The sequence below is a fragment of the Sinohyriopsis cumingii genome, chromosome 13 (genome assembly GCF_028554795.1).
Source record: "Sinohyriopsis cumingii isolate HCF-2022 chromosome 13, ASM2855479v2, whole genome shotgun sequence".
Lineage (NCBI taxonomy): Eukaryota > Metazoa > Mollusca > Bivalvia > Unionida > Unionidae > Sinohyriopsis > Sinohyriopsis cumingii.
The window spans coordinates 43,634,390-43,760,604 of NC_142973.1; the positions used below are offsets into that span (position 1 = coordinate 43,634,390).

At 37.5% G+C, this 126,215-nt stretch overlaps 3 protein-coding genes across 4 annotated transcripts; 1 reads left to right on the top strand and 2 right to left on the bottom strand.

The window, feature by feature from the left end:
- The first annotated feature begins 4,198 nt into the window (after positions 1-4,198).
- Positions 4,199-45,675, top strand: LOC149785314 (protein ILRUN-like). The gene is made up of 5 exons (XM_089979211.1): positions 4,199-4,505; positions 11,218-11,372; positions 17,344-17,541; positions 23,385-23,671; positions 31,951-45,675. The coding sequence occupies exons 1-5, from the start codon at positions 4,351-4,353 to the stop codon at positions 32,008-32,010; spliced, it is 855 nt and encodes a 284-aa protein (XP_089835337.1). The 5' UTR covers positions 4,199-4,350; the 3' UTR covers positions 32,011-45,675.
- A 2,597-nt stretch (positions 45,676-48,272) lies between these two features.
- On the bottom strand, positions 48,273-88,378 carry LOC149785315 (thymidylate synthase-like). Of its 2 annotated transcripts, XM_089979209.1 has the most exons (10): positions 88,031-88,378; positions 86,112-86,132; positions 80,206-80,305; positions 75,869-75,996; positions 74,284-74,460; positions 69,429-69,599; positions 59,205-59,305; positions 54,004-54,078; positions 52,114-52,185; positions 48,273-48,523 (listed from the first exon to the last, which is right to left on the bottom strand). In XM_089979209.1, the coding sequence occupies exons 1-10, from the start codon at positions 88,197-88,199 to the stop codon at positions 48,386-48,388; spliced, it is 1,152 nt and encodes a 383-aa protein (XP_089835335.1). In that variant the 5' UTR covers positions 88,200-88,378; the 3' UTR covers positions 48,273-48,385. The 2 variants fall into 2 exon arrangements, with proteins under 2 accessions (XP_089835335.1, XP_089835336.1); XM_089979210.1 differs by lacking the exon at positions 86,112-86,132 and having other exon boundaries at positions 88,031-88,374.
- Positions 59,313-69,409, bottom strand: LOC149785316 (uncharacterized). The gene is made up of 2 exons (XM_089979207.1): positions 61,798-69,409; positions 59,313-61,572 (listed from the first exon to the last, which is right to left on the bottom strand). Exons 1-2 carry the CDS (start codon positions 62,361-62,363, stop codon positions 60,255-60,257), a joined length of 1,884 nt encoding a protein of 627 aa, XP_089835333.1. The 5' UTR covers positions 62,364-69,409; the 3' UTR covers positions 59,313-60,254.
- Positions 88,379-126,215: the final 37,837 nt, after the last annotated feature.

Below are 126,215 nucleotides of genomic sequence, written 5' to 3' on the forward strand. Positions count from 1 at the left end.
AAATCTATGTGATATTGTAATACTTCTGATGACGTGTTTATTATGAATTCAAAATAAAACTTCTGCACAATTTCTATTTGTATTTTTGTTGTTTTGATTCTAAATATATATTCAAAAGCACAGAGCAAAACCTGCTCATTTAAGCTAACAAGGAAGGTCACTTTGAGACCATCAATGTAAAAATTGATATATAAGGTTTAAAAAATATAATTTAAATTTGATTAAACATGTTGTCTTTTAAAAGCAATTATTACTGTTGAGATATATGTGCCTTTTAAGAAGCAACACAAATATACATGTACTTTTATAGATCTATCTCTTACAGGTAAAAAGAAATTTGAAAATAAATATATATGTACTTTTATTTGTCTATCTCTTACAGGTAAAAAGAAATTTGAACATAAATATATATGTACTTTTATATGTCTATCTCTTACATGTAAAACGAAATTTTAAAATAAATATACATGCATGCAATTTTAACAATTAACCACCCTTCTAACCTTAAATATTAAGCAACATTTTTTAAGTATCTAGTGCTCAAAGTTTAATTGTTGCATAATACAATGTTTCCACAGATTATTTACCACATAGACTCAGACACATTCCCAACTGCAAACAGCAAAGACCAAGCCTCCCACTGAATAATGTGCCAGCAGAATGGTGTTTTAGTGTACCTAGGATTTACAGCATCAAAATGAGTTGCAGGAAAATTATATAATAGGGTCTCTGTTATTTGAAGTTGGCAATCTGATTTGAATTAAATTCTAATGCTGTGGCAGTGGAGATATATGTAAATAGATATGGTAAATTAAAATGTGCACAATTGATTTTTAGTATACACAAACTGTAATGCCTAGATAGTAGTGCTTTAAAAAAAGCACAAACTTAAATTAAAAAAGCATGGATAAGCTATACATAATTAAAATGTCATCAGCATGACACATCTATAATAGTATATTTCATTTTCATTATATTCTTACATGTACATGTATGTAATAACTTCATTTACCAACTGTGTAATGCTTTTTCTGTTGATAAATCATACTAGGTAGCAACAGGGAAATTAATTGATGAATCCAGAAGGGATCTGGTTTTTTGTCAAGCTCCAATCTTTCTCTACAGTTTTCAGTGAGGGGCAGAGAAAGTTTGTCATTTTTACTTAAATGAACCACCCCTTTTTAAAAAAACATGGAACCACCAAAGAAGAAAAGTCCTGATCTACCCCTTAATGGCTATGGATCTACCCCTTAATGGCTATGGATCTACCCCTTAATGGCTATATTGTAAGTACTACTGCTTGAACTGGAGTTTTACTTTTTAGTAAAACAGAAGTTTTAGTTAATTACCATAGCTGTAGGGGCCCCGAGTGGCCGAGTGGTCTAAAGCGCTCACCATTCCGGATCACTGCCATTTCACCTCTGTCTGCATGGGTTCAAGTCCAAGGCTCGGCTAGCTTGGGTACATGGGAAAACCTGCCAGTAGCTTCACGTGGGTCGGTGGTTCTTCCCTGGGTTTTCCAGGGTTCTTCCTCTACCAGTTATACTGGCCGCCATGTATAGCCTATCTTGTGCTGAAAAATGGCGTTAAACCCTAGAACAACAACAACAACAACAACCAGAGCTGTGTTCATGAAAAGTGATTTATTAAATTAGAATTTTCCATAAAATCAGTCTTTAGTTGAAAGTTTTCTACTCTACTGTATTGGTTAATAGTGAAAATTTGATGAACAATAAAGAAGTTACAAAGATTTCAATGGAGTGGGGAGTGGGGTAGTCTGATTAATCAACACCCCCAAAATCTGTGTTGATACTGATGAAGGGTTGATTTATTGGCCTAGGAGTGTGGAGGCTGAGTTAATGCAAATAATAATTGACCCAAAATTCATCTTCACTACACACAGCATTGCACAGAATGTTAATATGTCATGAGACACATACATGTACCACAATTATAGCTTTGTATGAAAAATTATATGCTATATATCTTGATGTGTACAGAAATATGCTACACAAATTACCCCAACATCCCCCTCCCACAAGCGCTTTACCATTTTTTTTGTGACAGGCATTTCCACACTCACTTTTGTGACTGCGTTTCCACAAAAGAAATTACCACGTTGATGTTTGTCAATGACCGCCATATTGGCCATTAATTGTGTACAAACGTTGATATTAATAGAAGAGTGCTATGCGCAAGTGCAAAACGAAAATAAAAACAAGATTTTGGCAATTGAGCAAAATAAGAAATCCTTTTAATGTCCAATAATTATTATCTAAGCTCTCATAATAAAACTCAGATTTGCACATAAAAACAAAGGTACGAGTACATTAAAAAAAAGCGCAAGTAAACTGAAAACATTGTTGCTACATTCCAGCAGTTGAGCAAACTAAATTAATCCTTTTAATGTTCAATAATTATTATCAAAGTAGTTATGATAAAACTGTCATCTTTGTACAAAAAGGCAACCACCCAATATTCCTGCTAATTGATACATAAATTGTACAAAAAGGCATCCCACCCCCACCTCCAATAATCCTGCTAATTGATATATAAATTAAACATAGAGGCCAGATTTCAGCAATGGGACCAAATGGTTTATCCTTGTAATGTGCAATACTTATAGTCAAGTTATCATGACACCAACTGCAAACTTTGAATATATCTATGGGAGGTATGAGCAGAGAGTAAAGATTGCAAAGTGAAAGTAACATCAAGAATCATTGCTAATTAATGTAGGAAGTGAACAATTAAGGGAGGTTTAGGTAAGTATTTTTGGGCCTCTGTAAAGGCTACGAAAATTAGGCTAAAGTAATTAATCCTTTTAATGTGCAGTGATTATTATGAAAGTGATCACAAGCAAAAGTCAGCATTGCAATTATGTGTACAAAATTGAGTATATCTCCATGTTGAGTTTAAAAATAATAAATACCCTGCAATAATATATTCGAGAAGATGGCAATTGAAAATACCTGAACGACACTTGGGCTTTACAGCATCGTACACTTGTGATGAAGAAATAAAAAAGCAAATACACATGTTGATGGCACTTTATTTTGTACCAACCCTATTGATTTGAAGTGTATCTGAGCAGCTCAGAAACATTCTTCATCTTCAGTTCTTCAGACTCTATTCCAGTACTCTGAATAACAATGGATTGGGAATATTCCATTAAAATGACACTGGAATGCATATGGCGTCGACATTCGTACCAATAATGATCGTTGCAACACAATTGTCAAGAAACACCATCCAGCTATTTGGCTCCTTATTATTAAAGACAAAGAATCATCTGTGGGAGTAACTTAATGGCAACAAATTTCAGCTGATCAGCAAGGAAGAAGATCTGTTAAGAAGTACAAGAAGCAGAACTCTTGAGGCACCAACAGTATCAGAGAGGAGACATTGACATTATAGCCTTGATTAGTGCCATTTCAAATACTATTTGTTTGCCTCATTTATTCTGCCATGTAATAATTTTCTTTCTTGCATTATTTGTAATTGCTTTCGAAATCTCATTTTGATTGACATCGCAAGCCATTTTATATCTATCCTAGTAACAAAGTCAGTGTTTTTGCAAATATGGGCTTGATTTTTTGAAACCATGTAATAGTATAAAGATTAATTTCTTCATAACACCAACAAATTAAATGTTACCTGTAAATCTAATTTTGAGTTTTATTTAATTAAGTCCAAATAATATATTATTTTGCTCTTTCCCTTTCATTTCTAAATCTTTCTTACTGACCCTGTTATTGCCATTTAAAGATTTAATGTCACATTTAGATTTTCATTAGATTTTGTTATTTATCGCCCATCTGCCTGTCACAGAAATGACAATTAGCGAAAAAGCTAGACGTGGAAAAGCATGTCGTGGAGACGCCTCCTGTGGAAATGCCATTCGCGTAAAAACAGGCATGCCCGCCTCTCTTCTCGTCTCAGTTTATTTTGACCGTGAGGATTGCTATTGTCTGGCTGCATACTTCAGTAATTTCTAATGAACAATCAGCTGACAATAGATGATAGATAGGTGGACTTTTAGCGATTCTTCCTTTATTCATCTTAGACATATTTATATTGTGTACACAATATATGGTAATTGTGAGCTTTTCGTCTTAATTTGCTTGCCCTTTTCATTGTTACCGCACATGGCTAATTTGCATAAAAATTTCCCCACGAACTTCACTTCCGGTTGACATGCGCATAGATTATGTGACGTCATCAGCAAATTTGCCACAACATACGCATAGAAGTGAAAGTGTCATTATTTTGGGATGAAGTATTACGCAATTAGTCGTCTGTCCATCTTTTAGTTGCTGATATTAAAGCAAAATTATCGAAATCGTCAAAATGGACGTCGATAATGACGTTGATGGTCGATTACTTCAACAATTTAGTTCAATGGGCACAACTGACAAGGAGGTGTTGATAGCAGAATTTCAAAGATTGTTGGGCAATCAGCTCACGCCGTCAATATGCGCATTTTTCCTGGACATGAATAATTGGTACGTTGGTAAAAATAACACGAATGTCGGTTTGAAAAGAGCTGAGCACATTTTGGTCTTCAAATGAATTGCACCCAAGTCAGATGAATGATATTTCCGAACAGTCATTGAGTCTCCCATCAGTTGTCGAAATTTGAACTCTGTGGCCCATGAGAAAGCAATCCACAGTAGACCAAACTCTACGATAGTTAGAGGGTCTGCATTGTAGTACACTATAGTGTTGCTGCACGATCAAAACATGATCTTGATTTTGTGCAGATTTTTTTTTAAAAGTGCAGCAGTGACCTGTTTCTTACCATTATAGTTAATTTTGTGGTGTGCTTGTTAAAACTTTTGTACAGGGTCAGGGATGTACATGTCCCTGACAGTCAATAATAACTTAACACAGGAATCTAACGTTTTATTAATAAATTACGACGAAACTTTTGACAAAACAAAAGAACCTTATCATTCCTATAAATCGTTATATTTTATGGGTAAAATGTCAGATTCCTGTGATAAATACAGAAATTAGAGTAGTGATGGTTATGGTTATTCATTCCACCGTGTAATTTTGGCCATATGACTTCAAATGAGTACAGCAAAAACTATAATTTACAATGAATTCAAACCACTGGATGGACCGAAGGACACTATCTCCTCATTACAAATTGGTAAGAATATTTATCTCACACTAGAACATTTTTCTTTTATTTCTAAAACTTCACAGATTTCAAACATTTAAAAAGTATTCTGAAATAACCCAACCCCTAAAATATACTCTGGAGAGCAGATGCAGTCATGTCTTTACACTTTAGAGGTAATGTATTCAGAATAGTTTTAGGAAGTAAAAAAAAAACAAAAGCATGGATCTGGTGGGAGTCTATTTTTAACAAAATGGCCTATTTTCCTATTGGTACTTAACATGATGTAATATAAATACTACCATCAGTTATAATTCATCACAATGTATAGTTTTAGGGGTGCTGTTTTGAGCTAATTTTGTCAAAATACATGGTGCATGACCAAAGTGGTATGATCAACATTAGTAAAGAAGTCAGAGTTTTATTGTACATTATAGCACAAAAGTAAATTAAGAATATGGTCAAAACTTTTGTGGCTGACCACACCAGTGGCCTAAGTGGTTAGACCACCCACCTCGGATGCCAGAGGTCCAGGGTTTGAACCCCGGCTGAGTCATTCCAAAGTAGGATAATGTGACTGGGTGGGACATGATGCCACATGTCTGCAGCATGATGCCCCAGTGCTAGACGTCACTATTAGCTACCATACTGAAGACATTATAGCAATATGACTGAAAAATTGTTAAAGCAACATTAAAAATTTAAATCACACGTACACTTTTGTGGCAAAGAATTGCTGGTAGTTACCCTTCATTTGTGATATAATGCAAACTAACAAAGTGGATGAGAGAGAGAGGGATTATGCCTATTTAGGCTCATGATCAAGTATGTAAGTATGGTAGCTTTAACAGGGCACTTATCCTCATTTAGAACAGGTCAGTTTTGTCAGGGGATGAGCAGTGGATCATATGTTCTTGTAAAAAATTCATAACATTGAACAATTTTAAATAAATGTTATTCTAGTTACATTCAGCGAATTTCCACATTAATTTCATTGCTAGAAAGGTAAGAGGACAGATCAATGCTAACATGGTTTAAGGTTTTCACATAGAAGTTCCATCTGTACACCACCAAGCCTTTGAATTATGGCACAATTTTGTAGTAATGCTGTTTTCTTGAATATCGGTAGCAGAAGAGCAAGTGGCTGGTAAACAGTGATGTAAATATTGTACTAAAAGCATGGCATCAATTCATGGTCATTGATTCCTTGCCAAATCACTGTCATTGTTTGTCTTGCAACAAATTAAGTATAGTTGTATGATCAAAGTATATATTAAGTTTAAATGGAGCAGTATTTTTGAAATTATTTCAAAAGTCAGTTCAGTCATTTTACAAGTTATATTGACTATTTTTGGCAACATGTCAAAATGAATAGTTGATTAAGCAACAAAAAAGATGTTTCTGGTTGGCTGACCATCATTATTTTTCAGTGCCTACCCTAGCACTTTTTCTCTCAGGGTTAAAAAAAAAAAATATTTTCCTAAAATTTATTTGTGCATGTAATGGAGCTAGTTTTGTCCAGTACTTGAAGTGCTTAGTTCATATACTAATCATTTTAATATATATATATAATGTTTTTAAAAAAAATATCTACTTGCCTAAATTTTAAAACCAGTGCAATAGGATCCTGTGGATTACCTATGAAAAAAGGTTTTGTTCATAAATCATTGGCAGTTGTAAAGTATAATAAACAAAGGCAAGACAGCAAGTGGTGTATAAACAATATACGTAATCATGCTTTTGTATAATGGGATGAGTAAAGACAGTGATTGGAGGAGTAATTTCTACACTGATTAGGCAAAAGAATGTGTTTCCAGTTGGCTGAACATCACTGTGCTAGGGCTGACCCTAGCACTTTTTCACCCCAAGGTAAAAAAAATTAATTACAAACAATTCCTGAAATTGATTTGTACATCTAATTGAGTCAGTCTTACTTTATACATAGTCATTTAAAAAAAAAAAAATTCCTACCTATCCTAATTTTAAAACCATTGCAGTAGGACAAATGCACAAATTTTTTGCCTTATGTGAGATAAAGTGCAAGTAAAGACCGAGATTCATTATCAAAAATATCTTGTGGAAATATGAAAAGGTAAATACCCTAGCTTGAATTCCAGCTGTTTCTTTGATTTCTGCTATTTTAAGTCTGGACTGCATATAACAAGTATTGGTAATATTAAAACACAACATTTCTTGATTTGACTTTTGAGATGTAGGAAATGAGAACCAGTTGATTATAGAAAACCACCAGTCATGCATGGTTCACTCCATATCCCATGCAGATGTTACATTTAAGGACTGAAATTAAGACTGATGAGTTGAAAAGCTCATGTAAGCATTAGATCTTTTTAAAGACTGGAATGGCTCTTATGAAATATCCACATTTATGAGCATGATGACATCAGTATCTGTATCCAGGTTATTTTAACCACAACACCATTTGCATTAGATGTAATTCTATGAACAAGTTTTTTAGCCTTAGGCTTTCTATCTCTAAATCCTCATTATTTTACAATATTATTACAGCCATGTAATAAGAATTTTATTAGTATCATGTAATAATTGTGATGAATTAGTATTAGTAAACAGTTCTCATTGTTCATGTGGCCCTCAACCTTAAGCATTTTATGTTTTACACCACCGCCCCCTGCCAAAAGGTTGAATGCCTGATATATAGGATGCATTAACTTATACTACACCACATAACTAAATAAAGCTTTTTATTTTATTTTTAAGTGTGAAATGTAAAGACTTATTGGCAAAATTTGCATATTTTTTCTTTTCTATATTTCCATGTGAAAAGTATATCATATTTTCACGTGAAAATACAAGATTTCCCATCATGCCATGTGACGCTTGATGGTGTGTGCCCACAAACGTTGTACCTGCAGGAGCAAAAACCAGTAATTTGTGAGGCAGAATAAATAAGAAGAAACTGCCATATGTTACAGACATGGAAATTAATTTGTTGTCAGATATGGTCAAATAGTTTACAAAATGACATGTAATTTAGTGCGACAGATTCAGTCAACCCAATCCACTGCTGTTTTTGGTTACATATATGATCAGCCTATGAATGTGAGGTGAATTTATGAAAACGGGTAGGGGAGGTATGAGTATAATCTTCTAAACTTCAATTCTGGAGCAAGTTTGGTATATAGTAAAAGAAAATTTTCTTTTCCTTTGTTAATACTGGATATATTTTATCTTGTAGTATAAAATATGATAGGTTTTAACATGTGGCTTTGCCACTCATTAAAATGCCATTTCTAGTACCATACAATGAAATATATCTGATAAAGAAAAGAAGAGAAAAGAAAAAGAAAATATTTTCTATGCATTCTGGCAATATTGCCATTAGCATTTGTTGTCTGTAACATAGTGCAGTTTTCAGGCCAATTGTAGAATTCACAGGAACCATTGCTTTTACTATGAGTGAAACAATACACCTGTTATGTGTATCAATATGATTCATGATACAGAGCCTACAATACGACACATTATTGATAAACATATATTGTGCTGTTTTATGTGTCGACATCTTAGTTATATGTCCAGAATGTACATTACAGACAGACATACATTTCCCATCTGTTTATATGCCATTCTCATTCCTTAACAAGATTAAAACAAAATACGTGTACTTTCAAAGAGATTATCTGTTAGTTGTCAGTGGTTTTAGGTCACCCATTAAGGCCATTTCAGGCTGCTCCATATGATCAGATGTAGTACTCCTCTTGGTCACCCCACCCTTTGTTTTGCATGGCATGAAAGCTTTAAAGCATCTTATTTCGTGTCCCCACTTAAATTAAGAAGGAATTAAGATCTTATCTTCAAAACAGAAGAAATAGTTCAATTAACTTGTGCAAGGAAAATCTTAAATAAAATTAGTCCAGGTATGGTAGCGGGGACAATTTAACAACCAAATCCATTATATTATACTTATTGCATATACAAAATGACTGCCATGGCCACAGGCACTTGTTTCTTTCAGTGAAAAAGAAAATTATTGACAACACCCACTTGGCTTCTAGAAATTAGCAAGGCTACTATGACTCAAGCAGTTTGGAATCTTCTCCCTTGTCAGTACTGTGCTAGTTTGTTTTTATCCCATCTCCATGGTCAGTTGTTGATTTCATATATCAATTTAAAAAGAGATATCCCAAACTTGTTTTCCGATGTACGAATTAAGTACTTTATAGATCATTTAAAAGCCAATTTTGCATGAAGCTTATATGTTGCTTTGTATCTGTTTGGATTGAGTTTTGATGCAATGCTTATGCTGTGCCATGCTGTGAATAAGCTGCAGTTCTGATTGGTGGTTATTATTTGCTCATGTCCAGTGTAAAATTGAATGTAACAGAATTGAATGTAATATTTCACCTTATGGCACACTGGATGTGTAACCTTGAAAATCAATCCAAGTAGACAAGATATAAACCAACAGGGAAGCTTCACATGAAAGTGGTTATTAAATGATCAGTAAAGTATATAAATAATACATGAAGAACAAGTCTGGAATGTCTCCTTTACATTGATCTATGTTACCAGTGGATGAACATGCTGATACGATGAAATAATTAGCAATTAATGATGAAAGGGGTGAGATTTTAAGCCATATGCATTCAAACCACATTTTATTAATTTATTGAAAGGCAAGTAGGTGTTAATAGTTATTTTGTTAATCAGACAGAAATGAGTGCATATGCCTATGACAGCTGTTGTTGATGATTTCTCACTTACGGAATAAAAAGAGAAGCAACTGGTAATTATTCATGACTACAGAAGATTAATGTAACTTGTATATGGTAAGTATTGTTTTGTATCCATTCTTCACCTCTTGTATCATTATGGGTATCAGTATTGAAAAATATCAATGCATCACTATATCGATTAACTGTTTCACCCCTAGTTTTGTTTCATCTCCCTTTTAAAGTAGATAATTAAATACTGTTGCAGTTGACTAATTTACCATATTTACCCTCTTAAAACACTTGACAGATCAAGTGATGACAAATAAGGTCTGTGCAGTCTGATCAGTGTCTTAAGTAGAATAGTGTACAACCAATTCTTTTGGCATGCTTTGAAGAGTTTATTCCAGAAATGAAAAGTCAGGACCATTAACCCCTACAAGGTAAAAAAAGGGTGTAATTTAGAGGGAAAAAAACTGCAAATATCCTTTCCTGTTTCTTGTTTATGCAATAATTCAGTCACATATTATTATCATATTCAGTCATGTCTTGGCTCATTCCTGTGTTAAATATTAATTTTTCCATCGTTAAGTGCTTTTAATAAGTCATTGCAAAGTCAGGGAGACTACAGTATGATTTCTACAAGTTTTTGGTCTGCTAAAATAATATCAGCAATGACTGATTCAAAGTACATATATAATGCTAAAAAAAAATGAATATTTTTCACAGGAGAAAATCATGACCAATTACTTGTACTGCCTATACTCATTATCAGCCTCCTGTTGTGAACCTACAGTGCTGGGATTTGAATTCCTTAAACTTGAGGAACCATTAGAATTCCCCTGTAGAAATTACTTTTGACATTTCAGTTTAGATTTTTTTCTTTGGTTTTGTTACTTGGGAAATAAAATGCAGTAGTATTTTTGATGAAGATTTCATCTTTTCTTTACACTTTATGTCAATGATCATGGACCATGTGCTCTTGATTGGTGCCAAAGCTAATTAGAATCAGTACATCATTTCTGTCAGCTGATGAAATGGGTTGTGTTTTACTTCATTGGAAATGAGTGTACTTGACTAAATAAACTTGGCATGCACTCATTTAAAAAACATATTTGTATTTTTTGGTGTCTTTTTTATGTATCCTATGGGCACCATAGAAGGGACTTTCTTGTGCTAGGTATAAAAAAAAATGACCATTTGCAAGGGCACAGCCAAAAATGAACCCCAGGTATGGGATGGTACATCAGAGCTGATGTTCGTTTAAAGTTTTGGGTCGAATGAGGCTTATTAATCTGATTTGATTGTGCACTATGCATTGGCAGATATAGATATGTGCTGTTTGAAGCTCGGTGCATACACATACACAAATACAATATACCTGCTTTTTACTTTCAGGAATCTACAGGCAGCCATAGGAGCATACTATGATCTGGATCAACCCAATATTCGACCTTTATCAATGACATTTGTGAGAGATATCACAATAGGAGATGGAGAGGCTGTCCCACCGAGCACAAAGTTTACCAAAACTTGGAGAATAAAAAACTCAGGTTGCCCTTTTCTTCCTTTTTTCTAGATTTTGTTAATTCATGCCAGAGCTAGGAAACAACCCTTGTGTGGCAGCTCAGGACAAATTCAAAAATCTTACAAAGTGTTTCTGCTGTAGGACGGCAAATGCACATGTTGCACAAAATGCCTAAATCATAAATCTGTTGGCATAAAATACCTAGAAAATTATTTCTAACTTTGAATATAATTTTTCCATCGTATTTTGTTTCAGTTAGTTTAAAACCTTATCTGAATGAGTGTAGTAACCAACTAGGGTTTTCCTGGGTTCTTCCTACACTTATACTGCTCACCATGTATCATGTGCTGAAAAATGATGTTAAATCCAACACAACAACATGAACATCATGAGTATTTTATCAATCATATGCTCATTCGTAGTGTATTTCTTTAGAACTGCATTTTAATTTAGATTAAATTGTCTTAAATGTGACATGCTGCCATGTTAATTAGCAGACTTTATTTTGTACTAAAATGAGAGAACAATGTATGGAAATTATGTGTTGAGTAGCTGTCTTGTCTTGATTAAAGTAAATAAAAATGCAAATATGTGACCATCTAGCCCAGGCATCAACATCCTATTAGAACTGCTGTGCCAGGTCTGCTTAATTGTAGAGTGATGCATGCCAGTCATATTCATTGCTTTTATTTAATTATCATTTATTGTACGTACAGTACCAAACTAAAACTCATTTTGAGTGCCTTTCAAAAGACTCTGGCCTGCCACTGATGGCACACATGCCATAGGTTGTTGACACCTGATCTAGCCTTTGTGAACTGTGAACAGCTCCTCACTTGAATGGTCAGTTAGGTAAAGTTGATTGCCCTAGAACAGTATAATTGATAGAAGGCATGAATCCACTCATGGAAGATAGGTGGCTTATTTGTATACAAGCATAAAGATTTTAACCCCCAAGCTTGCAATATTTGGTTTCTCTCTTTTATTATTTTATATATGTATTGCATTGATATATTAGAAAAGATCTCTCTTTAACAAGTCATTTCTTTGGTGGGGGGGGATTTTGCTCAATGTAATTAATATAAAATCATGGGGTTATTAATGATTGTTTTATTTTAATTGATCATAGACCAGAAGAGCTTATTGGATGCTCTATTTTCTGCCATTTGATGATATCTTATTAAGATATCTGGTTGGTTCAGAATGAAAATGGTTCTGATATGCCCTCAAATATGACTGCCACAATGAACATATTGAAAATTTAGTTACAAATTCTTCTGAAAGGATGGTCATATCAGCAAGGATTTTTCACCAAAATTGTTCTATGGTGTGTAGTTTCTTTTGTATGAAAATGATAGTAATCATACATGGATAATATGGCAGCTACAGAGGCTAGTTTGAAAATCTTATTACTTAAGGTTCTCAGAGATGATTTCAGCACTCAGATAAAAAGAAGAAATATTTTATCTTGAATGCCTAGAAATTCTTTGGAGACCATAGAGTTTCATTCTCTTCAAAAGACTTCTGTTTTAAAGATGTGGTTATTATATATTAATATCATGACTTCTCAACGATTCCTGGAAGTTGATTGCTAATTTTAAATATTTTAATATACTTTTCATTAGAGATTTTCATCATGTTCTCAAGAAATAAATAAAAAGATTGACATGTTACAATTTTTGGTTTACCCAAAAAGATCTGTACTCTGAAATGTTTTGTTCTTGGATGTTGCTCTCATTTAAGTTCAGTTACCAGCTATTATCTATAAGTACTCGTGTAATCATTCCCTTTTTATATGCCTGCCATTATCTATAAGTACTCATGTAATCATTCCCCTTTTATATGCCTGCCATTATCCATAAGTACTCGTGTAATCATTCCCCTTTTATATGCCTGTCATTATCTATAAGTACTCATGTAATCATTTCCCTTTTATATGCCTGCCATTATCTATAAGTACTGGTGTAATCATTCCCCTTTTATATGCCTGCCATTATCTATAAGTACTCATGTAATCATTCCCCTTTTATATGCCTGCCATTATCTATAAGTACTCATGTAATCATTCCCCTTTTATATGCCTGCCATTATCCATAAGTACTTGTGTAATCATTCCTCTTTTATATGCCTGCCATTATCTATAAGTACTCATGTAATCATTCCCCTTTTATATGCCTGCCATTATCTATAAGTACTCATGTAATCATTCCCCTTTTATATGCCTGCCATTATCCATAAGTACTCGTGTAATCATTCCCCTTTTATATGCCTGTCATTATCTATAAGTACTCATGTAATCATTTCCCTTTTATATGCCTGCCATTATCTATAAGTACTCATGTAATCATTTCCCTTTTATATGCCTGCCATTATCTATAAGTACTCATGTAATCATTCCCCTTTTATATGCCTGCCATTATCTATAAGTACTCATGTAATCATTCCCCTTTTATATGCCTGCCATTATCTATAAGTACTCGTGTAATCATTCCCCTTTTATATGCCTGCCATTATCCATAAGTACTCGTGTAATCATTCCTCTTTTATATGCCTGCCATTATCTATAAGTACTCATGTAATCATTCCCCTTTTATATGCCTGCCATTATCTATAAGTACTCATGTAATCATTCCCCTTTTATATGCCTGCCATTATCTATAAGTACTCATGTAATCATTCCCCTTTTATATGCCTGCCATTATCTATAAGTACTCGTGTAATCATTCTCCTTTTATATGCTTGCCAATATCTATAAGTACTCGTGTAATCATTCCCCTTTTATATGCCTGCCATTATCTATAAGTACTAGTGTAATCATTCCCCTTTTATATGCCTGCCATTATCTATAAGTACTCGTGTAATCATTCCCCTTTTATATGCCTGCCATTATCTATAAGTGCCATATGTTTGAATGTATTGTGTTGTGGATCATCCGTTACCAGTTTTGTTTTCTGCACAATAAGTTGGGGTGTTTTCATTTGCATTTACAGTTGCCAAACGTTGTGAATTACTTGTACTTGGGGTTAGGAAGAATTCTAAACAGTCAGTGGTCAAGGTCAGTGTAGCTAAAATAAGAAAATGGTTTCTGCAAAAAAAACTTGAATTCTCCACACCTACCAAACATTGTAGATCATATGCACCCGGGATAATTAAGAAGCATATGTGTTCAAAAAGTCGAAGGTCAAGGCCACTGACTGAAATAAGACATGGTTTGTGAACAGTAACATTTATTCTACATCATGTATATGGATCATACTTTGTGGAATGATGGCTTTCTGGGTTTTTGAAGAATAATTTTGGAGTAAATTCCTTGACTGGTGGATGACTTGCACTTAGGGTAATAAAGAGAGGATTATCAGACCTGCCAACCCTCACGATTTTGGTGTGACTTTCATGACTTGATAAAGTGATTCACAGATTTACTCCGCATGCAAAAAAAATGTTGAACTCCCGAATCCTCAATCGGTTTAAATCATGAATAAAATAAATTTTATCCCATTAAGTGCCAGTCAGAATAGCAGCAGTGGTCACTCACACCCATAACAGTCCTGTATTGCTAGTCACGATGTTAGTAAAACTATATTCAGTTGTTACAGTTTGCCCTGTAGCAAGCATTATAAAGTATATAATCTATATTTAGAACAAAAGTTTTACAAATATTCAAGAAAAAACCCAGGGTCCAACTAATTTTTTTATATAATGGCACGTGTACATACTTGTAGCAACTGTAATTTTTTTAAAACAAGCACCAAATGAAGATAGCATGTATTGTAATTTGCTTGAGTTTATATTTTTACGCGCACGTGCCGACACCACTGATTGTTAATCGTTTGATGTTTCATTTTATGGATTAATACCATTTCATAATTAAGCAACACAACAGTTAAAATGTTTTCATCTCCATGGAAAAAAAAAATGTTTTCCACAAAAAGTGAAATATTGATTGGAGTACACCAAAAATTGTCCTTGCATTCAGCCATCAAACATCGATGAACATTATGCTTTTCATACACTAGCATGCCACAAATTTTAGAATTGGGAATGTGCACAGAGGCTCATATCGTTGCTTACAATTTATCTGTCATACATAATAATAATATTATATAGTACATGTATGACAGATAAATTGTAATCAATGATATGAGTCCCTGTGGGCTTGTGGCAGAACAATGTGACAAAGCACACAGCTTGCAAGAAACACATAGATATTGGAAAATGAAGAGCACCCAGCAAATTTCAGATTGCAAGCTACCAATGCAGAAGCATTGTTTGTGAGTTTTCTTGTTCTAACCTCATTTGGAGATCAGCAACAGTGAGTATTTTCTATTGTAAGGAAAAATAAGACAAACTTTGGTGCCTCTTTAGGTGCTGAAAATTTGCAACAGTCACCAAGATTAAACAGCAGGCAAGAAGCCTGAACTGTTTTGAAACAAATTTACCATAGCCTAATTGAAGAAGTTCAAGTCTGCCACAGCATCATATCATGAAAAATAACATGAAGTTTGTGTATATCATTAAATTTGGATTCATATAAATCTCTACTTGTAATTAGTGTAAATAATGTTTTATTCTTATTTTGGGATTTTCATATAATACACTACCGACCATCAGTGTGGATGGAGCTAGTGTCATGGCATAATTTTTCAGTAATTGTGTTCAGAATTCACTCATTTTTATCCCTCTTTTCACTAATAGCAATTTTTCTGGTGACCTAGTGGTTAGAGTGTCCACCTTGGAAGCACGAGGTTGTGGGTTCGATCCCCGGCCGATTCATACCAAAGACTTACAAAAATGGTACTAACAGCTGCCTCGCTAGGCGCTCAGCATTAAGAGGTTTGTGTTAGGACTGGTCGGCCTGGTGTCAGATTAATGTGACTGGGTGGGTCATTATGCGACATGACTGCGGCATGATGCCCCAGTGCTAGACATCACTACAAACTGCCACACTGCAGACATCCTAGTGATATGACTGAAAAATTGTTAAAGCTAAGTTAAAAATCCTAATCACATACACACACACACACACACACACACACTCACTAATAGCAAGTCTGGAGGGTTGGCAGATCTGGGTTATTGATTTTAGGGTCAAAGGTCAAGTTGATAATGGCCAGCAAAATAGGTTTTAAAGAATAATTTTTGGGTAAAAATTCCTTGATTGGTGAATGACTTGCATAATAAAGAAAGCTGCAGGTTTTGGGGTCTGGGGTTCATGAACATGACAAGTAGGATAAGAAAATAATGGTTTCTGCACATTAAGTTTTGTTCAAGACCAAATACTTTGATCAAAAGTTGAGATCATTGAGACCCCTTGATCACTGGTATCCAGAGTAGACCATATCCTTTAACATGGGACAAGCATATAATATGCCACTTATGATAGTCTTATTCTCAGAATTTTCCATTTCAGACCAGTTATTAATTGACTATATGCTACTTTATGTACTTTCGCAAGTTTGTTCCTTCAGGAGTTCAGTCCCTTTTGCCATTACTTAAACTGGCATGTACATTGTTAGTACCAGTAACTTTGCATTGAAACTTGACAGACATGTATATTAATTGGCAGATTTGTTGTTTTAATTTAAATTAATTTACATAAATCACCATTTCAGAATTTGTATTGTTAATTTTTATTATCTCTGGCACCAATATGTGGAAAAAATTGCTGTTTTTGGTTACTTATTATCACACACATACATACAAACATGCATGCATACATACACATACATACATACATACATACATACATATCATTTACATATCATTATTTGGAGAACATTGGGTTATTATATTTATGTTACATTAAAGTGTGGTATTAGTATGTATACTTTAAAAATATGGAACTAAGTACCAGTTCTAAGTATTATTGTGTGACAAATTGGCATATATTGCATTGGGTATTATTAATGATGAATTTGGTGATAGGAAAATCAGGAGTACTATTAATATACCCAATTGCATCATTGAAGAATTATTTGTTATGTTTTACTATTTAGGGGATGAAATGTGGCCACCTGGATGTAATCTACGATTTTGTACAGGGGATAACCTCAGTAACACAGATCGTGCCATTGTGGAAATGATACCACCCGGCGAAGAGACAAATGTTAGTGTGGAAATGCAAAGTCCAGCCAGTCCAGGGGTTTATCAAAGCCAGTGGAGAATGAATACACCCACTGGGCTATTCTTTGGTGGTAACATCACTTTAATTTCAGTTAATTTGAGAGCATGTTGTACAAGGTTAGCTGATACTGTCATTACCCATGACAATTTCATTCATATAGTAGTGTTTGAATAATAAATAAGACATGCATCAATCAAATAGGTGACCATTTGCAAAGTAAATTATGTAGATAATAAGATTAGTGCTACTAAAATACAATTTATTAGATTTTATAATGGCAATTGGTTACCATTTTTGTTGTATCATTCTTCTTATGGTGGTCACATATTGTTGGACTGGAACTGAGGTTTGAATTTATTATGAAGTAAATGAGGATTAAAGAACCAAATCAGGACACAGTAAAATATCATGGCAGTTATCAGTCTTTTTGTTGTAGAGATTTTAAGGCTTTGTCATAGATCTCTGAACTTTGCATCTATACATTTTTCCTTTGTGAATAGAAAATGGCAGCCTATTTGATTAATGTATGCCTTGTTTATGTCCATACGAACTAAATTATGGTGTTATTGGCTATTCTTGAGCACACTATAATTACTTGAAACTCAAGAATTTGCATGCTGGGTTGCATGCAAGAGTTGTCTCCCTTGTCAGACACGGCAGTCTTGTTTTCATTTCATATCCCCATATCTATAATAACTTGTAACTATGCTTCATTCTCTTGCAGGAAAAATCTATAATTATAAGGCCACTGTGACTTAATTTGTATGTATTCTGCAGACCATCCTTGTACTATTTTAGCATAATTTGTATGCATTTGGCCTAAAAATATGCCATATGCAACATTTCACACCTTTCCATAAAAAATGTGTCAGAATTCCTGTTTATCCATTCTGATTCCAGATTTGTTCATGAAAATATATTATGCGTCACAAATTTGACTAGAAGTGTGATTCCTGCAGGTGCATGCTCAGTACAAACTGAGTGGGAAGACGCTAGAGTTGAATGAAACAGAAACCACAAAAACAAAAGCTTTTCAGACTTTCAGACTTGGTCTTCTTCCTGGACAGGTATCCTTGTCTCATGCCACTGGATCATCTAAAGATAAAATTAAGGAACAGTTCATAATAGAAATGTCATCAAAAAAGCATAAAGAAGCATAATTTCTATAATGAAAAAAAGACATCTGCCTGGTCCATTCAAATCCAGACATTTAATTTCTTGCTAATACTTTCACACAGACTTATGAATCATTTATTTTTCCTCAACATTTATATTTGCTAGATGTGTCCAAAGGGTCTAATTTCTGAGCGACAATAAAATGCATAATTCAGACATTTGGAGTTTCTTTAAAAGAAACCTGTATTTAGGCTTGAAAAAAAACATGTACTTAGCCGAAAATTCACACACAGTGTCAGGGGTATTGACCTTGTAATGCTCTTTTGATGAGAACTCAATAGGCGTGTGTACATATAAACTGCCTGAACCCTGTTTGGGAGTAAACCATTCAACTGTGTGAGTTCAGAGCAAATTCCTTAAAAATATTTAATCTTTCTCTAAAGGAACAGAGCAAGCAATAAAATAAACCCAGTAATCATTGAAACATTTGTTTTATAACTGACTTTGCTTCACTGCAGAGCAAAAGGCAGGGAATAGAATGTATGATTATAATAGCAAATTTCTCCATCCCATTAACTTAAATGATTTTGTTCCAATCAGTGTTTACACTGGCAGGACAGTTTCCTGCGTATATGTGAATGCAGACCTGCCGACCCTACTGAAAAAAATTGGGAGAATCCAGATTGTTGGACCTATCTCTTGATTCCCTGATTTTTAAGAAAAAAAATCAGATTTGTCATCTCAAGAAAAAAAGATAAATCCGTATTTTTTTTATACATAAACATCATTTTCCATTTCCCTGTTTCTGTATCTGGTTTTACTGTGTCTTGTATGTTTCTTAGTACTTTACCATATCCGGCTTGATTTCCGTTTTTTATCTGCCAATACCGAGATCGTCTCACAGTGTGGTTCTCTTTGTCCAATCCCATCAGGAAATCACAGCAACATAATGGATAAGTTTCTCAGCAAGAAGCAAAAAAAAGAAGAAGAAAAGCAAGTAACTGATGAAATTTTCACCAACCAAGGAAAAGAAATGGGATCAAAAATAGAGGAGTGATTGGGAGAAGCAGTTTGCTTTCATTCATCCATCAACTCGTGGGGCCTATCATGCATTCTGCCAGTGTTGCTCACAGCATCTCTCAATATGATGTGGTGGTCTAGATGACATTAATAAACACAGTGCAAGCATTGCAGATGTATCAAAACAATCTGTATTATTGTTTAGGGACCTGACCTTTTTCTCCAGCCGAATGGAAGGAATTGGCACTGATGACCTGCATAGAGAGTTTCAGCTTTACCAAATCTACAATTTAGATGCAGAATTGAATGTGCAAAGAGCAGATCATCAGTGGATTCCTCTCGGTTAAAAAAGGGATGAATCTGGCCAACTGTTGTTTCTGATCCTTGGGAGAGTAATGCTATCAATACTTTCAATACTGCATAGCAACAGCAATGCTGAGAGAGCATTCTCAATGGTCAGAAAAAATAGAACTAGCTAAAGAGCCAGCCTGTCAGCATCAACCCTGGAAGCTATTCTTGTTAGCAAATTTGGCACCCAAGGACAAATAAATGATAAACTTTTGCAGAAATGCAAATCTGCAACATCCAATGGACTGAAATAACAAAAGTAGACATCTTTATCGTAATATATACACCTTACTCTTGTACCTCCTGATTTTTAATGGTGATTTTCCTGATTTTTATTTTTTCAATGTTGGCAGGTCTGTGAATGATTTCAAGCCAGAAAATAAAAAAGGTTCAGATGATGTGCGTGTGTGTGTGTGTGTGTGTGTTGTACATGTGTGATCCAAACTGCTGAGAATTCTGTTAATAAACTTCAGTGAATATGTATGACACTTTATTCAGCAGACATTGATAACTGGGATAACTGGGTGATGTGTCACATAGTCCGGTTCCGTAGTCATATCTCATCCAGTTGGGAATCAGACTTTCTCACTGTTTTCTGTGTGACTCATTTTATGTGTGTTTGCAAAAATTTATAGACATATAATTTATCTTCAGGGTATATTCAGGTTCTAAGATTGAAGGCCCAAGTCATTACATGGGTGAAGGCAACTTCCTACCTCAAAGGTCAAAGGATGCTGTACAGGAGGGGCATATCATTATATGAATCATTGAATATCCAACCAGTTCTCCTTATCTCTTAATCTGTTATGAACATGGTACAATGATGTACATGTATTTTAGTGAAATCTCCGTGTGACAACACTGAACACATTAATATTTATTTTTTTTGTATAAATATTGTGTACATGAATAGGATATTGCATGCCTTTGAGGGCCTCAGTTTTACCCCCTGAAAATATTATTTATTTGTTTGTTTGTTTGAGCATATGGGATGAACTTTACATAACACATTTATCACATGGTCTGGTTGTTCCTAAATGAAGATGGTGCTGCTCAGATATCCAGTATGGTCACCAAAGTTCCATCTTGAAATCTTGTTTTTGCTTCTCCTGAATGGATGGGCATATCAATATGGGGTTTTCAATAAATGGCTTCTTATGATGTCTGTTTGGTCCTAAATGACAATGGTGCCAATCTGATATCCATTACGGTCACTGTGGCTGTTATCTTGAAACTTTTGTTACTGCTACTTCCCCCCCATGGATGGTCTTGTCGACATGAAGTTTCACTAAAAGACTTCTGATATTTAGTTAATCCTAAAAGAAAATGTTGATCTGATATCCAATAAAAATGTTGTAAGTCATACATCCAATATGACTGTCATGCCTACTGTCTTAAAAATCTTGTTGTCACTACTCCCCCTGAATGAATGATCATTATGACATGGGGTTGTCATTACTCCCCCTGAATGAATGATCATTATGACATGGGGTTGTCACTACTCCCCCTGAATGAATGATCATTATGACATGGGGTTGTCACTACTCCCCCAGAATGAATGATCATTATGACATAGGGTTGTCACTACTTCCCCAGAATGAATGATCATTATGACATGGGGGTTGTCATTACTCCCCCTGAATGAATGATCATTATGACATGGGGTTGTCATTACTCCCCCTGAATGAATGATCATTATGACATGGGTTTGTCACTACTCCCCCTGAATGAATGATCATTATGACATGGGGTTGTCACTACTCCCCCAGAATGAATGATCATTATGACATGGGGGTTGTCATTACTCCCCCTGAATGAATGATCATTATGACATGGGGTTGTCACTACTCCCCCTGAATGAATGATCATTATGACATGGGGTTGTCACTACTCCCCCTGAATGAATGATCATTATGACATGGGGTTGTCACTACTCCCCCTGAATGAATGATCATTATGACATGAGGCTTTCAACAAAAGACTTCTGATGATGTCTACTTTGTCCTAAATAAAAATGGTGCCAAGCTGATGTCCAGTATGTTTACCACAGCAGATTTGAAATTTTTGTTGTTGCTGAAGAACATCAGAATGATTCCAACATTAGCCAGGTCAAAGGAAGAAATGGTCTCAACTTGTCTTTTGGAAATTGCTTTTTCCCAGTGGAGTATCAGTCCCTTTGAGGGACCCTGTTTTTATGATAGTTTTGTTGATATCTTTATATGTAGATGAATTTTGCAGAATGATTTCTGTATTACATTTATTTACATTGACAAGGAAAAAATAATAAGATTGTAAAACAGTTTGATGACACAGATTACCCATTAGTTGTTTGTGTAGAAATAAGCAGTAGGTATTGTCATACTCCCATTGTTTTAGTTAGAGATTATGCCCTCCATCTGTCCTTTGCCACGTCTACTCCTAAAGTGCTTGGTGTAAATTTGCAAAACTTTGTAGTCATCTTTACTTTGGGTAACCATCTATAAGAAGGATGTCATTCTTGACTTTTGCTTTTGGGGTCATGGAGAGGGGATAAAACATCAGATGTACAGTAACTTAAATTACATTTTAAAATATTTTTCTGATGAAGCTTTGCATCAGCAGTCGTAGCAGGAAGACAAATCATATATTTGACAGAGTTTAACTGCTCCATTGGCCTAAGTGGCTAGAGCTTCTGTCTCAGATGTGGGAGCTTGCAGGTTCAAACCCCAGCCAAGTCATACCAAAGACTTATAAAAACGGTACTTGCAGCTGCCTTGTTTGGTGCTCAGCATTAAGAGGTTAGTGTTAGGACTGGTGGGCCTGGTGTCAGGATAATCTGTCTGGGTGGAACATGATGTTACATGTTTGCAGCATGATGCCCAAGTGCTAGACATAACTTGAAAGTGCCACATTGCAGTCATCGTAATGGTATGACTGGAAAATTGTTAAAGCTATATTAAAAATCCAAATCACAAAAACACACACATTTGACAGAGTTTGCATTGTGACCCAAGGGATTCAAGGTGGTTTGTGATATACAATGTAATGAAGAGATTTGTGATAGTGAACCATTGCTGTTCCTCTAATTATAGGTATTGTATTGGAATCTCCATATCCTGATATATATTACACTGCTGTATTTTTCAGCTGGTGTAAGGTTATATTGTTCATGTGTAAATACCATACAGCCTGTCCTGTGAGACCACCTGTCAGGAGAATGTAGTCTTTTAAGGCAGGTGATCTTTCACTACAGGTCAGAATACTATAATTGATTTCTCAGTCTATTATGATTGTAGATGCTTAAAATGGGTGGACTTTCATGATAGTGTAATTGACTGGTTTTAGTGCAGTGTAATATTTTTACATATCCTGAATAGTATAGATAAATCCTGTAATATTTGAAGCTCAGTAACATGTTCTTGTTTAATATAGAATTTTTTCTATTTGCAGATCCTATATGGGTGATAATAACTGTAGAGGAAAATGGTTTGTTAGGAGTGACACAACAATTATCAAAAATAGGAAATGACTTTGTGAGACATTCGGCACCTGAATATGTTCCAAATCCTTTTGCCTCCCCTGGTAAACACAGGGAGGAGGATAACAGTTCAACATCCCCAAATGCATCTATGGTCATGTCTCATGGAAATCCATACAATACAGAACAAAGTCCTAGTCCAAACAGGAGTTTAGCTCTTTCAGTGCCATATCACACAGCAGCAGGGTCATTGTTTCAGGTAATATTCTGTTTTCATGTTGACTTGGATTTGTCATTACAAAGCATAATCTTGTCCACCAGTGCGCATTTCTGAGCGTATAAATAATATTGTGCAACTCTACCTTTAAAAAGATGGAGACTTAAAACCTGAGGATATTATTGAGATAGTTGAACAGAACTCTTAGTAGCAAGTTGCGGTTTCGATAGGTACTTGTGAATGGAGTTGTGAATGCAGAGTTGCATCCCCTTGATGTGTATAGTAGTCCTGCATTATAAAGCTGTCCATGGGAGCCATAAAGCGTACTGCCTTACAGTGATTTTTAATGCAGTATTTAATACACATAATTCTATTACTGAATAATGAAATGGAATTTATGATCATACTTGCTTTATAGTGCTTTATAGTGGGAACTGTGTTATAATAAAGGGCCTTATAGTGAGGGAGTGCTGTAATATATATATATATATTATCTCACAACCTTCATTTTCAAACATTGTAGACAAAATATTAAATGAAAGTCATATACTGGTTGTAATAAAAATACAAAAACAAAAGGAGCTCACAATTCTCTACATTTATTCCGAGTCCAACTTCCTGAGTTTTCTTGTATCACGTGACTACCATGTTGATATGTGCTCACTCACGCAGGAGGCATATGAAGCAGAGAACCAGACTACTCTGCTTGATTAATCAGACTGGCCAAGTTTCTTGTAGTTGTCCTCGAAATAAATATGTTGAGAATTGTATGTTCTTTCTGGTTTTTACAAAAGGTACCAGACTTTCATTTAATATAATTGAAATTTTGTACGACAACATTGAAAAGGAGTTTAATGTTGATATCACGTGACTATTGGACTTCCAGTATCGTTGTTTGAGATTTATGAAGTCATGTGACTATTAACACAATTACCAGGTCAGGTTTCATCTGTGCTGAGTTTCATCTAGACTATCAGCGGATTAAAGACAACAATTATAACACTTGCCATTTTTGAGAAAACAAATAATTTTCCTATCAATTTCATGCAGGTATAAGTCGATTTAACATAGTTTAAATTTGCTAGGCCCACTGGTAAGCTATCTTATGGTGGTGGCAGATTCCAAATTTTTTATATGTAATTGCTCTGAACCCATACTCCATCTTAAATGTCCAAATGTGAAAATGGGGTTGGAGTATTCAGACGAAACCCAGATTAGAAAAATTTCAAATCTCTGAGCTGAACTTTGGTGCGAAACTATTACACAGTGACGTGTAGCTTGAAGCATTGGTTTCCGATCTTAAATGGAACGCTGGAGAAAAGGGAAATTGTCGTCCCTTTTATTATATATTAAGAAACGATAAGAGCCCATGTATCAATATGGGTTTGGGGACTGGTTTATTGAAATACAAGAAGACAAATTGATTTGACAGAAAAGTCAGGCCTTGTTTATTCAACAATAAATAATTTTGAAGGTCTTCTGTCAAAATTTAAATCAGCCCTTTTGTAAATGTCTTTAAATGATGGAATATTTAACAAAATCATCTTAAGGAGTTTAGGTTGGTTGAAAAATCTTGTTTGAGATTTTATTGACACGCATAAATTCTGGGTTAAACTTTTTTCGTTACAAAATAAGATTTTAATACTTTGCATTTATTGGGTTTTTCTCTTACTGTGGTAGGAAATGTTTACTTTGTATAACATACACATACACACAGTATATTGCTCTAGAATTCTTTGAATTAAAGGATTGAAAGGAAACAAAACAAAATAACTTATGCTCATTATATTTTTTCCACGTAGCAACATAATGTAGGTCAGCAAAGTAAAGTTAGAATTTGTAATCTGTACATTGAAATGGCTTTAAATGCCAGTTTATAGGAATATAGTCAGATTGTTTTGTGTGACTCATTTTGTGGTTTTGTACATGGTGTTCTTTTCCAACATCTGTTTTTGAGTCTTGAAAGAGAAACATCTTCAGATTTGGAAAATGCATGTTTTATAATCCAAAATGTTCTTTAATTTCATTCAGTAATGGTCATATGTTAACCTTGAAAAAATTAATTTCATCCTGGAAAAGACCTGGAAATTTATATTTAGAAAAGCGAGGGAACCATGTGTTTTGGATGCTGTCTTGTGCCACTCTCATTGTCGTATCTGCAGTTCATCCCAGGCTTATTTACTTGTTTTAGCTCTAACTGTAAAGCCATTAGAAGTGGTATGATCAACATCTGGATTTTGTTGTAATTTTCAAAATCTAAATCATAGGTTATGGTCACATGCAAATGTGCATATTTTTATTCCTAAGTCTTGAATTACCCTTCCCCCATATTTAGAGCAAAGAAATTGAATATGCTGAGGTCGATGAAGACTGACTCTTTCACAGACATCTAACATTGGCTTGTCCAGCCATATCTTTGTAATAGCTGGAGAGATTTTAATGAAGTTCTGGGCATATACATATCATGATTAGACAGTGCGACACATACCATATGAAAACTAGGCCCCCATGCCGCAAGGTTTAAGTTCACAGCAAGGCAAGGGGAAAATGAAACTATGTGACTTGTAAATTGTGTAGAGTATAACTTCAGAAAAACTGAAGATATTTTAATGAAACTACTACCATAGCATGTGTTACATGCTATAGACTTAACCTCATTGTCTGGGTTAAAGTCGTTTGAAGGAATTATAAATCAGTAACCTCTATTCATGTATAGGTGTAACATTTTGAACCAATGAAGATATTTTTATGAAACTTTAGCCTGTTATATATTTGGACTGAGAAGTGTATTGAGTATTCAATCTTGCCCCCTTTCCTCAAGATTAGGTCAAAAAGCATGGGGTAATGTAAGTCATTGTTTGGATTCCTTATCTAGGCTGTCACTTTTAATCCCCTTCAGATATTTTGATGAAATTTTATCAGCTCCACACCCTATAATACAGCTGGCAGGTTTTGAGCATGAAGGTCATTGGTGGGGAAAAGGTTAATGAGATGGACAGGTGTGGTACTATTGTGCTGTGTGGTACTATTGTTGCTTAAAACCTTAAGGTTGCATCACATATCACTGTTTTGATTCCAACTTCAAAATCGATGTTGTTGACTTTGAGTGCATTTCTGCAGGTCTTTACTTAATGAAACACATATGGAGGACTTCAGCCGATGTGATACTGATGTGACATTTCTGGTGTTTTGACTATGTGTGCCTTAGCCACCTTTGTCATAGAATTATCACCAACTGTTGTGCACAAGGCTATAGCAATAAGGGGTTAAAAATGTTTAAAAGAGAAGGGCATGTATTCAAATTGCTCATTTGAAGATTTATGTTATAAAATAATCTTCAGTATATCACTATATCACAGACTTTGATCCCAAAGAACTCTTCATGTGAAAATCTGTGTGAAATAGGCTAAGAATGTGAAGAGTATTCCAGCTGCTAGAACTTTATAGAAAGTGGGAACTTCATAGAAAGTGAGACATGACGTATACAGTATCATACTTTATTTGTTTATCATATGTCCTGCAGTGAACTTAAGGAGTGACAGAATTGTTTTTAAAAAATCCAGCCTTATCTGGTCAAACATTTGAGACAGTTTGGGCAAGTTTTGTTTTTGATGACTTTTATTGCAACCATTCAGCCTTCATAGCAACCAGATAGAAAATATATATATGATGACCTGAGCTACAAAAAGGTTTGTCTCAGTAGCAGCCAGGAGATAAACCTAATTTTGACAATTCCAAAACCACTTCTTTTAATGTTATCAGATTTTCAGGAAATGTTCTGTTTAGCCTTTTTTAGTAGTGTGTTTTTTTTTTCATAGCCTCCATAACAATCATTTCCTTTTTAATACACCAGTTGGATGAAAAACATTTTGAATTTTAAAACTACTGTGGCAATTAAATCAAACTTTATGTCTTAAATAAAATTCTTTTCTAACATTTTCTACAATAGTTGTATATTTGGAGACCTAGAAACTATTTGCCTAGTTTAATGCAGCCTGTTCAATTTGTCTTTGAACCTAATTAAACCTGTTGTCATGTGAGCCTATTGTGCCATGTCATGCTGACTTGGAACTCACTTTTTTTGTTTTGTTGTAGAAGTATGTTTCTAAACTCTTTTTGATACAATTCACATTGTTTGTTTAAAGAAGGCAACCCTTGAATAATGGCCAATAGTCAAGAGTTGCATTGTTTTAAGAATATTTCATTTATACTGTCATGTCAGTAATAGGGCGATATATGGTATTTACTTTCTTCATCTTTGTGTGTGTCCCTCCATTTGTCTTGTTCATACTGTAACTCCTATACTATATCACTTATTAACAACTAATCTGCACTATTGGTTAGCTTGTAATGAGCATATGGTAAAACCAAAGCTGGGTCACATAGACCTATTTTAGGATTTATGAAGAAAAAAGGATAAAAGTTGAGTTATGGCTCTCATTCCACTGCATTTTTCAAAATACCAAACTTAGATTAAAGATGCATCCTATAATAGATGTAATTTTGCTTACCAGAGATGTGACCTAATTTCCAGGATATATTAAAATTGCTATATAAAAAGATTGTCATCGTTTTTCCTGTCTGGGTTATAACTTCCTTGTATTAAACCAGAATTATTTAAAACTTGCATACTTTGTGCATAATGGGATGTACATATGCTACAATGAAAAACTAAGTCACTGTGTTCTACTTACCAAACTTTACTAACAATTGCTTATTTGTATCTATGCTATAATGCTAACACCAAATCAATTGTAACCAAACTTCTACTGAGAGTTCAACTTGGGATATTTAAAACCAAAATGGGTCACTATTATGCTCTTTTAAAGATATATTTCCTAAATACTATGAAAAAAATGTGTCCATCCTCCATGTCAGAGGTACATTTATGTCACTACTGTATCTGTTGTCAATAAACTTACCCTTTTTATGTCTCTTGGTGGCACACACCAATACTGGGTCACCATGACCACTATTTTGTAAAAATAATTGTGACAGTTATTTCTTGGTTCAGACTGCTTCACCTATTGATATAAAAATTACTCTAAGGATGCATCTTAGAGCTAAGACATTTCACACAGATTCCAGGATTTTGAAAACTACTTAAAAATAGAGTATATTTTCAAATTATAACACCTTTTAGCCTTGGAATTAAACTAAGAATGCATCATATAATGAAAACATTTTATATTAAAATTAGGTCACTATGACCTCTTCTTCGGGATTTTGAACATTACATACAAATGGAGTCATAAAAATGGCATCTGTGTTCAAATAACAACACTGTTTAACCTGTTACCACCAAATGCACATATCAAATGCACATGAGAAGTCAGTCACAAACTAAATTTGGGTTGTTGAGATTACAATCTTTGGTTAGTTAGGTACTCTCAAACATATTGCATGTGGTCTCAGAGAAATGGAAGTATTCTTGTAAGCACCTGCTGCCTAATAGCTCAAGCTTTCCTGAGTAAGACATGAAAATAGCCAGGTAGGTAATAGCAGGTGCAATGGCCACCCATGCAGTTTCTTCAGATTCAATTTCTAACAGCTGAACAACACAACCTACCAGCACTAGTGAGTATAGGCAGTCAAGGATCATTTGCTTATACAACTTTTATTAGATTTCACAAGTTATGAGTCTAAACAGTCTTGTGAATGCAGTTCCCTTTATATTTTAACGAAGACAACTTAATTGTTACATCAATGCACCAAAATCTTGTTTCAAACCTAATCTAAATAGGATTATAATTAATGAGCTAGAGTATTTGCAGATCTTAATGTTAGGCTTCATGCTGGCTGTAAAGTTTTCAATTTCTATTAAGAGTTTCTTCTAGTTATCTCAGAAACATATAGAAAAGTGGTTGAGAGGCTAAGGGCAGAGGTGAGATGGCAGTGATCTGTAACGTAGAGTGCTTTAGACCACTGGCCACTCAGGGCCCCTCAGAAACATGTAGAAAAGTGGTTGAGAGGCAAAGGGCTTATTGTTTGAAAGAAACTGATTGCAAATCATGAACAATTCAAATGGATCAACATCTGTTTATCTTATTTAACATAAACTGATACACCTAAGAAATTTTATAATGGAGAGTCTTGTCTTAGTGATGATGAAAATGAGAATTTTTTTTCCTACTGTATATTCCTCATAAGTAATCTTTTTCTTAGATCTTTTGCACCATTGTTGATAATATTATCAAAATATGTTGAATGTGTATCGATGCCAACCCATCTTTATGTTAAAATAAACAGAAAGCTCATACATTAATATTTTTTTATGAATGTGAGGTTGAGAGAATGTTGTTATGTAAACTTTCACTTGGCAGTACTTGAGATAACATATGATTCCATGACACGACAAATGGCTTGCTTTATTTATTGCATTACAGTGTGTATCAAATGCACTTTACTAATAGGAAAATACATTACTTTGTATTAAAACTATCTTATCCTATCAGCAACAACAGAAGATAGTCCTTTATTAACACAGAAATTGTGTCAAGATTCAGAATACATGCTTACATGGCTACCTATCATTTATGCCCTAGATAATGATTTGAGTGCATCACATGACCATGTTACGCATAGCCATGTTCTGTTTTCAGACAAGGAAATCCTTGTGAATGTTGAAGATTGACCTTCTTTAAATGTTCATTTTTTTGCAAAGAACCTGAGCTTAATTTAAAACTTTTTGGGACATTTTAAATGAAACTGAAAAACAAATGCAAATTGTCTGTCTGGTTGGATGCTTTATCTTCCCTTTATCAAGCATGCTGCTACTTATGTACTTTACCCACTCTTTCTCACCAATGTCTTGATAGGCTTATTTCTACAAACACCAAGAGGTTGCGGTTGAGATGTGCAGCCCTCCATGGATCACTGCTGGCATCGTCTTGCCCCTTTTGAAGTTATGCATTGTATCATTGTGATATTGCCTCATAAGCTGTCTGAAACTAGCATATTGACCAGACACTTGGTATACTTTTTCTCATTTTTTTTCCTTATCCAGAATTTCTTACGGGTTGTGTCCATCCACCTTTTTTTCTTGGAATATGATTACCACATTTGAAGGTAGTTTCACTCTCTTTCCCTTACATGCAACATACAGTGGTAAGCAGGTACTAGCAGCTGTGATGTGACTTCTCTCTGATCCTGTGCTGCGTATGAAAATGGGGTTTGCTTCTTTCAAGACTTTGTTTCTTTATGTCAGGAATCATATAAAAAATGACAACTTTTGTTTATATTGCCGTGAAATGTGGGAGATTTCTTGTGGAGATGTATTGGAGAAAATCACTAAACAACAATTAAAGGTCACTGGGTAACTTCTTGGATCCAGAAGTACACATCCAGAATACCAAATTATTATGCAAAATAAACATGCACAGTCAGAAATGCAGAAATCATTGTTTTATGAGAGTGACAGCCATCTTGATGAGAATTCTGGAAAAAAGTGGTAACTACATGCCTCTGCTGCATTACCCATACTTCTATGCAGTAATCGACCTGCAGAGGATAGCTCAGTTTGTGCCCACCTTTTCTGTCATTTCCATACTATATTGTTATGGGTGGTGAATAACCTGTTCTTATCCATCTGGATGTTCTTTTGTTGCCATTTCAAAATTTTGGGCCACTGTATTCATGCCAGGGAGCTTTGTATTGTCAGCTATCTGCGACTTTGTTTCTTTTTCTGGTATGGGACTCGGTATACGTGTTTTAAGCAATTAAAATAAGAATTGTGATATTACCTTCAATTTGGTTTTTTGCTCTATGGGTCATAGACTAGAAGAATTTATGTCCTTTTTGTATGTTATCTATCATAATCACAACAACTAAACTATTTGGAAGTTTGCCATGAAAATGTATACTCACATTCATCCCCTTATCCTAAATGAAGATAATGATGCTGAGTCATTCAGTATGGGCATTGTAAAAAATCTTAATTGCTGGTCCTCCTGTCATCATAGGTAGCCATTTTGAAAATCACTTTTTCATGATTTCTCCTGGATGAATTGTCATCTACATGTAGGGTTTTCACCAAATGACTTGTCATGTCTGGTTGGTAGTAAATGAAAAGTGTGAGAATCTGACACCCAATAGGGGTGCCATGGCAGCTGTCTTACAAATCTCATTGCTGGTCCTCATGAACTGTAAGCCATGTTGATTTGGGTTTTCACCTACAGACTTCTAATTATGTCTAGTTGTTCCCAAAGGATATTATATTATATTCGTTAAAATTGTAAAATACAATCTTGCTTTATTGAAGCCAGCTATACATATGACTGGGTATAGCATCTGTAATGAAGATTTGTTTTTTCTTTTTTCAGTCTCCAGAGCCAAGTTCCTTAGACACAATGGTTCAAGATACAGTGGATGATATGTCCTAGTACAGACTTTTGTCCCTATGGGCACGGATTTGTTATTATTCGAGTATAGCTGCTGATTGCATTAATATTTTTTATCTTAATTATTATTCTAACTTCACTACCTGGAGATGTAAGTGTGACAGAATTGTGTTGTGTCCTCTAAGATGGACTGGGTATGTAAAGCATGCACTAAAGCATACCGTCATGCAAAATAAATCATTTGACCTGTTACAGACCACTTTATATGGATAAGTTTTAAACAGTTTAATGCAAGCAATATTTTAGACAGTTTGTATACTGCAGTCTGCATGTCAGTCATTTCTACTGAAATTGTGTGCCACATATTTACCTAGGTAGTCTGTTCAACAACAGCAATAGCATAGACCTTTTTTTTGCTGTTGTATAATGCAACAGCAAATTATGGTCTTTGCTGTTCTGTTCCATTTCAGTAGTCACACAAACAGTAAAGACCATGAGCTGCCAATACATAGCATGCTGACTAATCAGGGTCACAGCTGTTTGTGCTTGGATGTTAATTATACAGTTATTGACTTTTGATGAGGTTGATAAAATGATTGATCACAGCAGGAAAGAAAAATTCACTGAGGCTGTTTGCTGAATTTAATTCATGATGATTTTGATAAATCCTTGTATCAACTAAATTTATAAGTATGGGATTGTTGTTTGATTTTCAGTATATTTCCTTCATAAGTTAGGGATTGTTACATGATTTTCAGTATATTTCCTTCCTAAGTTAGGGATTGTTACATGATTTTCAGTATATTTCTGTCTTCTTTTTTTTTTGAGCCAATGTAGCTCAGTTGGTATAGCATCTGGTACATAATCCATGGGTTGCGGGTTCAGTATGTGCCAAGGCCAGCCTGGTTCATTTGTCTTACAGTGGCTTGGCTCCAGATTCCTAAGTATGGTACAGGCAATACTTTTCAGTGCTTGATCATTCATTTCAATAAAGGTAAGAACAGACAAAAGGTCAGAGAGATGTCTGGATGAACAGATTGGTACATGGAGAACAGTACTAAAATGTGTTATGCATACACTAGCATTATTGCATACTTGAAACAGGGCACTCGACTTTCATCATCATCAGTAGTGCAAGTCTCTGACATTGCCCTGCCTGTGACATTCAAAGTGGAGTAATGTAAGAGATTTATACTAGACTGTAAGGAGGACCTTTTGAACTTTCATATTCTCAAGTTATTGTGACATGATGAGTTAGTTAATACTAGGGATGGACGATGGATACAGATTTAATCTTGCTGGGTTGCCCGCCCCCCGTAAATAAAATAAAATTTACCCCCAAAATATGCAAAAGCCCAAAAGCATCATTATGGTTGAGACAACAGGGGGATGAGAGAGGAGTTGGGGAAACCAGACAAAATGGGAGTGGAACCCAAACCAGTTCAGACTGATCCAGCCAGGTAGGCAGCAAATTTCCCTACCCGTCCATCCCTAGTAAATACAGTTTCTCACAATTTGACCAGTCATAACAAAGCTAATTGAGAAATCATATAGTAATATAAATTAGTACATGCTCTCTGTTCCCATTAGTGGTCGTCCCAAATGTCAACTAAATTTTGTAAAATAATCTATTTAGGTACTACTTTGACCTTTATTTACCAGTTGTGAACAGGACAGAGTGTTGTGATTACCAAGAATGTTTACATTGGGGTGTAATTTTGGTCTCAGCTAAAAATATGTTAGTGGAACTAAAAATTACAGTATTGGATGCATGTTTTTGAACCGATAAATAAGTGATGAAGTTTGGGATTTTACTAAATTCTAAGTGTGAGCGTGCCTGTCAGATTTCTTCTCATATATATTCAGACTGTCTGTAAGGTTTTCACTTTGTAAAACTTCTGTAATTTGCATCCTGCTGGCACCATAAGCGGTTGGACATGTATAGTACTAACTTGCCAAACATCATTGAAAACATTGCGCTCTTTTATAAGGTGGATCACTGTTTTTCATGCCACCTTTAAGTTATTGTGGAATGTGGTGGCCACTTTCAGGTAGTGATCATACCTTGGAATCTGCACCCATATTGCCAGGGTAATTAACAGGGCAGTGCATAATTTGTTTTAGACCTGGTGAGATGAGATGCCTTTTTCCAATTGTGTTTACTAAATCTGCTCACTGACTTGGTATGCCATTGATCTTCAGTGGCCGAAATGAAAATGCATGGAAGCAAACAGCACAAGAGTTGCCTCTCCAGGCATCATTTAGCCCACATCGGTCTCAGCCACAGCCATAATGGAGAACCAATCATCAGCAAAAGGAGAGATGGCTAAACACCACCAAACAGCAGTACCGTCTGTCAGCCTCAGTCTAATTTCAGCATGCCTTGCAGTTTTGGTGGCACTTTAATAATAAAGGCTATAGGAGACAAGGTTTCTGCTTCCCCAAGTCTCCAAACAAATGCCAGTGACTTGCAAACTTAACTGCCTGCCAACAACCTACACATAGGCAGAAGACTCCATCATTTTCAGCAGGAACTTGCTTTGGAGGAACTTTGGATTTGGTTTAGTGAGCCTACTCCCCTCTAGTCTTCCTCTTCCATGCTGGATGTTATATCCAATCTAGAGAAAGCAGAAATTACGCAGGAGCTCTGAATTATGCATGACAGGCGGGAGGTGCAGATAATTCACAAGCCAAACTGTCCAGGGTTTTATTCCAGCCTTTTTCTAATACCCAAAGTAAATGGGAAGCCTAGGTTCTCAGCCAATTCAACAAGTACATAGCCTTGTTGAGGTTAAAAATGGAAATAGTACATTCTGTCAGGCTTTCTGTCAAAAGAGAAAAATTTTTTAAATCTGACCAGATCTAATGGACACACAGTTTCATAAATTTACCAACCAGGCGTTAGGGGGCCCCTGAGTGGTCGAAAGCTCTCACCATTACGGATCACTGCCATCTCACCTCTATCTGTGTGGTTATGTGAGAAAGCTAGCCATTAGCTTCTCTTGGGTCGGTGTTTCTTTTGCGGATTTTCCCGGGTTGTTCCTCCACCATTTATATTGGCCAACATGTATAGCCTAGCTTGTGCTGAAAAATGGTGTTAAACCCTACAACAACAACAACCAACTAGGCCTTACAAATTTCTTCATTTTGACTTCCTAGGAACTATATCAATTATCAATTCCATGGTCTCCCATTCAGTCTGAGCATTCATAAAGGCAATTAACTGTTTCATCACCCATTTCAGGTCGACCTCATCAGTGACCGCTCATCTGACCTCCAACATGGCACATAGTCGCCACATTAACAATCTTATTATTGCTACTGATGCATGAATGGTGGCATGGATTTTCATTATAACACCTATTGAATTACTTCAGAATGAAATTGTGCCAATATGACCACCAACACATCCACATGTTTGTGAAGGAGTTTTGAAACAAGACATAATTGACATTGGGTTCAAGTCAGGTGTCTTGCTTGCATTTTTGTACTTCACAGAGCTTCTGAACACAGTAATATGCATTTAAGACTGGACTTTATATGTATTTGTATTCTAATGAACAAATTAATTGTTAAAATTCTGATATTGGTTGTAAGATCAGAGGTCTTGCCTAGACGTTTTAGTTGTACAGGTTTGTGAGTATGACAGCACAAACAGATATGAATAGATTTTGATCTTATCCTGTTTGTGGATATATTTTAAGAATACCTTAAACAATGTAAATTCTTTTTCCTTTCAAAAATATAGATTTAACCCAACATTCTATATTTGTATATCTTGACATTGTCTGAGGCAAGTTCATTGATCTGTTATCCATGATAGCAGATTCAAGGTCAGAGGCCATGATGAAGAATTTTGTATTGTACTTAAGTTATATTGTGAACATGTTAATTCAAACATGTAAGAAAATGTTGTTACCAAATTTAATATGATGGAGATCTTCAGGAATATCAGAGGTGGTGTAAATGTTCAATAGTTAAAAAGAATAAAAGAACATAAGAAATAGACTTATAAAGGATTTCTTTAAATTCTTTTTTTGCCATGAGAGCTTCGGTCTTTTTAATGGACTCTTGTTAATTTAGAGTGCCAGATCTGATTGTTTATCTGTTTTATTTTAACTGCACAGTGAAACCTTTCTTGGTGAGTGGCCCTAGAGACCACTCTAACAACAAACATGTTTTGTCATTCTTTTTCATCTCAAATCACCTTTTAATTCATACCATGTTTCTCACTTGCATTAGTTGTCTTTATTGGAAGGCTTTACTTTACATAGTTGTTCTCAAAGTTTAGTAGGGGATATAATGATACCCTTTATCTTCCTGTCCATCAGTCTTCTCTTGAACCACTGGTTGGAACTTTACCAGATTTTGTACTCTTGTCATGTAATCACTGTCTACAAGACCTGGATGGGAGCAGAGGTTGGAGTCACAGGCATTTTATGCTCTCTTTTTTGATGTAAAACAATGGTTCAGACCTTTTCTTGTTGCAAACCTAAATTGGGCATGATTAGGGCCACCTGACTATCAGGCTTCTGATATGATTTTTTAAAAAAAATCTTCTGACCCTTTTGCAACTACTGAGAACCCATTTGACCTGGATTTGGGTCGCAACATGAGGATCGGAAGCACTGATGAGGAAGATTCTTTTGTGCTACCCCAGTTTCAGTGTGGTGTCAGCATGCAGACGTGTAAGCATATACATATGTGCAATCTCATATCTTGTCTTGAACGTGTAGCATTTGCATAACTCGGAGGTACACATCTGCATATGCATTAACATTGCAGATTTGGCATTTCTTAAATGTGTAGAAAGCTGGCCACCCCTTTTCCAGACAGTTCCATTTTTTTGCCAATGTGTAGCTATTTATGAATTTGTGGTATAGATGTCATAAAAGGTAGGGCTTTACACTGTATTAAAAGATTTTGGATTGTTAAGCGACTACTGTACACAAGTAAACTGTGTTAACCATGCCTATGTAGCTGTACATATCAATTTTATGTATAAAATGAGTTTGTACCAGTGTTTTATTTTGTTTTTTTTTTATATCCAAGGCCATAATTTTGAGTTGGGAAATTTGTTACAAACCTTAAATTTTAATATTTGACAAGATAATGACCTTTCAAAAAATATCCATTAAAAAAGACTATTCTGTGAAATGATTAGAGTGTATGAAGGTCTTTCATGGATTACAGCACAAAATTTTGGCCTGTTCAAAGGATAATTGTGCCAGTCTGACACAGTGTTGTCACCAGAACAACCAGCTTTAAAAAAATTGTCATCTCTGCTCTTCCTGAATGGAATGTTATATATGCATGAAGTATTTGCAAGTCTTCTTATGATGTTTAGTTGGTCCCAAATGAAAATGCTGCTCCCTGGACATCTCTTAAAAATTGTATTATTGCTACTACACCTGAATGAAAGGTCATGTCAGCATGGGGTTGTGACTAAAAGACTTTGTTGTCTAGTTGGATCTAAATGATAATAGTGCCAATCTGACATGCAGTCTGGCAGTGGTCTTGAGAATCTTTCTGTTGCTATTCCTCCAGAAAGGAAAGTCATATTAGCACAAAGTTTATGAGCAGAGACTTCATATGGTGTCAGGATGGTCATAAATAAAAATTGTGCCAATCTTAAAAGTCTTATTCCTACCATTCAAAGATGGAAAGTCAGATCACCATTGGGTTTTCTTCAGAGACTTTATGATGTCTTAGTTGATACAACATGAAAATGCTGCTGATCTGCTATGCCACCATGGAAGTCAGTTTGAAAATCTACTCATACTGACATAGGGTTTTCACCAGAAGACTACCAGTAGTTATGATATATAAATGAAAATGGTGCCACAATGAACATACTTAAAATTTTGTCACAAATTCTCCCGAATTAATGGTCATATGAAAATGGGGATTTTCACGCCCAAGTCTTCTGTTGGTGTCTAGTTTCTCTTAAACGAAAGTGTTGTGAATCTAACACCCAGCATCGGCTGCTACAGTGGCTAATTTGCAAATGTTGCTCAAGAATATTGGAGATGGTTTCAACATTCAGCAATTTAAATGGTCATATCTTGAAATCCTATACATTTCTATGGACACTAGAACACAAGTGTTTTTGAACAAGTTTTGTTGATGTTCCAATTTATTTAATCAATGTACTTGTTACAAATACTATGCCACAGTTACCTGTTGGATGAAATTATTGGTTGGTTTTGTTACATTGTTTAATAAAGCATTTCCCCATTCAGTGTAATTACTTTAGGACACAGATGTTTAATATTCTAATCAGAACATGAAGATTGTGATTTTGGTAGTTTACATGCCTAGCAGCATGACCGTAAAAATCATCTTTGAATGTGGTATGTGCAGTTTTATACTCTAAGGTACACCAAATTTTTACCTCTATAAAAGAATAATAGCATAATTTCTTTTAAAATGGTAATTGATGGTTTCTAATACTGTAATGTATATGTGGACTCAGATTTTTATTAAGTGCACTATGTGCAGCTTTGTGCATGTATATATGTATATCTTGTCATATTAGAATAAGAAAACTATCCCAATGTCAGTAATCTGTGCACTGCATTAGGATGGATATGTGCCAGCATATATTAACTGAATTGTCAACATAGTGTCATTCCTTTTTATTTTGACATCGCTTTTGGACATTTGTAAAAACATGTGCTAATAGTGACTTGATCACGATGGAAGTCTTGGACTTTATAATTAAAATCTTGTACTTGGCATTACTCAGTTACTGTTCCTCTTGATGATGATTTCACATTCTTTTGTTGCTCACTCCACCATTCCCACTAGCACTGTACTAACTGATCTTTGTTTCTGAAAGTTATGGATCTAACTACCTTGGAGTTGTCATACTTATAAAGTACATGTACCCTGAATAAATAAAGTTTAAACTGATATATTGGCGGGGGGGATCTCACAAAGAAATGTGTTAATAATTAATCCATTATCACCAGTCCTGCCATGAGTGAAAGCAGTGTTACACCAAATTTGCTACTGCCATGAGTGGAAGCAGTGTTATACCAAACTTGCTACTGCTGAAATCAGCAACATCATGTATACAAATGTCATTGCAAAACGAGATATAGATTATAAATTAAAAGAAACAGATTTTTTAAAATGAATTTCTAACAGAAATGAGAATTTTCTGTAATGATCCATAACTCATTTTGCATTTATGGCTGTATAGTTCATAGGACTTAAATATTAAAAGGATTATATAGGGTAACATAATGTACAACTCTCTGTTGGACCATTGATGTTACAAGATTGTTTATTACACTAAAATAATTGAATAAAATGCAGGTTTTCATTTACTTCATTTTATGGCACAATTCGAGTATTATTTAAGAATCACAATTGGTGATGTGGGGGTGGGTGGGAAGCAAACAAAAACTTACTTCTAATAATTGGTTTATATACTCAAGAATTCTTAAATTTTCAGTTTATCAATCATATTAATGGACATCTTTCAACTCATTTCTGGTTAGCAGGTGTTGAATATGCAGAGCTACATTGTACATTGTCTGTATATATTGCTTTGTCAGTTCCAGTGTGTGTGACACAGTTTGCCTTTGTTAGAAAGTCCAGTTGGATGAGCACATCTCGCATGAGAGCATTCTGATACATTATAGATGATGTCATGCTTGTGATGTTATATCTGTGTAAACTCCCACATGGTGGAGTGTATTTTGATGCTATCCATCTGTCTGTTGCCAATTTCTTTTCTGTACAATAACCCAAGTTCACCACCGCTGACAGTTTTCAGAACTTTGTGGATATTGTACTTGGGGAAAAATCCTATTCAGGTATAAAAAAAACCTTGAAGTTCAAGGTCAAAGATTGAAAGAAGGAAAATAGTTTCTGCACAATAACTCGAGTTCTCCACCATCTACAGATACCAAAATTTGTGGATGGCTTGCACTTGGAACAAGGAAGAACACCGATTTCAGGCTCAAAAGATTAAAAGTTCAAGGCCACTTTAAAGACCAATGGTTTCTGCATAATAACTTCAGTTGTCCATCATCTTTGGTTGATGACTTGTACTTTGGGTAAAGGGCCCCAAGTGGCTGAGTGGTCTAAAGCGCTCTCCGTTACAGATCACTGCCATCTCACCTCTGTCTGCATGGGTTCGAGTTTAGGATTCGGCCAATGCGGGTATGTGAGAAAGCTTGCCAGTAGCTTCTCGTGGGTCAGTGGTTCTTCCCGGGGTTTTCCTGGGTTCTTTCTCCACCATTAATACTGGCCGCCTATCGTATGCTGAAAAATGGCGTTAAACCCCACAACAACAACAACAGTACTTTGGGTAAGGAAGAATACTATTGATTTTGGAGTTGAAAGAGTCAAGGGTCACTATGACTGAAAGAATAAAAAAAGTTTTCACACAATACAGTTCTGCGTCACAACTCACACTTAAGGAATGAAGAAGTCTTGTAATTTTGAGTCGGAGTTCAAGGTTACTGGCTGAAGAAAGAAAGATGGTTTCAGAAATTCAGTTATCTAAATTGTAGACTATTAAACAATGGGGAGGCATATACTGTTCCATTCACTGTACTCATGTTAATATTAAAAAGACCATTTTATTTCTGGTTTATAAACAAAAATTCTTGTTTACAACAGGCTGGTAAACTTTTTATGCTCTGTGTGGTGACATAAAGACATAAAGTACATGATAATCCAATGGAGATATCAATATTTTTGATTGACTGTCTTATTTTCCACTAGTGAAACATTACAGAAAAGTCCATCATATATATTGGTGTGGCATTGGTAATTCCACCCTTATTTTTGGGGTAGGATTGGTAACCCTTTTCCTATACCAGTGCATATGGTGGATTTTAGTATTCTCTCATGAAGTGTAGTTGAGCAGCAACTACAGTTTGTACGTGTCCCATGCAGAGAGTGTTGAAAGATTTATCAACAAATGATTTTCAAGAAGATACGTCTAGAATGTTCCTTGTTTTTTTAAATTTTTATTTCAAGCAATCTGCATGAACCATAATGTGCATTAGTATTATGCAACAGCTGAACTGAATCTACAGTGTGGAGTTGGATCTGTGTATAAATACCATATACATACAATCTGGAATTAGGTCAACAACAAACTTTGTTGTTAGTAATATGGCTAAACCTTTGTGTAGCACTTATTGAGCTGACTGTTCTGCAAAGTGATGTCATTTATGAACATCAGGATATGCTGTCTGTGGGAAGGCACAGACCATATATTAGAGAATGTGCACAGTTGGTGGAAGTGTTGTCTTTGGAAGAAAAGAAAAAACCTAAGTTTCACACTTTATGATATGTTCATCTGTCTGTCTGACCATAAACATTTTCATTACTGGAGCATAACTTAAAAATGGTTCAAGATACCTCTATGAAACATAGTACACATGTTGGACTTGTGGTCCAGATGTGCTTTTATTTTAGTCACAATTTTTCAGTTTCAGTATTTATGACAAAATGTTTTTGTCCATAATCCACACTTTCATTTCCAGAACACAACTGTCACAGTTCAAGCTATTATCATGAGAAGTGGTCAAGACGTGCCATTTTCTAGTCACTACTCTTTTAGTTCCCATAATTTGTTTATATTTGCTACAAAATGAACAATGTTATTATTAATGTGATCTTATTGAAGTTGTTTCTTTTTATAAGTATAGGAGACCATTATTCACCCAAGACTGGCACAGACAAAAACTAAGAGCTAATGTTGCCAAAAAAATCCATTGCAGAAACTTTTAGATATTAGAATAATTAGGAAAAATTGTGCCATAGAGGTATATCTACAGTTGTTGCTGCAAACACTATTTATGGGTCTGAACTTTGGGTATTCAAATATTCAGATGAAATTGAGACTGAAGAACATTTTTAATTTGAAAATTATTGAATGCCCTTGTATATACATGTAATGCAGTTACTTTTGGAAAGCAAATTGAAGGTATTCAGTGTATTAGATTTGCTTTATTCAATTTTGGAATTATTCAGATTCGTCTGAGAAACATCCCTTTCATTGTTGTATAGTGCTTAATAAATTTGACAAGGCCAGTGTGACCATGTTATGGGCAATGAATGTACTTGTTATGTTTGGATTTGAATATGTTTGGATATGTCCAGATTTTGGTACTTCTCATTTTCTTACAGTTGGTGAAAGATGCCAAGTATCAAGTTGGTTAGGTACAATTCAGAAAAGTTCTAAATTGAATTTTTACAGCATGTGTAAATTTTTTTACTGGAACTTGGAAATATTTCTTTTGATTTTATAATAATATTTTAAGATACAAAGTAAAGATGCTTGAACCATGACCTGTGATTGAAATAGGAAGATGGAAAGAACTTGAAAGGATTAAATGTCCAATTTGTCAAAAGAACATATTTGAGTGGTTAACAATTGAATTTCATTTTGTATACATTTTAGCCAAGTTACCAGGAAATAAGATGCAAATATAAAGAGAATTGCTATGATTTCACCAACTGAAAATTAGTTTGTTTCTTTAATGGCCTTGACCAGTAAAAACTACATTATTTCAGCTTGCATATTATTTGAAGTTTGCCTTTTCTTTGAGAGCCACCTTAATGAAATAGCTTCCTAAAATGCATGTAAAGGAATACACAATATACTTATTGGAATATATGTAAAGGTGTGCAAGATTTATGTGTAAAATATTCTAATATAATGTTCAACAAACTTTTTCTTTAGCATTAGCACATTATCTGGCAGTTCTCTTACCACTGTTCATAATGTTGTATTATTCGCAGGTGGCCTGAATTATAAATAAAGAATTTACAAATCTCATCCTATCATATTCCACACTTTTGTTTTACTCTTAAACAACTCAAGGTATCTGTAAAACTTGGTACACATATTGACTGGTAATCCAGATGTGACTTTTTCTATTCACTATTCAGTTTCCATTTCTTTAAGTCAACTTTTCTGTCCATTGTCTAAACCATCATTTCCTGGTATAAAACTTTAATATCACGCCAGTGTGAAACTATATACATTTTGCCATGCAGTTCTAAAGTTTTAAATTTTTTGTCATTTTCAGTCATTTATATATTTATTTATCATGCATAGTTTCACTACTAGAGCCTTATTCATACAACCTTGAAAAATCCTTGAATTTGAAGGGTTGTGTTGAAAATTCCTTCCATTTCAAACAAGTAGATTTCACCTTTGAAAAATCATCAGATTTGTTGAAAAATCTTAACATTTCCAAAACCTCCTTCAATTTATTTGCAGAATTGCAAAATGTTAAAACTGAACCAGCTGTAACACTTTTTCAGTTAAGAATTTTTGTTATATATGTACTGTCCAAAAATAAAAAAGGCAGAAATAAAATGGATGTTTTAGCTTTGTGGATTTAATGCCCAACATGATAGGCTATACACAGCAACCAGTATATTTGGTGGAGGAAGAACCCATAAGAATCATCGACACATGGGAAGCTACAGGCAAGCATTCTCACATACTTTGGCCGTGCCGAGACTTGAACCCATGCAGATGAGATCCAAGTGATCTAAAAAGGAAAGTGCATTAGACCATTCGGCCACCTTGGGCGCCATTAAAATAGAATACAATTTGGTGGGTCAAATGACACAAAATACCAGTCATTAACAAAGTTATATGTGGAAAAGTTAAATTTCCATGATACAAAATACTCCAGACCTGCAAACTTTGGCAAATTCCTGAAACGTGCTTGAAATAAAAAATCGCCAGCTGTACAGAGTTCTAAAATGATCAAGCCTGTATGAAATTTGGAACAGATATTAGACTACAAGTTCTGATGTGCCTATTGCTATTCCCAATCTTCACTTTAAGTATTTTGTATGTTTGTCCATCCATCCAATCATCATCTACACTTCCATTTCAGCAGTGAAAACTGGCACATATATTAGAGTGGTGTTGTTGTGGCTTTAGCTACTCGTAATTCTTGTTTCAAAATTTACATTTTCATCCATTGGACTATTCACCCATCACTTACACCTTAGGTTTTGGATCACAACTCCATCACTGCTGAAGAAATCTTTGAATCCTAGTTCATATTTCAGACCAGTGGTCCAGACCTGTCTTCCTATTCATTAGTTTCAGTTTCAATTTTAGTATGGTTTTGTCTCTGTCCACTAAGTCAGACATTCTCTGCAACAAAAAAATTTCAACAGCTAAATCTCCCAAACCATTTAAGACACCCTGATGAAATTTGGTACACATATTGACTAGTGATAGATGCAGTCTGCTGTTTATGATTCTTCAGTTTCATGATGTCTACTGTCAATTCTGGGCACACTGTACACATACTTCCCATCTCTAACAAAACCACTGCTTTCTAGCAGGCATTTTGGCTGGCAAGGATGTAGATAACTGTCAGGGTGTTAGTTTTGGGTTTATTGTTTTTAAAGCCACTTGGTATGCATAATATAAGGATAAAACTGTCACTGTCTCTTTATAAACATTTTCTTTTCTAGAGTACAACGTTCAAACCATTAAAGATATTTTGGTCAAACTTGGTACATTTCGGGCAAGTTGCATTGAGGTGTATTATGACACTTTCAATTGTGCACATTCAATTTTTTTGGTTACCAAGGAGAGAAGTAAAGCACAAGTATATTATTTACTCTTAGTAGGAGTCATTTGGGAACTGGGGGTGGGAGTGGGGTATGCCATCTCTAGATGACTGAAGAGGACTAAATTAGTATCACCTATTTTCTGTATTGTTTGATATATATAAAGCTTATTCGTAGGGTGAAAAAAAACAAGCATGAAATATTTGTGTCATTGATTTTAAAGGAGCACATTTGATATTATGTAGGCAACTGTTAATGATTATTAATGCAGTTTCTTTAAAACTTTTGCAGTTGTAAATGTGTATTATTTTACCTATTTTTCCAAGTAATGTTAATTGATTACTTAATTTAAAAACAAAAATCTTTGAAAACTGTTCAGACATGGAAGGAGGTTGAGTAAATTTTGGATGAAGAGGGTTCCAAAAGTAACTCTTGCCTAAGGTAATCCATTATTAAGGGGCCATCCATTTAGTATGTACGCATGGAATGGAGGGGGGAGTAACCCAAATGCATATGCTTGCTTATGGAGTGTGTGTGTGTGACACCTCAATAATAATTTGTCTAATACGTAACCTGTTCGACTGGGTTCAGTGGGTATTTGAATTTTAGCAGACACTAGACACTGTTTAAAGTTACGCAGCTTTTTTCTTTGATCCAGCTACATTCAACGTTGGTGGACTATGTTTTATTAAACACATTAATATTATTAATCCTTTATGGTTTCTGCGTGGATTAAATATAGGCCGTTCTGTAGAATTTGGGGGTGGGGTGCGTCAAGCTAACATACATGGGGGAGTGTGTGTGTGTAAAAAAAATATGCATGTGTACAGGGAGAGGGGTCCAGCTTTGCAAGATTTTTGCGCACGTACTAAATAAATGGATGTCCCCTAACTTGTGTTTTGTAATGTCAGAAGTTGCCAGTGATTGATGCAATACTTGACTGGTCATTAGTAAACAAGATCATGCATGGAGACTAAATGTGTGTGTATATATTGATAAGAATACCTGCATCACCTAACTGCTACTGTTAATTTGCATTTGTAAGAGGATTTACTTATTGTTAACCATTCCTAACAGTTTTGTTTGTTTGGATCATGAATGAATTGAGCCAATAAAATGGTGATCTCATGCATCTCTTGACTCTTTATTTGATTGCTCCAGTTCTCATATCAAGGTGGTAGGAGAAGCCAGAAGACAAAGTATACATTACCCTACTCCTTCCCTAAAGATAGAGGCAGTCACCCTTAGGGAATTTGAATCTCTTCTTCCCATTGTCCCAATATGTATCAGATTAAGCCTTTTTTCAGAGGCATTGCCACAACTCTTGGACTAAAGATGCTTGTCATAATTCATAGTTTTTCTCTAACACTTCCAACTGTAAACAAGAGTGTCGGAAATTCTGATCCTGTGGGGAGCATCACTCTTAATCCAAGGGTGCAAGTTTTACATCCACCCTGGCTGATTTGATGTGACCTTGGGAATGTCAGTTAATAAAAAGGGGCTTAAACTGGGAATTATTTTGATTTTGTTTAAACTCCTCCTTTGTTTAAACTATGTTTGAGGAGGAACAAGACATCTAATTAATTGCTTTTTGTCATTCTCATTATGGGACAATATTAATAAAAATGGTGATACAATTACAAACTAAATGCATTTATATAGGTCAGTTCTGTTCCACAAACATTTAGGATGTCACGATTCCAGAGATGCATGTTACCTGTACCACTCACTATCTCCATTTAAATGTTTTCCTATTCATGTTTATCTTGAATGAAAATTGTTCAATGATTTTATTTCCTCTCCTGTGTCAGCAATTACATTCTTTCCCATATTAACATGTATAATGACTTCCAAAAATCAAAACAGCTAATATTCTGGATTTTAACATATAACAACATCATGTCTTAATTTTCTCCTTAATCCAACAATTGACCAAGTAAAATGCAACACAGATGCAACTTTTACGTTCTGTTCAGTACTTCTGATTAGTGTGATTCAGAGATTCACTTTTGTGAATATTTTATGGCTTGTGAAGAAATCTTCGAAACTTAAACCCTTAAGTTCATCATATTTGTAAATAATTCCTACAAGATTTGCCTTCCTTGTCACCCACTACTCCAATCAGATCAGATTCAAACAAAGTAGTGCTCTTACCGGCTTTTTCCCAGTGCCCACCCACATTGTCCACATCACTAAACACCTACCTAAAATTGTGGGAAGTTCTATAAATTCCATATAATTTTGTTTTAATATCGAATACAGATACGAGTGTTAAGTTTACTTATTCTTTATTTCTAAAAGGATAATATCCAATATTTTGTAACTAAAATTATGTTCTTTGGTGGCAAAATGCTTGTATTGGCATGCTCTTCATTGCTTCAGAAAAGTTCCTTTGCCAAAAACATCATGTTGTAAACGGTCCCCTTCTTGGATATCACTATGTAACAAGTCCCTTGAAAACAATTTCCAGGAATCTAAGATAAAACCATTTCTTCTTTTAAACTACTACCAAGTTTTGAAAGCATCTCTACATTCGCAAGCAAACAAAATTTTAAAAAGGCCATATTTGGCAGCCATATTGGATGTAAGATTGGTGCAATTTTGATTTAGGACAAACCTGATATCATGTCTTTAGGTGAAGACCCCATGTTGATATGACCATGCATTCAGGAGTAATGTTAACAAGATTTAATACATGGCCAGGATGTTTTTCATTTAGAACTAACTAGACACCATAAGACTCCTGGTGAAAATCCAATGTCAATATGATCATCCATCCAGGAGTAGTGATAACATGACTTTCAAGATGACTGCCATGCTGGGCATCGGGTCTGCATCATTTTCATTCAGGACCAACCAGACATCACAAAAAGTCTTTTGGTAAGAACTAGATTTTCAAGATGGCTGCCATGGAGGCCCTATGGGATGTCAGCTTGGCACCATTTTCATTTAGGACCAACATGACATAAAAAAAATATTGTTTTGAAAACTATGTTCATATGGCCATCGGATCAGAAGGAGTAATAGTAACAAGATTTTTAAACTTTCCTCTGTGGCAGCCATACTGGTTGCCTGAGTGGCTCCATTTTCATCTGATTTCATCCATGTTTAAAGTTTTATTACAATCCTCAAGGTAGTTTAGGAGTAGTAATATGAAATGCATGCCAACATAATGGACAATAGGACATCCCGTAAAAACTACTGGTTTGTGACTAGTAGAGCTAAAAATATATAACTGGAACAATGACACTTCTAAAATGTAAGTTCTGTATAAACTGAGTATTCAGTTTTGATTATTACAGATACTTTTCTCAATGAAACTTTAAAGGAGATGCTTTTTCCTGTCCATTATATATATGTATATATATCTGTGTGTGTGTTTGCGCACCAGGAGCTCTGTTTCACATTCACAGCCTATTTGTAAACATCTGTAGCATGCAGATGATGCTCAAGATTAAAGAGATTAAAGATGATGGAGACAAAAGAAGATTTAAGACAATAGGGATGAGCTTGGCTCTGCTATTTCTGCTCCACAACTAATGATTAGACCTTAACAGTGGAAAAAGTCTATAGGCTGAGAAAAGAGTAAAAAAATATATAGAAGAAATAACAGTAAAAGAAGCAATCAGGGAAATGAAGCCATTTTCAACACCACTGTAACAATGGTGGGTCAATTAACGTGGATTTCCTACACTAAAGAAAGGATTATGAAACAGAAGCACAAGTAAAAATATAAATGTATATTAAAATGAAGGCTGAATAAAATGAACATATAATAAATTCAGTTATTAATCACATGGCTAGTCACTTGAACACATATGTGGTTACAGATTATTTTTCACACTGCCATCTCCATGGAGATCTTTGGGTGTGGATTATAGTCTTTAATTTCAAAGTCTTCAAATTTGAAATCATCAATGTCTGCCACCTCTCTTTTGATGACTAGTCTGGGGAATGGGCGAGGTTCTCTCTTCAACTGAAAAAAATAACAAATGCATTATGTCCAGTTTATCACATAAGTCATTGAAATAACATGGCATTTCAGAAATTTATCTCATATCTCTGAAGTTATACATAAAAAAAAATCAAGCTACTGTATCATAAAAAATATTAGGCCATTGTGTAATCAAAGAATATCTAAGATCTAAGGAGTCAAAATGTGAATAAAGTTAAAAGACAACTTTCATTAGTGCTTTATTGACCAAAATACAGTAAAACGGTGGTTCCGAACCTGTCAGCCACAGGGTTATTCCAAGGTAGCCTAGAAGAACAACTATTAACATTTGGGGATCTGCACAATTTTTTGTGTAAGTTAAGAAGGGGTCCTCATACTCGAAAAGGTTGGGAACCAGTGCAGTAGAACTTTTGAAGACTGATGAGCTGCTGGTGAGTAAGTTTGTCAGTTTCTGTTTGTTTGGAATTGAGGTTCAAGCGCACTGAATAGTTCCTCCCCTGATTAAGAACCTCTCAGGGCTGTTACCAGTAAAACATACTTGGGACCCAGGGAAGGCATTTTTAATGTGTAGTCACCTATATATGCAACTAGGAATTTTGTGTAATTTTCATATGAACTCTGAATAATCAGAATACCCTGGCATACATTTTTAATTAACTGCCTTCCCTACTACCCTGCATGTTAAAATGCCCTAACATTTGTGCTCACATCATATGAAGATTTTGAATGTTGCTTCAATTAAATAATTTACATAAACTTCATGACACTCAAGTCCATAAATGGGTATGACCGGTATTATGTTTGATTTTTAGAAATTTAAAATAAAAATGTATTTAGGGAAGGAATAATAAAAGCACAACACTGTACTAGTTATACCCATAATACCATTGCAAAAGGTACCTACACTGACATGCAAAATTGGCAAATTTGAACAGGATTTCCATTTCTAAATCATCTGATACAAATTATACTTCTGACTCAGACATTCATTTACAAGCTCCAAAGAACCAAATTCTGTTTCGTTGTGGAAGTTTGTAGGTATCAATTTGAATCTGAATGTATTCCCCCCCACCCCAAATTAAGAGTATATCAATCAGTCTGTGTTGAAATGGAGTTTAGAAGGCCATAATTCTTGCAAGGCATGAAAAATGAAGACGAAAAATTCATTAGGAAAATGTATACCTGCTCAAATGTCATCAAGTTATCATTTTTAATCTGGTGAAGTATTTTCACATAAAAACTGAAACGGTATACCAATTACATTGATGCCAACCCCTGAGAGGTATAAATGTAATTATTACTAATATAAATGGCAAAAATGTAACCTATGTAACATGCCATAATTACAGGAAAATAATTATCATTGCTAGTAACCCTGATCGGGGGGTAGTTAAAATTCTTGTCACAAATGGGCAAACTCAATGTTGATAAGTACCGGATAACATACAAACACACAACAAACTGTACAAATTATTTATATCCACCACTCATAATAACTGGTCTACATTTATCACTGTGTTTACTTCAGATGTTAAGGCAAGAATGAGTAATTTTTTGAGTAAACAACCTTATATAAAAACCTAGAACACAATAATAAAGCCAGGATGTAGGTCAGTCTCAGCTTTAAAATATTCATGGTTGTCAACAAGTTTGGGAATTTCCAAGTGGAAAATTGATGTCCTAGACTCAGATTCAAATAAACATGTTTACCTCCAAATATAATGATCTGAATACCTAACCTTTACTTGTACAGAAATATTAGCTATGTATTATGTTGTTTACAAAATAAATGTCACTGGTCAGATACAGCATTAACTTAATTGTGGACAAGGTTAGGTACAAAATACAGATGTATACAGCATATAATCATTAAGAAAAGACAACAGAAAATACAGATTAAAAATACACACCAGTTAAAATTTGTTATTTATGAATAGCTTAACCATCTCTTATTCCCTATCGATGGACATAGTGCACTGTTTGGACTTGCTTTCACTCTACAGACATGATTTTGGTCTTCCATAAAAAAAAGCTGAAAAGGTTTTAAGGGGGGTTTGTTGGTCCTCCACTAACAGGGTCTTGAAGCAGTGCCCCTGATCTGGTAGTCCAAGGGACAAAAGGCCCCCAGCCAAAAACGCATTTTCCACAAGTAAAAAACTGCTCCCTGCGCAACGTACGATCATAAAATAAACCAGAATAATCATTTGAGAAGCTAATAAGCTTACAAAAAATATTCAACTTGACTTCAATAATTTCACAATATTTATAGTCACGTGAATTTGTTCTCCAATACTATTGGTGCTGAAGTTATTTCATGTGCATGTCGGTGTTCACATCGTAATTAAGTCACAGTAATTTCTCAATTTTTGCAGCAAATATATTATACTTCTCTCTTTTCATAACAAATCTGTAAAATAAACATAACTATATACAAATAATCCCCTACATTCACTTGTCTTTTTCTCCATTGGACACAACCTGTTGATATGCCAGTCGAGCTCCATTTTGCGGCTTTGGCAAAGATTCTTTTATCTTCCTTTTGTCACCACTGACTTTTTTGGCCCAATGTGCAAGTGTTTCTTTTCCTTCTCAATGAGAGCCTTTTCCCTTTCAAGCTGATGCTTGTATTGACAACATGTAGTGCACATATTCTGACAGGGCTACATCTGTTCTCTCGTGCAAGAATTTTGTTTTCTTATAGTAATTAACTGCACCTTCTAAGCTACAATTTTCTGTGTACAGTTTTTGTAGGTGTTTTTCCAAACGCATGTTACCGTAATGCAGATCTTTATTGCAGAGGTCACAAAATGCAAGTCCTCTATCATTCAGTTTTCTTATAAACTGACCAACTAAATTTCTGTCAACTTTTTTTCTCCTGCCATTCCGGTACATTTTTCAAAACCTGCATCTCAACTTTTCATGACATGGTCTCTCTCAACAACTCGTGATGCCATGTTTTGCAAGCATTCTTCTTCTTTCCATTGCCACCAGTTTCCATTACACAAAGATTCACTGGATGAATTTAAACCTTTGGCCAATCAGAATACTCATTACAAGAGTTGTATGCTAACTAATATATGGAATGAATAATTTACAAGGGTCGTTGTGGAATGGGAGCGAACAAACCGTTTTTTAGAAACTGGATCGGAGATGATATAAAAAATGGACTATATCAAGAAAAATCTGATTCAAGTCAGGAGAAAAGAGGAATTCCGCTTTGAAAATGAGAAAAATGTCTGACTCTAAAAGAAAGAAAAAATGAAAGCTGGTTTTTAAAATGATATGCATGGTAGTATAACATCAATACATACAGCAGATACAATAATTTATATCACTTGCTCTTATTCATGGTGAGGCAAGAACGTGATATCTATGTCTAACTGTGAGACAATCACATGCTCTCATTAATGGTGTGGCAAGACAGCGATACCCATGTCTCATTGTGAGACAAGTACTTAATCACTGCTGCCACTCACGGTGTGGCGAGAAAGTGATACATATTTTTCACTGTCAGACAATCACTTGCTCCCATTCATTGTGTGGCAAGAAAGTGATAACAGGATGAACACACATCAGATTAACAAAACAAGAATTTCAGAAGTTTGACTTACCTGCTCCTTTAATGGTTCAATATGATTGACATAGACATGTGCATCTCCTAAAGAGAGTACGAAATCTCCAGGCTGAAATAAAAAGAGAATTTCTATGAACTAGGTGTTGCAAGAAATACCGATCTCCTCACCATCAACATATTATTAAAATTTTCAAATTATTAATATACGTGATAAAACAAGTTTTCTTATGAAATTTTGCATGAAAATGATTATTTTGCTAAATTTTTTTAAAACACTTAAAGTTCTTGATGTTTATTTTTTTTGTAAAGTCATTTTGGACTACATACCCACAAGGTAAATTTTGATGATTTAGTACCAGGTTGTAAAAACTGCAAAAATAAAAGCATGTGTAAATTTCTCCATACATACAGTAGATATCAGAGAAATTGAACGTTCATGCAGTGTTGCATCTAAGTTTGAGACAAGATACATGACATTTCAAAAAGTGTGCCAGCTGTTAATTAGCGTGGTAAAGATTTGTGAAAGTACATGGCAAGAGAGACATTCATGCAGATGCCATGATAAAGTAATATCAACTGTGTGTCCACAAAGCAAAATAGAGTGCATGTTCTTCTACTGCAAATATGAAACATTTAAATTTCTTAATATCACTTGGGGAAAAAAGAGTAAAGTCACCATTTTGGACATGTTCATCCATGAAACCATGCCATATACACTTTACACTGCATTCAAGTAGTCAATCAACAATCAAGGTGTAGCACATGAAAAAGATGACAAGTCTGAAAGATTATGAATTTCCAAAAAGTCAAGACTTGTCAAGGATATTTTGGATCAATTATTAAATATAAGCAGCACATTAGTGACTAATTTGGCACCAACTTTGGATCTTTTACACCACAAAGAGCTCAAAGGACTAGAGATTTGGCACCAACTTTGGATCTTTTACATCACAAATAGCTCAAAGGATTTTAAATTCGGATCTTTTATACCACAAATAACTCAAGGTACATAAGATTTGGCACCAACCTTGGACATTTTACACAAAATAAATAGCTCAAAGGACTGAAGAATATGCTCTTCCACTTATCCACTGGAGATAAATTATTTGAAATGTGGGGTTAGAGGGTATGTAGGTTCAAATCAAGTTGTGCCATGTTTTTGTTTTTGAACCTCTTATGTCAGTAATTCAAACCTGTGAAGGTAGAAAATATAGTTTTTTAAGCCCCAATATGACAATGAGTGGAAACAGCAATTGATCAGCAGTGGTGAATCAAATTTTTATAAAACTCAAACTGTGTGGTCTGTTCAGTAATTTAAAAAACTGACTTACTATATTGTATCAAAATTTTTTTTTAAGTTTAATTTTTTTAAATCACTGGTAAAATAACATAAAAATCATTTATGAATGATATTTAACTAAAACGAAACATTAGGAAATAGTGGTAACATGTCCATCCATCTGTAATTCATTGTCCTTCATTCTATCCATCCAGTGTCAACTTTGGGTTAAAGTTTGTTCAAAAGGGCAATATCTCCTGAATGCATCGGTGGATCATCATCATTCTTCACTCACAAATGAAATGGGGAGGAATATCTTTGAGACTAAAGGTGCAAAAACTCAAAGGTCAAGACAGTGGGCCAATTTTTTTCATTTTAGGTGAATGGTACAAGGTTCACGTTTTGGAATCTGGCAGTATGTACTGTTACCATGCACAAACAGAAATTGACATTTAAAAACAGCTTATGTTGGGCATACAAGATCTCCATGGATTTGAGGGTCAAGAGTCAAGGTCAGTGATCCGATTAACTGGTTTAAAAAAAAGAAATAAACATGACAAACAACAACAAAAAACTAAACAAACATCGTGTGCTCATGGATAGGCACAGATTCTGAACCAGATTTATTACACAATCATGTATAGATACCTTGAGGCCTGTGACACGTGCAATCATATATGTTAGTAAGGAGTAGCTGGCAATGTTGAACGGAACTCCCAGACCCTGCAAAAAGAATATAAAATATGTTTATAATAACTGAGTCATGTTTTCTCTATCTCGTTCTCAAAAGACCTGTAGCGCTATAGTTTTCATTGAAGCCTTCAGAGCTTGTACCCCAATCTGGATCTAAGTCAAATATTTTTCAAACAATAATTAGATTCTTTTCCATTTTGTTAGAGTGAATCAGTTTATGCTTGAAGAAATTTTATACCTATCAGCTAACTTTGGGTAAATCCCTACATGACCAATAGCAAATTGGGTTTATCCTATCACATGACCAGTAGCAAATTGGGTCTTTCCTACAGTGTGGCCAATAGGAAATTGGGTCTTTCCTATAACATGACCAAAAGCAAATTGAGTCTTTCCTATGTGACTAAGAGCAATGAAATTGAGTCTTTCCTATAACATGACCAATAGCAAATTTGGTCTTTTCTCTGATATGACCAATAGCAAATTGGGTCTTTTCTCTGATATGACCAATAGCATATTGGGTCTTTCCTATCATGTGACCAATAGCAAATTTGGTCTTTTCTCTGATATGACCAATAGCAAATTGGGTCTTTCCAATGATGTGACCAATAACAAATTGGGTCTTTCCTATGATGTGACCAATAACAAATCAGGTATTTCATATAATGTTCACCCCTTGCACCAATTACTCATCCAGCATACATTTACATGAAGCTAATCCAATCTATATCATTCTCTAGAATGGAATGGGATTTACATTACTGAAACCTATCATATAAATGGAAATAGTAGTAATTACATAAAGAAAAGACTGTTGAAAATTCTAAAATATTAAAACAAGATCTTGACCGATTTCATCCAGTTTTTGCAGTATTGTGCTTATGTTAAGTCAGACCTAGACAGACATAAAAGCTGTTGGGGAACATGGAAAATGCTACAGCAGGCTGCAGTTGTAATAAATGTTTTTCTTCTTATTATTATTCTGAAAATAAATACAAATGGACAAATTCTAACTCATCACACCAATAGTGTATGTGGTAAGTATTTTGGTGGGGACGGCTACAACTAATTTTAATACCCTTCAATGAATGAGAATTTCTCCCATAGGGTGACTTACTGGAAAGTTCCAATGTCTAACCTGTGACCCTAACACATACACACTAGCCCTTGTTTACACTGTAGCCTTAGAACTAATGGGACATCAGTGTGGTGCAGGAGGGAATCTTGCAATCGCAACAGGTATATATTACGTTATGAAAATTTGTTTTACCACCACCCCAAACTACAATTTAAGATCAGTAATAGATAACTGATGCTACTGCATAACTGAATTTGTCAGTTTAGTGGGATGCTGATAATAGCACAAACTGTTGAAGGAAAACTCAAACTTCTACTTTAGAAATGTAGATTTCTGTCAGATGGTATCAACATGGGCCACCACTTTTGGTGCTATTAGAATTGGCCCCGAAGAAAATGGTGAGCCAATGAGCAAAGGTGGAAGAAGCTTGCGTAAAACTGACAAAATGCAATTTTTATCATATTCCAAAGGCTAATGAGTTAGGTAGGCCCACGAGGTAGTAATGGCTTGAAACTCATGTGCTTTAATCTTCATGAAAGAAAGTCCCTCTCATTAAGGGACTGATAAGCTCTCTTGATAGTTATGGTATCCACCTTGAAATGTATGAAACCAAAATATCAGCCAATCCCCGATAGAGGAATGAAATAACACTTCCTGCACTTTCGTCTCCATTTAGATGCTGCCAAATAAAAATGTAAAACCCCAAATGGGCATAAGTATTTTTTTTTTAATATCACCCAGCACAAAAAAATCTGAGCTTAATTGGCAGTGGAGCAACCGATGGAAGCTGTTGTTTTTGTTTAAAAAAGCCTGGACTAAGGACAGCAAGCACCAAAAGGTTCATAGGAAATGGGGAAGGACCTGCAAACTTCCTTCCTGAGCCTTTGCATTGATCCTTTCATGAGCTGCACTGCTGAGGGAGAGCACTGAATTGGGGCTGATGCTTGGACTGGTTCAGTATGGCTCTGAACAACTAGAACAGCACTTTTTGGGCAGTGACCCAGATTAGTTTTGTGGTGTTAGCCTTGCAACCAATCAAATGCTAAAAACACCATTTGCGTTGAAAATGACAAATTATTAAAGTTGATCCTGGCGATCCACTAGGTGTTGCTGGTATCTCAAATCTTAAACCACAGATGGGATGAGTCCTCTAAATAGGGTCTCTGCTTCCAGGGGACCCGTCTTCAGAAGGTTCTTATTTTGCTCCACTATGAACTTGGATGTGTACAGCACAACATTCTTGTGGAAAGGAAACTGCTTCTAAAGCCATGGACACAGATAACACATGCCTAGATGGTTTTGCAACTGCTACCTACAAACATTGAAGGGCAGATGGCAACAGAGTTTTCCCTTTTTGCAGGCTGAGAGAGGCTGCTGAAAAAAGGTTAGTATGCGAGGCTGTGACAACTGGAGACCTAGCCTTTTAGTTCTAATCCTTCCAATTTTAAACTGAAAGGCTATCCCAGATATCAACTGAAATACCCACTTGTGCTGCCCCAGCATAAAAAAGTGTGTATGGTGGGTGGGTGGTGGTTAACGGGCCACGAATGGGTGTGAATCATATAAAAAGCTGCAGAGACCCAAGGTCTCAATGTAGAGAGGGATGGTAGGGTGGTAGTGGACAGACAACTATTTTTTTTGTAAGAAAATTAACCACATCTGAGTAAGGGGGTAACAAGACTTCTGTGTGTGGAGTAGCCCCAGACAGTCTCTCCAAGCTGGAGAAAATGTTAGTTTCTTCAGAGCCTGGGACACAAATCTCTTCCTCTTCCTTGATCAATGGTTGGGAGGAGGTGCCACCTCAGCCTGTTCATCAAACTCAAGAAAATTTATGAGGACTGACAAAACATCCTCATCCTGCATTCAATCCGAGGAAGCAAGACTTTGTGACCCAATGTCTTTCTTTTGCAGTGGAGACCTAGGAGGTAGGGGGTAAAAGGTACCTTGACCCATAATTCTTCATGTTGAACTAAAGGACTGTCCTCAGTGGCAGATTCAGTATATGGCTGGGAGCAACTCAACCCTCCAGGAGTGTTTGTGGAAAGAACGGCTGTCCCCCCTTCCTCCTTTACCACCCAACTTTGTATGATAGTGATGTCGGCCGTGGGGACAGGACCTCCCAGGACTATAAGGAAGGGAAGGACCAATCACTTCACTGTAATGGAATATCCTGCATCATGTATAGATTTAGCAGAATTGGGGTGGGTGGGGTGGTGCCAATCTGATCCCCAAGTGCAATCAGGTGTTGATACAGGATTCAAAGGCAGCCTGGAGAGAGCGAGGGTGTATATGTTTATGAACTTGACCTGATCCCTTTCTCACAGCTAATGTACTTGTATTGTAGCTCCCCCTTTTCCAGATGCGATCTTGTCACCAATAACAGGCTTCGCGGAAAGGGTGCAGCTCTTTCTCTTGGTGCAGGGTAAGGATGCAAGACTGAAGAGGGTGTTGCTCCTCTCTCACAGAAGGATACGACTTGCTCTCAGCCCTACAGGATGCAGGTGCTGCTCCTTACTTGTGGGAGAGTTTGACTCACTTTTCCCCCTACATATCCTCCAATTGGAGAGGTCCCATGGCATTGTACATCTCAGAAGAGACTTCCCCAATCATTCCTTGAGACCCAAGGGATTCAGCAACAGAAGAACCAGAAAAATTCTGAGGAAGCCCATTTCTTTCTCCCCTTCTAAATTAGTATATTTTCAGTGAGATCCCAGACCTCGTCTGACGATAGAAAGCAAAAAGGATAACTATGTGTTCTTTTACAACTGCACAAGCAACACAGGTGGGATTGGTATCACAGGGACTTAATCTTGTGTCTACACTGCTGGAAAGGCTACCCCACATCTCCATGGAAGTACCCACTTGTGCTGCCCAAGCATATGAAGTGTGTGTAGGTGGGTGGGTGGGGGTTAAGGGGCCAGGAATGGGTGTGAACCCTATAACAAGCTGTAAAGACCAGAGGTCTCAAAGCTGTTCCATGGTACCATTACTATTAAATAAATTAAAACAACTGCAAACTGTCTTATTTTAGTTATAGTTGGCAATGCTTTATTTCTCTGTTTATTTTGGGACAATGATGTCAGCAACACTTATTCCAAGTATTGGAGACAAAAGTTAGCATAAAACAGCTTGGTATGATGCTTATAATAATAATAATAATAATAATAATAATAATGGATAATATCATATATGGACTTTTAATAATGAAAGGTGTTCAATCATTAAGCACACATAATTAGGACTGGTGTGCAAAAAGAATACAAACAGCAAAAGTAAGATTCAATGGAATATGAATTCCAGTGCTTCATTACTGTATTAAAACAGAAAACAGAGCCAAGAGGAGTCCACATACAAAATAGACAAGGAAAGTTATAAACATATACCTACCCAAGCTAGAAAAAGGAATAAAATATTTCTCAAACACAGTAACTATTATGCTGACATCCATGTGGTGGAGTATCCTAAATGCAAAGTTAGAAGAAAAAAATATATATAAAAAAATACTAGAATCAAAAATTGCCAACAACAAGGGAGGGAGGGAGAGAGAGAGAGCTAATTCCAAACAGGAATAGTACTTGATCTTTAAATAATTTCACATAGTAAAATCAATCCACATAATGAAAATGCTCAATTTGTGTTGTATGACACGAAGCAAAGGCAATTTTTCTACCAAGTATTTTAAGCTGCCATAATGATGGCAATGACCAGAGAAAGAATGAGGGCTAGTGCACATGGACCAGGGTCACGGGTTAGACAGAACTTTCCAGAAAGTCACCCTATTGGAGGCTGAATTCTCCTCATATGGTGGAAAATATTTTCCATCCTGAAAAGATAAACCTAAACAAGCAACAGTTATTAGTGATATTAATTACAATTTTAGAACAGATATAAGATTTGAATGAAATTTGTGGAAAAAACTATCAGCATTAATTGATTAAAATTGTCCCTACAGCCTCTTACTGTGAAGGAGGAAATACATTTATAATTAACATCATAGAAATTTTTTTTGCAAGATGAAATGAATTGGATATTAAATTAAAAGGAAAAAGAAAAAACAACATTAGAACTGATCAGTATTTACCATATCAGCTGATCTCTGGTACAGCTGGCAGGAAAGTTCCCCATTAGCAACATAGAAATGGACAAAGGCATGGCATGGGGGGAGAGCCATCTTGGGCAAATCTAACAAGAAATAATTACAGGTTTCAGTGCTCTAAATTGTACACATCCAAGTCATATAAATAAATAGTTTGATGAAATATACATTTTGAAAAATTCCAATTGTCTATAATAATAATAATAATAATAAAAGATAAATGGATTTTACAATTCAAACACCAAAATGTCAAAACTATTTCATTTTAATTATCATATATATATCTCTATTCCTTGAGATTTAAACCCAAATATCTATGGCAACTTTGCCAAATGCTGTGACATTCAACTTCTTTACCGAATACACCACAAAAACATCCCAAATTACACAAGGTATACATGTTTCATTCCAGTATTAATGTCTTATCTGAACATTACTATAACTGCACCATCATAAAGTATCAAGATGACAACACTTTTAACTATATCTGTGCAAGCAAATGCATTATTTTAACATCAGATTCATACCTCTACTGCAATTTTTGCCCAAGCCTATGAAGCCCAACATCTTTATTGACTGTACCAATGCAACAATTGCAAAAATGTTGATCAAATGACACTAACAAAGCGTTTCAGTTTATTAAGTTTAGTACAATATAGTAGCAACATCTGTCTGATCTTTTTCGACTATACGTATAAAAGTAAATCGATTATGTAACAGGGTTCATACTGAACCATGAATGATAAATTCAAAGACTTTTCCCAAACTTTCAAAGACCACAAACAGAGATTTCCAAGACCTATTTTTGCTAACATTGTGTATACAGGTTATATGAGAAAACAACGAATGCCAAATACTACAATATTGTTTACTGATTAAAGTCAAACTATAATTAATTTCCTAAAATAGCATTATAATGATCTGGAAGATAGGGTAACATTTGTTATTTTTTCAGAAATATGTAACATACGTGTCAGATTTAATACAAAATAAATTGTTCTCTTAACAGACATCAGCACTGCTTTAAATGCATTATTATATTTGCTTTTTTTTCTCTTGAATCATTTTGGAAAGAGATGCCACCACTGTCATCTTTTCCTCTGCTCTTCTCCTAAGAGCATTTGACTCTGTGACAAGCACAATGAGTCCTTTTAACTCTGCCTCTTCTGCTTTCTGTACAGAGGAAGCACATAGGCTGGCAATGTCAGCTTCAAGACGCAGCTGTTTGGCTTTAAGTTCTTCCACTTCATCCAAGGCTAACTCCCATTTCTTTCCTTTTTGGTTTTTCTTCTCATCCTTCTCCTCTGCTGTCTTCTTATCCAGAAAGGCATGGTACTTATGTCTTGCAGAGGAGGCATATGTCATCATTTCATTGCTAATGATGATTTCCAAAGGTCCACCTGCTTTTCTCATTGTGTCAATGATTAGCCTTTGAGCTCTGAGGCTTTTTCTGCTGAGGTTCTCAACAGATACCTGTTTGTTGACAGAAAATCCTCTCTCCACTGTTGCCTGCCCATGTGACAACAACAACATTTTCTGGAGAACATTCCAAAGTTCAACATATTCTTTTCTTTTAGAAAGGACAGAATAAAACACTTCATCAAGGCTGTCATCTGTTCTATTGAAGCATTTCAAGGGATGATTGTCCGATTGGATAACTTCATCCACTAATTTTCCGTACTGAGTCAATATTAAATCACATCGGGACTCTACTTCTCTTCCTGCCTCACACATAATTCTTAGGACCCTACGGAGTTTTGTTTCTCCCTTTTCCTTATCTGATTCTGATTGCATAAGTCTAGGATCAGCCCAGGACATGTTTTTCACCAAGGGATATTTCAGAGGTGATTTCTCAAACAGCTTCTTTACCATTTCAATCATAAAGTCTCTGCACTCTGTTCTGAAAGCAAATCTATCCCTGTCTGAAGCTCCTGCCTTTAACAAAGTTTGTAAAGCTGAAAAGCCAACATTAACTTTTCCTGCATCAAGGAAATTCTCTTTATCAAACCTGATGCTCACTAATGCGGTCACAGAATTTGCCTTGGACATGATTTCAGGTTTCACATAATGTGACATGAGGTCTTTCACTAACACTCCTAGGTCTGTGGCAAGGAATGGAAGCATAGGTTTATCTGTTTGGTAAACCTCCAAAAAGGGTAGTGTGATTCTGGCAATAGTTACAAAGAACTGCAGCTTAGCTTTAATCAAAGGATTCCCAACAGCATCAAGAACATACTTAAAGGACTTGCAGGTTGGTACTGTTATCTTTTTATTCTTTGCAGCTGAACAAAAGTCAGCGAGATGAGGCAAAAGAAAAATGACCCTCTCCACTGGTTCAATATTCTCATGCCACCTGAAACAAGGAAAATCATAATTGGTTTGATTAAAACAGAAAAGAATTCATCTATCCTAACTGAAATAAAACAAAAACTAAAAATAATTACGGTAGCAATGAGAACTTGAATCTTCTTTCAATACCAAGTAAGTTAAATTAAAAAACTTTCAGAAATGAAGTGAATTAAAAAAGTAAAATAGACTGTATAAATAGACATCGAGTAAACCAAACAAATATTTGTACCTGTGTTTACAATACTTGAGTGGAAATACAGTTGATCCTGTAATGTCCATGAAATCTTGTCTTCTTGCTGGTGAATCATGGTATAGGTGGTACACACTGCTCAGAAGAGTTTCCAAATCCCATGGTACTGCTGCACAGCCACTGCAAAATGCATTATGCATAACATGAAGACCACAGCTACCAACTTCTAACATTTTCAAGGGTGTTGAATGTGAAATATGAGACTGCAACAAGTCATACAATTTCCAGTTAACTGCTGGTCCATCCACTGACAGCTGTAGAAGACCCTTATATCCTATGTCAGACAAAATGGGCTCAAACTTGTCCACCAGATCTTCAGCACCAGCATGACCAAGAAATTCAGAAGTGAAATCATATTTGCTGAATTTGTTGCAGTCCCATATCCGTACATGCAGGTCCATTTGCCTCTCCTGCACATCTTTGTTCAGAGTCTCATCAAACAGAAGGACATACAATTTGGCCTCTCTCACTTTCATCAACAACTGATCAGCAAAATAAGGTGCTATTCCACACACACCAAGATAAGCTGTCTTGCGTTCACTCATGAAAACTGTTCAGCAATCTTACTGTCAGGAAACATTGCTTTGAAAATATTGTTGATGCCCTTGCATGAATTCATGCTGTAGTGGCTGTGAATACATTTCATTGTCCATAGAACTTCCGCCCGTAGTACTTCAGATTTAGTGCAAAAAGTATTTAAACTAGTCTTTAAAGTAGAAGTTGCTAGAGCTGATTTGGTAGGCTGCTTTGTACTCATCATACCATCTGCTGCTGGCTGTGAAAAGTATGCACTTACTGGTGCGACGTGTTCTGCAGATTTTTTATTTTGTTGGTGCTTATATCCTAGAAACGAAACAAAAGTAATTATCATTGCAAGAATTTTAATGAATCTAAATGAAAACAAATAACTTCATGATGTATGAAAGTAATTTTTAATTCGGTCTTACATACTAGTAAGAAATGCTATTTAGACACAAATTACCATTTAAAAAATGGCTTCTGAAAAAGTGAAATAAAATATAGGGGTACAAACAAATGGGGATGTATAGTCAGGCTATAGATACACAAATCAATTTCGGCAATGTGATTTTTAAAAAATTTTTTTTTTACACCACTGGGGAAAAAGGTCGAGGGTCGGCAATGAGAAACGGGGACATTCCGTCAACTGGAAACAAATTTTTTCATTCTTTTTTTTATTTGCCTAATCAAATGACTTGACTTCCTACAGTTAAAGCTTCACAGCACACGTTAACGCCATTTTTTTTTAATACTCGCAATTCAAGAACAACAACTCTTGCTTAACTCTACTATAGTGTACGCATGCGCACTTTGAAACTGTTTATCCGTGAATTGAATTTATTACAATGGATGTTTCTATATTAAACCAAGGAACATTATTATGTAGAACAAAATTTTCGAAAATGATTTTTGTCCCTCAAACGTGTTAAATAAACCAACAGTATAAGTAAATTTAAACGGGCCCTCTTTTGCCATATCTCCCAAATCATCAAACTAAACAATATCTTATTTTATACCCGAAAAGTAATGAGTTACCATTATTTTGCCCAAAACTACCAATAGCTTATACTTCTGCATCTTTGTTTCACTAAATGAACAGTATGTAGTTACTAATTTGCAACTTACCTTTGGCATGACTTGTAAGGGCTCCTACTCCCATTGAAGCCAAGTTGATCGTCTTTTTACACAATGTACAAAAAGCCTTTCGTTTACATAATTTATCCTTTTGCAGCCATTCCTTGTATTTCTCTTGTTCAAGCCAGATATCATTGAAAGAGCAAAGACCTGGCATTTTTAAACACTGAAGATGTAAATCGACTGAACAAATTTTGAATCCTCGAGCGTAATACTTTCGCGCACTTTATACGTAGAGTGAATTAGTGTAATGAACATTTTGATTGGCCAAAGCTGATGGACTCGTCCAATCAAATTGAACGATTCGTCAAAAGAAAGAAGCCAGGAAAACCAGCTACATCAAGAAGCTAACGACCTTAGGCAATTTTATTTGTGACTTCCTTTGATGAAGTGTGTAGCCGTCTTGCTTTGATGAAGAGTGCATGTGTTATTGAAGTTGCCGCCGAGGCCAACTTTGGATGGCCAAACAAAGCCTCTTTTGTTATTGCGGCGGCAATGAAACTGAACGGGTCATCAAAAGAACGAAACCAGGATAACTAGATTACATCCGAATCTAACAACCTCGGATAATTTTATTTGTGATTCTGGAAAGAAATTAAACATTTTTGGGTTTATTTCAATTTTCAAAGACTTTTAAAGACCTCAGGGTAATATGCTCGATTTTCCCAAACTTTCAAGGCCTTGAAAATGCTACCTCATTTTTCCCAAACTCTCAAAGACCTTCAAAGACCGTACAAACCCTGTGTAAACAGGGCTGAGCAAATTTTTTTTTTAACCACTAGTCCAGGACAAGTGGTTTCAGAAAATTTACTAGTCCCACCTTTCTCTTCACTAGTCCCACCGTACTCGTCACTAATCCCACCTTATTTTTCACTGGTCCCAAAATGGTAATCACTTGCCGAGATTTGATGAGACGTATGTGCTTAATCCATAGAAAAAAACAAAGAAAATAAAACGATATACAACATAATTATTTCTTAAAAGAATTTAATTTTTCAAAAACATTGGTTGTTATACATTTGGCTTCTTCAGGTTCATGTATATATGTTTTAGCTGATGGATTTGAAAATATGTCCATGTATATGTCTGCCACCTGCACCAGCACTAAACTAGCAGTTGATAGCTGTGTCTGGGTTAAAGTCCTCAAGCTCTGGTCCATTTCCAGAAATGTTCATTAGCGTTTGTAAACTCTTATGGTTTAAGGAATTCCTTAAAGAAGTCTTGATTAAGTTCATTGAACTAAATCCTCGTTCACACTCAGAAATAACTACTACACACTCATTATCTGTCTTACGTTTTATCCCTCCATTTTCAAACAAATTTACCTTCACCGAATTGCCGTTATTACCTTACTTGCGAAAATAATTTAGCAAACTCAGTAACTATCAGACTGCTTGACAACTTCTTCTAAAGTGATCATAACATCAATTTTCTCTTTTAAATACGAACTGAAACAACTCATTAATTAGCGTAATTGTTTCACTTCAAACACAATATCGCACGTGGAAGTTAATCATCTGTATAATCAATTTTAATTAAAGAATCATTACTGTCATTTAATCAGTTCATAAAGAAGACCAACACTGATGTCAGTAAAGTACCTTTCATTAATTTAAATGCACTGACTCGCTGGATTAAAATCATAGTGAGCCGCTCGTTATGATCTAGATTGAGTAAATTCATTGCAACAAAACCGATTACAACACTGCTAATTGATCATACTGGCTTTCTTTTGTTTGACGTGTTTTGATTTGCCGATAATTTGGTCGTTTAGCCCAATATGCAGTCAAGCGGTAAAAGGATGTAAATGTATACACGAAGAGGGGTAGAATCAAGTATTCAGTACGCCAGAGGGCATGATTGGCTAAATAAAGGCAGATATAGTGATTAAAGCATGAAAATAAGGACTAGCCTGACTTTTTAAAACCCACTTGTCCCGGACTAGCGACTTGGAAAATTTTACTTGTCCGACTTCAAAAATGACTAGTCCGGGACGTCGGGCTATGGGATTTACTCAGCCCTGGTAAATATTATAAATATCTCTTCCCGTGTTGAATCCATACCTATATGGTAATTTGGCCTAGCACTGTACTGTTCAAAATCATTCCAACTTGTGCCACCACAAAAAGGTTCATCAAATAATGCCAATAAAGCTAGTGGCTATCACTATATGGAAAGCATGTGAGAAATAGTGTTAAAAGTCTTCTTTAGATATTATAATTGCAACATCAAACAGTTGTGAGATCACATGCTTTTTAATTATATCTGTGCAAGTAAATCTATTTTGTTAATATTGCATATAGTCTATTCAAGAACTTAGAATATAGGAAGGAAATTCTCCTTTCCATCTGATAAAAAGGAGAGAATTTTCTGAACAGAGCAGACTGAGTGAAGAAATAAAGGAAGGTCTGAAATTAAAACGAATCTTACACTTGAATGTTGTAGAATAGACCCTGAAGGGGAAATCAAACTCCTACCTCACAGCCTTGCAATATCCTATACCTTTACTGACTTCCATTCATACCCTAAACAAGCTGCTAAAATGAAGCTGATATTTCAGAAGTCTTTGACTGCAGTGTGAATGTTTATGCCGAGAAACCATCTCACAATCTGTGCTTCGCAGAGGCATGTGCATGGTTAGCGTATTTAGCTTCAACATGACCGCAAACTGAAATTTAGACTCAAATCTTTCTTGTTTTCTGTGGGTTCATTACATGCAGTCTGAGTCCTAGTCAACCCTGATCTTTAAAATCTTACATTGTTTCTGTTATCCCAAAGATGTGTCCAAAGTATTAACAGTCTCCAATTTATCAATTCATTAGGTGATCCAAGTCATAAGTCCTGGCAGAGGGAACTTTAAAGCAACCCCTCATCATCTTATGACTGACCATTGTCTTTAACATATCCGAATAGATTTGCAGTCATGTGCAGTCAAGCAGTGGGATATATGCATGGCAACAGCCACCAGACACACTCAAAATAACTTGGTGATCAAGACTAAAGCACACAACCAATAAAACACAAATTTTATTTAGATTATTCACACATGGTAGATGTTCACTGGCGGAAATTCAGGTATCATTGTGCAAATTCACATCATTATGACTATGGTCTAGAACTAAGAAACAAAAAAGCAAAACCAACAAGCTTAGTAAAATTAAACAACAAATAATTTCCTTAGAATACCAAGTGAAAATTTCAAATGAAATTACAATATTGTGAATTAAATCCCAAATAGTTCTATATAAAAGTCCAAAAGTATAGAGTGTTCCAAATGAATTCCAGTACTGAATGTGATGTGCCAGCAGCCTTGAATGAACTGATGTGCTCAGTTTCAACGTATAACAATGATATAATCCAGAATGTCCTTGAATGATTTCACAATAATCCCAAAATAGTGATTTACTACAAAATGTTCATGAACACTGTAATTTCAATGAATAAATTTTAAATTAGTCCAGTCAAGCTTTATCTGAACACAACAATGATTTTAGAAATGAACTCAAAGTAGGAATGAAACAATCTTGTTTATTTCAAACGTATATACAGCATGTCACCTGACTGTTGACACAACAATATGCCCTGGACCTAGCTCATTTACAATGGAATTTTCCATCAAATTCGAAAACAAGATCAGGTCTGTTTACTTAAATTTTTTAGCAAATAACCTGACAAAAATCAGGTAGGCCATGTTTTTTTGGGGCCCTTATTATCTACTATCATGGACAAAAGTTAAACACAATATATATATATCGATCTCGCTAGGATTTTAAAACACGGGGTAAAGGACTCCCAGTTTGGTAAAAATAGGACTCCCACCATCAAAAGTTGCAGTCCCTTCTTTCCTACAGAACCAACACAGACGTGAGTGCATCTATTTTTAGATGAAGAGGCTTCCGTAATGTAATCACTCACTTTAATATAGCTTCATTACAACAGTCCATTGAGGATTGCAAATTTATGGTTTATTTATTTGTCTACGTCCATGTAGTAATTTTAGGCAATGGTTAAATAGTATCTGATTTGCTGTTTTTTCCCCGTATTTTCGCAAATACGTGTCAAGTCAGAAAAACAGCTTAGACCTTAAAGCGCATCTCGCGAATTCCACAACATAGTATTGTCCTCTACGTTTCTGACCTACATAATTTGCAGTTTAAAGTTAAATCTTCAATAAAATAATACCTTGGCTTTGCTTTCAATGATTTGTATATTATTCTGAAAATATCTGCCCTATGATGTACGAAAACAGACAATCTAATAAACTGGTACATCCCAGACTTAGCAAAGTCCGCCATTATTTCCCGTTAGGCCTATTGGTTCACTTACAGTTTCAAACTAATTTTATGACGAAATAGTGTACAAGAGGCAGTTAATATATATCCAGATCACCGATTCTGATCTTAAAAAACATGTTTGTATGTTTTATCATCAAAGGATATCATGCACGAAATATGCTTGTGAATGGGCAGGAGTTTGTCAACGTAACTGATATCAAAACATGGCCTAGCTACTGATGCCTTGATGAATACATTTCGCTACAATACTAGAACTAACCAGGCTAAGGCGAGGGGCATTTTAAAAAAACTATGGTCAGTCAATACATCTCTTAAATAGCTCTTGTTCATCCATCAGTGATACTGAATTTTTTCAATCTAAGTAAGGACTTATTCCAAACACTACGCTAGGCATCACACACTTTCTTACACTTAGTTACTGTCCTATCCGAACTATCAATTCTAGCAGTTTTAGCACTCTTCTGAATCTCGTTACAATCTTCATAAGTTTGGCGTTTAACTCCAAAATACTTATCCAAATTTACGAATGGCATTTTGTCTAAGTCTCAACATGTCTTGATTCTCGTGCACTACTTATTCCGATACATTCGGAAATGAACACAGTAACGAAAGCTAAAGTTGTTTATTTGATATACTTTTATAGATGACCACATGTACATCTCTGGGTCTTTCTGACTCTGAATTCAATCACTGTAAATATCAGTACATTTTCCCACCCGGCCGCCAGTCAAAGCCTTTGAACTGGCCGCCCAGCTATTGCATCATGTTCTTTTTGATGTACTCTTATAATGGCAACATGTATGTACATCAAGGGGTCTTTCAGTCACTGAATTCTGTCATTGTAAATATCATCACAACTGACAGATCAACACATTTTCCCACAAAGCAGGTGGCTGAAACAGGACTGGCAAGTCTTTGAATATTGCCGCACACCTATTATATGCGTATGGAGGACTCTTGCCTCAGTGATTTTCTGCGTCCCAGATAAAAAATTGGCATCCAAATACGCGTAATTATTTTTGTTGTTGTTGTAGGTTTAACGCCATTTTTCAGCATTAGATAGGCTATACATGGCGGCCAGTATAACTGGTGGAGGAAGAACCCTGGAAAACCCAGGGAAGAACCACCTACCCACGAGAAGCTACTGGCAGGCTTTCCCACGTACCCACGCTAGCCGAGCCTTGGACTCGAACCCACACAGACAGAGGTGAGATGGCAGTGATCCGGAACGGTGAGCACTTTAGACCACTCGGGGCCACCGCGTAATTAAGCCTTTCCGAGATATATATATATATATATAAATATACACACACACACAACTTGCAAAGTTAATTTCCTATCAAGTAACAGGTGGTCCATTTTGATTGAATAGTGTATTCGTGCAGTTTGACAGCATCAAAGGCATTATTTGTATAAATTGTAAAGCTCTTCATGCCAAGACACTTTCTAAATAAATCTGATGAAATTTCCGAGTGAATGTGAGAGGTTGTCTAAGGTTTTCCTACGTGTTGAAATGGTAGGTTTTCAGAAAAGCTGAAAACAGCAAACGGTAGTGAATGAAAGACAGGTGATGCATGACATAAAATAAAATAAGACAAAATCATTACATAAAATCTTAACATGCTGAAGCAATTCTACTGAAAAAGGCAAAATAAAAATTACCTGGCGGATTCCAAGCTGACATAATTATTCTGCGATCGTCAGGGTTTGTCTTGATGGTCTCAATGACTTGCTTTAGCTGGTCTACACCTTGCCCAGTGTAGTCTGTGTGCATATCTTTGTACTCAGCTCCAAAATGACGCCACTGGAAACCATATACAGGGCCAAGATCACCTGTAACCATAAATTGGAAAGTGATTCACAATGATTGAAGCCTTAAAAAATAAATCAGTTTTTGGGAATAAAATGTTTCTTTGACAATGCTTAACTAACCTTGCAAATTCAGCCCTTCATGGCAAGTATTAGCAACAGAAGTGCAAAAATATTGTCTGTTTCTGAACAATGTAAAATGGGGGAGGGAGTGCATGGATAAAAAGTGGGTTTCTTCTTCAGATACCTTACCCAGTCTTAATACCATAAGAGAATAGGAAAGAAAAGGAGAGAGTTTTGTTCTCTTACCCCAAAGTTGGCCCTGTCTCTTATCTCCTAAACTAGCTTTGAATCTCACATGCTCTTGGCCCCTTTTCTAACTATTTTAACTTTTAATCAATTTAAAATGTGAAATTTTAACTATTAATTGGCACCGATATATTGTGAAATCATGTACCTATCAACCTAGCCAACCACCTACAAACCTACTGTGAGAATGCTGAAATGACTAAAAATAGGAAATTCTTTTCTACTGTATTGAAGTCAAAGTAACAAGCTGATAAGAAACAGATTCCTGGGAAATGAGGGGTCAATCTGTGATGACAAAGAAGTAGGTGAACACCTTCCTTAATAGGTATGGCAACTTTCTGTCCATCAATAACAAATAGGACATCCATCCATGTGTGTACAACCTGTACATAATAAGCAGGTGGATCGGTATCTGATAGGGTTTTGTTGTGCCTATTCACACCCTGCAACATGTTATACACTGAAATTTACAACAAAAAAAACCAATAAATTAATAAAAGGAAACAAAAAAGGGCAGGTAATATTTCAACAGCACTTACTATGAAGGGGAATAACAAAAGAAGCACCTCTTTAGGAGTAAAGTAAAAACAGGTTACAAAATGTCTTTTATTGAAAAGCCAATGTTGATATGAACCTGCTCTCAGGATGACAAGCAATAACAAGATTTTACAAAGGGCCACTATGGTAGCCACAATGGAATTTAGATAAGCACTTTTCATTTAGGAACAACTAGACCTTGATGAATATGTGTGTAATGTGCCATGGCAATCCTCCAAGTAGTTTAGGAAGAATAGCTTTAAACTTTTTTTTAGTAATGGACAGATGGTGGCCAACAGGCAATCCAAGAAGTTCCTCTGGTCTGTGAATGGTGAAGATCAGTCAGTAATTTGCAAAAGCTTTGTTCTTTAACCTGCACTATATGGAAACTGCATTTGAATTATTGAACTTGTGATATCCATAGAGGATAGTGCTTTAGTGTCAACTTGTAAAGCTACATTTCCTACTAGATTTGTTAACCAAATGTTTGATGCAGCCAGTTATTATATGAAAGCCTGAATGTAATTTTATCTGAATACTAGGGTATAACTGCTCAAAGAAGAGGGAAACTCAATTTTGCATTGTATTGACTTTTAAAAAGTTCAATGAATTATTCCTGAACTTTCACGCATGAACTTGGATCATTATATGGAATAAGATTTTTTTTTAAAAAATTCCCCCCAAACAAACAAAACAGAGGACTAAGATAGCCTTGTATTGCCCACCCAGGTAGTTCACACATATCATTATGTTGTTGTTGTTGTTGTGGGGTTTAACGCCATTTTTCAGCACGATAGGCTATACATGGCGGCCAGTATTAATGGTGGAGGAAGAACCCGGAAAACCCCGGAAAGAACCACCGACCCACGAGAAGTTACTGGCAAGCTTTCTCACATGCCCACATTGGCATATCATTATGTAAATGTAAACTCCCACATAGTGGTCCTCCTCATAACCCACTCCCCAGCGTCCACTCAATATTTATGGCCAGAATGCCTTGGCACCAATGAGTTTGTGTTCAAAAGCACCTCTTATGAAATGCTACCCATCTAACATGACCAGCAGCCAGCATATTAATGCAAAACTGTAAAATGTTCTCCTTATAAGCGGTCACATTTTATTTTAATGTGTCCAGAACCAAATATTTAATTCATGTGGCATGGTAAGTAAGCCAATTATCTTTATTGAGGTCTCTTTCCCGATGTCATGTTTTTGTTAGAAAACAAAGTGTTGGCTAAAGCACATGTACCACTAAGGTTAATATTATATCATTAACATTGAAATGTACAGGAAATGGGGTAAAACAATGTTTTGGGCTTCAAACAGCAGTCAAATTTTTTCTTTGATGATTACAACTGGATATAATAGTCAAGATCATAACATGGTCAGCATAGGCTAAATACAGATTTTGTGGATTAAAATACAGAGAAATTAATGTTGAACAAAGCCTGGAAAGAAAATTTTGAATGCCAAGGATTGTAACGAGATTTAAATGACATTTTTGAATGGTTGTCATGAGAATGCCAACAATACCATAGCTGCCAACCGTCCAGGCTCACAATTAGTGAAAACAGGGTTAATTGTCGTGAATCTGGAATTGAATTAGTGAAAAATTCCATGACAATAATTCCATCTACTCTGACCGTCAATACTCACTATATCAAATTCGCAATATAAAAATAAAACACTACATATATGTAGAAATATTTATAATTATCAAGACATGATACTGTGGCAGACCTGAACTTCCTCAACTGCTTGATCGTAAATTTGTTTTCTAAACAGTTCAGACTTCTTGCCTGCTGGTTAATCTTGGTGACTAAAATTGCTGACTAATTTTCTGCTGCTAAGGAGGCCCTAAAGTCTGTCTTATTTTTCCTGACTAGAGAAAATACTCTTTCGCTGTCACTGTTGCTGTGAGGAATGCACAGGAGCTGCAGCACTTTGGGTTCTTCCACTGGAAAATTTGGAAGCGATTTTCAAGTCCGGGAACATTTGTCAGAACAAATGTTTAGCATGGTCTCCAGCTGATAAAGGTAGATTGTGTTCGACAAGAAAACTCACAAATAAAGCTTCAGCGTTGGCAGCCTGCAGGTCTTCCACTGATGGCTTAAAATATTCCAGAGCTGAAATCTGCAAATTCTTAATTTTCCCAACTGCTGAAAGTTTTTTGCAACCGACGTGCTTCCTCACATCGTCTCTGCGATGGCACACTGAGTGCAAAAGCATGATGAATATCAATGTTTAATGACAGAATGCACAACCAATTTTTGATATATTCCAAATTAAACTTCATGTTTTGAGTAATACATTTCTTTTTCCTTGGTGGTCTTACATGCGATGCTGAACGACAACTCAAAATCAGTGTTGGTGACGCATGCACGGAGCAAAATTCCAGTTAGGCCTCAGTTTCTGTCAAAAGCATTTGTAAAACTACTCTTATACATATAGATTAAAATAGGCTAAAATGGACCAACTGTACTAATCGGCTGTAGATCTATTAACATCGTGACCAGCTGTACCGGACCGTTTCGGCAACTGTGAATATCACAACTAGCGCTTAACGGGAAATCTGTTATTTTTATTAAAATTTAAAATAATTGATAATTGGAGAATTCACGAATTTTTGGCTTGCAGTGTGAATACGTGAATCGCTGAAAAGGTCATGAAATTCACACCAAATTCGTGAGGGTTGGCAGCTATGCAATACCCCACTCGTATTTCATGCTGAAGAATAAGAACTATTAACATGTTAACTTGAAATAAGTCTGTTCCTAAGACAAGAACCTTCTAATAATAAACGCTACTTTTAAATGAAGAAATTAAAGCTTTGAAGTTATTTGTAACTTTCTTACTACATACACATACTTCTCACAAATACAGGCCCACTCTCAAAAGGACACTCATTTCATGTGGCCACTTTTCTGGTGCAGAAGGGATAGCCATATAAGAGGTGGTTAAGGAGAACTGAAGGGAAAAAGCATAAGGCTTCCAAACACTGTTATTACTTAAAATAAATGAAACAATAACAAAAATGATATTAGGAAAGATTAGATTTTATACTTATTCTTCATTCAGATTCAATCCATGTGAAAGCATGTCTCATTTTATCTATGCATGCATAATCCCAATAAACAACATGACTAAAATAATACAACCATTGCTTGAAGCTTAATTACTAATGAAACAGTGTCTATATGCACTAATTAACACAGATTACTGAAGTTCACACCTCACCGATTCTTGGACAAAACCACATAATTAGCATAACGTGAAATGAGTTGGCTGGAACATGTTTTTGGGGTAAATAATCCTGAAATAGTTATTAAACAAGCCGTTTTCTTGAGGCCATGTCCGGTCTTTCACACATTTTACACCAGCTGCAATTATCCATTCAGCATGAATTGGCTTGACTGGCGAGAGTTTCAGTACACTCTAGTGGTTGAAGTTGGTTCATACATGAGGCAGGCTCAAACAAAGAAGTTATTCCATTGTTTTAAAATTTAGTTAGCATCTTCCAACTTTAATTGCCACCCTGGGTGACTGAGTGACCTAAAGCACTCACCTTTATCGATCCCTGCCATCTCATCTCTGTCCATGTGGGTTGGAGTCTCGGGTTCAGCTAATGTGAGTATGTGAGAACTTGCCAGTAGCTTCTTGTGAGTTTGGTGGTTCTTCCCAGGTTTTTCCCTGGGTTCTTTCTCCACTGAGATATGCTGGCTGTCATGTGTCTGCTTCACATGTGGAAAGATGATGGGGATCAAAGTTGAATTTTACTACCCTTCAGCTACTGTGTTAAAGTCAAGGTGGTCAGAAAGTAATTGATGGTGCAATTTTATGATAGTAGTGAACCATATAATACCTTCTTCTCTATGTGTAAGCCCAAGGTTGTTGAGAAATTCACGTGAACCATTAGCATCCCAAATATGAACTCCTTTTTCACTGAGCTTTTTGCCATTTGTACAACCTGCAATGAACCACAGCAATTCCTCTGCTACTCCACGCCAAAATACCCTCTTTGTAGTCAGCAGAGGAAATTCTGAAATAGATAAATGAAAAAATAAAAAATGATTAATGTTCACAAGAACTATGACATAACACATTTTTGCACATTATTTTTGTAATGAATGATTAATTAGGTACTTATGTAATCCACAACATAAAAACTTTACATCGTTAAATATTTGGGTAACCTGAAAAGAGCTGGACTGTGGAATTGTCGATTTTGGATCTTGCCCTCATGGAACTGTATTTTTCACTCATTATCTTCCAGTGTGTATTATGACTCCCATTTTACCTTAATAACTAATAATTCATTGATTAAATGACAGACTATGTATTTCTGAATGTTTTTCACTCCAGAAAATAACATGCCAAAACTCATGTGATCATGAGTTAAATGCAAAAACTAAACAAAAGCTAAAATGGAAAAAAGTGTACAACATGAAATGCAAGTCACATTCTAATTGAAAATACATAAAAATCATTATATTTGTAATAATCAAACTTAGTTTGTGACAAATACAACCATTTTGTAAAAAAATAAAAAAATTGGTAGGAGGTAACTTTGCCATGTAAAATGTCAGCATGCTGTTAATAGCAATCAATCTGTACAAAAAGATTACTTGGGAATTTTTGTATATTCCATTTTGAAGAATACTACCAAAGTACTGGTACAGTGAAAAAGTACTATGGTAGGTAGCAACAGATCAAAACAATGTGGTAAACCAGTATACTGTGCATCTCTAGTATATACCATATACTGAATGTGGACTATGAACCTTTCTTATAAAAGCAGAATTAAAGTATATTTAACAACTAAAATTATGTGTATTCCCCCTTTTGACTTAAAAGCCACAGTGCCTTTTTTTAAAAATATAATAGCCACAATGCCCTTAAAGTCTCTTGTTCAATTTACCTCTGTAATACTGGAAATATATATGCACAGGATAAGGATAAATATATATAAAAATTACCCTTAAAATTAACACATGGATTTGACAATTGTAAACAAATGGCAAGAGCTACAAAATTTCACTCACCCAGAATACTGGTCCTCAACCAGCTATTATACAAATATAAAAACTGATAATGTTAATGAGCAAATTTAAATCATGTTAAAGTTTGCTTTCCAGAACTTATTCTGTGGCCCTTCTACCACCATTTATAAATAATTACAATCTGAGACCAGTCTGTTTTCTCTCTGGTAAGCATTTCTTAGTCCTGAAAAGTCAAAGCAATGTGCCTGTATGAGCTTGATCAGTGGAATTTTAACTCCAATGCTAAAAAATTTTATTTGCCATTATGAGTTTTAGTGTCATTTCAGCTTTGATCACTACATGCAGAATCATCTATGAAAGTGATTTCTTGCAATTAAAAACTTGGAAGATGCAAGTTTTCTTGTACATAACAAGCATACCTAGTATAATGTTATCCTGATCACTCACCATTTCTGAGGTTGAACCTCATCTGCATGCCAAATATGGAAAGAGTATCCACTCCAGTCCGGTTGCTTTTCCTGGTCCCATGATCAATAATCTCTTGTATTGCCTCCAGATATTTGTATTCACAGTGTCTGCAAAATTATAAAATATTGTAATTCTACATTTGATGGGAATATAATACTGAAAAAGCAAATTTCACATAGAAAGTACATTTGCTACATCATTTAAAATAATAGTAATTTCACATTAAAACCAGAGTTTAATGAATGATTGCATAGCACACTTCTATAGAATGTTTAGTAGTCTCCAGCAGCCATTGTAAACATAATTATCATTCAGCAAGTGCACAGAAACTAAAGTTATCAAGACAACGAAAGCACATGGTTCATACAGATGGTTTGCATTTTTATTTCATTTCCTTTTCAAGGTTGTATGAATCAAAAGTATTGAGGTTCTGTGTGTGGGGGTGAATCAGAACTTTTGCCAGAAACGGGTCCCAGTTACCCACCTTATTAAGTAGTGAACTTGGATCCCAGCAGAATTTGAGCTGAAAGGTCCATGTGAGGTCTCCAATATGCCAACAATAAAAACTGGAAATGTATGGTATGAAGTCTTCCAAGGGGAACTAGATCTGCTACATTCAAGGTTCCCAGAAGTGGAAGTAGATGCAAGCAGACAATGAAGTTCTCTCAAACACCCTTCTTGTGAGGAACGTTCACTTTACATACTTAATGTTTTAAGATGAAATCATATTTGTCTTCTCCTCTTCTCCAGATTAGGGATTAAACCCAGACACATCACCATCTAAGACACATATCATAGACTTGGCAACACAAATTCCAGTAACTTTCATGATAATTTTTAAGTCTTTTCAGGGTTATATTTGATTAAAAAATAAGTATTTCTTTCTTCTTGTGGTAAATTTAATATTGTAATACTATACCTATCACCACAGCCATGCCTAACTCTTCCAAGCAGAATTAATTGTCCAAAAACTAATAATTCCATTCCCCCACTAGATGAAAAATTATAGAACATTTAGAACAGAAAGAACACAGAACCAGCCTGACACCCATGTTATAGGCCCATGCAGACTACCCTTCCTCCTCTTTACTTGGACCTGTACTACTCTTAGTACATTAGAGCAGGGTGGGAGGAGGGAATCTCGTAATAGTGACAACTAAGCTAATTATTACCTTAAAATTAGCTTACAGACCCCCAATAAACTATATTTTAATAGCAGCAACATATTACCTGTCACTACTGCTTTACTGGTATAAAAATGATGTACTCACCTTATACGTAGCCGCCAACCCCTGAATACAAAAATACTGACTGCTTGTGACAAAAATGTTGATTTTCAGGAAAAATACTGACTTTTAACATTTTAATGCATATGTAACTATTTACAACATATACAACCATCAGTAAAGTAGGACAGTGCTTTACATAATTATTTAATTATTTAATGTCAAAGATGCATGTGTTTTACTATGTTCCATTCGGGTGCCCATTCAGAAGGTGCAAGAGTGCAACACGCTCAAGACACAGGCTGTTTATAGCAGCCTTTTCCATACCTTATTTTTTCCCCAATCATTATTGATTTGAATGTATCAACTTTCATTGATGATCTCCATTCTGTGTGATTTTCTTGAACTGTTTTCGTTCTAGCATACGAGTAATCCTTTGCGAATTTACTGTCATGAAAACATGTGCGAAATAAATCACCAGCAACAATTAGTAACTGAAAAAGGAAGGTTAATTTCCAAAAGAAAGTTAATAAACCGAATTTTCGATCAAATTACATCAGGGTTCTCTCCAGTATTTATATATGCTGCAAGTTCAGGCTGAGCTGTGTGTCATTTACATACATACAGTATGATGAAGCAGCAAGCTGATGTTTATTAGCTTTTTCGTGCTCTTTATTTCATGGGCGCCTCTATGCCCAGTAGCGAAATAACATTACACAATTTGCAAAACGCAGTTTTCTCCTTTACTAGATGATTTCACAAATCTAAACAAAACGGCACAATTGTCCTCCCAGTTCTGTTTTCGTGTCTTTCATGGAGAAAATTCTGAATATTCTACTTTCCTATTCAACATGATCAGAAGTTGAATATTACGAAGATGAGATAAAGTGACAGCAGTAACTGTTTGCTAAGTAAATATGGCGGATAAAGACAGGCATTGTAGCCTCGATTTCGAATGAAGCAATCATATTGTAGAACTGCATTCCTATATACACGCGATACAGTTCTATCAGAATGGAAACAAGAGCCCGTTCTAAACTGAAAATTGCAAGGAAGTTTTTTGATAAGTTTTAAAAAAATAAACATTTTTCTGGCCCCAAAAAAATGTACAGCTGTCCAAAATACAGGGCAAAAACGGGACACTTGGCAGCTATGCTTATGGTAGGAGTGTCCATTACTCTTAAGTTGGCAGTAGAATGGACCACTTTTGTCCAAAAGACTTAAAGTAGGAGCAGAAAATAACGTGACCATCAAAATGCAGCTCTCATAACACCATCAAATGATGAATGATTAAGATAACTTTATGATCTTTGATTCTCATGAAAGAAATGTCCCTCTCAATCTCAGGAAGGGACGGAAAAGCTTTATTGATAGATTGATAGGTAGGACAATCCACCTGGAAATGGTGGATGGAGAGATATTAGCAGAGCCCATAATAGGTAATATGTTTGCAACTCTCTTCTCCACTGAAGTGGCCAATTAGAACCATAAAGCCCCAACTAGACAGAGACTAAGACTTAACCATCCCAAGTGATGATATGACTGAGACTGGGGATCTCAATAAAGAGAGGTGCTAAGGAAGGAAAATGTTTTTTCTGCCATCACCCCCACCCCAACAAACAGGTTGATCCTGGAAATAAACAGACTCATCTATCATTACCACTGAACCATAAACAACATGTTTCCATAAAAAAGCATTAACTTCACTCCTACTCTCATGGACACTAAGTATTAAGACTAACTGCATGAAAGATTCCATCTAGACATTAGTGAGTGAGACACCAGCCTCTGCAAATCAAATTACTGTAGGGTTTAAAATGTCTTCCTTTCAAACTCCTGAGCCAACAGGTGGTTGGAGGCAGAGACCTAAAAAGAGGAAGGAAAATCACAGCAGGTTCCTTGACAAACTTACTTAAGTCCAGCAAAACCAAAAGAACATAATTTTCCTTTGCTCATCCTGAGGGCCAGGCATGACTTTTTAACCCTGTTCTTTCTGATGAGGGGTAGACTCAGGCTTAGGGAATCCTGACCATGCAACTCCTCACAGTAAGTGATGGGTCTGCCCCATAAAGTAGACTTTTTTTTAAAAGAATGACAAGAATGCTTCTCATTCTTCAAGGTCATCTGGGTGAGGGGAGTGGAATGCCCCCTTGCTTTTTTCCAAATGAATGGACAATAAAGGTCCAATAACTGCCATACCATAACTGCTTTGAGGCCAAAGCATAGGCATCCATGGCACTGTGCAGGGAAGATTTGTTTACCAAAAACGAATGTCCCCACATGCCATAGGGGATGAAAGGAAACATGGGAAAGGCTGTAATGCTATCCCAATCCCCTTTCCTGGTTGGATGAGTATATGCTGACTCCCTATCTTCAACACTATTGCTTGGAAGCAGAGACTATGTGGTGGGGGGTGGGGGCTTGATCAATATATCTGTCCCCATACCAATGATGGGGCTCCACTAACTGCTACCCAATGGACAGTCACCAGCAAAAACCAGTTAGGTGAATCTATCTGATTCCAGAATATATTTGCACAATTGCTGCTCTCCCTTTTCTAAGATTATTTGCTTATCACATTTTACCAGGGAAACACCTTGGGAGGATGCTTCTCCTCCCCAGCAAGGAGGGCATGACTCCCTCTAAACCCAAGTGTTTCCTCACTAAGGAGGGCCCAGAGATCAAACTATACAGCACTGACTGTATCATTAAGTCCATATCAGATCACTGGGCCTTGTTAGTATCTGAAACACAGAAGGATCCTCCAAGGATCAAGAATTACTCCCAGCCCAATACGACTGAGAATGATCCCATATCCTTGTTGGATTGAGGAGTGTTCTTCTAAGTCCCAGAGGACTCTGAGAATGACCCCATACCCTCATGGAATTGAGAGGAGATCCCATACCCCATGGGATCACTGAGATGAGGAAGAAGGATCTTTCTTCCCCTTATAAGTACCTGTTCTAAGCTCCCATGAAAAATATAGAAAACATAACCTGCTGATCAAATTATTTCATTCAAAAATGGTTTGATGAAGCACAAATCTTTCAATTTCTACTAGTTATAAACAGTACTGGTCATTTATATTACCTATCAAATTTTGAAGTTTCCTTGTGAAATCCATTTTGTTCAGTTGTTGTTCCATTTTGCTGACGGGAATTATTTTGATTTGGGTCTGAATTCTCCTTGTCTGAAAAGATAATCAAAATCTGTCTCGTGAAAAATTAATCCAGCATTCCATGACATTCTCTGTACTCTAAATGTTTTCAGTACCTAAGTGAATGGTGGCCAACTGTCCAGTGACTAAACAACATTAAAATTATTTACTGTTACATAAACACTGAAACAGCTGTAAACATACTAAATTCAGCTCAGTATTGTGAATAACATTTGCAACTGTAGCTCAATAAGTTTTCACATCATCAAATTAAAATGTAGATATAATAACTTAAATCTTTTTGCACACAAATGATTTCAACACCATTGTTAATGACATATACAGCACTATATCAACAACTCATCTGGTACATGCCGAAAAATAGTGGTTGATTTACATATAATCCACCATGTTGGTCTAAGAGTAACGGAAAAGTCCATTTTTTAATATAGAACTGATTTGGTTAGGGAAGTCATCGCATGCTATATCTGCTTCCTATAGTTTTCATTAAACTATTTGAATTTTTCTTATATCTACAATAAGATTTGTCATAGTAAATGCTTGTTTGCATGTAGAACATGAGGGCTTCCATTACCCAGTACTTCATCAAAAATGGACTCTTCCTGTAATTCCATAGAAATGTTTGCATCCACTTATACCCAAAGATCGCTTGATGCAATTGATCATTTTTATGCATGTATGAAAAAAACAGTAAATTTTCAGCAAATTATGGTGGGTTGAATTTTAATTATGTTCACATTCACCAATCAAACTTTGCACTTTATTGCAAAGTTTAATATTTATTTAAAAACATCAAGATGTTTTGTGTTTGAAAATTTATGAACATATAGTCTAAATTTTATATAAATTTATACAACTTAAATGGCCTTTGATCTTTCTGATTACAATGTCCACAAATGTCAAACAAGAACAACTGTTTGAATGATTTTCTCAAATTGCATCAAGTGCAGTTAATTTTATGCAATTTTTTAACTGCATTGATTCAAGAAGCTGGTAAGTACAAGGAGAAAGAAACAAATAATTTGAAGAATAAGTTTGAGTTTCCTTTTGGTGTTTATAGTGTTGTACAGAGGAAAGAAGAGGAAATAACTTTTTTTTAAAAAAAAACAAATGCACAAGAACTTGCAAAAGAATTAACCATCTGTAACACAAAGAATACAAAGGAAATCGAAAGTTAAAACAAATTGTTATAACACCTGACCAAAAATGAAGGGCTGAAAAGAATGAAAATTAGCTCTGTTGAAACCTAAATTGCAGCTGTGTGTTCTGGAAAATGTACAGTATTGACAATAGCAGAACTCAGATGAACGGTCCACAGCATTTTCATGGTATGGCCTTAGCATGCTTCATAAAAAGGTTAGTTTGGTGTGGCATGCAAGACGGTGAAATATGTCCTATTGAAAGCAACATTCTTTGCATAAATGCAATCACTTCAGTCTGCTGGCCAGAACAACACTTACAAATACAAATGACAAATTCTCCTATTGTTTATCACTGCAGTAAATCATGTCAACATTTCACACCTTCTCATCATCAATTCTAGCCATCCACACAAAATCTTTGAAAGGATGACACAATTTCCTCTTTGCATGCGCATTCATAAACAGAAACGGAAAGTCATTCAAATTCTACTTTACTGATATATTTTATGCATTTCTGATTATCCAGGTTTCTGATTTTGAAGCCTGTTTGGTGGCCAATTTTGATAGATCATGTACACTAACTACATCACAATTTAAATATGAGCAGCCCAACACCAATACCTCTACCGCTTTGTATGTTGCTGGCAACATTTTTTAAATGGGTGTGTTTATCTTATCTATTAGCCCATATATAATGATCGCCTTTGTAGTAATCAGCAAAATTATTGTTGAAGGGATCATTGATAATCCATGGGATCTCTGTAAACTATTATTAAAACATCATTCTCATTTGTCAGTGTTGAATTCCGTTTGAATAGCTCATTTCTGCCTTGGCTGTTTTTCAGATTCTGATGGCCAGTGTGCAAAACTGCCATCTGCCCACTGATCCAATACCAGCTAGTTTCAAGGCTGACTGGGGCAAAAAATAAGTAGCCAGTCCATCTGACCAGTTTGACTGTTAAGTATACTTAATACATTTTATCTAAAATTTTATATTTTATGATACTGAATGAGATAATGAAAACCAACAGACAAAAAAATAACAGGAATTGTTTCTGGTGGCCACTCGTGAATCTGGGTAGGATGAGAAGATAAAAAACTTGTGTGTTCAATAGACTGCTGCAAGCAACTCAAGTTAAAAACTCTTTTGGATCTATGTGACGTTTGATGACACATGCTGCGTCCAACATTCAAAGTGAACATGTAGCAGTGTTTGGATTCAAAAGAGGCTAAAAGCCAAACAAAGCCACTGAAAACAGAATTATTTAAAAGGAATACAACACTATTAAATGAAAGAAATATTCTGAAAGCACAGTAGTTGGCTTACAAAATTTGTGTGGAATATATATATATATATATATAGAGAGAGAGAGAGAGAGAGAGGGGATGCATGTTAAGGCAATAACTGATAACTGTTCAGTAGCAATCTGCTGATAATGTGGATGCATTTTATTCAGTTCCAGCAATCCACTGCTGTCATACATCCCAACCCCTGGCGAGGAAAAAGTGTAATCCAAGTGGACAAAAAGAGTAATCTAAGCAGAAAAAGAGTAATCCACATATAACATGATAAAAATTCAATGAGCGTATGTACAAAATGCATTTATTTATCCCTCTGAAATTTTAACATCAATTAGTGCTTCAAGTTTACATATATAACACTTTCAGCTTTGAAAAGCAACAGACTCATATTACATTTCAAAACACTTTGTACCAGCTGAGACTATGAATGTTTTGCACACCAGTAAAGCACTAAGTGCTGGGTTAGAGAGCCTGGATCGGAATTCACTTTTATTTCTGTGAACAATACTGAACCATCTCTCACAGTCAGTAGTAGAATGGTAAAGAACCAATATTCCTTTCATAACCTGACAAAGAAGAGGAAATTTATATATTACAGATATTGGGTCTTTTAGCAGGGAAATAAGATAAAAACATCAACTCTGTCCACATTAAGTACATTGTCAGGTGGAGTGGAGTGCCAACTCGATACTTTAAGAGTTCCTGTAATTTATCAGCAGCTTTTCCTGCAGCATGGTGCTTCATATGACAGACAACCTGATACATGTATGTACAATGGAGAAATTTTTCAAAATATAGAATGCAACTCTTTATGAATTCCAGTCATCACTGATGCAGTATCAGCTTAAAACCCCATACAATTATGCCAACTTATGTTTATTCAAAGTATTATCAAGCAAATAAATAAAATGTTTTCTCCAGTGGAATCTACTGTTAATTCTGGTTATGAAAGAAGAGCACTCTGACTTTGCCCTTTTCATTGTCAAAGTCTCTTACACAGTCTGGGTACAACTTTTTGTCACTATCACTACTCCTGGCTGTTGCAATACTAAATGGCCCAATTTTCATGACTTCTACAATTTTAAGTGAAGTGTCTTCTGCTAAACACCTAACAATATTAGACGATTTTGTTTTTGCACATGCATATTTTCTGCCATTTTGGAATCAGGAAACATCCGTCTGAACAAAGGACCAATGTAGTCTTCTACCACTAGGGGTTGTCCATGTTGTATTAAGAACTCGGTAGATAACGCATCTGGATTTATAAAATTCGTGTCCAAAATTTAGTACTGCTGTAAAAAATAAGTGACCTTAGTAGTGGAGTTGATAAACAAGCTAATTCAAGGCTTCTTCTTTTACCACCATGACCAATCTTAAAATCCTTTCCACACAGCGTGCAAGGGGCATGAAGATCTCTAGAATGGAACGCTGTATTGTGCAATTCATGTATTCATCTCTGAATCGGTTTTTCATCTTTTCCTAATCCATCTGTGAAATTATCTGAAAAATATTTTTGCTCTAACATGCATCGGCTAAAATAAATCTGATGACTTTTAGCGCCAAATTCCTACAGACTGGTTCCGTTCTGAATTAGAACAAAGAATCTGCAAGCAAAGATTAAAAGTCAGAAAACCAGTCTGTTCTCTCTTAACTAAGCCATCCAGCTGCTATATATAGAAACCAAGGTCAAAAGCTGAAAATAGAAACCAGCATGTTTCTTGAAGTAAGGCAACTGCTATAAACAGAACATAATACTGTTAGGAAAGTGCATGCATATCTTTGGACAAGCCTACTCTTATGTCGTAGATACAGAGAAGCTGTTTTTTCTAGAATACGGTCTGTGGGTTTAATGGGATGTTAATAAAAATGAGAAAACAAATTATTAATTTTTTGGAGGGGTATATATCGAAATCGCTTAATCCGAATACAGTTATGCGTAAGGCATAATTTAGTGAACAAAAGTATAATGATTATGCCAAAAGCGTAATGGTTGGCATGTATTTGCTGGTTGCACTGTGGAATCCAGAGCCTCGTCCTTTAATTCCATGACTTTTTGGAAGCTTTTCCAACAATTTTTTACCAACTTGAAGAGTACCTAATGCATAAATTACTACCAAATACCTACCTGACACACATAACACAAAACATCACGTTTTAGGACTGACTTTGGTCATACTTCATCCTAGCAGACAACAAGTTAACTTCTGCACAAATAAACCAAATTTAGGTCCTTCTCTATTGAGTGCTGTGAGTACAATGATTTTTTTAAATGCGATAAGTCATGGATATAGTCTGACTGAATTTTCAGGGTAACCTACTCTAATAAATACATTCTTGAAGTTACTTAGGTTGGTAAAACTTCTGTGCTGGCGAATGAAAATGCAACCAGATAACACAAAATTACCAAATTCCACAACTCTTGCAAAATTTGGAATGACTTATGAAAATTTCAAACTTTTTTCAAGGCCCTTTAAATACCTCTGTAAAGTACAAACTTTTTCAGAATTTCCTCAACAGCAGTAACCTTGCTCATCTTTGAAGGTTTAGTCTAATTTTTTGATAGCTAGATCAGCTAGACAGTAAACATCATTATCCTGGTCAGTAAACACTTGCTATGTTAATCAGAATTTAATGCCTTTGTCATAGAAATACCTCATTTTGTGTTAGCTAGATCAGCTAGACAGTAGCACTGGGGCATCATGCCACAAACATGTAGCATGGTGCCTCACCCAGTCATATCCTGACACCAGGCTGATCAATCCTAACACTAACCTCTTAATGCTGAGCGCCAAGCAAGGCAGCTGTTAGCACCATTTTTGTAAGTGGTGGTTTTGAAGCTAACTTGACATTTTGAAAACTTAGCTGACCGTAAAGTTCACCCTTACACCTAATTTGGATGTGTATATGATGTTATGAAATTTTACTGCATCTCTGGATTATGAAATAAAATTAATGAAACAAAACAAACGGATGACTTTCCAGTAATGCTCTGTTCTGCTTGCTCTCCAATTCTCATGTGAGTAAATTTAATCAGCATTAAGAGGCTGGTGTCCGGATAATGTGACTATGTGGGACATCATGCCCCAGTGCTAAATATCACTATAAACTGCCACACTGCAGACACTGTAGCGATATGACTGAAAAATTGTTAAAGCTACGTTAAAAATCCAAATCACACAGAGAAAACTTAATAAAATTGCAATAACATTTCACATTTGTGATGAATTTGTATTGCGTTTTAAACTGCATAAAATTCACCCATTTGATACACTAACATATAGGAGGTAAATGAGTAATGCAGATAGAGAAACAGCATGAAAGTTCTATATATATATATATATATAAAAAGTAAAACATGGGGTTATTTTGTTTACCTTCAACTGAATTTTTTATACCTGAAAATTTTCAGTGAAAAAATATGACTTAACAGAAAGTTTTGCTTTTCAAAATGGTATATAACTTTGAACAAATTACTGAGTAAACATGCAATGTAAAGAAAGCCTGACAAATCTAAAAGTATTCATTCATACTAATATACTATTCACTTAACAAATTTCAGTTTTACATAACTGCCAATTTGAAAAGGCTTCTGTATGAAAAGACTTAATGTTAACACAAATATAGCACACATTAAATCCCTTGATTTCTTAATATAAATTTTGGCTTATTAGCACACACACACACACACACACATATATATATATATATATATATATATATATATATATATATATATATATCAGTATATGACTTACATGTAATCAAAAAGTATTCTATTTTGTGATACATAATGGTAAAAAGTTAGACCTACAGTACTTGGCAGTAGTTGTGGTGGAGTTTTCCACCTTTGTCTCTTGCGGACTATCAGGCTCCTCCTTTCTACACATGTGTCAGCAACTTAATTTATTTTAGTTCAATAACCAATGGTTACAAGGGTAAAGCTGTCAAAAATTTAGTGAACATCTACCATTGATCATAATGATAGGTCACCCAGGTACCCAATCAAAGTAAAAATTGTATTAAATGTGTACAAAGATGAAGTTAAATCCAATTTTTTAAAAATAATTCACAGTATCCTATAAACGTTGCTACTTTTGTCATCTGGTACAAAGTCCAAAAATTCAGCCTCATCGTATGATAAATATGTGAAATCCTACATCATTGTGTAGTAAATCATTATGGTCTAGTCATCATAACTATCGTCTGACTCTCTTTCCTTGGCCTCACTGTCACACTCTGATCATACAGTTTGTGAATTCAATTCAAGGTTGCAGCTCAAGACTCATTTGTGTGGCAAGATCTAATAATTACTGATACTGGCCACTGCGCCACTTGTGGCTTAATCAAAGGGTTGTCATGTGGGAAAACAAGCTAAGAATTAAGGTAAAACATAATGGAAGTGGAAGATATCTGCTTGTCATAGTACATGTATTCTCAGCTGGATCAAAAGGATTGTCAGCTTGAAAACAAAGTCTATGCTGCCTTTACAAGCCATGGGCTTATGAGGCCATGCACTGGCATACAAATCCAACACCATAAATTGGTACCATATGGCTCATTTTATTACCTGCATTACTATCAAGTACATGGCTACCCATTTGCATCACTATACACTGATGTTCTGTTCCGATAGGAATATTACTAAAATAACAAGTGTTCTGAAGGATTTAATGCCATGGGCCAAAAGAAGAGGAACTACTTACCATCCATATACAAAGGTCAGTCGAAATACATTAATTACTAGTGACAGCCAATAGTTCAACACTGCAGGAAGCTAAAAACTCCAGCACAAATAGTGCCAAATATTGCTGGTCTTCACCACTATTAATGTTAGAAAAAACAACAAAATATAGAAATACTTGTTGGTCTAGCCAGTTTTTGCAAATTGCTGGTGAGATCATCTCATTATTATCTGAAATATATATATATATATATATATATATATATATATATATATATATATATATATATATAATGATAACCAGATAAATCACTTGACTGCCACCATTTTCAATATTTTTTATTACTACGAAATCTAAAAAGGTCGCATATTATAGATACATGTTATTTTATTGGATAAAATATGAATCAAAATTTACTTTCAGTATATGTTCGTATTTTTTATTTTAATACCATCCTCTACCAGTTATATAAATATAAACATACAAAAGGCAGGTAATTTGTTGTCTAAAATAATATAATCAGGCCGTCTGGAATTTCGAAACTTAAACTGAGCATTAAAAATATATATATCTTAAATAAATGCATGAAATTATAAATGAAAACCTCGTACCTTGAGATTCTGGCATTTTGCGATTATGTGTTGCCTGTATTCTCCGAAAATCTTTCCTCCGTATATTGCGCCAAAACTGGGTCTCGTTTCCGGTCCCGATGGGGTGCATAGAAACACCGAAACGCACCGAAACGCCGGAACGCAAAAAAAACACCGAAACGCACTTCATTTATATCGTATACACCATAGTGTTGTTGTTGTTGTAGTGTTTAACGCCATTTTGCAGCACACGATAGGCTATACATGGTGGCCAGTATTAATGGTGGAGGAAGAACCCGGGAAAACCCCGGAAAGAACCACCGACCCACGAGAAAAACCCCGGAAAGAACCACCGACCCACGAGAAGCTACTGGCAAGCTTTCTCACATACCCACATTAGCTGAATCCGAGACTCGAACCCAGGCAGACAGAGGTGAGATGGCAGTGATCCGTAACGGAGAGCGCTTTAGACCACTAGGCCACTCGGGGTCCCCTCACCAATGTGTATATTGGTTGTGTATGTATAATTCATATCAGTGACATTTAATATTAGTTATGTAATAAATTTATAAGTACTTTCTTTTCTGCATGTGAGACAACATCAGATTAACAAGAAGCTGGAAACTGCGCATTTTGGCGATAGTTTGGAAAGTAACAAAATTTAATATTAACAGCGTGTATTGCCATTTATACACGAATTTAATGCTTAAGCTATTCATAATAAACACAATCATACTTCATAATAAGGTTTTCTTCTATAGTGCTTTTATTATTATTCTACATTTCCATTGATTTCTGGTCTCCTTTAAGTTAAGATTAAATATAGCAACAACAGAAATAAACACATCCCAAGTTATAACAATTAAACTGATATATATGGACGCGTGCACGCACTATGAATGTAAATGGCATACTCGGTATACACACTATGTAACGTATACTAGTTTTTATTTCATCCACATGGTATTAATATTCTTTCCGTATCAACTGGAAGACTGCAATAGTTACCAGCATTTTTAAACATGTAAACTATGCAGTAACTGAAACAGTGAAGTTTAACTGATTAAAAACTCTTCTTTTCCCTGATCTTTACATTAGGTTTAAAGGTGACATCTGTTCATATTTAAGCCACTGATAATTCACAATGTCATACCTCAGACATTTCTTTGTTGAATATAGCTGACAATTTGGGTAAAATATCAATGGATCATCAAAATATATATTTTTTTATTACTGCTAAATATAATGCACTTTAAATTCATAATGCAAGCGGACGTACAACCTGGACATGTGCACATGATGCTTTTGTAGGATCTACAATGACTGAGAAACTGTAAAGGGCTTATAAACTTGAAGTACTGTTTCTTTACAAAAATGTTACTTGTCAACTGTTCTGTTAAAAAATTGTTTTTAAAGGTAAATAATGTAGCTTACAAAATGTCTTGTCAGCAAAATCAGTAAATCAGCACAATGTTTGTTGTTGAACAACCAGTTCTCATCAACTTTAGCTTCTCTACAGCGATGTCAACTTTTATCTGAAAATCATCCATTCCTATAGGAAAGAATTAACAAAACAAAAACAAAAAAAAAAAAACAGTCATCTTATGAAGAGCTGTTGGAATGAATAATTTAATTGGAAAATATAGTTACATTTTGGGGTTAAAAACTGTTCATAGTACATATTTTTTTCTCAAGAAGAAATGCATATTTGATTGAGTTTCTATGTCAATCGCTGCTATACCTTTATTGAATGGAGTTTGAAATTTTAAATGATTGCATAGTCATGTGGCTTTAATCCGCCTTTATTTTGTTGAATATCTCAGAGCTGATTGTATTCTTTCACACTGTATTTTGTTTTCAGTCTTTTTAAGCTGTAGTTGGAATAAACGTTATATGTTTAAGTGCTAGATCTTTTCATTCCTTGTGTGATGCTAGTTATTGATATGCCAAGAAATTGACCGCATTGCAATCGCCTTATCATTTGTTTTTATGTGTACCATTGTGATGTTTTCCAGTGATGTTTTGGTAAGTACTAATAGTTTCTTTTCTTCCTAAAGAGTCATGATCAATGCAAATTTCAACAGTGTGCATGTTTTATCTTCTTTTTTTATCTCCTTTGATTTCTAAGACACTGTTTTTAACATATTCTATGAACCTGTTATCTTTCAAAAGTTGGAATTTTCACTCTCTTCAATATTGCTATCTATTTATCGTGAATCAGGCATTTATTTGAATGGAATAATGTCTTCTTTTGGCTCCATGCTGTCAAAGGATTATTCATATCCTTTGTATTTCGCGAGTAACTTTATTTGACACAGACCCGGCTCTAAAATTACTTTAAAAATTTGCTTGGCCACGGTCTGATAAATTTCAGATTTTAATTACCCGTTCAACATTTCACTTTGCCAACATAAGTAGTATATGGGGTCACCCTAGCGTCAAGGGGACTTACCTTGCAAAAACAGTCGATGCACTCTGGCGTCAAGGGGAATTTAACATGGGAAATTTTAACATGGATGGAACTGTAGAGCGTCAAGGGGAATTGAACATGGAAATTGAACAGTACTTTAACGTCAATGGGACTTTAACGTTAAAATATGGGGTTTGCACTTTGTCGTCAATGGAAATTGAACATGGGAATGTCACCTGGATGTCAATGGGAATTGAACTTTGGGTGACGTCATGAGGTTTATAGGGTCAAAACATTTTATAGGGATTTTAATGTATTTGTAAGGACAAAGGGTAGATAGGGACAAACATACAAATACACATTTAAACACACAGAAAAGACGACAGAAATGTTCTAAAACAAACCTCACAGAGAGAATAGAGGCTCAAAAAAGAAAAGTCTATTGTATGGGTTCAAAACATTTATTCAAGTATATACATGGGCTCTCTGGCCTGTGCTTTGGTCTAAGCACTATCCATTTAATACATAAACATTTCTACATCAAACAAACATATTTACTAGTTATTTAGTTCTTGGCTCTAGTAAACCTGTTTACATTTAATGTTCATTTATAAGAAAAAGCTAACACAAAACAAGTAACATGCAATCAAATAGGACAAAGTTCATGTTTCTCTCTCTCTATTCGTCTCACACGTTGTTAAAAATCTGGTCAGCTAGCACTTGTGTCCCAGCGTAGATATTTCCCATCACTTAATCCGTTTCATTCATAAATCGGCTGTTATATCCATCGTGCTAGGTACACTTATCAGTAAGCAGATCAAGTGCAGTCATCGTCTTCTTCCCATGGAGGTACAATGTATACCATATGAATGGTTACTTTTCCTTCGTTGATATCAAATTTTCCTCTCATCGACTGCACGTCTTCAATAGCCCTCAAAAGTTTGGACGAAGTTATTTCTGCAGGTGTGCTAAATCCGAGACATACAGGTGAGTTCAAACTGTCGTGATACATAGATAGGCTCAAACGACCTCGATCTTTGACTTGGCAATGACATTTGAGTTCCTCTAACAGTGAGTCAAGTAGGTCCGTAATGAAACCTGCTACTTCCTCGGCTGAAATGTCAGACGCGAAGTCTCTAAATTTCACCGTGTAGGTGTAAGTTGTCGTTCTAAATTTTTTTGAGGCCGCTGTCTGAGTTATTTGGATGCTAAAATACTCCTGTAGGTCTACTGAATCCTCTCCCTTCTTGGACGCACTTTGCTGTGACGGTATGGTAGTGAAAGAGGTCAGTGATGTTTGTTCCTTCTCTTTTTTCATCTGCGTAGAGTGATTCATCTTTCTCGTTGCTTGTCCTCGCAATGAAGTGTCGTTCTTGGAAGTCGTCCCTTTTTATACTGGGTGATATCAGTATGTCCATAAGGTAAAGTTTTGTGGTCTGGAAGTTTCACTGGTTGCACGTAGTTTGTCATGGCGTTAGTACATAAATAACTAAGATGTGTTACTGCATTGGTGATGTGATAGTGAGGCAAAGAATCACACCCGAGTTTCTTGTTGGACTTGAGTCTTACGCTCTATACTTGCTGTTTGAAGGGATTCATTTTTTCTCAATTGGTCTTAGTAGTGACAATGAACTGTTGGTCTTGGACGTTGTCCTTTTTTATATGCTGACCAATATTGATGTGACCGTACGGCAAAGTAAAGTGGTTGGGAAGTCTCACTCGCTTCTGGTACACGATTTGATAGACTCTTTCCAGGGGTCGACTGACGATGTGGTGAGTGGGTAAACATACAATCTTGTTCGGCTGGTAGGTGGTCACTTTAAAGTTTGCATCCTCTCCAGACTGCAAGGCTTCTTTCAATACGCCAAAGTTGACCACACGACTGGTACGATAATTTAGAGTCAATCCTTTCACTTTACACTCTGTGTGCACTTCTCCTTGTGGGTCCCGGTATTCGTAGCCGTAATTTTTAGGACCGCCACTCGCGAAACTTAGAATCTTGTCGTCAGGATGTTCGTCTGTCCAGGCTCCTAAACGGTCTCCTTCGATGTTAGGGTGTTGCTGACCCGGTCGATCGATGTAGATGCAACTGTCCGTGTCAAAGTACAGGACGCGATCCCCTAACAGTTCTAAAGCTTTGTACAATTCTAAGCGAGCATGAGTTGTCATGTAAGCCACAGTGATGACATTTCCAAATGGGTCGGCTTGTACAAAGTCCAGATCTTCTTCGTAATTGACCAAGATCAAATCCTCGCGAACGACGTCCACGTGTTTGATGAATTTGGTTTTGTCGTGAATCATCTGGAAGTAGCGGGAAGGTTCTGTCAAATATTCCGTCTTGGGTAAACACGGTCGTTGTGCCATTTTTCCCCACAAGCAATTTAACATCACTTTGGCAAACGATCGCCTGCCTTCGTTTTTCTCTATGTGGTCTAAAGTGATGCCTTCTTGTTCCCGGTATTTCTCTTTGAATTTTATTTGGTCTTCGGGAGTGTGACACCAGGAAGGATAGCCACTGGCTTCTTGCTTCAGTTTCAAAAAGGCATCCACGTAGTCTGCGAAAATGCCTTTCTGAGTAGGGTCACCCTTGTGGTATTGTTGTGTCTTGGGAAAGTGGCAAATTTCGTACACTTCTAACAGTTGGTATCCGATGTCCATAGCTCTGAACAATTCTACGCTGACCCAGGTTCCCGTCAAAGCCCGTTCTTCCTGGGTGTGCTGACAAGGCTGATCTTGGTTGCACGTTTCGGCACAAGTACGGCACAAGGGAAACATCAGTTTGCCTTGACAATGGTGAGGTAAGACGGGATGGTATAGGTTCGTGGGAGGCAAAACTTTGCACTTGATCAAGCCTTCGTATTGTCGAATGTTGACCAGGTCGATGTGTTCCGTCAGCAATCGCGGGTGCCCTGTAGGAAAGTGACAATATTTGCACACGTAGGGATACAGCGAACACACATCCAAGTATTTGATTTCTTCTCCTTTCTCTTCGTCGGCTTGGTACAGCAAACAGGTGGCATTGGTCCTTCCTCCGTACAAACTATCCCTCGGGTTCAGGGGGTCCATCAGCTTGTAACTTTCCACGACACGTTTAAACTCGGGATCGATTTTCAAACGGTGATCGTATTCGTGTTCCCACATTTCCACCACTTGGTATCCTTGCTGTTCTAACTTCAAGCGTCGCTGACAAGTGTCCTGGTACAGGTCTTCCATGGTCCGTTGTAAAAACTGATTTTTAGTGTCACGGTCAGGATAGCAGACGGGACATCCTTGAAATAAGCAACCGTTAAACTCATACACGATCTTGGGGTTTTTTAAGTCCCAGCCATCGACCGAATACGTTCCGATGGTCCTTTCGTCTCCTCCGTTGCGGGCATGCTGAATCCATTTGCCTTCCTTGTCGCACAAGTAATGTAACCAGCGTAGGGCTTTGACCGAGTATTGACGCTTGACATAGTTGGTCGTTTGAGGACTGATGACAGCCACGGTCTTTTGAGGCATGAATCGTTGGCGGTACACTAAGGAACACGCTTTGGCAATGGTGCAAGCTTCTTTCAAAGGATCGACCCCTCCGTGTTCCATGAACAGTTCTCGAAATTTTCCACAGCAACGTCGTAAAATGTCCACGTCGGAACGACAATAATTTAACATTTCTTCCTGAAAGTCGAAGGGGTCAGAGGCATGAACCTGGTACCAAACGTAGAAATCTTCTCGTTGTTCGGTACGCATGTTGCCGGGGTCGTAATAGTGAGCCTCAGGCAAATGGGGTAGAACGGCATGTTGATTGGCTTCCGTATTGAAAAAGTGAGGAAAATAACCTTTAGCCATTTCTGTCATTCCAAACGTTTTAGGCATTCGACTCAAAGGCATGGCCAAGTAAGTCATCGAATCTTTAAACTGCACTTGTCCCACTTGCATGAAAATGATTTTGGCTCCGTTCAAAGTGACTTTAGGACGTTCGGTGCCATGTTCCGTATAGTACCTCAAAAGAAACTGTCCATCGTATCCGGAGAAATTGTGAGCCATCACTGTGGCATGGCGATGACAATCTCGGTAACGTTCGATGTCCTCTTTGCTCCATGTCTTGTCGATGGGGTCTAAGACCCATTTGGCAAAATCGTCTAGCGTCTTTGGTCCTCGAAAGATTTTTTCACGCCCTCCAGGAATTTTGCTGCAGTGAGGGCAATAACTGAAGATAGGTTCTTGAATACACTTCTCGCACGCTCGATGAGCCACGCAGAAATTAGGAATGTGAATGCCAGTTTCTTGCATGCATTCGAAATCGAAAAAGATGAAATTGCCTTTCTTCTTCTTCTTGTGACCGTCATCTTCCTCTTGTTGGGGTTGGTATTTTTGCATGTAACATTGATGTTTCAAGTCCACGATGTGGTGACAAATGTGACATTTTTTCTTTCCTGAACATACGTGTGCCTTGGCACTATTGGTACGTATGCCTTGTCCACACGCGGGGCACAATCTCAGCAGTTGACAAGCGCATTTCTTCTGTGAACTTTGTGTTTTCAAATGTTGTTGGTAACAGGCAGGACTGACAAACGTGTGCTGACAAGCTGAACAATGCACTGGTTTTTGTCCTTCGTCCAGACAGGGTTGAGAGGCCAAACATCCTGAGCATTTCGATCCACAATGTTTGTGTTGTTCTCGATTTTTATGGCCATAGTCACATTTCTCACAATAATAAACATATCCCAGGAATCCAGTGATACTGGTAATGGTATCGAAATGTTCATCGTGATGATAAAGGTGAATGTATTTTCAATCCTTAAAATCTCACTTTCAAGGTGTAGCGTGGAGCTAGGACATCTTGCAATTTTTTGCATTTCAGGAATGCCACAGGGTGTGTCTTTGGACAGGCCAGCTTGTTGCAACAGGAGTTCTGCTTCGTTTCGTTGTTTGGCTCGGTCCGATTGTTGAATAGTTTTCCAGGCTCTTTTCCATTCTGCCGTGTCGTTCTTGTTGGCATAGGTTCGTCCCACCACGATGGCTCGGGCTAAGCACATCTGGTCTTGAGGGTTGTTAATTTGGACGAGACTCTTTTTGGTGCTGCGAAGGTCGTTCACCAATAAGACCTTTTTGCGTCCTGTTCCTTGAGGAAGAGAGACGTGAGCCATTTTCAGTGTGGCTTTACCATCGGTGATGTCAAACTTGTCATTGGATTGTTGCACCTGTTGTATCTTGTCCATGACTTTGGAAGGAGTCAGTTCTGCGGGTCTGCTAAACTCGATCCAAACAGGGGATTTCAAGCTGTCGTGTTGTATGGATAGTGTCAAGCGATCGTCTTCTTTGGGTTGACATTGTCGCTTGAGTGTGGTGAGCAAAGAATCCCACATCTCGGTGATGAACCCTTCTGCTTTCTCCAACGGTACGTCGGACTTGAAATCTTTAAACTTCACCGTGTAGGTGTAAGCCGTGGTTCTAAATTTTCTAGAGGAGCGCTTTTCCGTCTCTCGAATGTGATAGTACTTTTCAGGGTTGACTGGTGAACTTTGGTTTGGAGTAGACTCTCTCTGTCTGGTCGCAGACGTGGAAGGTGTTGGTTCAGGTTCGCTCATGTCTTCTATTTGAGCGAACACTTCTTTTCGTGTGTGAGGCGATACGTCACTTCGCTGCCTCTTACGTTCTTCTTCTCTCTCACTGAAATCGTGCGATCGTTTCATCTCGATTGCTGATTCAGAAATGATTTAACCAAGTTCATTCTTTCCATATATACCCTCTCTACCTGTTCGTCCTATATTCTCTCAGTTTACACTGAGGATAGGACGATCATTGTTACATTTTTTCCTGTAACAATGTTCGTCCTATATTCTCTCAGTTTACACTGAGGATAGGACGAACATTGTTACATTTTTTCCTGAACCCATGTTTTGACTTTAGAATTCAGAGTTAACCATAGGCAGGGTTATACAGTGCAATGTCATTTGTTTCATTCTTAAAAAAGCCGTGTGATTGTCTTTTTTCTGAAAAACTGTAAATCTAACGTTAAAAGAAAAAAATTGCGTGACATATTGCAGTTCCAAAACCGGATAAAGTTAAGATACCAGAATTGTGCAAACTCAAGCTTTTATTTCATCCAAAGATTTACTGATGGAAGAAAAAAAAATCGTTCTACAATTTTTTAGAGTGTAAACTTTTGAAAAAAATGACATGACGAACAGTTCACGTAATTATGGTGACTACTGATCACAATTTTGGAGAGGTATCTTCAAACGGGAACATATTCCATTAGGGTATAAATCAAAACTACAATGAGAGAGAGAGAGAGATCATGTATTCCTACTTTAAAAATATGACGACACGTACGTTTGTTTTTATGGCACATTTTCCTTATGAAAGTTTCAAAGAAACACTCATTCCACTTACATAAGATAAGAATTCTTTATTTCAGGCTACATAGTCTATACATCTAAATTAAAATATAGATATAAAGTAAAATCACTGAAAACATAAAAGAACATATAGAACATAACACAATCACATCCATAGAAAAAATACACCCTTTAAAAAAAGTATCACAAGAGTGAACTGAAGACGCATGTAATTAAAGAGTGACCACAGAAAAGTATATCCATACAAGTCGTGCTATATTTCGTAACATGACTAACATAATTTCCATGAGCCGCTCATGGCGTGATCATTTGTGTTTTAGTTTATTGTTTGTGAAGTGACTAATGGTCAGGTACAGAAAAACGTGTCTGATCATCTCACGGTGCGAATAACAAGTCAAACCAATTTGAAGCTAAGGCGGTGGAAAATATCGACTGACCAATGAAGTCACTTACAATGTGTAACACATTGTTTGGTTGTAAATTCAGGGCAAGTAGAGTAGCGACCAGCCGCAGAATAAAAAAAACACGTCCGATCTTGGGGCTATGCGAAAAGGTACTGAAGTCAATTCGAAGCGAAAGCGGTAAGAAAATAAGTATAGCCAATGAAATCGTTTATGATGAGTGATGCATTGGGGTTTTATTAAAGGTAGTGTGGCAAAATAATACCAACGCAAGTGTGCTATTACCATTGCAGTGCAAACAGATTGGAGTGTAAACGTACAAACCCTTTGTTGCGTATTATACCATTTCTTCTTGCCACGTCAAATATTAAACGGCCACAGTACTGGTTCGCGTTTTGAAACTGACAAACATTTTTAATCTTACTCAAACATTTTGACAAGCACACTCAGATCAATAGAGACAGAATTGTAAAATATCGGTTAGCCAATGAAGTCACTTACAATGTGTAACACATTGTTTGGTTGTAAATTCAGGGCTTGTCGACAGTAGTGTACCAGCAGCAGAATAAAAAAAAACACGTCCGATCTTGTCGCTGTGCAAAAAGGTACTGAAGTCAATTCGAAGCGAAAGCGGTAAGAAAATAAGTTTAGCCAATGAAATCGTTTATGATGAGTGATGCAATGGGTTTTTTTTTTTTAGGTAGTGTGGCAAAATAATGCCAACGCAAGAGCGCTGTTACCATTGCAGTACAGACAGATTGGAGTGTAAACGTACAAACCCTTTGTTGCGTATTGTACCATTTCTTCTTGCCACATCAAATATTAAACGGCCACAGTACTGGTTCGCGTTTTGAAACTAACAAACATTTTTAATCTTACTCAAACATTTTGACAAGCACACTCACATCAACAGAGACAGAAGTGTAAAATATCGGTTAGCCAATGAAGTCAATTACAATGTGTAACACATTGTTTGTTTGTAAATTCAGGGCAAGTAGTGTAGCGACCAGACGCAGAATAAAAAAACACTTCCGATCTTGTCGCTGTGCGAAAAGGTACTGAAGTCAATTCGAAGCGAAAGCGGTAAGAAAATAAGTATAGCCAATGAAATCGTTTATGATGAGTGATGCATTGTTTTATTTAAAAGGTAGTGTGGCAAAATAATGCCAACGCAAGAGCGCTGTTACCATTGCAGTACAGACAGATTGGAGTGTAAACGTACAAACCCTTTGTTGCGTATTGTACCATTTCTTCTTGCTACATCAAATATTAAACGGACACAGTACTGGTTCGCGTTTTGAAACTGACAAACATTTTTAATCTTATTCAAACATTTTGACAAGCACACTCACGTTGTCGAGTAGCGTAGTTTTCTGGAGTACGTACGTGTCCCAGCGACACAGTGCCGTCTCTAGCTCTCTTGAAGACACCAACTGTCTGTTTTATTTTTCTTGCAACTATTTTCTTTCGTGGTAGGGTTTGAATCGAAGGGTCGTCAAGATGCATGAGGTGTTTAAGACGCAACGCTGTCGTTGGGTTCCTATATGCTTGGCTTTCACTTGCCTTGTGAAATATACCAAGTCATTGTCACAACGAGAGGTAGAAAGGGTATATATGGAAAAAATGAACTTGGTTAAATCATTTCTGAATCAGCAATCGAGATGAAACGATCGCACGATTTCAGTGAGAGAGAAGAAGAACGTAAGAGGCAGCGAAGTGACGTATCGCCTCACACACGAAAAGAAGTGTTCGCTCAAATAGAAGACATGAGCGAACCTGAACCAACACCTTCCACGTCTGCGACCAGACAGAGAGAGTCTACTCCAAACCAAAGTTCACCAGTCAACCCTGAAAAGTACTATCACATTCGAGAGACGGAAAAGCGCTCCTCTAGAAAATTTAGAACCACGGCTTACACCTACACGGTGAAGTTTAAAGATTTCAAGTCCGACGTACCGTTGGAGAAAGCAGAAGGGTTCATCACCGAGATGTGGGATTCTTTGCTCACCACACTCAAGCGACAATGTCAACCCAAAGAAGACGATCGCTTGACACTATCCATACAACACGACAGCTTGAAATCCCCTGTTTGGATCGAGTTTAGCAGACCCGCAGAACTGACTCCTTCCAAAGTCATGGACAAGATACAACAGGTGCAACAATCCAATGACAAGTTTGACATCACCGATGGTAAAGCCACACTGAAAATGGCTCACGTCTCTCTTCCTCAAGGAACAGGACGCAAAAAGGTCTTATTGGTGAACGACCTTCGCAGCACCAAAAAGAGTCTCGTCCAAATTAACAACCCTCAAGACCAGATGTGCTTAGCCCGAGCCATCGTGGTGGGACGAACCTATGCCAACAAGAACGACACGGCAGAATGGAAAAGAGCCTGGAAAACTATTCAACAATCGGACCGAGCCAAACAACGAAACGAAGCAGAACTCCTGTTGCAACAAGCTGGCCTGTCCAAAGACACACCCTGTGGCATTCCTGAAATGCAAAAAATTGCAAGATGTCCTAGCTCCACGCTACACCTTGAAAGTGAGATTTTAAGGATTGAAAATACATTCACCTTTATCATCACGATGAACATTTCGATACCATTACCAGTATCACTGGATTCCTGGGATATGTTTATTATTGTGAGAAATGTGACTATGGCCATAAAAATCGAGAACAACACAAACATTGTGGATCGAAATGCTCAGGATGTTTGGCCTCTCAACCCTGTCTGGACGAAGGACAAAAACCAGTGCATTGTTCAGCTTGTCAGCACACGTTTGTCAGTCCTGCCTGTTACCAACAACATTTGAAAACACAAAGTTCACAGAAGAAATGCGCTTGTCAACTGCTGAGATTGTGCCCCGCGTGTGGACAAGGCATACGTACCAATAGTGCCAAGGCACACGTATGTTCAGGAAAGAAAAAATGTCACATTTGTCACCACATCGTGGACTTGAAACATCAATGTTACATGCAAAAATACCAACCCCAACAAGAGGAAGATGACGGTCACAAGAAGAAGAAGAAAGGCAATTTCATCTTTTTCGATTTCGAATGCATGCAAGAAACTGGCATTCACATTCCTAATTTCTGCGTGGCTCATCGAGCGTGCGAGAAGTGTATTCAAGAACCTATCTTCAGTTATTGCCCTCACTGCAGCAAAATTCCTGGAGGGCGTGAAAAAATCTTTCGAGGACCAAAGACGCTAGACGATTTTGCCAAATGGGTCTTAGACCCCATCGACAAGACATGGAGCAAAGAGGACATCGAACGTTACCGAGATTGTCATCGCCATGCCACAGTGATGGCTCACAATTTCTCCGGATACGATGGACAGTTTCTTTTGAGGTACTATACGGAACATGGCACCGAACGTCCTAAAGTCACTTTGAACGGAGCCAAAATCATTTTCATGCAAGTGGGACAAGTGCAGTTTAAAGATTCGATGACTTACTTGGCCATGCCTTTGAGTCGAATGCCTAAAACGTTTGGAATGACAGAAATGGCTAAAGGTTATTTTCCTCACTTTTTCAATACGGAAGCCAATCAACATGCCGTTCTACCCCATTTGCCTGAGGCTCACTATTACGACCCCGGCAACATGCGTACCGAACAACGAGAAGATTTCTACGTTTGGTACCAGGTTCATGCCTCTGACCCCTTCGACTTTCAGGAAGAAATGTTAAATTATTGTCGTTCCGACGTGGACATTTTACGACGTTGCTGTGGAAAATTTCGAGAACTGTTCATGGAACACGGAGGGGTCGATCCTTTGAAAGAAGCTTGCACCATTGCCAAAGCGTGTTCCTTAGTGTACCGCCAACGATTCATGCCTCAAAAGACCGTGGCTGTCATCAGTCCTCAAACGACCAACTATGTCAAGCGTCAATACTCGGTCAAAGCCCTACGCTGGTTACATTACTTGTGCGACAAGGAAGGCAAATGGATTCAGCATGCCCGCAACGGAGGAGACGAAAGGACCATCGGAACGTATTCGGTCGATGGCTGGGACTTAAAAAACCCCAAGATCGTGTATGAGTTTAACGGTTGCTTATTTCAAGGATGTCCCGTCTGCTATCCTGACCGTGACACTAAAAATCAGTTTTTACAACGGACCATGGAAGACCTGTACCAGGACACTTGTCAGCGACGCTTGAAGTTAGAACAGCAAGGATACCAAGTGGTGGAAATGTGGGAACACGAATACGATCACCGTTTGAAAATCGATCCCGAGTTTAAACGTGTCGTGGAAAGTTACAAGCTGATGGACCCCCTGAACCCGAGGGATAGTTTGTACGGAGGAAGGACCAATGCCACCTGTTTGCTGTACCAAGCCGACGAAGAGAAAGGAGAAGAAATCAAATACTTGGATGTGTGTTCGCTGTATCCCTACGTGTGCAAATATTGTCACTTTCCTACAGGGCACCCGCGATTGCTGACGGAACACATCGACCTGGTCAACATTCGACAATACGAAGGCTTGATCAAGTGCAAAGTTTTGCCTCCCACGAACCTATACCATCCCGTCTTACCTCACCATTGTCAAGGCAAACTGATGTTTCCCTTGTGCCGTACTTGTGCCGAAACGTGCAACCAAGATCAGCCTTGTCAGCACACCCAGGAAGAACGGGCTTTGACGGGAACCTGGGTCAGCGTAGAATTGTTCAGAGCTATGGACATCGGATACCAACTGTTAGAAGTGTACGAAATTTGCCACTTTCCCAAGACACAACAATACCACAAGGGTGACCCTACTCAGAAAGGCATTTTCGCAGACTACGTGGATGCCTTTTTGAAACTGAAGCAAGAAGCCAGTGGCTATCCTTCCTGGTGTCACACTCCCGAAGACCAAATAAAATTCAAAGAGAAATACCGGGAACAAGAAGGCATCACTTTAGACCACATAGAGAAAAACGAAGGCAGGCGATCGTTTGCCAAAGTGATGTTAAATTGCTTGTGGGGAAAAATGGCACAACGACCGTGTTTACCCAAGACGGAATATTTGACAGAACCTTCCCGCTACTTCCAGATGATTCACGACAAAACCAAATTCATCAAACACGTGGACGTCGTTCGCGAGGATTTGATCTTGGTCAATTACGAAGAAGATCTGGACTTTGTACAAGCCGACCCATTTGGAAATGTCATCACTGTGGCTTACATGACAACTCATGCTCGCTTAGAATTGTACAAAGCTTTAGAACTGTTAGGGGATCGCGTCCTGTACTTTGACACGGACAGTTGCATCTACATCGATCGACCGGGTCAGCAACACCCTAACATCGAAGGAGACCGTTTAGGAGCCTGGACAGACGAACATCCTGACGACAAGATTCTAAGTTTCGCGAGTGGCGGTCCTAAAAATTACGGCTACGAATACCGGGACCCACAAGGAGAAGTGCACACAGAGTGTAAAGTGAAAGGATTGACTCTAAATTATCGTACCAGTCGTGTGGTCAACTTTGGCGTATTGAAAGAAGCCTTGCAGTCTGGAGAGGATGCAAACTTTAAAGTGACCACCTACCAGCCGAACAAGATTGTATGTTTACCCACTCACCACATCGTCAGTCGACCCCTGGAAAGAGTCTATCAAATCGTGTACCAGAAGCGAGTGAGACTTCCCAACCACTTTACTTTGCCGTACGGTCACATCAATATTGGTCAGCATATAAAAAAGGACAACGTCCAAGACCAACAGTTCATTGTCACTACTAAGACCAATTGAGAAAAAATGAATCCCTTCAAACAGCAAGTATAGAGCGTAAGACTCAAGTCCAACAAGAAACTCGGGTGTGATTCTTTGCCTCACTATCACATCACCAATGCAGTAACACATCTTAGTTATTTATGTACTAACGCCATGACAAACTACGTGCAACCAGTGAAACTTCCAGACCACAAAACTTTACCTTATGGACATACTGATATCACCCAGTATAAAAAGGGACGACTTCCAAGAACGACACTTCATTGCGAGGACAAGCAACGAGAAAGATGAATCACTCTACGCAGATGAAAAAAGAGAAGGAACAAACATCACTGACCTCTTTCACTACCATACCGTCACAGCAAAGTGCGTCCAAGAAGGGAGAGGATTCAGTAGACCTACAGGAGTATTTTAGCATCCAAATGACTCAGACAGCGGCCTCAAGAAAATTTAGAACGACAACTTACACCTACACGGTGAAATTTAGAGACTTCGCGTCTGACATTTCAGCCGAGGAAGTAGCAGGTTTCATTACGGACCTACTTGACTCACTGTTAGAGGAACTCAAATGTCATTGCCAAGTCAAAGATCGAGGTCGTTTGAGCCTATCTATGTATCACGACAGTTTGAACTCACCTGTATGTCTCGGATTTAGCACACCTGCAGAAATAACTTCGTCCAAACTTTTGAGGGCTATTGAAGACGTGCAGTCGATGAGAGGAAAATTTGATATCAACGAAGGAAAAGTAACCATTCATATGGTATACATTGTACCTCCATGGGAAGAAGACGATGACTGCACTTGATCTGCTTACTGATAAGTGTACCTAGCACGATGGATATAACAGCCGATTTATGAATGAAACGGATTAAGTGATGGGAAATATCTACGCTGGGACACAAGTGCTAGCTGACCAGATTTTTAACAACGTGTGAGACGAATAGAGAGAGAGAAACATGAACTTTGTCCTATTTGATTGCATGTTACTTGTTTTGTGTTAGCTTTTTCTTATAAATGAACATTAAATGTAAACAGGTTTACTAGAGCCAAGAACTAAATAACTAGTAAATAGGTTTGTTTGATGTAGAAATGTTTATGTATTAAATGGATAGTGCTTAGACCAAAGCACAGGCCAGAGAGCCCATGTATATACTTGAATAAATGTTTTGAACCCATACAATAGACTTCTTTTTTGAGCCTCTATTCTCTCTGTGAGGTTTGTTTTAGAACATTTCTGTCGTCTTTCCTGTGTGTTTAAATGTGTATTTGTATGTTTGTCCCTATCTACCCTTTGTCCTTACAAATACATTAAAATCCCTATAAAATGTTTTGACCCTATAAACCTCATGACGTCACCCAAAGTTCAATTCCCATTGACATCCAGGTGACATTCCCATGTTCAATTTCCATTGACGACAAAGTGCAAACCCCATATTTTAACGTTAAAGTCCCATTGACGTTAAAGTACTGTTCAATTTCCATGTTCAATTCCCCTTGACGCTCTACAGTTCCATCCATGTTAAAATTTCCCATGTTAAATTCCCCTTGACGCCAGAGTGCATCGACTGTTTTTGCATGGTAAGTCCCCTTGACGCTAGGGTGACCCCATATACTACTAACATACATATATCCTAAAACATTTCAATGGCAAATATGTCCCTTCACTATCATAATATTCTTTTAATCTAAAATATCAAAACATTCCATAAGATTACAAAATCTTGTATGCAAATTTGTTTGTACAAATACAAAGATGGGAAGTTCCCTAACATATTGTGTCAGGTTTCATGTTTTCTGCCATGTATTCTACATAATGATACATATAGTTGCTTGCCCATGTAAAGTTTCAGTCTGAAGAGAGAGCAAATAGATTAATAAATGTAAAAATCTGAATTAACTTTTTGTACAATAACCGTCTGCTTCCAAACTTTTTCCACATGCAGTTTTATAAACACTATATTTTTCTACACTGAATGTAAAAGCATCAATTTTTATAATCTGAGACAAAATAGATCTGTTTATTAAATTTTCTTTTTCTAAACACTGTATGTAGGATTGTTAAATTAATTGCATCATCTCGAGTTTTGTTTTTAATTCCAAAAAAATGTTTCGTTTGATGAATTCCAGATTATATACGCGGCTACACTTAAATTTCTGTCATACGCTCAACCGCTCAACAACGCGCCGATATGGATCTGACCAAGTTGCAACAGAGTTTACCTCAGAGGCGTAGCTGGGGGGGGGGGGAGGGGGGTACATATGTCCCCGGGCGCCAAGGTACAGGGGCACCAAAATGAAGCTTACAACGTTACATTATAATAAGTAAACAAGGGTAATATTCAAAAATGTGATTAAACGGGGAGGGGGCTGGGGCGCCAATTTTATAGTTCGTCCCCGGGCGCAAAATATCATAGCTACGCCTCTGGTTTACCTTTCGGGTTGTTCTTGACATTGTCTCCGGTGAGCTTGTGATTTTTGATGATAGAACTGGAAAACTGCGAACGTCCAATGTAGAGAATTCAAGATAAGCTGCTAGGCGCCGTCGGAAAAAGCCCCCCCCCCCCCCAACTGACTGAAAGTGAATCACATACGGGCATGTCGGTTGTGTCTGTCAAAGGCTACGTCGATGAAAGGGCCACTCAGGTGCAATCAGCTTTACCCTAACCAATATGTATAGTAAGTTCATGGTCCGAAATGACAAGAAAATGAACCAGTGAAGCGGATGAAAACGCTAAGGACCTACCAAAGGTTGACTTGTTTTTAATAATGTTGGGAATGCCTTTGATAAACCGAACTTCACATCTTAAAAGTGCGCGATTCCAGAAGATACTTGTTCATCTTAACTGGAATTAAATATGGATGGAGTGCAATAACAATAGTGGAAAATAACAAGCGACTTGATAATATGCGAATATCACATATCATCAACAATAATGTTAAAGAATCTTTCACATTTGCATTAACAGGGCTGTAAGAGTAGTGAATAGGGGCGATTCAGCCTCAAGGGGAATTAGCATTAAAAACCACCCTGGGCCTGTTTAGCCTCTATGTAAATTTAACATGGGAAAAAATCGTGGGCCTGTTTAGCCTCAAGGGAATTTAACATGGGCAAAAACCCTGGGCCTGTTTAGCCTCAAGGGGAATTGAACATGGGAAAAAAATCTTGGGCCTGTTTAGCGTCAAGGGGAAATGGAACAGGGTCGGGACCCAATTTTAATATGGTCCCGACCTGATGGGTCTATGGAAATGGAACAGGGGAGAGGGATAGAACACACACACACACACACACACACACACACACACTATAGACAACAGGCATTTTTTAAAAAAAGGGGTTAAGCAATGAAAGTCAAGATCTTTCGAGACCTATGAAGGGGTCCTGAAAACGGCCTTTGGGTTTCTTCTTCTTCTTCTTCTTCTTCTTCTAACTCAACACTTCTTTAACCATCTTCTCACTTTTGCCACTATTCCTGTCTTCTTCTTCTCCTTTTCTGGTATCCAGTCAGGATGGCCTAGAGCTCTGAACCTTTCCTGAACTTTTATCCAATTCTGATTGAGTTTCTCAAAGCTTTCTTTTCTCTTTCTATTTTCTTCTTTTCTTTCCTTAGACCACTTTTCTTTGATGTTGTTTACCTCTTCCGTCAGCACTTTCCTCATTACTTCTTCCGTTTTTGTCAACTGGTCGAATCCCCATTTTACGTATCGCCACTCCATCCAATACAATAGTTTTTCTAGGAAGCACCTGACTTGGATGACATGATCCAGTGCTTCCTTCAAACTTCCCACTCTGATATAAGGTGGGTCAATAAATGTTGACTTCTTCTTCTATCATCCCTGCGATGAGATCTCTGGCTACCTTTAGTCCTTTGACTTGAATAGTTAACAAGTCTTGCCTATCTCCATCACTCCATTCCTTTTCTATTCTTCCTACAAAATATTCAACATCCATTATCCAGAAATAGATAGGCAAGACTTGTTTGTCACCTCCATCTTCTTTGTTTATTCCGTGGAATGGTACGAACGACGAACGTTGTGGGTTCTTATACGAAAAGCGCGGACGTGAAGGAAAACATCCCCCTAAGACCGAAATCTTCTATTACCTAGATCATCACTTAAAACGCGCGGACGTGAAGGAAAACATGCCCTACTTTTCTCATCTCATATTATCTACTATCCACATACGCGAAGCAGCAATAAACAAACCCATAATCTACTATTCACGCTTACAAAACCCAAACTATACTATCCACACACGCTAAGCAGCAAAATTAAACCCAAAATCTACCATCCACACGCAAATCATTAAAATCAAACCCAAATATACTATCCACATAAATTTACTTGAGCGTTTACAAACACAAACACATACACTCACACTAGGAAAAAAGAGTCAGTGTTTATATTCACACTACTCTACATACACACATTGGCAAATGGATTACTATCTCTTTTCAAGTTTTTTGGCTAGCCCTGAAAAGGGCTGTTTTTTTAAGAACTCCACTACACCTGGTTAATGTTGGCACCTTCCAGGCCTGGCACCACACACACATCTTCTACTCCAATCTTTCCAGTTGACTCTCTTAGATGGGAGTGCAGAGGCTGGATGAATAGCCTCTTTACCCCAATCTTCTGTCTCTGGGATTCGGAACACTTCTTCTTCTTCCCTCTTTCTTTCCTCCTCCTCTTTTATTCTGCCTTCTTGTACGATGGCCTCCGCTGCCAGTTCATTTAGTATGCGCCTGGCATATTCCAGGTGCATCTGGAGTTCTAACAGTTTAGCTAGTCTGGTGTTCATTCTCTAGTGTGGATCAATCAACAAGGATAGCTAGACTGCCAAGCGATTTTCAATTTATACGAAAAGCGCGGACGTGAAGGAAAACATCCCCAAGACAAAACTTATATTACCTAGATCATGACCAAACAACGCGCGCACCTAAAAGAAACACTCATTTTTTTACTACCCATTACTAATTTAAAAATTTTCATTTAAAAAATAATATACTATCCACATACGTAAAGCAGTCAAATCAAACCCAAATCTACTATTCCCACACTTCAAACAACAAAAAACATTATCATAATCTACTATCCACACAAACGTACGTGAGCGCTTACAATGACACACACACACATTTTTTAACTAAGATAAATAATTCATGTGCTTATACACTCACTTCTATTTTTAAACTTATTATAGGCAATCTATTGTTATTTCTTTTCTAGAGGTTGGGTAGCCCTGAAAAGGACTGTTGTTTTTTTTTGTTGCTATGACAATCTTTTTTAGGTTCTGAGATTGCGGCCTCCTCTGACAATAGGCTTTCTCGCAGGATAAGGTCTGCTTCTTCGGAAAGAGAAGAAGAACTCTTTGGTATCGATACGACAATCGACAAAGCCTTTGTCAGGTTCAGGTTGCTGCTGCTGCTGCTGTTGCTGTTTCTGCTGTCTCTGCTGTTTCTGAAGTCTGTACTTCTCTGTCCATTCTTCTTTCTCCCTGTTAATTTCTTCTCTGAAGAGCTCTTCTATCAGGTCTTCAGTGACTTTTAACATTCTCACATTCTCTATCTCTTCTGGCTTCGGTATCAGACTGTGTCTGACCCTATGCAAATTCACGTAGGCTTCGTTTAGCTTAGCTAGTTTGGAGCACATCTTCGTAGGAGGATGAGTCGACAATGGATGGTTAGACTAGAGACTGGCCCCGGTTTTAAAGTCAAAGCGCGGACGTGAAGGAAAACATCCCTACACGGTTTTCGAGCCGGAACGTTCAATGAGTGTCATGAGAGGGATAGTAAGAAGTCAAAGAGCATGAATCAAGATTCCTATAGCAAAACAAAAGACAAAGGCATTTTTTTTCAAAACAACATTTTTTATTCAAAATCACTTCACACTAACAAACAACTATAACATTTTTAACAATAATCAAACAATATAACATCAAACATTTTTTTTTCAAATCACAAACATTTTTTTTCAACTAACACATTATTTTGGACAGGGCTGACAACGTTGTGAATGAAATTGTGATTTCCACTGTTGGAAGTCATTAGGCCATTGATGGACACTACGTTTCCTAGCTTGAGACAAAAGACCAGCATAATGGTCACAAAACCATCGATCTACTTTTACATCGTTTCTAGAAGAAGAACGAGGATCAAAATGAATCACTAAATGTTCTAAAGAATAGCCCAGACTGCGATGATGCAGAAAATACACACAATATTGTCCACACACCAAGGAATCTGTGCCTTGTAATTTCACATTATTGAATCGGGTGGTCTGAGCATTTCTTCTCATAAAGTCAATGATATCGTCTTCCAAAGGAGGCAATCCATACGAATCGAAATATTCCACACATCCTTCTTGAGGAAAGTAGACGGCTACCCAGTGGGTTCCTGGGAGATGACTGTCGTCCGTGTTGATCACATAAGCTTGATGGTCTTGAGGTTTACGATGAGGGAGTTCATCTTTAGCACAGACGACAGGATTCCAAGAAGCAGTATACGAACTGTGGTTCAAAAGGTAATAAAGTTCCCAGGTATCCATTTATTTGTGCGTTTTTTTCTTTTTCTTCACAGGTAATGATAAGTGATCAATTCGATCCTGATTCTTTGCTTGAAAAAATCTGACAAGTAAAAGGCGTTTAGCTCTGACTTCTTACTCTCGTCAAAGAGAGTTTCGATGCGACGGATCTCCAGAGGCGTTAATGGAGGACAAGAATGTTCACGCAAGCCTTTATACCACTGATGCAACACGACTTCTTTCGAGATGAGACCCCAAGCTTCATCCAGATATTCGTCCAATTTTTATTCTTGACTCAGCATCAGACATTTATCGTGTTGAATTTGACTGGGATGATCGTTTTGACATCCATAACACTCTTCCTTGATTAATTTCTTCATTTTTTTCTGCCAGGACTGTAGCAAAACAGAAGACTAAATGCGCTTATTGTTCTGGCCATCTTGACTTCATCATAACTTCGTCGTCTTTGTCTTGGGATTCTTCTTCTTCCACAGTCTCCTCACATTCCATGTCCAAAGTTTCTCCACTAGATAAAGAGGGATAACAGTCTTCCATGGCTTCTAATAATCTAGAATGACTTCTCTCAAACTGTTGATTTCTATGGTATTATCGAATTCTGCATACAGGATGAAGTTCACTGTGTTTTCTGGGGGCAGTGGACTCGCAAATTGAAGTTCCACACGAATCTGGCCGGATTTTATAGGGTGGAAATGTCCCTCGTCGCTGCCTTAGTCTGGAGTGAAATCAAAAGCCCACAAAGCATAGCCTCCTGCATAATCGTCGTACGTAATACCGTGACTGGAGTTGGTCCCTAACAGTCCGGTAGCTTCGTACAAGGACAAGTACGATCTCAAGTAATTCTTCGCGGCACCAAAGTTAGGTTCAAAGGGTCAGGTACACAGGGTCTTACCATCGCGACTGACTTCGATTTTGGACACGTTGTAATTTTGAAACTGCAAAGGATTTTCATTGTACATTACGTTAAAGGCTGAATTCTTGACGATACCAAGGATTAAACGTTTGGGTAGCTGTCCTTGGAACAGATGACCTTCGATCATAGATCGCTGTCCAGCAGGAATAGTGAACGTTTTCACTTCCACGCGACGTATCGGATACTTGTCGGTCGTTCTGCTCAACGTGTGACTGATGTCGTTTCCCACTTTAGGTAACACTTCCACACGACGCACGTAAAGTCGGGCATCTTGAATGATAGTTTTGTAAGTGGCACCAGCAGCAGCCATCAAATGGAAAGCAGCACTGCTACGATTCAGTCTCAGACGGATATACACACCGTTCAGCAAATACTTCTCTTGTAACCACATGTCTAGATGCAAGCGATCCATCAGTTCTAAAGTGCGACTTAGTGCAATTTTCGTTCGTTGAATTTGTAGCATCCCCAGCAATTGTAATGCTGTCGAACTTAGTCGCTTTGTCAGCTTTCCATACTACGCAAGCATCCAGATGAGTGTTCTTGGCTTCTTTTCCGTACGTCAAGAGATTCTCCAGGTAGGCTTGATAAGGGTAAGTATCCATGCTGCTGCTGACCAGTTTGTTATTCAAGTACAAGTCCACTTCGCTGAACAAGGAATGCATGAAATTATTGACGGGAGCTACTGCCTCATCATCGTCTAGGTTAGTGTTGGGTGGTTCGATCACTTTCACTTTCAAGTACACGTAACTGCTATTCAGATCGATGTAATCTTCGGGCTGACCTTTGATTTCAAACTCAATGGGAGCGGAATCCGTCAAAGAGGAGACGGAATGAAATTCCACCCATTGGGATTCTTGCATCGGCATCATGGTGGGTGGCATGGCAAACAGATCCAGTTCCGACTTGGAACAGGTGCAAGACTCTCGGTGCATCATTTTTTCTGTTTCTCAATACTTTAATAATCGAAAACGTCTAGGTCTCGGACGGTTCTTCTTTTCTTTGTCTTTCTAGCTTTAGAAGTGTGAAGTCTGGTGAAAGGGTGTTTTCTTCTTCGTCTTTTTCTACTTGTCCTTGCTGTGGTGTCAAGGAAGTAGGAATGCCTGACTCGGTAGTGTGCAGGGCATTTATAGGTGTGTCTCGTCGGCCCAAAATGTCTTTACCCGTTTGCAGCAAGACATTTTTGCCTGCCCTCAAGAAGGCTTCTTTTGGGTTTTGTTTGTCGATGATGACATTTTGGAGAAATTCATTGCCTTGCGTCAGTGCGGCATCTTTCAAGGCGTGCAATCCTCGTGTCACCATCGGTTTCAACACCGGAGCCACCGAACGAAAGGCTGATTTTAACATATCTCCTAAACCGTGTCCTCGCTGTCGAGCAACCCCTCGCTACACTGGATACATGACTTACAACTCGTGAGAGAACCGTTTTCGAGAATGGAGTTTCACCGTGACTTTTCCTTTGGTGAATGGGATATTTTGTCCCAGATCTCCTTTTATAGCAATGTTGACCGTGTCCAAATAAGACTTGCTGACGGGCAAATAGTGAGGATGTACAAATTCGCGGTGAACGTGATAAGGGTTTCCACCTTCCTCGTCAGCATTCGTGGCAGAATCCACTTTGAAACGAATGACATGCAGTAACGGTACGGAGGTGTGTCTCACCACGTTATACTCCACCACATCGGAGTACACAAAAATCAAATTCAGTCCTTGGTTCAGTTCTACCGGGGCACGAAATAACTTGGTAAAAGAATCGTTGTCGGAAATGACTGGTAATTCGTTTTTCTTGATCATGGTCATTCTCATGTCCATGTCCCCGCCCAACATGTCAAACTATTCAGGACAAAATAAAATAGACATGATTTTACCCCCGTCAACTTTCATCAAGAAGCGACGAGCTGCTTTGTGGTATTCCATGGTGACACTTTTTTTTGACACTTTCCAAAGCTTTAAGAAACACGACATTAAATCTGGAGGTAATGGTGCTGACCAAATGCTGACCACTAAAATAATAGCCTGGGGGAATGAACAAGTGGTAGGACCACTTTTGAGTTTTGTCATCATAGGTTTTGTGATCATATTTGACATGGGTATTCAAGTACTTTTGCATTTGCTCGTCATGAACTTCCACCGTAAAAAAAATTTTGATTAGGAAGGACATTGAGGACTTGGGTCGGGTGAATGATTTCATCCAAAGCCACTTCCCAATGGGCATTGGAGTGGTGACTGGCACTGGAACTGGACACAAGGTTCTCGTTGTTTCCGTTGAAAGAGAATTTCTTGGAGGGATTGGGAAGCAGGTAACCGATGCAACTGCTTAATAAAATGGTCCACAATTGTTTGTCTCCTTGTTGCAAACTCAAATTGGCGATGGCTGCACCGATGACACAATACACCAAAAAGATTTGGCAGAAAAAGACGATTTGCGTTTTAGGCACACGTTCTCCACACCACACCCACAAGGGTAGTTTTTGTAAATCTTGCAGAGAAGAACTAGGTGAAGGAGTGGTCGCCGTAGCTGCGTCTGTGTGAAAGGGCATGATGGTCACTTCTTTTTATAGTCAATGACTTGCGAAGCGTCGATCCAAGAATCAAAACTGGGTGGATATCCTTTCCAACGTACTTTGACTTCTTTGACACGTCGTTTGCCCACTTTACGGGTTCTGCGTTCGAGAATGCTTTCGATGTCGTACACGTCGTCTTCTTTTTTGGTGACACGTTGTAACTCGGGCAAATAAAACGTTCCTTTGAGCACCTCTCCGTTCATGTCTTCCAATTTACAGACGGCAGGATGACGACCATGCACACGTCCAGTGACATGAAACAATTCGGTGGTCCAGTTAGGTAAGTAACCTTTTTCGAAAGTGCGTTTGGTTTTGCCAATGCGTACCCAATCTCCTACGTCCAACACTCCACTTTTCTTGGAGACAGCCCTCGTCGAGGATATACCAAACAGGCGATCAGTTACCAGTACTTCGTTCTCGGGAGTCACCTCTTGTGGGGCACGTCCAATGCTTCGATGGTAAGATTGGTTGTACGCTTGCACCAGGTGCGGTAAGATGTCGATGTACTTCAGAGTGTGGTGATGCGTAAAATATTTCCACATGCGTTCTTTCAAAGTGCGTTGAAAACGTTCCACGATACTGGCTTTGGTTTCGGGATTCTCGGTGGAAAAAAAATGAATGTCACGTTCCTTTAATTCTTTTTGGAAAGCTTGGTTCAGAAATTCGGTACCTTTGTCCGTTTGCCATCGAAGAGGGTGACGACCGCTTTGTTTGAACACCCGTTGCAGGGCTCGCACTAACTCACTCCTCGATTTGGAAGTCAAGGGCACGACCCAGGCAAATTTGGAAAAGACGTCGATGACACAAAGCAAATGTTTGTAGCCGCGATTGTAGCTGACCAAATGAGAGACATCGGCTAAATCGGCTTGCCATTGATGATCAATGTCTTCCACTCGGGTGCGACTTCTGGAAAACTTGCGTCGAATGGGTTTGTGTAAAGTGTAAGTAGCTTGTTCTTGTAACCATCGTTGCACTTGAGGTAAACGGAGACTTTTCAGTCGCGTTTTGGCAGCACGATACAATTTTTGAACTCCTGTGTAACCTGCAGGATGGGAGGGATCGTAGAAAATGCTGCCTAACACTTTTTCAAGTTTTTGTTTGTTTGTTAATAACGCACCCACTCTTGGAGGATGCTACTCTTTTTCTCTTGGGGTATTTTCTTGGATTGCAATGCTTTGATTGTGCGACAGGCAATAGGTGTCGCAGAGGAGGATGTCTGAACAGGGGATATCTTTTCTTGTTTCACTTCTGTCTTCACTTTCTTTTTCTCTTCTGATGAAGAAGGGGTGGTCATCTGAACGACTGTATCTTTTCTTAGGGTAACGTCGATACTTGGCTAAGCGCTTTGTCGGATGACGAGTCTACCTTTGTCTCTTTCTTTTTTGACTTCTTTGAGGTGACATCTTTTGGAAGTTCACTGATACCCCTTACTTGGTCGCAGGCCTTTTTTATACTGGAACGCGTCGCCACTGATTGTCTTTACGGCGTATCAACTTGAGGACAGGCATAACACGTCGTGCAGGGGTACGCAACGGACTAAATCGAGCCAGTTCTTGCTTGGACAAATCCAGTAAACGTTGTAACATGCCCGATCTTTCTTGAACTTTGATTTTGGGAGCAGGTCCTTTGTGAGCAGCGGCCACTGCCGCCAAATTGGAGGGTCCTGCCACTGGGGAAGTTCTTGGGGTCATTAACGGAGAAGTTCTTGGTGTGATCAACGTTTCCAAGTACTTTTCAGTTCTTAGTGTCATCAACGGAGAAGTGAATGAACCTGAGGCTACCGGAGACGGGGTCACCGACGATGCAGGTCGTGGTTTGCGAGTATAAGGTTGCGTCCTGGCCGAAGTGCCTCTCTTGCGACTAGTTTTCTGTGGGCTTTTCTTTTTCTGGGGACTTTTTCTCTGCTTCTTTTTCTGGGGGCTTTTCTTTTTCCGGGGTGGTGACTGGTAAGAGGAGGGTCCCGCCACTGGAGAAGTTCTTGGAGACACGGGTCTCCTTGGGGACCTGGTCTTGACACCGTGGCTCTTTTTCTTCTTCTTGGAGCTTCGTTTGGCTTTTTTCTTGGGGAGAACTTTGGGAGCATTAGGATCCCATCTTAAGAGAGAGCGAATGATGACCCCTCCTAGAGTACCGCTCCCTCCAGGCTTCAAAATGATTTGTTTTTTGGTTTGAGTGTCGATGCGGGGATCGGCCAGTTGGGCCAGAGCGACTTTATTTCGATAAAAAAAGCGTTTTGTTTGATGAGGAATCTGAATGATCCCTTCTAGTAATTGACGTGCTGTCATCGTGAACCATCGTAAGACTTCTTTGAGACTAGCTTCTAAGACACGAGCCCGTATTTGTGGATTTTTTTCATGTTCAAACTGTGTGAGACAGACGAAAAGTGTCTGAGGTTTTTATAGATTTTTTTGGAGTGAAGTTAAGTCGAGGACGGAGACGTGTACAGGACAGGCCCTCCATCTTGGCACCAGTGGTGAAACAATTGGGTACGAAATCGCAAATCATCGGGGGTCGTAGGTTTCAAATCAACGAGTAAATAAGCGTGTGGAGTTTGAGTGGCATCGTCGTACGCCTGAGTCAGCCAAGGCGTTCCTAACTGTTTGGCTAAGACTTCCACTTGCGATTTATCTCGAGGGCTTTTAAACAAGACCACGTAATGCGCATTGAGACTGATGGTGCGATGGGCTTTACTTTGTTGAAACAAATTTTGAGTGATGTAAACGACACTGGCATTACGGCGATGCCCTTTGCGCGTAAACCACAGTTTAATTTCTTCTTCGTCTTCTCCTAACATGTCGTCGAAAATGACCAAATGGGTTTGACGGGAGTCAGAGACGATGCCGTTGTCTTCTTTAGGAATGCCTTCCACAAACACGATGGAATCGCCTTGACTTTCTCGCAAGAGGCTGTACGCCGATTGCCACTCTTTGTAACACCACACGATGCGCTGAGGTGGCCGATCGATCAAATGATGTTTATGTTCGATCAAACGTTTGACGAATTCGGTTTTGCCTGAACCGCTAGGTCCAGCAATGAGCATGTTAAAGGGATGGCGAAGATACAAAGCCTCCCAACTGGCACGATCTAAGTGTTCGTCGATGACTTTGAAAGTGGAGGAAGAGGGAGCAGAGACAGCAGAGGTAGCCATAGTGTTAGGAATATCACTTGTGACACGAAAACAAACAAGACAAGAGTTTATATACTTTTTTTCAGGACACGTTTATTAAATGTTTTAAACATGAATACGAAAGACAAAAATACATAAAAACCAAAGGCTTAAGTACAACGATAAAAGGCACATGAAAACCATCAACGTGGAATAGAAACAAGTTTCTGTACAACATGTTTTGGGTAATGTTCTGACCATTTCTATAGGGGGTAAGGTCACACAAGTGTCCTTCCGAAAGGGTCTTTCAGGCATGTCCACGACAGTCCTGTCCTGAGTGACGAGTTCTTCTTCTTCTGGCACTGTCACTAACACAGGTTGAAAAGTGACTTTTTTCTTTGAACGTTGAAAGGAAGGATCACAACTCTCGAACATACTGGGCCACTTCTTGGGTCCAAGCCTCAAATCCCCTTTTTTTCCAGTCACGGACATCTGTCCAATGGGGGTGTAAGTCACAAGCTACACACACATCGTCAAACACGTCTTCGGTAGCTAAAAGTTGACGAATCTTTTTTTCCTGTAGAGGTCGAGAAGTATCCAGATGAAAACGCAAGGCTTTGAGCAAAATGAGTCTTTCGTGGCCATTTAAGGCCATTTGGGTGGTAAGTACTGTTCGTAAAGAGTCCACAAGGAATCGGCTGGTAAACGAAATCCCAGAAAACAAGTCACTAAGACACACACTATGCGTCGACCCAAATTCAATGGATACAGTTGTCGTACTAAGTGATGGTAATCCTCCACGGTTTGAATAGTGTCATTGAGTTCCTTCCACGGAATCTGTTCAATCACTTGTGATATAAGCCGTGGCACGGATTCCTGTTTTTATACTTTTTTTCTTCGGAAGCAATACACGTACATTCTACCCAGACATCTTCGTTCTCCAGTAGGAAATCTAGAATACTGTAATCTACAGTTCAAACTTCGATTAGAAGTTTCCTCTTCCGATAAGCAGATTCCACGTAGAATATTTTTGTAACCCTTTAATTCGTCTTCCTCAATGCGTTGCTCTAGGTGAATCTCGAAGTAACCAAAATGATGAACATTTCGTTCATTCACTAACTCACTAACATCTGACCACTGAAACAATTGCTAACGAATCAGTCCTCTTATGCCATTCAGGTACCAGTGGTTCAAACACCGGTGACGTAACGGATGCAATTGTTCTTTACTTTTGACTTGTATTTTGACCAGTTCTCGGTAAATGCGTTCTCTCAACTCCACAGGCAAGCCCAAAATGTTCTCTTGTAAAGTATCCATAAGTATATACACTGTTTTTGGAATCACTGGATGGTGGCCAATAGCGTCATTTACCTTTGTGACTTATGTAATATCCACTCATAATCAGTCTTCTTATACTTTGGAAAAGAGCATAATTTAAAAACGGATGAATGACTTTGCGTTTGCGTTTCACTTGTATTTTGATCAGTTCTCTGTAAATCCTTTCTCTCAACTCCACAGGCAAGCCACGAATGTTCTCTAGCAAAGCATCCATGAATAGGACATACTAAATCCTCTTTCTGACACAAGAAATGTACCGTTTGCACAGACATGGTTTTAATTCATTGTCGAATCTAAATTGTTTAATCACTAATTTACACATTACAATTCGTTCAGAAGTTTCCTCTTTCACTAAGTTGACATTGTGTAAAAGATGTTGGTAATTCGTTAACTCGTCCTCTGGAATTCGATGCAGTAAATTTACAATGTGGTAGATAGAATCATCAATAGCAAACCAATCCTTTTTAAAACCAGGGGGTCGTTGATCAATGTCTGTCCAATGGAACACTTTCAACTGAATCAGTCCTTGTGTAGCATTCAGGTACCAGTGGTTCAAACACCGGTGACGTAACGGATGCAACTATTCTTTACGTTTCAGTTGTATTTTGACCAGTTCTCGGTAAATGCGTTCTCTCAACTCCACAGGCAAAGCACGAATGTTCTCTTGTAAAGTATCCATGAATAGGTCAGTCCGTACAATTCACATTCTTCTCCTAGAGCAAAAGTAATCCACATAGTGAGTAATTTCTGACCACTGCCATTCAGGGTAACGTCAAAAATCTCATTGAATTCTTTTGATATAAACGGTCTAAAGCGATATAATAGGATGAATGCGCCCTTGACCCAGAGAAATCTAACACACTGGTTGACTTTTTTCACTTTCCTCTTGTGAATTTCTCGGCACAAAAGTTCTACAGTTACCCATTGAGATTTCACTCTGGCAAGTCCCTGCCAAACTTCCTTGTAAATCTTCTCTTGTAGTTCTTTAGGTAATGATTCAATATCGTTTTTGAAATGAAGTTTAAATACTGGTCTCGGTGATGTCCAACATTTGACTCCTAACCAATCTGGTTTCTTCTTCTTCAACGACATGGTAACTTCTTCAATGTCTCGGACCCACTAAGGGTAAGTAACGACAATTCGGTGACCAACGAGCATGTTCTAGGTAGGCCGAATCTTGTGGTTCCCAGTGGTGAAGTGACACACCGCAACTGAAGCACTTGACTTTATCCCCTTCGCCCAAGTAGAACAATCCGGCTCTGGCTAATTCCTCGGGGGTCGGTCCTCCCAGATACTTAGGCCATTTTCCTTTGAACTATTGAGGACGATTTTCAAAGTCACAGTATTCCGACAAACGCACAGGAAACGAATATTCGTCTTTCACAGGTTCGTTTCGATGAGGGTTGGGTGACATGGACAGGAGTTTGCTCAGAGCTGGATGACATCCGTAGGGAGGTAGACGTGAAGGTGGACATCCACCTTTAAAACGAAACCCAGTAAAGTGTCCAAGAGGACGAGCGGCATCGCTTTCACATCCCTCAGGTTTGACACGCACAGCATGACTTTCCATGAAAGGGGTAGTGACACTAAAGTTCCCATGATGCTTTACGGCATCGCTAAGGTCACAGCGTACAGCATCGCTCCCATCGCAAGGCTCACAATCACATTCTACTTCAGAGGCCCCAAACTTGAATAGTGCCTGTCTAAACTTGTTTTGTGTTTCTCTGAAAGCATTCATCTTGTTCGCTTGGTCTTGGTAGTCACAATGAACTATCGATCTTGCCTAGGGTTCCTTTTTATATACAGACCAATACCGACGTGTCCATACGGTAAGGTGAAATGATTGGGAAGTCGCACTCGCTTCTGGTACACGATTTGATAGACTTTTTCCAAGGGTCGACTGACGATGTGGTGAGTGGGTAAACGTACGATCTTGCTGGGTTGATAGGTGGTCACTTTAAAGTGTTCATCTTCTCTAGACTGCAAGGCTTCTTTCAATATGTCAAAGTTCACCACTCGACTGGTACGATAATTCAGAGTCAATGCTTTCACTTTACACTCTGTGTGCACTTCTCCTTGTTTGTCCCGGTATTGGTATCCGTAATTTTTAGGACCACCACTGGCGAAACTTAGAATCTTGTCGTCGGGGTGTTCGTCTGTCCAGGCTCCTAAACGGTCTCCTTCGATGTCAGGGTGCTGTTGACTCGGGTGATCGATGTAAATGCAACTGTCCGTGTCAAAGTACAGGACGCGTTCACCTAACAGTTCTAAAGCTTCGTACAATTTTAAGCGAGCATGAGCTGTCACGTAAGCCGCAATGATGACATTTCCAAATGGGTCGGCTTGTACAAAGTCCAGATCTTCTTCGTAATTGACCAAGATCAAATCCTCGCGAACGACGTCCACGTGTTTCATGTATTTGGTTTTGTCGTGAATCATCTGGAAGTAGCGGGAAGGTTCTGTCAAATATTCCGTCGGTCGTTGTGCCATTTTTCCCCACAAGCAATTTAACATCACTTTGGCAAACGATCGCCTGCCTTCGTTTTTCTCGATGTGGTCTAAAGTAATACTTTCTTGTACCCAGTATTTGTCTTTGAATGTCTTTTGGTCTTCGGGAGTGTGACACCAGGAGGGATAGCCGCTGGCTTCTTGCTTTAGTTTCAAAAAGGCATCCACGTAGTCTGCGAAAATGCCTTTCTGAGTGGGGTCTCCCTTGTGGTATTATTTGTCTTGGGAAAGTGGCAAATTTCGTACACTTCTAATGGTTGGTATCTCATGTCCAGAGCTTTGAACAATTCTACGCTGAACCAGGTTCCCGTCAAAGCCCGTTCTTCCCGGGTGTGCTGACAATGTTGGTCTTGGTTGCACGTTTCGGCACAAGTACGGCACAAGGGAAACATCAGTTTGTCTTGACAATGGTGAGGTAAGACGGGATGGTACAAGTCGGTAGGAGGCAAAACTTTGCACTTGATCAAGCCTTCGTATTGTCGAATGTTTTTCGGGTTGATGTGTTCCGTTAACAATTGTGGGTGCCCTGCAGGAAAGCGACAATATTTGCACACGTAGGGATACAGCGAACACACGTCCAAGTATTTGATTTCTTCTCCTTTCTCTTCGTCGGCTTGGTACAGCAAACAGGTGGCATTGGTTCTTCCTCCGTACAAACTATCCCTCGGGTTCAGCGGGTCCATGAACTGGTAACTTTCCACGATGCGTTTAAACTCGGATCGGTTTTCAAACGGTGATCGTACTCGTGTTCCCATTTTTCCACCACTTGGTATCCTTCCTGTTCTAACTTTAGGCGTCGCTGACAAGTGGCCTGGTACAAGTCTTCCATGGTTCGTTGTAAAAACTGATTTTTAGTGCTACGGTCAGGGTAACAGACGGGACATCCGTGAAATAAGCAACCGTTAAACTCGTACACGATCTTGGGGTTTTCTAAGTCTCAGCCATCGACCGAATGCGTTCCGATGGTCTTTTCGCCTCCTCCGTTGCGGGCATGCTGAATCCATTTGTCTTCCTTGTCGCACAAGTAATGTAACCAGCGTAGGGGTTTGACCGAGTATTGACGTTTGACATAGTTGGTCGTTTGAGGACTGATGACAGCCACGGTGTTTCCAGCATGAATCTTTGCCGGTACACTAAGGAACACGCTTTGGCAATGGTGCAAGCTTCTTTCAAAGGATCGACCCCTCCGTGTTCCATGAACAGTTCTCGAAATTTTCCACAGCAACGCGTAAAATGTCCACATCGGAACGACAATACTTTAGCATTTCTTCCTGAAAGTCAAAAGGGTCTGAGGTGTGAGCCTGGTACCAAGCGTAGAAAGCTTCTCGTTGTTCGGTACGCATGTTGTCGGGGTCGTAATAGTGAGCCTCAGGCAAATGGGGTAGAACGGCGTGTTGATTGGCTTCCGTATTGAAAAAGTGTGGAAAGTACCCTTTAACCATTTCTGTCATTCCAAACGTTTTAGGCATTCGACTCAAAGGCATGGCCAAATAGCTCATCGAATCTTTAAACTGTACTTGTCCCACTTGCATGAAAATGATTTTGGCTCCGTTCAAAGTGACTTTAGGACGCTCGGTACCATGTTCCGTATAGTATCTCAAAAGAAACTGTCCATCGTATCCGGAGAAATTGTGAGCCATCACCGTGGCATGACGATGACAATCTCCGTAACGTTCGATGTCCTCTTGGCTCCACGTCTCGTCCATGGGGTCTAACACCCATTGAGCGAAATCGGCTAGCGCGTTCGGTCCTCGAAAGATTTTTTCACGCCCTCCAGGAATCTTACTGCAGTGAGGGCAATGACTGAAAATAGGTTCTTGAATGCACTTCTCGCACGCTCGATGAGCCACGCAGAAATTAGGAATGTGTTTGCCAGTCTATTGCATGCATTCGAAATCGAAAAAGATGAAATTGCCTTTTTTCTTCTTGTGACCGTCCTCTTTCTCTGGTTGGGATTGGTATTTTTGCACGTAGCATTGATGTTCCAAGTCCACGATGTGGTGACCAATGTGACATTTTTTCTTTCCTCGACATACGTGTGCCTTGACAGTATTGGTACATAGGCCTTGTCCACACGTAGGGCACAATCTCAGGAGTTGACAAGCACATTTCTGCTGTGAACCTTGCGTCTTCAGATGTTGTTGGTAACAGGCAAGACTGACAAACGTGCGCAGACAAGCAGGACAATGCACTGGTTCTTGTCCTTCGTTCAGACAGGGTTGAGAGGCCAAGCATCCTGAGCATTTCGATCCACAATGTTTGTGTTGCTCTCGATTGTTATAGCCATAGTCACATTTCTCACAGTAATAACTGTATCCCAGGAATGCAGTGATACTAGTAATGGTATGGAAATGTTCATCGTGATGATAAAGGTGAATGTATTTTCCATCCTTAAAGTCTTTCCCTCGAAACAACAGAGGTCCGCGCACTTCTTCAGGGTGCACTTTCAAGGTGTAGCGTGGAGCTAGGATATCTTGCAATTTTTGCATCTCAGGAATTCCACAGGGTGTGTCTTTGGGCAAGCCGGCTTGTTGTAACAGGAGTTCTGCTTCGTTTCGTTGTTTGGCTCGGTCCGATTGTTGAATAGTTTTCCAGGCTCTTTTCCATTCTGCCGTGTCGTTCTTGTCGACATAGGTTCGTCCCACCACGATAACTCTGGCTAAACACATCTGGTCTTGAGAATTGTGAATTTGGACGAGGCTCTTTTTGCTGCTGCGAAGACCGTTCACCAATAACACCTTTTTGCGTTGTCCGGTCCCTTGAGGAGGAGAGACGTGGGTCATGTCCAGTGTGGCTTTTCCATCGGTGATGTCAAACTGGTCATTGGATTGTTGTACGTGTTGAATCTTGTCCATGACTTTGGAAGCGGTCAATTGTGCAGGTGTGCTAAACTCGATCCAAACATGGGATTTCAAACCATCGTGTTGTATGGAAAGTCTCAAGCGATCGTCTTCTTTGGGTTGACATTGTCGCTTGAGTGTGGTGAGCAAAGAATCCCCCATCTCGATGATGAACCCTTCTGCTTTCTCTATCTGTACTTCGGACTTGAAATCTTTAAACTTCACCGTGTATTTGTAAGCCTTGGTTCTAAATTTTCTAGAGGGACGCTTTTCCGTCTCTTGAATGGAATAGTACTTTTCAGGGTTGACTAAGGGTGGTGAACTTTGTTTAGAGGGTTTGGATTCTGGTTCACTCATGTCCTCTTCAAAATCACTGGCATGAATTTGTGCCAAGACTTCAGCCCTGGTACGAGGCGATAGATCACGTTTCTGCCTCTTACTTTCTTCTTCTTTCTTCTCAAATGAATTGGATCGTTTCATCTTGATAGCAAAACGTTAAATGACTAAAATTTAAACACCATGGGTTACTTTATAGTCATGACAGACCAGCGTATATAAAGGGTGTGTGTCTTGTCCTTTCATTATTCATTTCACTCTCAAACCGAGCACAACGATGGAAAAGACTACACAGATCGAACGTTTCATCAGAGCTTTGCGAGGGGTCATCCGAAAATTCTCTTCAGACCAGCCGAGGGACTACTCACCCTCCTATCGAGATAAAAGTCAAGATACTTGCTATATCTGTCAGAAGAAAGGGCATTGGTCTTCAGAGTGTCCAGGCCGTCAAAAAAGCAAAACAGGGGTTAAAAGAGACAAAAGTCAAGATACCTGTTATTATTGTCAAGAAAAAGGACATTGGTCTCCAGATTGCCCTAAGAAACAAGAGGAGTCAGAAGAAGAGAGGGATTCTGGAGAAGAAGAAGAGGAAGAAAGCAGATAGGTGAACAAAAAGAAACAGGGGAAGAAAAGAAGAAGAAAGAAAGTGAGGATGAAGAGGAGGAAAAGACTGTGAAGGTGAAAAAATTCAAAAAACAGAGAGAGTGAACAATGAGACAGAAGAAGTCTATGAACTTTTTGAAGTGTTCTGTTGTGAATTGTGAATTGGATTGTAAATATTTATAAAAGAATAAATTAGATATAAAGGTAAGTGTCTTTGGGTTTTGATTTTAAAATAAGAAGCTATACTCACGCACTCATACACAAACACGTACTATACGGGTAAAATGGTTTTTTTTTTTTGAGTTATTGGCAATTGAAAGTCTATCTCTTTTCGAGAGACATGGGTGGTCCTGAAAAGGGCCTTTTTTGGTGTAGAGGTGAGTTTAACCAATCAACTTTAACTGCCTTAAGCCTTTGCCACGGCCAAGGCCTACTTCTGGACTGCGTAATGTTGATGATGATGATGATTTGGTTGAAATCACCAAGGGTGGTACGGTAGGCTTAGTCACAGAGTTGGAGTGTTTAGCTCGGGAAGGTCGTATTCTCTTCGGTCGTAACAAAGAAGTCTGATACATTTGTTTCAGACTTCTTAACTCCGATTAAATGTCTAACAGTACCGTGACCGTTTGACTTTCACACCCTCGTTTCTTTGCTGCTTCTTCTTCTTCTTCTTGTTTTTTTCTTACCTCTTCTTCTTGCTGCTGTTGCTGTAGGAGAAAAGCTTGTTCCTCTTCATTTTGCTGTTGTATAAATTTCTCCAATTCTTCTTTCTGTCTCTGTCTAAAATTCTCCACGTGCGGTAATGAAGGAGAAGGTGGCGAAGGTTCCGGAACAAATTCTTGCGAGGTAAGAAAATCCACAAAATCCCAATTCACCTCTTCTGAAAGTAAGTCCGAGTTCCCTTGGGTAGTCTCCACGGCTGGTGCACCCCAATTTATCGTTTTCTGAGTTTCCGTCATATTGAAAAACTGTCGCATGGATTGACTGCCTACATGTGCTAGCGAATCTATATAGGTCATGTGACGTCACAGACTGCTCTTTTCGGATTGGACGTGGGCTGACTGAATTTTGTAACGTGTGTTTGGATTGGTTAACCAACTCAATCCGTTTCAATCATTCCTCTCCCTATAAATAATCGCAGTTCACTGCATTCCTTCACCTGTTCTCGGCACCCCCAACATGTGGACCACAGTCGAATCATCAACTCTTGTTTCTTCCATGATGTTCCGGACGGACATACCGATGTATGTCCGATCCAAGTGGACAGTTGTCCACAAGACAGACACCAGCCTGTGGATCAGAAGAGTATATGTGGAGAGGCAAGGATGCCTAAAAAGAGTCTTAATCTATGGCCCTGCAGTCAGGCGCAGCTAGAGAAGAAGATCTCACAGATGCCCTTTATGTTAATATTAAGGGTGTATTAACATAAAACCAAAGGCCCTTTTCAGGGCCACTCCTATATCTCGAAAAGACCTTGACTTTCATTGCCTACCCCCTTTTTTAAAAAAAATGTCTGTTGTCTATAGTGTATGTGTGTGTGTGTGTGTGTGTGTTCTATCCCTCTCCCCTGTTCCATTTCCATAGACCCATCAGGTCGGGACCGTATTAAAATAGGGTCCCGACCCTGTTCCATTTCCCCTTGACGCTAAACAGGCCCAAGATTTTTTTCCCATGTTCAATTCCCCTTGAGGCTAAACAGACCCAGGGTTTTTGCCCATGTTAAATTCCCTTGAGGCTAAACAGGCCCACGATTTTTTCCCATGTTAAATTTACATAGAGGCTAAACAGGCCCAGGGTGGTTTTTAATGCTAATTCCCCTTGAGGCTGAATCTCCCTAATTCACTACTTGTAAGTCACCGGAGATGAATTTCACTTATTCAGTTTGACGTATTCAACATCTGCGTGGATAGGTACTTAACTATCTTTGGTGAATGTTTTTAAGAAATGTTACTACATACAAAATAAGTGATGAATTCTGAAAGCAGTGATGAGATTGCGGAATTTGCCAACAGGATGGATTGGCTGACAATGGATGCTAACATCAGTAGCGTCAAAGTGGCGTTACAAGACCCTCACATACGCTCAAATATAATCTTCTTATTGGACAAATAAAAATCAACTTTAGGAACTACTCAACCAATATCAACTCTTGGTCAGCTTGAAATTACAGCATTATCACGTGTAAATGCTCAGTCACAGAATGCGCAGCCAAGCATGAAATCAGACAGGGATTGTTTCTGCAACGATAGAGTTCACCGACAAATACACCCCGGTTGCATTCCCAGTTGATTATGCTGCAACAACAAGAAGAGAAAAATCTCGACTGTTATTCAACAAGAATGCACTTGTCTGTGTACCATGTTTTGGGCAAAGAAGAGAATGATCATTCCAGAAATTGTTGTTGATTGTTGTTGTTGTTGTGGGGTTTAACGCCATTTTTCAGCACACGATAGGCTATACATGGCAGCCAGTATTAATGGTGGAGGAAGAACCCGGGAAAACCCTGGAAAGAACCACCGACCCACGAGAAGCTACTGGCAAGCTTTCTCACAAACCCACATTGGCTGAATCCGAGACTCGAACCGGCGCAGACAGAGG

Excerpts from the sequence above, each read along its gene's own strand:
- LOC149785316 (XM_089979207.1), bottom strand. The coding sequence starts at position 62,363 with ATGAGTGAACGCAAGACAGCTTATCTTGGTGTGTGTGGAATAGCACCT. Across the intron at positions 61,573-61,797 it reads CTCAAGTATTGTAAACACAG|GTGGCATGAGAATATTGAAC; the intron begins GTACAAATATTT and ends TCCTTGTTTCAG.
- LOC149785315 (XM_089979209.1), bottom strand. The coding sequence starts at position 88,199 with ATGAAGTGCGTTTCGGTGTTTTTTTTGCGTTCCGGCGTTTCGGTGCGT. Across the intron at positions 69,600-74,283 it reads GCTTACACATAGAGAAGAAG|GTGATCTTGGCCCTGTATAT; the intron begins GTATTATATGGT and ends TTATGGTTACAG. Across the intron at positions 48,524-52,113 it reads TTGAACCATTAAAGGAGCAG|TTGAAGAGAGAACCTCGCCC; the intron begins GTAAGTCAAACT and ends TATTTTTTTCAG.
- LOC149785314 (XM_089979211.1), top strand. The coding sequence starts at position 4,351 with ATGGACGTCGATAATGACGTTGATGGTCGATTACTTCAACAATTTAGT. Across the intron at positions 11,373-17,343 it reads TTGGAGAATAAAAAACTCAG|GGGATGAAATGTGGCCACCT; the intron begins GTTGCCCTTTTC and ends TTTACTATTTAG. Across the intron at positions 17,542-23,384 it reads CACTGGGCTATTCTTTGGTG|ATCCTATATGGGTGATAATA; the intron begins GTAACATCACTT and ends TTCTATTTGCAG.